The 132,147-nt window shown below is 48.3% G+C and overlaps 5 protein-coding genes and 1 non-coding gene across 6 annotated transcripts; 5 read left to right on the top strand and 1 right to left on the bottom strand.

Annotated features, from left to right (window-relative positions):
- Positions 1–25,968: 25,968 nt before the first annotated feature.
- LOC130475379 (carboxypeptidase A2-like) lies at positions 25,969–40,982 on the top strand. Its single transcript, XM_056847142.1, has 11 exons — positions 25,969–26,033; positions 27,614–27,695; positions 29,566–29,700; positions 29,807–29,905; positions 30,586–30,687; positions 32,035–32,136; positions 36,154–36,264; positions 36,364–36,454; positions 38,140–38,339; positions 39,568–39,652; positions 40,795–40,982. Exons 1-11 carry the CDS (start codon positions 25,969–25,971, stop codon positions 40,980–40,982), a joined length of 1,260 nt encoding a protein of 419 aa, XP_056703120.1.
- Positions 39,011–39,082, top strand: TRNAD-GUC (transfer RNA aspartic acid (anticodon GUC)). The gene has a single exon. It is a non-coding gene; the product is annotated as a tRNA-Asp (tRNA).
- A 5,808-nt stretch (positions 40,983–46,790) lies between the features above and the next one.
- Positions 46,791–58,017, top strand: LOC130474938 (carboxypeptidase A1-like). The gene is made up of 11 exons (XM_056846629.1): positions 46,791–46,855; positions 47,708–47,789; positions 49,544–49,678; positions 49,985–50,083; positions 50,510–50,611; positions 51,754–51,855; positions 52,736–52,846; positions 53,507–53,597; positions 54,627–54,826; positions 56,757–56,841; positions 57,830–58,017. Exons 1-11 carry the CDS (start codon positions 46,791–46,793, stop codon positions 58,015–58,017), a joined length of 1,260 nt encoding a protein of 419 aa, XP_056702607.1.
- Positions 58,018–63,093: 5,076 nt separating this feature from the next.
- LOC130475378 (carboxypeptidase A1-like) lies at positions 63,094–79,621 on the top strand. The gene is made up of 11 exons (XM_056847141.1): positions 63,094–63,158; positions 64,667–64,748; positions 65,457–65,591; positions 67,257–67,355; positions 69,737–69,838; positions 69,964–70,065; positions 70,967–71,077; positions 73,564–73,654; positions 74,083–74,282; positions 76,757–76,841; positions 79,434–79,621. Exons 1-11 carry the CDS (start codon positions 63,094–63,096, stop codon positions 79,619–79,621), a joined length of 1,260 nt encoding a protein of 419 aa, XP_056703119.1.
- Positions 79,622–85,695: 6,074 nt separating this feature from the next.
- CEP41 (centrosomal protein 41) lies at positions 85,696–109,137 on the bottom strand. Its single transcript, XM_056847150.1, has 11 exons — positions 109,060–109,137; positions 105,055–105,118; positions 104,133–104,180; positions 100,856–100,917; positions 100,043–100,112; positions 94,676–94,820; positions 92,215–92,366; positions 90,911–90,978; positions 89,773–89,887; positions 88,423–88,641; positions 85,696–85,929 (listed from the first exon to the last, which is right to left on the bottom strand). Exons 1-11 carry the CDS (start codon positions 109,090–109,092, stop codon positions 85,784–85,786), a joined length of 1,122 nt encoding a protein of 373 aa, XP_056703128.1. The 5' UTR covers positions 109,093–109,137; the 3' UTR covers positions 85,696–85,783.
- Positions 109,138–112,631: 3,494 nt separating this feature from the next.
- Positions 112,632–128,808, top strand: MEST (mesoderm specific transcript). Its single transcript, XM_056847143.1, has 12 exons — positions 112,632–112,688; positions 118,935–119,089; positions 120,551–120,630; positions 120,730–120,807; positions 121,582–121,718; positions 122,503–122,561; positions 123,773–123,813; positions 124,550–124,620; positions 124,779–124,880; positions 126,948–127,024; positions 127,225–127,288; positions 128,674–128,808. The coding sequence occupies exons 2-12, from the start codon at positions 118,936–118,938 to the stop codon at positions 128,789–128,791; spliced, it is 981 nt and encodes a 326-aa protein (XP_056703121.1). The 5' UTR covers positions 112,632–112,688; position 118,935; the 3' UTR covers positions 128,792–128,808.
- The last annotated feature ends 3,339 nt before the right edge of the window (positions 128,809–132,147 follow it).

The raw sequence follows: 132,147 nt of genomic DNA, 5'->3' as shown, positions 1-132,147 counted from the left end.
CATAAGAGAGGCCCTGCTGGATCAGACCCAGGCCCATCAAGTCCAGCAGTCTGTTCACACAGTGGCCAACCAGGGGCCTCCAGGAAGCCCACAAGCAAGACGACACACCTGAACCTGAGTTTCCCCACCTCTAAAAGGCAGTAATCCCTACCCCACATTGTACTCCGTATGGTTTGTTTTACCTGGCATATTAGCCACAAATTTAATAATAAAAAAAAAAAAGAGAGAGAGTAATCCCTACCCCACACGTGTGCAAAGGAAGGGGGAAATAACCTAGGTTGCCAGCTCTAGGCTGGGAAATTCCTGTAGGTTGGGGATGGAACCTGGGGATGGGGACGACGACCTCAGCACGGGTGCCATGCCAGAGAACCCACCCTCCCAAGCAGCCATGTTCTCCAGGAGAACCGATCCCTGTCGCCTGGAGATCAGTCCTATTTCCGAGAGATCCCCAGGTTCTCCCCGCCCCGTAGAGCCCTGGCAGAGACGAGCAAAGTCAAGGAGCGCCCCCCCCACACACACACGTTTCCCGCTTCCACCTTGGCTTGTCGCGCATCCACACGACCTCGCGTACACGTGTTCCCTCTCCTAACCGGCTACTCCCAGAAGCCTCCGCGCGCGCACCTGGAGGGCGACCAACCGACGCTCCACTTCCCCAACGGCTCCTCGCGCTCGCTTCTGCTACTGCGCTTGCGCGGGGATGGGTTCCCCCCCCCTTTAAACCACCCGACGAAAGGAAGGAAGCGCATTGGAAGAGCAGAAGGGGCGGGAGCTGTTGCCGAGGCGACGAGCTTCGGGGAGCGGTTGGTTAAGCGGCGGCGGTTCGCTCTGCTTCATTGGGCCCCGCTTTCTTTCCCCCCCTCGCGTCAGCTCGGCAGGCCCCGCCCCGCGCGGCTCCTCCCCGCCCACACCAAGCCGGCTCTGAAATTTTGGCGGGAGGAAAGTTAAACTGTCCCTGGCGTGCGCATGCGCGCTAGAGACGAAGGGCTGCTCTGCATTTCTTTTAATCTTTCCGTTCTGGCCGATGGGATTTACTCCCGAGTAAGCGTGCGCAGAATTAAGAGCCAGTTCATCGGGAGAAAAAGGAATCAGAATCATGGAGTTGGAAGGGACCACCAAGGTCATCTAGTCCAACCCCCTGCACTATGCAGGACATTTACAACTATATGGTTCCAGCGTACTGCAATTTCCTTTTTATATACATAAACCACAATATGGCACAATGAGGTTGCATATGCAATTGTGTAATTTTGTACAATTAAGGATATAACTATTGTATGCAAAGCAATTGCAACCTCATTGTGCCATATTGTGGTCTATGTATATAAAAAAGGAAATTGCAATATGCTGGAAACATAGCTCGTGGATTCTTTAATTTGTTATTATTTGGAAATTGTAATATGGGTAGTATAGAATATTTGTTTGTCTTACAAGTAACTACATTTTGTCACAGTGCTATGGTTGTGCCAAACCTCCAGGTACTACCTGGAGATCTCCTGCTATTACAACTGATCTCCAGCCGATAGAGATCAGTTCCCCTGCAGAAAATGGCCACTTCGGCAATTGGACTCAATGGCATTGAAGTCCCTCCCCAAACCCCGCCCTCCTCAGGCTCTGCCCAAAAATCTTGTTAGTTTCCAACCTGGAGTTGGCAACCCTACCTACTCTACACCCAAGATGGCAAAACACATACATACACACATACAACCCTAGGCACAGAGAAGAATTCTGACTAACCCTTCCTGCGGCTTCAAGAAGCTAGATACGATTTTTAAGCTGCATGAATATGTCAACACTTGCTTATGTCCAATTTTTCTCCCCTAGTAACGCTGTGATGTCATTCGAACTATAAAAGTTGTATGCATAAAGAACTTAGCAGAACGTCCCTTTCTTCAAGTTGCTACGTAGACTAGGTGAACTTCTCAGCTCGAGCTTTTAATAAAGGATTATTTTAACGGCTGTCTTGTTTGGATCACGGGGAACCCCTCGTTGGAACCTGCAGTAAATTAATAGAATCATAGACGCATAGAGTTGGAAAGGACCTCATCTAGTCCAAAAATAAATTGCTTCCTAACCCCAAAGTGGCGATCGGCACTACCCTGGGCATGTAAGAAAGGGGCAGGAGAGCCAAGCATTGACACAACCCATCCTGCCCTCCCTCTCATGATCTGCCTAAGTTCACAGAATCAGCTTTGCTGACGGATGGCCATCTAAAGGTAAAGGTCCCCTGTGCAAGCACCGGGTCATTCCTGACCCATGGGGTCTGCTTAATAACCTCCAGGGAAGGAGAGATCGCCACCTCCCGAGGAAGCCTGTTCCACCGAGGAGCCGCTCTAACTGTCAGAAAGTTTTTCCTAATGTCTAGATGGAAACTCTTTTGATTTAACTTCAACCCCCGTTGGTTCTGGTCCGACCTTCTGGGGCAACGGAAAACAACTCTGCACCCTCCTCTCTGTGACAGCCCTTCAAGTCCTTGAAGATGGTTCTCATGTCCCCTCTTAGTCTTTTCCTCTCCCCGTCATGTCCTTGACATATCCATACAACAGACTTAAACTAGTTCAGTCATCATGTAGGGTGGCCAACCGCCAGATAGGGGCTGAAGTTCTCCCAGAATTATGACTCATCCCTAGGGTGGCCAGGTCCCCCCTTGCCACCGGTGGGAGTTGGGGTGTGCGGTTGCCAGATCCAAGTTGGGAAACTCCTGGAAATTTGGGGATGGAGCATGGGGAGGACAGGGACCTCAGTGGGGTACAATGCCATAGAGTCTATTTTCTCCAGGGGAACCGATCTCTGTAGACTGGAGGTGACCTGTAATTCCTTTCCACTGGAAAAAATGGCTGCTTTGGAAGGTCAACTCCTTGGTATTGTACCTTGCTGAGTCTAGGGTTGCCAGTGCCGGGTTGGGAAATACCTGGAGATTTGGGGGGCGGAGCCTGAGGAGGGCAGGGTTTGGGGAGGCGAGGGACTTCAATGCCATAGAGTCCAATGGCCAACGTGGCCATTTCCTCTAGGGGAACTGATCTCTATCGGCTGGAGATCAGTTGTAATAGCAGGCGATCACCAGCTAGTACCTGGAGGTTGGCAGACAAAAGTTAGCGTGCTGTACAGTAGTTAGCAACTATGAAACACAGCAACAATTGCAAAACTTAAATAATTGAAATAGTGTTATTCAATTCTCATATACACTATTAGCAACTTCAAATTCACTTAACAAATAAGCTATTTTAAGCAAACAGTAACAAAAAATCAGAGTCCATTGAGTCAAGGTTCAAAGTCCTTTTGACTGTAAGTCCCATAGGTTGAGGAGGTTCAAGAGGTATGGTTGATTATGTTTCCATTTATACAGAAGTCCGGTAGTCTTTCTGTTTCGGCTTATAAAAAGCCTTCCTCGGCGACCAACGCGAGCTGTTAGTAACTGGCCAGTTATGATAGTTGAATAACACTATTTCAATTATTTAAGTTTTGCAATTGTTGCTGTGTTCCATAGTTGCTAGTACCTGGAGGTTGGCAACCCTACTGAGGTCCCACCCCTCCCCTAACCCCACATACCCCAGGCTCCTCCCACAAAACCGCCAGGTATTTCCCAACCCAGAGCTGGCAACCCTAGCTGCACTGTGATGTCAAATGGTCCTTCTCCATTCCATGTTGTCGTAGTTACGAGAGCGATGCGGGAAACCGGATGCTAGTAACCTCCGGGCATCACCTGCCATGCCAAGTTTTGCCAGCAGTCAGTTGCCAGGATAACCCTGGCCCTGCCGCTCCCTGAGGGTCCCCCATGCCCCCAACTGACATTTTGCTCGGGTGTCAAGTAGTCTTGGCCGCCACGATGGCTTTCTCTTTCTTCAGCTCATGTTGGCATTATTTCCAGATCGAAGAGTGCGTCCACGAAGAAGAGCTACCCTGTGAGGAAGAGGAGGAAGGAGATGAAATCTGCTGGTTCTTAGGGAAGATTCTTCTTTTTTACTGTTTGGTGGTCGCTTTCCTGATGATCCTCTATCACACTTTGGAGTGGGTGAGATTCTTTGATTAGCAATATCGAAGTTTTAAAAAAGAAGAAAGAAGCCACCCATTTTTTTCTAAAAGCATCAAGATCATATGTTTGTAGTGTCCGATTAATTAAGTCTTTTGGACATCTGTGGAATTACCTTACTCAGGAATGCTGGTGGTACCAGATGTCACAGACTGGGCTCAACTTCTTTATTTAAACCATTTATTAGCCTCCTAAAGAACCCCGTGGGGCAGAGTGGTCAGCTGCAGTACTGCAGTCCAAGCTCTGCTCACAACCTGAGTTCGATCCCGAAGGAAGTCGGTTTCAGGTAGCCGGCTCAAGGTTGACTCAGCTTTCCATCCTTCTGAGGTCGGTAAAAGGACACCCAGCTTGCTGGGGGTAAAGGGAAGATGACCGGGGAAGGCACTGGCAAACCCACCCCGTAAAACAAAATCTGCCTAGTAAACGTCAGGATGTGACGTCACCCCATGGGTCAGGAATGACCCGATGCTTGCACAGGGGACCTTTACCTTTACCTTTTCTTTATTAGCCTCCTTTCTACCTCACAGGAACTCAAGGTGGCTTGCAATGTAAACTACAACAAAACACAATAAAATACACAGAATACATAAAAACCACTAGTTTTTTTTTAATAACTTTTAAAATTAATAATAATAACTGCTGGTAGGCAGAAGAACTCAAACTAATCAAATGCAGTCATGGGCTCCGAAAGGCCATCAGAATATCCCTTTTACCTCGGGTTGCCAACCTCCAGGTGGTCACTCAAAAAAACCAGCACAAAGGCCAAGAAAAGACCCAAAGAAGTAAACTTGAATTAAATGTAATGAAGTCTCACAAGACTAATAACAAGTGTTCTACTGTCTACATGGTGGAATATAATCAGTCAAATCAAATAACTATACAAATTGTCCATTAAAGTAAATGGAAAAAAGCAGCAGTGTTGAAACATAAATTCAGTGGAGAGGCAATGAGACAAGGCGGCAGGTGAGTTGTTACGCACTCCTTAGCAGATCCTATTTGTTACTAACACTTGTTATTAGTGAAGCAGATCAATTGCTGTGATAAGTGGCTGTGTAGCAATCAAAATGATCAGGGGGCCAGAGTCACTGCCCTATGAGGAGCGGTTAAAACGCTTAGGGCTGTTTTGCTTGGAAAGAAGGCGGCTAAGGGGAGACACGATAGAGGTCTATAACATTATGCATGGTTTGGAGAGAGTGGACAGGGAGACGTTTTTCTCCCTCTCCCATAATACTAGAACATGGGGTCATCTGCTAAAGCTGGAGGGTGAGAGATTCAAAACAGTTAAAATGAAGCATTTTTTCACACAAAGCATAGTTAAATTGTGGAACTCCCTGCCCCAGGATGTGGTGATGGCTGCCAACCTGGAAGGCTTTAAGAGGGGAGTGGACATGTTCATGGAGGAGAGGGGTATAAATGGCTACTAGTAAAAATGGATACTGGTCATGATGCATATCCATTCCAGGATCAGAGGAGCATGCCTATTGTATTAGGTGCTGCGGAAAACAGGCAGGACAGTGCTGCTGCAGTCGTCTTGTTTGGGGGCTTCCTAGAGGCACCTGGTTGGCCACTATGTGAACAGACTGCTGGACTTGATGGGCCTGGGTCTGATCCAGCAGGCCCTTTCTTATGTTCTTATGCCTGTTATATGAGGTGCTGTAAAGGAACACAGGCAGGATGGTGCTGCCGCAGTCGTCTTGTTTGGGGGCTTCCTGGAGGCACCTGGTTGGCCACTGAGTGAACAGACTGCTGGACCTGATGGGCCTTGGTCTGATCCAGCAGGGCTTTTCTTATGTTCTTATGTTTCTAGAGTTTGTATTTTACAAAAACAAAATACATTATCTTGCATAACTAGCCACTTTAAGCAATGACCCAACTTTGAATTGTGTTATTTCTTTTTACTGTTAATGTTTTAATATTATTAACGAAAAAGTTAAAAAAACATTAATGTATATAAAATATATGAAAGTTAAATTACATGAAAAAAATTAACAGATTCTAACCAATTATAACAGATTTGAATACAGGAATACAGTAATAAAAATACAGTGATACATACCCATTAATTTGCCGTGTCAGGAAAATTCTTAGACAGTGTGCAGGCATGCCTGGCAAAGAATTTCCAACCTCTTACAATTTTGTTCCTTATATACTCTTCCAGAGGTTAATTGTTATGAGAACTAATGAAAAATTGTTATGAGAATCTTGCAAAATTGTTATGAGAATCCTGCAATATTTTCAAACATTAAAAAAACATAACATGTACTAATAAAACAAAATTTTCCTTAACAAACATCTTTCCCTAACCTTAATCTCATGTCAAACAAATAAATAACATAAAAAAATAACATATAATCATAAATACATTAGTCTTGTGAGGTTTCATTATATTTCATTCAAGTTTACTTCTTTGGGTCTTTTCTTGGCCTCTGTGTTGGTTTTTTGAGTGACTACGTGTATTTTTGTTGTTTCCAACCTCCAGGTGATGTTCTAGCAAAAACAACCTATAATAATGTAAATCAAGTTGCAAAATCTAAGTTGCAAGTTCTGTTGTTACTACCCTCCTGGACGAATCTAAGGAGGAAAAAACCTACGTTCCCAACCTCCAGGGCTGGCCTGGAGAAAAAAACTCTGTTGCCACCCTCCAGTAATGGCCTGGAGAAAAGAGTATTTGCCAATCTCAAGGGGTTCTCTGGACTGAAATTCTGTAGTTCCACCAGTAAGGAAGAGAAAAGCTCTGGGCAAACTGAGAGTAAAACTCGAGCTTACATTAAGAATCCATGTGCATCTTCTGAGGAAGAAATCTTCGAAACAGGAACAACCAACTGGTAACCTGTACAGAAAATAAAATAAATTAAAATAACTTTATACATGGACATGTCTGGAAAAAACAACAGTAGATATGAACACTTACCTTGAGAAGTAATAGTGATATGGTTCATGGACTTCACTTGTCACATATGGAGACTGTACCATCTGACCTCGAGAATTTGTATGATGACTGATCTATTATATGGTATTTGTATTGTATATCTGTGGGAGATTTTGCATGTATAACATTGAGTTGGTTTATGTTTAGCATTATAGTTGTAGTAAGTCTACATAGCGTAGGAATATCATCATTAAATGTGCAACCTTGATATGAAAACCTGATAAAGATTATAATAGGTTATTTTTGTTAGAATGCAAGCCCTGGAGGATGGCAACTACAGAATTTCAGTCCAGAGAGGCCCTTGAGATTGGCAAACACTCTTTTCTTCAGGCCATTCCTGGAGGGTGGCAAGAGAGAATTTTTTTCTTCGGGCCAGCACTGGAGGTTGGGAACAGAGGTTTTTCCCTCCTTAGGTTTGTCCAGGAGGGTAGTAACAACAGAACTTGCAACTTAGATTTTGCAACTTGATTTACACTATAATAGGTTGTTTTTGCTAGAACACTATCATTCTAACAACCTTGGTTCTTCTTTTTGAGGTAACCTCCAGGTGATGGCAGGAGATCTATTACAACTGATCTCCAATCGATAGAGATCAGTTCACCTGGAGAAAATGGCTGCTTTGGCAATTGGATTCTATGGCATTGAAGTCCCTCCCCTCCCCAAACCCCGCCCTCCTCAGGCTCCGCCCCCAAAACCTCCAGGTATTTCTCAACATGGATCTGGCAACCCTACTTTTACCTCTAGGTATTTTCCTCTTCGTCCTTATTCGTTTCTTTGGAGTATTTACATATCCTGCCTTTCGCCAAAGGTGGTGATAAAAAGAGCAAATGAGATCGTGCCAACGTGCATTTCTAAATGGGATAACTCAGGCGATTCTTTTTCATATGTTTTGAGCACAGATGCATGAGAACCGCAATGGTGGGTTTCTGTCATCGGGCTGCTGGATTAAACTTGGAAAAGGACAAAAAGATGGCAGCCGAAAAGGTACATTAGCATTAAGCTGGGTAACTATGGTTGCCAGGTCCCGCTTCGCCACTGGCGGGAGGTTTTTGGGGCAGAGCATAGTTGTTGCCAGGTGCCCGGTGGTGGCGGGCTAGGGCTGCCAGGTGAAGTGCCTAATTGTCTATAGAGTCCAATAAACAGACAATATGAGGAGGAGGTTAGAATTAAAGCAGTCAGTTCTTTATTTAGCTAAATAATAGGGCTGGGTGGGCTAACTGCCAATACAAGAGCGGAGAGTCACCACAAGAGAACAAAGGAGGGGAAGGATCCTTTATGCCTTAGGATCGGGGCAGGTACATTGCCTTACAAGGAAACAGTTCATATAACAAAAAGACAAAAGAGCCAATACACAATTAGATACCTGAATGCATTAATTAGCATAGCCTATAATGTAGCCCAAAAGCGTTCTTAGAAAGTGCTTGCGTTCGTAAGTGGGAAACAGAAACTACATTCCTAGCTACAGATAAGAGAATCCATTCACTAACTCAAGGACGGCTGGCTTAATAGGCGAGGGGCCCAACCAGACAGGATATGTGTTGTGGCTTATAATCTTTTGATGCCAACTTCCCCAAACATTCATGGCAAGTGTGTGTGCACTTTGCATCAGCCCTTATGATGGGCACAACACAGGTCCCTCTTTGCAACCAGTGGGAGGTTTTTGAGGCAGAGCCTAAGGAGGGTGGGGTTTGGTGGGGGGCTTCGATGCCATAGAGTCCAATTGCCAAAGCAGCCGTTTTCTCCAGGGAAACTGATCTCTATCGGCTGGAGATCAGTTGTAATAGCAAGAGATCTCCAGCTATTACCTGGAGGTTGGCAATCTTAGACCAACAAGATTTCCAGGGTTTCCTTTGGAGGTTGGCAATCTTAGACCAACAAGATTTCCGGGGTTTCCTTTGGAGGGAAAATTGTGTGGGATTATACACTGCTGTGGTCTACCCCTAGAGTTGCCAGCTCTGCTTTGGAGGTAGGGTTGCCAACCTCCAGGTAGTAGCTGGAGATCTCCTGCTATTACAACTGATCTCCAGCCGATGGAGATCAGTTCCCCTGGAGAAAATGGCCGCCTTGACAATTGGACTCTATGCCCTTGAAGCCCCTCCCCTCCCCAAACCCTGCCCTACTCAGGCTTCACCCCAGAAATCTCTAAGTATTTCCCAACCCGGAATTGGCATAGGGTTGGCAACCTCCAGGTGGTTATTTACAAAATAACACCAGTACTGCTCAGTTAATTGCTGTGAAAAATCAGTACATGGCCAACTGATAAGAAATCAACCCTTGGGGTTTGCATCAGTCTCCAAATGAAAAAAGGGGAGAGGCAAACACCAAGGGTTGAGCTACTCATAGCCTAAAGGATTGGCGGGTCCATAAGATAATTTATGCTGGCTGAAGAAGCCAATATTATATTGGTGAAAACGCCATATATCCGGAAGGTGTTCCTGTGCATTGTTTGGGCACTTCGTGCCGCGCTCGTGCATCTTCTCTACGCCTCGACTTCTATTATTACAACTCCTTGTTGACTCTCATTGAATAGAGACAGTTGATCTTATTGAGGCTTGTCAGCCCACCTTAAGAGATGTTTTGTTCCCCATGAGGGATTTTATATGTATTGTGTTGTCCTTGTTGATTTTGTTCGTTTGTACACACACTTCATTTGTATATAGAATTGCACCTTGGTTGTGTCACATCATTGTTGTTATAATAGAGATATTGTTATCATAGAAATTTTGACTGTTGATTTTTCAGTTGGCCGTGTACTGATTTTTCATAGCAACCTCCAGGTGGTGGCAGGACATCTCTTGCTATTTACAACTGATCTCCAGCCGATAGAGGTCAGTTCCCCTGGAGAAAATGGCCACTTTGGCCATTGGACTCTATGGCATCGAAGCGCCTCCCCTCCCCAAACCCTGCCCTCCTCAGGATTCACCCCCAAAACCTCCCGCCAGTGGGGAAGAGGGACCTGGCAACCCTAAACTGGCAACCCTATTTGGAGGGTGGTCTCTGGGGCACGACGAGAGTCGAGGTACCCCCCCTAACCGCTTGACTACGTCTCCCCCCCGCAAACCTTTTCTCTGCTGTTAGGTTCCCGCACTGAGGGCCTGGGCGCCAACTGCACTTGCTGCTGCCGCTTGGCAGGCCTCTGCGCCGTCTTGCGAAAGCTCTTTGGGGAGAAGGAGAAAGCTCAGGAGAAAGCGGACAGCCAGGCCAGCTCGGTGTCCCTCAAGAGGCGCCTGAGCAAGCGCCTCTCCCGGCTCAGCCAGCAAACCTTCTGCGACAGCGACTCCTCCTACTCGGCCTCTGCGGGCTCGCAGGCGGCCTCCTGGAAGGTCAGCAAGACGGAGGACAGCCTCAGCATCGCCAGCATCAAGGAGCTGAGCCTGAGCCAGGTGGCCAAGGCCCCCGGCAGCCACTGGACCAGGGACCAGCCCTGCCTCCGTTGCAAGGCCAAGAGGACCAAGGAATGGCTGACCCAGCACTTCTTCGGGGAAGGCCGGCCTCCCCAGGGGAGCTAAGCCGGAGGGGATCCCTTGGGGGGAAATGGAGACGGGGGCCCCCGCTTTCCCCTAAACCTGGCCGGGGCCGGTGCATTCGGACCAGACTTCTGACAATGAGGGGTTCAGCCTAGAGAATGAGTCATGGCAATAAACACGGGGCGGGCGGGAAACCTTCAGCTTCTTTGCAACACGCCAGCGTGTGCGCTTGCGTTCTTGGAAACGGGTGTTGGCTTTAAAATACAGTTTCCAAACGGACTGCTTTTCCTTTCCTTTTTCTTATCTTCTTGACCTTCTGCAGATCCATTCTAGGTCGGGTGGCCAGCCTCCAGGTGGTGAGCAAAAGAAACAGCAACTATGGCTAAACCGTGTATACAATTGTGTAACACTATGTAACGCTATTAGGAGCCCCGTGGCGCAGAGTGGCCAGCTGCAGTACTGCAGTCCAAGCTCTGCTCATGACCTGAGTTCGATCGCGACGGAAGTTGGTTTCAGGTAGCCGGCTCAAGGCTGACTCAGCCTTCCATCCTTCCGAGGTCGGTAAAATGAGTACCCAGCTTGCTGAGGGTAAAGGGAAGATGGCTGGGGAAGGCACTGGCAAACCACCCCGCAAACAAACGTCGGGATGTGACGTCACCCCATGGGTCAGGAATGACCCGGTGCTTGCACAGGGGACCTTTACCATTTTATATAACACTATTACATGCCGGAAACAATTACTACAAAACACGAGATCGCTTCCGCCGGTGGTGAAGAGGGACCTGGCAACCCTATACACAGATCAGTCCCCCTGGGGTAAATGGGTGCTTTGGAGGGCGGGCTCTGTGGCATTGTGCCCCACTGAGGTCCCTTCCCTCCCCAAACACTACCCCCAAATCTCCAGGAGTTTCCCAACCTGGATCTAGCAACCCTCTCCCCCCCCCAATCACCTGTCGGTGGCAAAGGGGGACCTGGCAACCCTACTTTCCCCCCGGCTGACCTGGGCCTCTGGAATGTGAACCCCTAGTTCCCCCACCACCCCATTTGGGAGTAAACCCCACTGAAGTCAGTGGGGCTCGCTTCCAAGTGAATAGGCAGACAGACTGGGCTGCACATTTCAGAGCTGTCCTGGTGATCTTTACACTAACCCTCTAAGGTGGGATAGCACAAAGGTGTTTTGGAAGGTGGAACCTATGCAACAATACCCATTGAAGTGCCTCCCCTCTCCACCCTCCGCCTTCCTCAGGCTCCACCCCTAAAATCTCCAGGAATTTCCCAACCCGGAGCTGGCAACCCTAAATATAGCCATTACCTTTTTGCAGTGAGTTTTAACCACCTTCAGTCACTACACTCATTTGGTTTGCAAGAGGAGTGTAGATCCTTAGCCACTTGGAGGAACCTGATCCTTCCATATGGGCTGTCTTCCGTCTCCCCACATACACACACTTCAAATCACAGCTGACTTATGGTGACCCCGTGAGGTTTTCAAGGCAAGAGACATTCAGAGGTGGTTTACCATTGCCTGCCCACTGCGTAGCAATCCTGGACTTCCTTGGTGGTCTCTCAATTCAATTCAATTCAAGACCTTTATTTGCAAACAATACAATAAGTGATCCATACAAATGATGAATAGCTACAGGAAAACAAGGAATATTGGACACCATCAATCATCAACCTTATCCAATCTGTTTTTGATTACTGAACTTAAAAAAACAGCTTCTTTTTCAGTTATGTCAGTTGACAAGTCATTGAGAAGACAATAAACTTTCAGGGCCTCCGAGTGTCCAGACATATTAAAATAGGATTGAGTAGATTGTGATGAATAGCATCAAGCTGAGGACAATAAAGAAGGATATGGGAAACCGACTCAATTGAATTTGGGCTAAATCAGTTAGTTCCTCAGGATGCAGGTTCCCAACCCAACTCAAAGTAGAATGTTCTAGTGTGGACTCGTCTTTACAAAACCCAAGCGGAAAAAATCAGTTTCAAGAGAAGAGCCATCACCAAGCCATAGGGTTGCCACCTCCGGGTTGGGAAATACCTGGAGGGTTTTGGGGTGGAGCCTGAGGAGGGTGGGGTTTGGGGAGGGGAGGCCATTTCATCCATCCAAAGAAATCTATTATTCTGTCAGAAAAAAAGTTGACCTTAATTGCAGCCTGACTTTTAACAGTATCCTTTAAAAAAGCATATATAGGAACTGGAACATTTTGGAAGGCATTCCTATGCAGGACAAAAGACCAGTTCTGTCTTTTAAAATAACATTTAATCTGAGGGATCAATTGATAACATTAATGCCCCTCTTTCTGTCAGCACAGGACAGACTTTACTAGGAAATAGACTTCCTCAGGGGGATTTTCCCTGTAGGCTGTATTGTAAGTACACCTTCAGTGTGAAAAAATTTATATATCCTATAGATAACACAAAATACAAACTCAAGAACTTAATGACAAGCAGCTGCAGTCGGATAATTTATGTTATCATGTGTCCTTGCCATGTATTGTATGTTGGTAGAACATAGAGGAATCTAAAAACATGGATTCAAGAACACTAAAGAAACATCTGCCTTTAGAAACCTGGCACTCCCCTAGATAATCACGGACCGACATTTTGGGCCATTCAGAGACTAAATAGTCATGCAGATAAATTGTTACTCAGAGAAGAAGCTGAATGAATTTTGAGACTTATGACAACAGACAGCGCAAACAATACACTGTGGTATAGACCACACTTCCTAGCTGCTCACCCAACTATCTTTAAGAACCATTTTGTTATGGTACAGCTAGGGTTGCCAGCTCTGAGCCTGAGGAAGGTGGGGTTTGGGGAGGAGAGGGAGTAAAATGCAATAGAGTCCAAATGCCAAAGTGGCCATTTCTTCAGGTAAACTGATGTTGCCTGGAGAACAGTTGTAACAGTGGGAGGACTCAAGCTACCACCTGGGGGTTGGCAGCCCTAGCTAGGAGGTGGCATCGGGGGGAAGGCCATGGCGACTCTGCCCTGTTTGTGGGCCCTCCAGGGCCAATAGTTGGCTGCTGTGTGAAAAAGGATGGTGAACTAGATGGATAATTGCCTGACCCAGGGATGGGGGAGGCTTGAGCCCCCCCCCCTGCTCCCTGTATACCACGCCCCAGCCCCACCTGGGGAGTCTGTTCCTACCTGGAGCTTCCAGCCCAAATTTGTCCTACAGGACCAGACTGTGGCCTGACATGGAGGTCCAGTGAAACCTCTCATACACTGTCAGGTAGGGTTACCAACCTCCAGGTACTAGCTGGGGATCTCCTGCTATTACAACTGATCTCCAGTCGATAGAGATCAGTTCACCTGGAGAAAATGGCAGCTTTGGCTATTGGACTTTATGGCATTGAAGTCCCTCCTCTCTCCCAAACCCCATCCTTCTCAGGCTCCACCACAAAAATCTCCTGCTGGTGGCGAAGAGGGACTTGGCAACCTAGGTCAGGGCCTAATAGGGTTGCCAACTCTGGATTGGGAAATACCTGGATATTTTGGGGCTGGAGCCTGAGGAAGGGGGGGTATGGGAAGGGGAGGGACTTCAATGGAGTATAATGTCATAGAGTCCACTTTTCAAAGTGGCCATTTTCTCCAGGTGAACTGATCTCTGTCACCTGGAGATTAATTGTAATACTGGGAGAGCTCAAGCTACCATCTGGATGTTGGCAACCCTAGGTACAGCCCTATTATCTGTGTAGAGAGCCCCTCCTGAATAATATTTATTTGCATGGTTTGCGGAAAGCCAGGAGAGAGGAAGCCTTCCTGCAGAAGAAGAAGAAGAGTTGGTTTTTTTATACCTCGCTTTTCTCTACCTTTAAGGAGCCTCGAAGTGGCTTACAATCTCCTTCCCTTCCTCTCCCCACAACAGACACCTTGTGAGGCAGGTGGGGCTGAGAGAGTTCAAAGAGAACTGTGACTACCCCAAGGGCACCCAGCAGGCTTCATGTGCAGGAGTGGGGAATCAAACCTGGTTCACCAGATTAGCCTCTGCAACCACTACACCACGCTGACCTCATCAAATGGGAACAACAGAGAATGCACATGATGTACGAGAAGTTGTTCATTTCCCCCGTTTGCAGGTGGGCACTCTTCAGAGTCCCTGCTGGGATGAGCAAAGCTGCCACGGTGGAGCACAGAAGATGAGGCGGCCCCACAAATGAGGGACTGAAACCATGGAGGGCTTTCCATGTGATATGCTTGGCAGCTTGGATCTCTGTAAAGCCCCCGCTGCCCACCTTCTTGGGACTCCCGGGGAGGCAGGCGGGGGTGGCTTAGTTCAGATCCCCGCTGCCAGGATTGGCAGTGTGGATCTGTGCCGATTTTTTTCGGTATTATTTGGGTACAGGTTTATTGACCTGAATATTTTCAGAAAATCCGGGTTTTCAGGATTTCCCAAAAATTTTCTGGTTCAATAAACCCAAACCTGAAAAATACCAGGAAAAAATTGATTGACAGCCCTACTTCTGACTCTATTAATAATTTGAATCCTGTTTATAAGGATTTCCTTCTTCAACAAGGGCCTTTCTCTCAAGAATAAGAGTTTTCTTGACATTATGTTTAAATTTCCTGGCCATATAAACCTGTCAATGATTGTAAATGTGTAAAAATAATGGTTTTTTTCTTCCTTTTTTAGGTTGCAAGAGGTATAACACAGATATATTTTCATGGAAGGTCAGCCTCGTATATTTACTAATTCTTACATGCGCAAAGAGAGGGTAACATATTAAAAACCCATGAGGTATTGATATGTTGCACATGAACAGAATTATTAAAATGTAAAAGTGACAAGAAGTATGGTTCTTTGAGAATATCCCGGAATATATTCAGGCCTAACAAGTGTATTTTGTATTAGGTATTTTAAATAAGTAGTCTGGGATTAATGCCAGTGCTCTGGGTGTGAAGCCAGAGGAACGCCAGACAAAAAACAGCCTTTAGAGATGCATAAACAGAGAGAGAAAAGGTTAAAGTGACTGGTCACCTCAATCTTTCTTGTCAGCTCAGGCCTGTTTGTGCCTGCCTATGGTAACAATGCATTTTACTATAGTTGGTTTAAAAGGGTTTACAGTAAAATCCTTTGAATGCTTTATTGCTGAACGAGCAAAGTTGTTATCACTATAAGATGCCATGCAATCAGAGCTGAGATTGATGTCAAGCAGAAAATGGAACCAGTTCAACTCCACTTCAGCTTTATATCTACCTGTGCTAACCATGAGTGCATAGAATAATCTCTCTCTTTGCTGTTTTTGACAGAGTTGGGTTGGGGCAGGTGGGCGACGGATTTAGACAGTTTGGCATACAAATGGTTGTCCCTTAAAGACGCAAAACCTCCCGCACCAAATCCAGGTGTTCCTCGGGGTTCCTGGAGTAGATCAGAATATCATCCAGATAAACGATCACCCCTTTAAACAACAGATCATGTAGGATCTCATTAATTAATTGCATGAAGCACGACGGTGCCCCAGATAGACCGAACGGCATGACCATAAATTCAAATAGCCCATAACAACAAGAAAAAGCTGTTTTTGCTTCATCCTCCTCCTTAATACGGACCCGGTAGTAAGGTTCCGCTAGGTCGAGTTTCGAGAACACACAGCCCTCCTGGAGAGCACTCAGGAGGTCCGGAATTAAGGGAATTGGATAGGCGATAGTCTCGGTAATTTTGGGGATGGGAGGGAGAGGTCATGAAGCGGGAGGGGCCCCTCAAGGAGTGGAGTGCAGAGGGAAGGGTGGGGTCCGCGAGGGCAGGAGGGAGACCAGGGGGGAGAGGAAGGGCAGGAGATCTCCTGGAGGGGCCAGGATAATGGCATAGGGACGGGCCCAAGAGCTCAGAGAGGCATCGAGAGGGCCACTACCACGACCTCACCCGCTCCCAGCATTGGCATGAAACCAGTAGCCGCTAGTGATCCTGCAGGGTATTGGATGTTCTGCCGCTGCCACCCCTCTTGCCGTCACACATCACCTGGCTATGGGCATCCTTGCAGTGGGGGGGCGCATCCCCATCCTTGGCTGCGGGTGGGGGTTGGGGGGTCCAGGCAGCCTGGGGAGCTGGTTGGGGGGGTTCCAGGGTGTGTTGAAGGGCCCCCAGTAATCCTGCTTGGCATTCAGACATGGAGCGAGTCACCTCCAGCATCGTCACGAGGAGGCCCCTGGAGGCATTGACATCGCCAGCCACAGTCTCCATTCACCAGTCCGCCCATTCACTAGTCTCTTGCCACGCCCATCTGGTCTCAAGCTGATTCCTCTCAATGGCAGCCCATGCGGAGGAGAAGGTGGAGGGGATGGGTTGTGAGGGCCACGGGCATGAGGGCCAGGGGGCCCCTCCGCCGGCTCCTCCTGACTCCTGGGGTCCCCTTCCGCCCTGGGGGAGTTGTTAGGAGCATCCTGGAGGGTGGTCACTGGGGAACGCCACCACCACCCGCTTCTCCTCAGACGACGTTCCTGAGGGCTCGCCTGGTGCCCCCCACAAGAGACAGATCGCGAGTCCTTGGAATAGCCATGAGCTCCAGAGAAAACTCCCCAGTGTCTCCGTTGAACTCATGGAGGGCCACCTTGCTGCCGTTCTGGATGACAGGGGCGGCAGCGGCGGCGGCCAATGGTTGTCGAACTGCTGACAGAAGGACGCCATCACCTCCAAGCCACTCCACCAGTCCTCTCCCACTCTCCCCTGTATGCTCCCGCCCCCCATACCTGCAATCTCCTTCCCGGGCTGCATAGTGTTGGCAGGAAGGCTGTCCTCTGGTGACACCTCCATCGCCTCATCCTGGACACCCTCCTGGATATCGAGAGAGCCGATCTCGACGGTGGCCAATTTGAGCGCACTTCCAGATGGAGCTCCATCCCCAGTAGTCGCCCCCCCCCCCGAGTGCTGAGGCCCGGGGTGGCCCTGCTGCCCTGGGAATCAGAGCTGGCAAGGCTTCCAGGAGAACGTGGCGTGCTGCCACCCTCCTCTTGGAAGTCGCGCTCTGCAAAGCAGAGGACAGGCATTCAGAGGGAGTTGCATGACCCCCTCCCCACTCCACACACTCAACATGCAGGACTTCCACCCCTCAACCCTCCACCGATGCAGCCAGAATGAGAGGGCACAGGATGGCCTCGGGTCCCTCCAGTCCTCTGGTCAGGGCGTCCATAAATGGGACCCCCTGCGCCACCAGACGCCGTACCCTTTGTTTCGTGTGCCCATAAGTGTCATTCCAGTGCTTCCTCGACCTTGAAAGAGGGCCCCGTTCTGGTTGCATGGCCATGGGGAGACACCCTTTGGGCCGCATCCTCCCAGAACCCGCGGTGCAGGGGCTGTGTCGGCATGCATCCATCTGGGGGGATGGCGACCAACAGATTATCTGCAACTCTTTTGAACAGAATAAACTTTTCTTTGTTTGTCCAGTTGGTCTGGCGTGAGGGCGGCCATCTACTCTCTCTGCCATGGTACTCGGGTGCCCTGTTAGAGGGGAGGGGCGAAGCGGGTAGCACAGGAGCTAAGTTCGGGTCACCACACGTAAAAAAGGATATTACAGAGCTTGAGAAGGTGAAGAAAAGAGCAACCAAAATGATTAGGGGACTAGAGCAACTGTCCTATGGGGAGCGGTTAAGACTCTTAGGGCTGTTTAGCTTGGAAAGAAGGCGGCTAAGGGGAGACATGATAGAGGTTCTTGTGTTCTTTTGTCTATAAAATTATGCATGGCTTGGAAAGAGTGGACAGGAAGAAGTTTTTCTCCCTCTCCCGAAATACTAGAACGCAGGGTCATCTGCTGAAGCTGGAGGGTGAGAGATTAGGAAGTATTTTTTCATACAACGCATAGTTCAATTGTGGAACTCCCTGCCCCAAAATGTGGTGATGGCTGCCAATTTGGAAGGCTTTAAGAGGGGAATGATCATGTTTATGGAGGAGAGGGCTATTCATGGCTACTAGTAAAAATGGATACTAGTCATGATGCATGCCTATTCTTTCCAGGATCAGAGGAGTATACATGTTATATTAGGTGCTGTGGAACACAGGCAGGACAATGCTGCTGCAGTCGTCTGGGCTTCCTGGAGGCACCTGGTTTGCCTCTGTGTGAACAGACTGCTGGACTTGATGGGCCTGGGTCTGATCCAGCAGGGCTTTTCAAATGTTCTTAATTAAAAAAATAAACACCACTATAAGAAGATAGTTTCAGAGGGTGGCCATGTCGGTCTGGGGTAGAACAGCTACATTTGAGTCCAGGGGCACCTTAGAGACCCATAAGGTGTTCAGGGACGGGGCATGAGCATTCGAGACTCAGAGCTCATTTTGTCAGATCCCTCCATCTTGTCCACTCCCCTCTGTCAAGGAATTGAGATTTTCACAATTCCTTGTACTTTTAATCCTTGGTTCAGGCTTCAGGCCAGGGTTATTTTGACATCTACTCCCAAGCAGTTTGGAATGCAAAGGGTGGTTGCAGCCCTGGGAATGGTCTCACTTCTAGAAGATAACATCCAACATCTAGTGTGTGGCCTTCCTCCTTCCTGATTGAAGGTCATTCAGCTGCCAAGGAAATAACTTTACCAACTAAGCAGTTCATCCTGTCACTTGGTAAGGTGGGGTGATTCCTAGACCTCAGCTAAGTTTTGCACCCGCGCATCAAAGGACAGCTTTTGGTCAGCTGATTAACATAACTCCCATCACCTGGGCTAAGACTCTACACCGAACCTGGTTGGGTCTTGAGCTGACCCCACTCTGGTTTTGTGGGAATTACAATACCTACCTTTGCCCTAGCAAGGTGTGGTTCTTGACATGTTGGGGTGGATGGAGGCCATCACCACTATTGACCCTTCTGTAATATTCTTGTTGGGTGGAATGCAGCCATTTGAATCTTTGGACACTACCTTGAATCCAGGAATGGGTGAAACCTTTTGAGAACCAGTAACATCTTGCCTGTAACTGTCTTTCTTGCCAAACCTTTTGAAATCAAGTATTATTGTGTAGTTAGATACTTGCTAAAGCTTTGTTATTTTGCCTTGCTCTTGCTCACACATTTTCTTGTACGCTGGAACTAGCACAAGCTTTAAATAAACCTTTTAAAACTTCCTTTTGTGGCTTCTTTGACTTTGCTGGCTTCAAGCTCTAAATTTCGTGGCCTCGGTTTAAAGGCGGCACACTTGCCAATTTAGAACCTTTTGTGTGTAACCTAGGGTTGCCAGGTCCCTCTTCGCCACCAGCAGGAGATTTTGGGGGCGGAGCCTGAGGAGGGTGGGGTTTGGGAGGGGAGGGACTTAAATGCCATAGAGTCCAATGGCCAAAGCGGCCATTTTCTCCAGGTCAACTGAACTCTATTGGCTGGAGATCAGTTGTAATAGCAGGAGATCTTCTGCTATTACCTGGAGGTTGTCAGCAAGAAATATGTATTTTGGTTTGAAGTGTGTTAATTGGATGTATGATGGAACTTTGAAAAACGTGGATAAAAATATAATCCTCAGTGAGTTAAAGAAACTGTGTTCGACTGTATAATATTTCGTGGATTGTTAGCCATAGTAGCTGTTCTTATTTTGTGAGATTACCTGGAGGTTGGCAACCCTAGTGTAACCCCACCTTGCAGGAGTACAACTCTGCAAGGTCGGCATTCAGCTTGGTAACGGTTAAGTGCAGTCAGGGGTTGCTCTTGGCCTCTGCTCGGGTTGAGCACTAAACAAGAGCTGGTGGCAGGCTACTTCTGAGCAGAGTGGATGCTCTGCTCAGTGTTTTGCTAAAGGAGAAGTTTACCATCCACCCTCCAAGTGAGCTCCCGTGGCTGTGGTGGCTTGGCCTTTTTGACACCCATCACTGGCAGCCATCACCACATCCTGGGGCAGGGAGTTCCACAATTTAACAATGCGGCATCCAAGAACTCTGCTGAGGATGCTTATTGTGGTTGTAAACCAGCCGCCTCTTGCTTCACTTGCTACAGATAATGCCCTTTTGTAGTTCTTTATGTTGTACTTCCCCGAAATTGCTCCAAACCTTTCTCAACTACCATTTCACAAATCTTGATACCAGCCTCCAAACCATGAGAGCTCTTTGTAAAGGAGAGGGTTATTTACTGAGTCTAATCGTTGGCCTTACCATTGCCTCCCTCCTTTCTTCAAAAAGTGTCATTTTCCCATGGAGAAAAAAGTTCTAGATGAGGAACTTTTGCTCAAAATCTTTTGCTCAACCTTTTCCTGCTGGGGGGGTTTGGCTCCCTGACCCCCTGGAGTTTAATGTCCAGCTGTTAACCCCCTCTTTTTTTAATCAAAAGCTTTCAAAGACAGGAGACAGAGATGAATGTGCTTTATGCGTGACCAAGCGGGCCTCCTCTGGGAAGGACCCGACTGCCGTGGAGAAGGCCCGCCTGCTTTGCCTTGATGATAACTTAGCCAGGTGGAAGGGCATCTTTGGGGGCAAAGGAGACAGAGGACATAAGAAGAGTCCTGCTGGATCAGACCTTTCACACATGTAGCCTAGCATCACATAGTGACCAACCAGATGCCTTGGAAGTAGGTAGTCACTTCTGTGTTGGGAAAGTCCGAGATATTTGAGGGTGGATCCTGGGGAGGGACCTCAGCAGGGTAAAGGGTCATTTAGTTCACCTCCAACATTTCCATTTTCTCCAGGGTATGTGATCTCTGTAGTCAGTAGATCCATTGTGTGTCTGGGAAATTCCCAGGCCCCTTCGGGAGGGTGGCAACCCTACTTAGAAGACCCACAGCAGGGGCTGAAAAGGCGGAGGAAGCAGTGTGACCTGAACACCAGCATAAGTAGCCCTCACGTTGTCATTAGAGGCAGTAGCACCGGCACCAGGGCCAGCTACACGGCTGCAGATCCATCGCACAGTAGCACAGTGTATCTGCACAGGTGCAGGCGCATGGTGGCAGTGCACTGCTGTATCTCAGATACAAGGCCCTGCGCCAGAGTTAAAGGAGGTATTACCAGGAGCAGGGACAGCTGGAAGCTGCCCCGTGAGTGGTTTTGGTGCAGGAACGCCCCCTTTCCCTGGCGCAAAGTTGCACTGGCAAAATTGGTGGGATGGCCCAGAGGACACCATTATTAAGAGGGGAAATGAAGTGCCCCATCATTGAGGCAACCTCAAACCCCAGAGGGTGCTGACTAGGTGGCTAGCCAATGGGAAAGCCCCACCGCTGGCCCAGGCCCCCCCATCAACCTATAGGGGCCAAAGGCCCTGGGGGAAGATCCCATAAGTAGGGTTGCCAGCTCCAGGTTGGGAAATACCTGGAGATTTTTGGGGGGGTGGAGCCTAAGGAGGGTGGGGCTTGGAGAGGGGAGGGACTTTGATGCCATGGAGTCCAATTGCCAAATCAGCCATTTTCTCCAGGGGAACTGATCTCCGTCGCCTGGAGATCAATGGTCATAGAGGGAGATCTCCAGCCTGGAGGCTGGCAAACCTATCCATACAGTAGCGTATGGCTAGGATACTGTCTGACAGCTGCCTTCCATCAAGACCTGGAGTGAGTGGTGTAGGACACAAGGTGGTGGGAAAAGCACCGACCGCACACTCAGCACTTCAGGATTCGCACTTAGCACAAACTCCAGGAGTAGGGTCGTGCATTTCAAAATATACCCAAACTGAAAACAAACCCAAAAATAGCCATTTCGGCAATATTTGGGTTTTGGGTCAACCAAATACCGAAACCTGGGAATCTGCCCAAAGCCGAATAAGCGATTCCCAAAGCGATTTGGGTTCGGCTATTCGCCTTTGCTCAGATGTACAGCTCTGTGCTTTCTCCCATTTTTCTACCTTTGACTGGTTTTGTTAGGGGTCATGTAATTGGCGCCAACTTTTGAGGTAGGGGTCATGTAATTGGAGCCAACTTGGTCTGACTAGCCATCACCATTCAGTGGGTTAATCTGGATCAAGCATAAAGGTTATTTAAAACTGGGGCTCACCCAGTCCCGTCCAACTAAAAAGAACCGGCTTCGACAGCTGCTCACAACACCAGGCTTCTGAAGGAGACATCCTCACTTGTGCGGATGAACAGTCTTCTTCAGAACAGCCCCCGGGGTCAAGACTTCAACTGGCTCCGATATCACAATCCGTCCCACATGAAAACCTGCTTTCAAAAAGAAGGTCGCCCTGAGTAGTGGCTTCATTTCTCCACCCAGTGACCATCTCTTGAAATCAGATTTTTGATGACTATAATAAAGGACTGTTCACAGGATATCATTTGCCACCAAAAGAAATGTTTTCCATGACTTATTTTTCTTGCATTTAAGCCATTTTCCTCAGGTTGGAAGCTAATTTGCATGGACATCATGTTATGTGCTCCAGATACAAAGGGAGCCCCAGACTTTGAGGTGCCAGCCTGCCAATCGGCTCTTCCCACCGGTCCTTGGCAAAACAGAACTTCTGAACCTAAAAACCATGGACAGCTCAGTTCGCAAATGCCTGGAGGATGGGGGTGACCCCTTTGCTGGCCCATAAAATTGGAATCCCTGTCTCAAAGTTCACCAAACTTTGGTGATTGTCTAAGGAGAGTCCCATGCAGCCATGCTGCAAATTTGGGGACTCTGCCTCCAAAAATGACCCCACAGGAGCTTAAAAACATCCCCATAGTCTATAATGGAAATAAAGCCGAAATACACCTTTACTGGTATGGGTATTTGGCTTATTCTATTATTACCCCCCAAAACTGGGACCAATAAAACTGAACCCAAAATTTACCAACTTTTTTTTTTTGCACGACCCCATCCAAGAGAGTAATGTCTATAAACCCCATGGCAGAACCTTCCCACTTAGAAATTCTTTCATTCTTTCAGGTCTCACAGCAGCACAGCCAGTAGCTGACTGGCCGGAGCAAAACCAAAGATAAGCTGTGCTGTAAGACTACATGTTCTATACCCCTCCTCCCCAATGATCTGGGGGCCTGGTTGCCACCAACGCCAGGCAGAGGCAGGAGATGCCGAGGCGATGCCTGGACCTCCCCACTTCCCACACAAGGGAGCCTCTTGTATAGGGAAGGGCTGGGCCCGGCCAAGAACTAGAGGGCAGCCGGACCTCTGCCAATGGGCTGCATCCGGTAGGGAACCTGTGAACAGTTGGGAGTTTAATTAATTAATTGAACTCCCAACTGTTCACAGGTTCCCCACCATTGCCGTATCCAGCTCAGAGGGCAAAGGACCGAGGAGAGGCTGCCGCGGGCGATGACCAATGGCCAGCGTCCGGGACTTTGAAATTGTTGCAATTCGTGCCAAAGGCCAGTCCCTAGTCCACAAAGAATGATGAACCAGAATATACTCTCAGGGTGCGGGCGTTCCTAGCTGTGAAAGCACTGAAGCCCCTTCCCCACCCTAGGGGAAACCAATAACTAGTTAGTAACAAATCCCACCCAATAGCCCTTGAATGATCCTTGCTGTGCCATCCAACAGGGACAGGCTGCCCCTTATGATTGGGCTCTTAGTGCACTTTTTAATTTATTTTTTGATATAGATAGAGAGATATATTATGGGCTTTCCCACATTCTCAGGTTCATCACGTTTCACCTCCTGTTTCTTGGGGGGTGGTCAGTTCTGCCAGTGTGTTTTGCTCCCTCTAGTGGCCGATCCAGTATAACAGCAATTTTTATCAGGTGTAGAATAATAGAATCATAAGAGTTAGAAGGAACCACCAGGGTCATCTAGTCCAACCCCCTGCACAATGCAGGAAATTCACAACTACCTCCCCCCCACACCCCCAGTGACCCCTACTCCATGCCCAGAATAGGGCCAAGATGCCCTCCCTCTCATCATCTGCCTAAGGTCACAGAATCAGCATTGCGGACAGATGGCCGTCTAGCCTCTGCTTAAAAGCCTCCAGGGAAGGAGAGCTCACCACCTCCTGAGGAAGCCTGTTCTGCTGAGGAACTGCTCTGTTAGAAAATTTGTCCTAATGTCTAGATGAGAACTCTTTTGATTTAATTTCAACCCATTACTTCTGGTCCGACTTTCTGGGGCAACAGAAAACAACTCAGCACCCTCCTCTCTATGACAGCCCTTCAAGTACTTGAAGATGGTTATCATATCACCCCTCAGTCTTCTCCTCTTCAGGCTAAACATACCCAGCTCCTTCAACCTTTCCTCATAGGACTTGGTCTCCAGACCCCTCACCATCTTTGTTGCCCTCCTCTGGACACGTTCCAGCTTCTCTACATCCTTCTTAAATTGCAGTGTCCAAAACTGAACACAGTACTCTAGGGGAGGTCTGACCAGAGCAGAGTAAAGCGATACCATCACTTCACATGATCTGGACACGGTACTTCTGTTGATACAGCTCTAGAGCGCATTTGCCTTTTTAGCTACTGCATCACACTGCTGACTCATGTTCAGTGTTTGGTCTACTAAGACCCCAATATCCTTTTCGCACACACTACTACTAATACAAGTGTCCCCCATCCTATAATTATACATTTGATTTTTCCTACCTAAATGCAGAACTTTAAATTTATCTTTGTTGAAGTGCATTTTATTAATTTTAGCCCAATAAAAAGCTGCTGATTTGAACTGCAGGGAGAAACACTTCGTTTAAAGCTGTGTGATGTCGAATCGATTAGAAGAGGGAGCAAGACCCCTAAGCAGCCATAGCCAGCACCAGGCTGCCCCATCTCCACTCTCTCTAGCTGTCCCTTCATCTTCCCCTTCACCAATTTAAAACTGCAATACCAAAAAAGCCATTTCCCACACACACCTTCAACACACAATCCCATAAATGCACCATGTGTTTGCTCATAATAAATATCTTTAAATTATCAGAGTACATCAAAATGCTTCCTAAAATATGTGCCAGCCGTCAGTGTTTGCTTTTCAGTTAATTTTCCCAAGACCCTGTATCAACACGCCCACAAATACAGCCTATAAGTGCCCCCTACAAACTTTGTAATTGGCACAGGTGGGTGACTGGATTGTCAACTCATCAGACAGAGAGAAAGGTGAGTCTCCGCACAAACCAGACTTGCTCTATCTGTAGCTCAGGTGCTCCGCATTTGGTAATTCCCCATAACTGGAGTGCAGGGTCAGAGATTTCCACTTTGAAAATGGACTCCCTGACCTTACTGTGTTCCTTTAGATTAGTGGATACGAGGATGATCCAAGGCAGAGGAATCAGGAGACAGCGGGGGTGGGGGGGAATCTACTAAGACCCCAAGATCCTTTTCGCACACACTACTACTAAGACAAGTGTCCCCCATCCTATAATTATACATTTGATTTTTCCTACCTAAATGTTCTTATGAAGAGGAGGAGGAGGAAGAGGAGGAGGAGGCATGTGCCCTGGGCTGACTCAGGGCCACATCCACCAGCTAGGAGAGTGAGTAATCTCACCGGGCTATTCCCTGTGTTATTTGGTATGGCCTCATGTCAACGAACCTTCCCTCTAATTAGCAGTGTGCACACCTCTGGCCTGGCATTACGGCAGCTCCCTTATCTGTCAAGGTCCTATACGACTTGAGAGGTGCATGGGAATTCAGGCAGATGGAGCCCAGTTGGATGGCACTCTCCGATTGAAGCGTCTGGTGAGATGCACCTATAAATACAGCCTCCCCAAAGACTCCGTTCCCTGTTTCTGGCCAAGTGTTTGGATATGAGGTGGATTCTCCTTCTCGGGGTCCTCATTGGGGCCGCTTGGGGCCTGCAAACCTTTGCAGGGTAAGTTCTCTTTTCAGATTCCAGGTTGCCAGCAATGGGTTGGGGAATTGGGGGTGGAGCCAGGAGAGGGTGGTGTTTGGGGAGGACCTCAGTGGGGTACAATGCCACAGAGTCCAGGGGAACTGATCTCTGTAGTCAGCGTGGTATAGCAGTGGAGCCTGCGTGGGAGCCAGTGTGCTATAGTGGTTAAGAGAGGTGGTTTGGAGCAGTGGACTCTGATCTGGAGAACTAGGTTCACACAAGATCACAAGAGCACAAGGTTGGAAGAGACCACAAGGGCCATCCAGTCCAACCCCCTGCCATGCAGGATCCCACAATCAATGCACTCCCAACAGATGGCCATCCAGCCTCTGCTTAAAGACCTCCAAAGACGGGGAGTCCACCACCCTCCGAGGCAGTGCATTCCACCATCGAACAGCCCTCACCATAAGGAAGTTCTTCCTAATGTTTAGGTGGAATCACTTTTCTCTTAGTTTAAATCCATTACTCCATGTCCCAGTCTCTGGAGCCACAGAGAACAAGCTAGTGCCCTCATCAACATGACATCCCTTCAAATATTTAAATATGGCTATCATGTCTCCCCTTAACCTTCTCTTCTCCAGACTAAACAAACCCAGCTCCTTAAGTCTCTCCTCAAAGGGCATGGATTTCAGACCTTTGACCATTCTGGTCGCCCTCCTCTGGACACGCTCCAACTTGTCAACATCCTTCTTAAATTCCCCACTCCTCCACATGAGTGGTGGACTCTAATCTGGTGAACCAGTTTGGTTTCCCCACTCCTTCACATGAAGCCAGCTGGGTGACCTTGGCCTAGTGACAGTTCTCTCTGAACTCTCTCAGCCCCACCTACCTCACCTGCTTCTTCTTCTTCTTCTAGTCAGGCTGAAGATCAGTTGTAATTCCGGGAGGTCTCCAGGCCCCGTCGGGAGGTTAGCAAACCTAAAACTGCATTTTGCAATGGTCATTTTGCAACGGTCAGCAAACCGGGACAATCCAAATCAGGTCCCCACTGGGAGTTCTGAACGATCTTGTTGGTCTCTAAGATGCTACCAAACTCCAAACTAGCTGTTCTACCGCAGACCAACATGGCTACCGTCTGCCACAAGCAGTCAGAACAATATAGCGGGCAGGTTGAAACAAGAAAACGGGGACAGGCTAGTATAAAATGGCACCAAATCAATCACTCAGCTGTGAACATAAGACCATAAGGAAGGCCCTGCTGGATCAGACCCAGGCCCATCAAGTCCAGCAGTCTGTTCACACAGTGGCCAACTAGATACCTCCAGGAAGCCCACAAACAAGACGACTGCAGCAGCATTTATCCTGCCTGTGTTCCAAAGCACCAATATAACAGCCATGCTCCTCTGATACTGGAAATAATAGGCACGCATCGTGACTAGTATCCATTTCTACTAGTTGCCATGGATAGCCCTCTCCTCCATGAGCATGTCCACTCCCCTCTTAAAGCCTTCCAAGTTGTCAGCCCTCCCCACATCCTGGGGCAGGGAGTTCCGCAATTTAACTATGCGTTAACTGTGGCAGGCTGCTGACCCAGTAACAATGCCGTGTTGTTTTTCTAGCGACCAAGTTCTCCGGGTCGAGCCCTGCAACGCCGAACAGGTCCACCTGCTGAAACAGCTGGAAGCGCAAGAATCTCTCCGGGTGCGTCACTCTTTTTTTTTACTAAGGATAATGATCCGTTTCCGATGGTGAACGACTCCCTCAGAGGGACAGCTCATGCAGGGAGTGAGGGAGGAGAAAGCCCTGCAGCCTGATTCACCGGGGCCACGCTTGACGCGGTCTGGGGTTACTCTATGAACCTGTCTCCAAAGTGTGCCTATAAATCTGTCACCCCCAGTCTTGCTGCCAGGGCTGCGTCAGGGTCTTCTGTCACCCCAAGAAAGGTACAAATTTGCAGCCTCCTTATCCTGCCCACTCCCACCACCCAGTTAGATCCTGAGCCAAGTCTCTTGATAACAGAGGTGTCAGGATTGCCAAACTAGATGAGGCCAGGGAATGGGACGGAAGGGCTCGCACTCGGGATTCATCCAGGACTGGGGTTGCCAGCTCCGGGTTGGGAAATACCTGGAGATTTTGGGGGCGGAGCCTGAGGAGGGCAGGGCTTGGAGAGGGGAGGGGCTTCAATGCCATAGAGTCCAATAGCCAAAGCGGCCATTGTCGCCAGAGAAACTGATCTCTGTCGCCTGGAGATCAGTTGTAATAGTGGGAAATCTCTAGCTACTACAACCCAGCAAGAGATCTCAAGGCGCAGAATAACACAATGCACCATGGGAGGTTTTGCCTGGGGTTTGCCACTCTCTAGGTTTCCCCCATCCAAATTCTCCGAACTCAACAATAAGCCCCATTCAGAGCTTTGAGAATTTGGATGGGGAAAATGTGCATCGAGAGAGAGGCAAACCCTTCAATTTATGGGGGAATGGGAGGCTTGGATGAAATATTGTGAATATGAACTAGGACTGGGGAAAATGGAAGAGTACCTTTTTATCTGATCTAGAAGACATTGTTAATATAAAGAAACGTAATCAATTATATTGATAGCATAAAGTGATTGAAACCTAATTGAGATATAAGAATAATTAAGATCAGACCATATCACGATGGGATAGAATACTTTATTAAGAGGCGGACGGAGGTGATGGGGAAGTCAATAAATTTTCCTTTATTTTTTATTTTTATTTAGCACTTAAACAATTATAACAACATTACCTATGATTTAGTTTTTAATATTACGTATATTGTTGTTTGTTAACATGGAAAATTTATATTATAAAAACCAATAAAATTTTCAAAAAAAAAAAAAAAAAGAGAGAGAGAGGCAAACCCAAGGCATCTCCCATGCATAAGTGGCCGGTTCCAGGGAATGTGTGAGATCAAATGCAAATTCTCCTGTTTTTCTGGTTTGTGGATAGTTTTGCAAGTGCGTCGGTGCACACGCCTGGTGATTTCTCATCGGATTGTGTAACCCTGGATGAAGGGAGATGTATATAAAAGCAGCGCTCACAGCAGGGTTAGCCAAGATTCCTTCCAGCTTCACAAATTAAATGGCATAAGAGCTTACTAGAGAAGTAAATGCTGGATGGCCGCTCCTTTTTTGCTCCAAGCAAGATGATGGCTTTTCTTTCGCTTTTTACAAGCACAGCATGAATGTTTACCCATTCATTTAGCCGGGATGACTAAAAGCAACCTCCACATCCTCTGAATACCAGAGATAGGAGGCAACATCAGGGGGAAGGCCTTGGCCTGTGGCTGCCAACTCCGAGGTTGGGAAATCCCTGGAAATTTGGGGATGGTGGGGTTTGGGTATAGTTCCCTGGAGCTCTTTCTTCTCACAAGGTGTCTGTTGTGGGGAGAGGAAGGGAAGGAGATTGTAAGTCGGTTTGAGTCTTCTTTAAAAAGGTAGAGAAAGTCAGCATATAAAAACCAACTCTTCTTTTTCTCCTCCTCCTCCTCCTCCTCCTCCTTCTCTTTCTTCCAGTGATCCAATAACTTATTTCACTTTTCTGTTTGTCAGCTTGATTTCTGGCGGTTCCCTTCCTACCCCGAACGCCCGGTGGATGTCCAAGTCTCCTTCGCTTGTCTCCAAGCTGTCAAAGTTTTCCTCGAATCCCACCACATTAAGTACTCGGTCCTCATCGAAGATGTCCAGGTAGGCAGAAAAGAGTATCTTGATCGAGCCTGCTCAACCCACGGATGAAAGCCCGAGGTCAGGGGAATCAGTGTGTTCTTCATTCTGATGGATGTTCTCATCCTAGGCCATGGTGGATGAAGAAGCCCGAGAGATGGAACTCAGTCAACGGAGCGAACGCAGCAGGAACGGTTTCAACTTTGCCACTTATCACCCCTTAGAATCCGTAAGCGGGACAATGTTATTATTAATATAGCAACAACAAAAACATTAAACAACAACAACAATATATATAGATATATAAATATATTCAAGTAGATTTCAATCACCATTAGAGAGTTTGATGACCATATAGGTTACTATTCATAGATATAACAGCAGACAGTAGATCAGAGTACTGGGTTCAGTTTTGGGCACTGCAATTTAAGAAAGATGTAGACAAGCTGGAACTTGTCCAGAGGAGGGCAACAAAGATGGTGAGGGGTCTGGAGCCCAAGTCCTATGAGGAAACGCTGAAGGAGCCGGGTATGTTTAGCCTGATATGATAACCATCTTCAAGTACTTGAAGGGCTGTCATAGAGAGGAGGGTTTAAGAGGGAAGTGGACATATTCATGGAGGAGAGGGCTATCCATGGCTACTAGTAAAAATGGCTACTAGTCATGATGCATGCCTTTTCTCTCCAGCATCAGAGGAGCAGGCCTGTTATATTAGGTGTTGTGAGACACAGGCAGGATAAATGCTGCTGCAGTTGTCTTGTTTGGGGGCTTCCTGGAGGCACCTGGTTGGCCACTGTGTGAACAGACTGCTGGACTTGATGGACCTTGGTCTGATCCAGCAGGGCCTTTCTTATGTTCTTAGTATCTTTTCTTCTGCTGACGATATGAAATCTACATTTTGAATTTTAGATTTATAAAGCTATGGATGATATCACAGCCCAATACCCCCAGCTCGTGAGCAAAGTCCAGATTGGAGAATCATATGAGAAAAGGCCCCTCAACATTCTCAAGGTATTCTCTCCCACCCACCCCCTTGTATTAAAATCCTGTAAATGAGCGATATGCATTATCATTTCATGTTAAGTGTATGCGGGGTAATATGGGGATGCCAGAAAAAGGTAAGGATGACTGTACTGTACAAAGAGAGAGCGTGGGCACATCTTCCACTGCTGAGTCTATCTGGCTGCCTCTATGCTTTGCAGACAAATAACAACATGATACTTTGACAGGGCCCTGCTGGCACATCTGTCAATCTCATCCCTCTCCCTCAGGGTCACTGAGATACCTGCCAGCATGGCGTAGTGATTAAGAGCGATAGTTTGGAGCATCTGATTCTAATCTGGAGAGCAGGGTTTGATTCCCCACTCCTCTGCATGAGAGGCGGACGCTAATCTGGTGAACCGGGTTGGTTCCCCCACTCCTGCACATGAAGCCAGCTGGGTGACCTTGGACTAGTCACAGTTCTCCTAGAGCTCTCTCAGTCCCACCCACAAGGTGTCTGTTGTGGGGAGAGGAAGGGATGGTGATTGGAAGCCAGTTTGAGACTCCTTAAAGGTTGATAAAAGTGGGGTGTAAAAACCTGCAGTCCCCTTGTTGAAGCTAAGCAGGTCTTGGCCTGGCTGGTCCTTGGATGGGAGATCTCTATGGATGCCCCCTTGGACTCCACTACAGAAGAAACACGGACTAAAAATGTGCAATCACTGGGAGTAACTTTCACTGTACTCTGTGGGACTTCCAACTCATAGAGTTGGAAGGGACCTCCAGGGTCCTCTAGTCCAACCGCTGCACAATGCAAAAAGTTCACAAGTACCTCCCCCTCACACCCCAGTAACCTGTACACCCAGAAGGAGGCAAAAAAAAAAAAACCCTCCAGGATCTCTGGACAATCTTGCCTGGAGGGAAATTGCTTCCTGACCCCAAAGTGGCGATCGGCATTTCCCTGGGCATGCAAGAAAGGGCCACGAGAGCCAAACACAGACTCATCCCTTCCTGCCCTCCCTCTCATGATCCGGCTACATTCACAGAATCAGCCTTGCTGACAGATGGCCATCTAGCCTCTGCTTAAAAACCTCCATGGAAGGAGTGCCCACCACCTCCCGAGGAAGCCTGTTCCACTGAGGAACTGCCCTGACTCATTTCTGAATTATACGTGCTTAGGATTATACGTGCTTAGGACGTGCTAGAGGCCAACCCGTGTCAGTCACTTGACCATTTGGCTCAGACAAATAGAGGCAGCAGCAGGTCGCTGGTGTTATTCAAAGGCCAATTTTGTCCATGGAACAAAATGTCCAGTTACAATTTTAAATAAAAAAATCCCCCACAAGAGCTTTCATGAAACTTTGCACTCTTGTTTGCTAGTTCAGCACTGGAGGAACAAATCGTCCGGCTATCTGGATTGACGCCGGCATTCATGCTCGAGAATGGATCACCCAAGCGACGGCCCTCTGGACGGCGAATCAGGTCAGCGCTGGGGCGCTGGGCAAGTTTCGGCTACTGGGCAAGTTTCTGGCGGGCTGCTGGTCTGGAGGGCTATTAGTAGCCAAGGACAAACTGAGCCAAGAGGCCACTGCCGGGCTGGGCCTCTGCGCCCTGTTGTTGGCCGTCCAGGGCATCTGGTCGGCCCTGGTGTGAAACAGGATGGTGGACTCGGTGGACTACTTGTCTGACCCAGCAGGGCTTGTGTTCCTATGAAGGTCTTGGCCTCTACGCTCTGTTGCTGGACCTCCAGAGGAACTGGTTGTCCACCATGTGAGACAGAATGCTGGACTAGATGGGCCACTGGTCCGATCCAGCAAGGCTCTTCTCATGTTCTTATGAAGGCCTCGGCCTCTATGTCCTATTCTTGGCCCTCCAGAAGTACTGGTTGGCCACTGTGTGAGACAGGATGCTGAACTAGATGGACCCTCACTGGTCTGACCCAGCAGGGCTCTTCTGATGTTCTTATGAAGGCCTCGGCCTCTGTGCTCTGTTGATGGACCTGTGTCAACGGCTCGTGTCGTTAAGGGGTCTACACTCTTAGAATGTATCACCTACTAGGAAGTGAAGTTATCTTATTCAGCGAGACCTCACAGACAGGAGTCAATGATAATTCCTACTACTGTAGGCTTTCTATTGAAGTGTGCCAGAAAATTTATAAATAATGAACTTCCTTTAAATAACATTTATTTCACATAATATATATATATGCATGTGAATATTTACACACCCTCAAAACATGTCATAAAATACATTATGATATATGCAAGCAGTTTCAAACAATCTTTATAAGCAATTTCTATGTTTCATAATATTTCTCTCTATGAGAGTTTAAACCTTTCAACTTGTATCTCTATTTCATTTAGAATAGTACAGTTACAGAATCTTGTAAAAACATGGTTAGTGTATAATCATTACAGAATCCCTATCAAAACATGATTAATATAATAGGAAGGAAGATATGATTAGTAAAAACATCTTAAAATCATTCCAGGTATCATAGCAATATTTCAGGACAAAAGACATGCTTTTATCTTGCCATGTCATCTGTAAATCATCTTAACTTCATGGGAACTGAATTTATGTTCAGGATATTTATATGTTTCAGTATGTGTTATCTTTACCCAATGCTGTGTGCAGAGGATAGAATACCATAAGCTTTGTATTTAATCTATTCTATGTTTATGGACTTCTGATCATTGTTAAGATCAGGAATGCTACATACATGCTGAAAGTATGTGTGTATCTTAACAGTCAGCAATGCAGAGCTTATGTGTTATGTATAATTCATTATGTGTAAGCTTAAGACTGTATTAATGTTCTATGGAAGACTCAGTTATTCTCTGGCTTTGCCAATTTCAGAGAATATGTTTACTTGGTTAAGAGTCTCCATAAATAAGCCTAATAGGTTCTGTATATGTTTTATGTAAGCATATTATATGTGCCTTGTGCATTACCACAGAAAACAGATCGTCCTTTCTTTTCAGGAATATCTCTGGCCTCTTACCCTGAGAAAGTTCTGAAGCCCTTCTGTTATTTAGAAAAGACTTCTGAACAGGTCCAGGGAATTATCTATCTAGGATCTATATAGGATATACAATCCTCATGCTTGTCAGCATTTGGAAAGCCAGAACAGGATCAGACAGATCTTCTTTGAGGTTCCGTTAATTCTTGCTAGGATCAATTGAGGCTCAATATACCAAATATAGTGAAGATCCAATACACTTAGACTCCCATCTCTAAGGTAGAGTGTTCTAAGGTCTCCATCTTTGTCATGGAGCAGCCTGCCAGCATTTCACTTCAGATTCTAGCCTTTATGAGAACCAGAATTGCTGAACTGAATTCCCTTTCAAAAGGGATTTCTAGCTTTAGGCAAGAAGACTGTAAATCTGTATGCAAGAGATGGTAAGAGAGTGAAGCCTGACAACCAGAGTTGTCTCCCTTCAATCTTCTTAGGTTTTACATCTTTCAAGATGGAGAGAGCAAGGCCAGACAGCTTCAGCTGTCCTCCAGTTACTCCCTCCCTTCTGGCCGTTTGGTTCTGGCTTTTATTCTCTCAGACCAGTGGTCATCTGAGCTGAGAGACTAGAAGCTTCTGCCCTGGGTTACCCATATCCCTGCAATTGGTCGCACATGGTGGGGTGCCAGGGGTGCCATTGTCACTTGGTCTGTGAAGAAAGCATTACCATGTTCTTGGCATTAAGTCATAAAGTTCACAAGTGCAAGGTTACCATATGTTATACCGTTTGAAGACTAGGTCTGAATCACTAGATAATGATTGGTAGCATTATTTCCTCCTCTCACGGCAGCTATCAGAGGGGCTAAACTCCCAGGCAGAAATGACCTTCTTGTTAATGTCAAGAAGAGGCCAAGCACCTCGGATAAGTGATGCTGATATATTTCCAGACACAACCATCAAGCGGGAAACATTGCATATCATAACCTTGTACTCTTATAGTTTATTTAACTCAGAATACTGAGAATAGTCTTAGCCAGCAACTCAATAACATCATGACCTTTACTCTACTTTATTTACTCTATCAACAATTCTGTTCAGAGAAATAAGCCTCTATAAACCTTTACTTTACTTTTATGCTTTACTCATGAGATTCATAGGGAAACCACAGGTACAGGCTCCCTATCACTAAGGCCTGCAACTGGTTGGCCACTGTGTGAGACGGGATGCTGGACTAGATGGACCCTCACTGGTCTGATCCAGCAGGGCTCTTCTGATGTTCTTATGAAGGCCTCGGCCTCTGTGCCCTGTTGATGGGCCTGCAGAGGAACTGGTTGGCCACTGTGTGAGACAGGATGATGGACTAGGTGGACTACTGGTCTGATCCAGCAGGGCTCTCCTGATGTTCTTATTTGTCTTACACTGGCACAACCCAGAGGTCAGTCACCTCGGACCTGAGCCTCGGGAACAATGACAACAGCCTACGCCTGTGGCCGTCACTTAGGGTTGACAACTCTGGGTTCAAAAATTCCTGGAGAATTGAAGGTGGAGGGCCGCTGCCAGTCTCAGTTAACAGTACTGACTTTGCTAGACCGATGGTCTGAGTCAATAAAAGGCGGGTTCATGTGTTCATATATGGTCAGCTCTGGGGGAGGGGCTGGGGCTCAGTGGTAGAGCATCTGATTGGCATGCAGAAGGTCCCAGGTGCAATCCCTGGCATCCCCAGTGAAAAAGATCTGGCAGTAGGTGATGTGAAAGACATCAGCCCGAGACCCTGGGGAGCTGCTGCCAGTCAGAGTAGACAATACTGACCTTGAAGGACCAAGGGTCTGGTTCAGTAGAAGGGACCTCAGCGGAGAAACTGGAGAAACTAGCCGCTTTGGCCATTGGACTCTGTGGCATTGAAGTCCCTCCCCTCCCCAGACCCCGCCCTCCTCAGGCTCCACCCAAAAAACCTCCCGCCAGTGGGGAAGAGGGACCTGGCAACTCTACCCAACACACACATATCCAGGCACAGATGCATGCTGCTGCACTATATTCTCCCTGCACGCTTTCCCACTCCTTCCCAAATCCTAATTCCGGGGACACAGTGTTCATCGATAGACTGTCTTTATGTTGACGCTCAAAGAGACGATCACAACTGCTCAAAAGCTGGAGGTCTGAGCTAGGGTTGCTAACCTCCAGTTGGGCCTGGCGAACTCCCAGAATTACAGCCGATCTGTAGTGTAGTGGTTAAGAGCGGTGGTTTGGAGTGGTGGAGTCTGATCTGGAGAACCGGGTTTGTTTTCCCCACTCCTCCAGGTGAGTGGTGGACGCTAAACTGGAGAACTGGATTTGTTTCCCCACTCCTACAAACGAAGCCAGCTGGGTGACCTTGGGCTAGTCACAGCTCTCTTAGAGCTCTCTCAGCCCCACCTACCTCACAGGGTGTCTGTTGTGGGGAGAAGAAGGGAAGGTGATTGTCAGCAGGTTTGATTCTTCCTTAAGTGGTAGAGAAAATCGGCATACAGAAACCAACTCTTCTTCTTCTCTTTTGCCCTTCCTAGATTGCCTGTGAGTACGGGCACGATCCAGCCTTAACCTCTGTCTTGAACGCCACGGATATCTTCCTGCTGCCTGTTGCCAATCCCGACGGATATGTCTTCTCTCATACCACAGTGAGTCCTTCCTGGCACCCTCCGTTCCTGCTCCAGCTCCTCTCTGAGGCCCGAAGTCTGGATGCAACCAACTGCCTGCTCATTGCCTTTCCCTTTCAGAACCGCATGTGGCGGAAGACCCGTTCCAGGGTACCCGGCAGCGACTGCATTGGAGTGGATCCCAACAGAAACTGGGAGGCAGGATTTGGAGGTGGGTTTCATCTGGGGGTTGTCGCCGTAGCTGGGATTGCTTTAGTGGTTAAGAACAGCGGACTCTCATCTGGAGAACCGGGTTCGATTCCCCAGTCCTCCACATGAGTGGCTGATGCTAATCTGGAGAACTGGGTTAGATTCTCCACTCCTCCACATGAAGCCAGCTGGTGACCTTTGGCTAGTCACAGTTCTCTCCAAATTCTCTCAGCCCCACCTGTAAGCCACTTTGAGAAGGTAGAGAAAACTGGGGTATAAAAACCAACTCTTCTTCTTCTTCCCACTTTCTCCCATTTCACAGCCAAACTATCTCACCGTCCGCAGTTGCCAACCTCCAGGTGGGGCCTGGAGCTCTCCTGTAATTACAACTGATCTCCAGAGATCAGTTCCCTGCAGACAATTGCAACTTTGGAGGGTCAACCTATGGCCATTATACCCTGCTGAGGTCCCTCCCTTCCTCAAACCCTGCCCTTCCCAGGCTCCACCCCCCAAATCTCCAGAAATTTCCCAATTTGGAGTTGGCTATGCAACTGATATTGAATGTATTTTTTTCTAATGACTATAGTCTAGTTGTAGATTTCTGCACTAGCCGAAATATTAGGCAGGGCAGGGTTGGAAAAATGGAAGATGTCAGCAAAGGAATGCATCATGGTGGAATTATGTTAATTCAAGGAAGATTAGTGTGCTTTTAATATTATTGTTTTATTGCTGTGTCTGTCCTTCCTTGGTATGGAGTGGCCATTGATGGGACAGACTGTGTGCCAATAGAGAGTGTTTATTTAATTTTATTTAAAACGCATCTCTGCTACCTTTCCACCCATATAGGGTCCCCAAGGCAGCGAACAGCAAAACCTTAAAACATTTCCACATTAAAGCTTCATGTCATTAAAACAGCATTTAAAATAGAACTGTAGATAAAATATTTACAGTGGCAAGCAGAGTTTTGTTGTTTCAAGCCTCTGCAGTGTCCTTTGAGCCTCACCTCCCAATATCTTGTCTGGTTGCCACTGCAATCCAAGCAAACGCATCTGCTCTGAACTCCCCCTCCCATTTTAGAATCATAGAATCCTAGAGTTGGAAGGGACCACCAAGGTCATCTAGTCCAACCCCCTGCACAATGCAGGAAATTCACAACTACCTCCCCCACACATCCCCAGTGACCCCTACTCCACACCTAGAAGATGGCAAAAGAAAACCCCTCCAGGATCCCTGGCCAATCTGGCCTGGAGGGAAATTGCCTCCTGACCCCACAGTGGTGATCAGCATTTCCCTGAGCATGTAAGAGAGGGCTACAAGAGACAAGACTGATTCACAGAATCAGCCTTGCTGTCAGATGGCTGTCTAGCCTCTGCTTAAAAACTTCCAGGGAAGGAGAGCCCACCACCTCCTGAGAAAGAAGAAGAGGAAGAAGAAGAAGATTTTTATACGCCGACTTTCTCTACCACTTAAGGAAGAATCAAACCGGCTTACAATCTCCTTCCCTTCCCCTCCCCACAACAGACACCTTGTGAGGTAGGTGAGGCTGAGAGAGTTCGGAGAGAGCTGTGACTAGCCCAAGGTCACCCAGCTGGCTTCATGTGTAGGAGTGGGGAATCAAACTCGGTTCTCCAGATCATAGTCCACCGCTCCAAACCACAGCTGAGGAACCACTCCAATTTCACCATTTTGACCTCCTCCTTCTGGCAGGACCTGGAGCCAGCAACGACTGCTGTTCTGATTCCTACCATGGCCCCAGCGCCAACTCTGAGGTGGAGGTCAGGTCCATTGTGGATTTCATCAAGAACCACAGGAACGTCAAGGCCTTTATTAGCATCCACAGCTACTCCCAGCTGATGATGTACCCTTATGGGTATAAGTGCAGCAAGCCCAAGGATTCTCAAGAGCTGGTAAGTCACCCTCCTCTCTGCTGGCGTGGCATTCCCTGCTGTAGTTGGACTGCTGGATGAAAGAGGCCAATGTCAGAAACTGATTGCCAGGGAAAGAGAGACACTTGGAAATCACATGAACACATGAAGCTGCCTACCACAGAATCAAACCCTCAGTCGATCAAAGTCAGTATTGTCTACTCAGACTGGCAGCGGCTCTTCAGGCTCTCAGGCTGAGGTCTTTCACATCACCTACTGCCAGATCCTGCCATGAACCCATGAAGTTGCCTTATGCAGAATCAGACCCTTGGACCATCAGAGTCAGTATTGTCTACTCAGACCAGCAGCGGCTCTCCAGGGTCTCAGGTAGAGGTCTTTCACATCACCTGCTTGCCTGGTCCCTTTAATTGGAGATGCTGAGGATTGAACCTGGGACCTTCTGCATGTCAAGCAGGTGCTCTACCACTGAGCCATAGCCTCTCCTCATTATGAACACATGGAGCTGCCTTATACTGAATGAGAACCTTGGTCCATCAAGGTCGCTACTGTCTACTCAGACCAGCAGCGGCTCTCTAGGGTCTCAGGCCGAGGTCTTTCACATCACCTACTTGCCTAGTTGTTGCTTGGCATGCAGAAGGTCTCAGGTTCCATCCCCGGCATCTCCAGGCAGGTAGGTGATGGAGCTCTGTGGAGGGGCTGTGGCTCAGTGGTAGAGCATCTGCTTGTCATGCAGAAAGTCCCAGGTTCAATCCCCGGCATCTCCAGTTAAAGGGACTAGGCTGGTAGGTAATGTGAAAGACCCTTCTCTGCCTGAGACCCTGGAGAGCTGATGATGATCTGAGTAGACAATACTGACTTTGATGGACCGAGGGTCTGATTCAGTATAAAGCAGCTTCATGTGTTCATGTGTTCGCCAGATACCTTTAGGAGCCTTGACTCTCGAAAGCTCATACCCCGAACATCTTTTTGGTCTCTAAGGTGCTATTGGACTCGAATCTAATCAAGGTCAACCAGTGAGCTTTGTGGAAGAGTAGAGATTTGAATCCAGGCCTCCCAGATTCTAGTCTAAAACTCAAGGCCTTGACACTTGGCTGGTGACTATTAATTTTTTGTGGTTTTGCCAGTCCTGGGAGTCTCTTTGTGCTGTCCAATTACTTTCCAGGGGTTTGTGGATTCCGACATCCTTCCATAATGTCCTCCAGAGATGTGTGCATTGCAGTGCTTTCATCGACTTTGTCTTTCCTTCTAGGATGAAGTGGCAAAAGCAGCTACCAGGGCCTTGGCCTCCCTCTACGGCACCCAATATAAAGTTGGGTCTATCTGTCCCGTTATCTGTAAGTACTTTGGCATTTGATACCTGGGCAGTTGACATGACCAAAGCTGACCACATGGCAAAAAGGGGAGAGATTCCCAGACTCTGGGAGCGTGCCAAGTGCTTTCCAACACCTGCACTCCCAGCCTGACTGCCTCTTTTAGAACATTCTCTGCCATCACTTGGGAAATTAAAAGGGTTCCAAACAAGCTCGTTCAATCCTTTTCTAAAAGATGTAAAGGATTCTGGCATTACCAGGGAACAAGATGGTTAGCTGCTGCATGAGATGAGATGCTGGACAAGGTAGATCACTGGTCTGACCCACCAGGGCTCTTCTGATGTTCTTATGAAGGCCTTGGCTTCTACGCCCTGTTGTTGGACCTCCGGAGGAACTGGTTGGCCACTGTGTGAGAGAGGATGTTGGACTAGATGATCCACCAGCGGTCGAATCCAGCAAGGCTCCTCTTACCTTTTTATGTTGTAATGATAGCACGCCAAAGTAAGTGGCCATGGACAGACCCAGTTTTCTATTCAGAAAGACAAGATGTTAATTATAAAAGGAAATCAGAACTATTCATAGAATCATAGAGTTGGAAGGGACCACCCCTTTCAGCTCTTCATTGTTAGCAGCGGTATTCCAAGGCTCTGCATTCCCCCACCTCACAGATAGGGTTGCCAACCTCCAGGTGGTAGCTGGAGATCTCCCGCTATTGCAACTGATCTTCAGGTGAAATAGATCAGTTCACCAGGAGAAAATGGCCACTTTGAAGGGTGGACTCTATGGCATTAGACACTGTTGAGGTGCCTCCCTTCCCCAAACCCTGTCCTCCCCAGGCTCCACCCCCAAATCTCCAGGAGTTTCCCAAGCTTGGATCTGGCAACCTTACTGATTCTATGACCTTAGGCAGATCATGAGAGGGAGGGCACCTTGGCCATCTTCTGGGCATGAAGCATGGGTCACTGGGGGCATGGGAGGCAGTTGTGAATTTCCTGCATTGTGCAGGGGGTTGGACTAGATGACCCTGGTGGTCCCTTCCAACTCTATGATTCTATTCTATGATTCTACTTCCACTCAACTTCCCTCTGGTATGTAAAGGGACCCAACGGCTGCAGAGTTGGCTTCTGGACGCAAGTTCACCTCATTGTCATTCTTCTCTCTTGCAGACCGAGCCAGCGGGGGCAGCATCGACTGGGCTTATGACTACGGCATCAAGTATTCCTTCGCCTTGGAGCTGCGGGACACCGGCCAGCATGGCTTCTGCCTGCCCGCCAATCAGATCATCCCAACAGCCGAAGAGACCTGGCTGGCGTTGAAGACCACCATGGAATATGTGCGAGACCATCCCTATTGAGAGGGGATGTAGGGGGCAGGCGGGGAAGGAAGGGATCGTGCCCAAGGAAACGAGACCCTTTAGGTCGCTGGGTGACCTTGGGCCAGTCACACTCTCTCAGTCTAGCCTACCTCACAGGGATGTTGTGAGGATAAAATGATGGAGGGGAGAATGATGTAAGGCATTTTGGGTCTCCGTTGGGGACAAGAGGCAAGGTATAAATTTATTAACTCAATAAGTAAATATATAAACCATCTTGCTGGAAAGCAACACTTGGTGTCTGGTCTGTCTTCTCATTGGAATCACATTTATTATTAAATATACCTCTGTAGCCTGTTACGATATGATAAATGTTTATAGTTTGTGGCCGAAGGCCATCATAATCCATCATGTGTTAAGTGCCGTACAAGTCGCTTCCGACTCATGGCGACCCTATGAATCAAAGTCCTCCAAAATGTCCTATCTTTGACAGCCTTGCTCAGATCTTGCAAATTGAGGGCTGTGGCTTCCTTGATACAGTCAATCCATCTCTTGTTGGGTCTTCCTCTTTTCCTGCTGCCCTCAGCTTTTCCTAGCATGACGGTCTTTTCCAGTGACTCGTCATCTCATGATGTGACCAAAGAACGATAGCCTCAGTTGAGTCATTTTAGCTTCTATGGTCAGTTCAGGCTTGATTTGGACCAGAACCCACTGATTTGTCTTTTTGGCAGTCCACGGGATCTGTCACACTCTCCTCCAACACCACATTTCAGAGGAATCTTATTTTCTTCCTATCAGCTTTCTTCACTGTCCAGCTTTCACACCCGTACGTAGTAATAGGAAATTTGATGGCATACGATTGACCATTTATGCAGGGTCAATTTTGATGCTCGCTCAAAGCTCTTTTTAAAAATGTGTCCTTTAAAATGCCTATTCATGGTCCTGACGCAAAAGGAGAAATTCCACCCCCCTACTTGCCTACTCCTTCGTTCCTTCGTTTGCATAGCCATTAGCAGCGTAGCTAACATGCAGCTGTGATTCTGCATGCTTCCTTGAGGGGATTCTTCACGGCAGGGGCAGAGCAAACACCAAAGGTCGCGTTAAAGGGGCTCTTAAGAAATGCGTAGCAGGTATGCTCCAGCTTTGCAGTCACTTTCTGAATGAAGGTTCAGTGTGTAAAACTCAAAAAAATATGCGAGGCACTTCAGCCTGGAACGCACTGCTAATTACCAAGCATAAATGGCCTAGGTTTTGTCCTGCGTTTTGAAGGAGATGTTTTAAGACTCCTGCATGCCACCCCCTGGTCTAGTAGTGGACCCAGGGTTGCCAACCCAAAGTTTGGAAATTCCTGGCATTTGGGGGGTAGAGTGTGGAAGCGAGGGAACTCAGTGGGGTATAATGTCATGCAGTTAGGGTTGCCAACCTCCAGGTGGTAGCTGGAGATATCCTGGGATTACAACTGATCTCCAGGTGACAGAGATCAGTTCCCCTGGAGGAAATGGCCACTTTGGAAGGAGGACTCTGTGGCGTTCCCTCCCCTCTCCAAACCCCTCCTCAGGCTCCACTCCCAAAATCTCCAGGTATTTCCCAACGTGGACCTGGCAACCCTACATACAGACTGCCCTCCAAGGCAGCCTTTTTCTCCAGGGGAGGGTTGCTAACTGTGGGTTGGGAAATTCCTGGAGTTTTGGGGATGGAGCCTGGGGAGAACAGGGACCCTCAGTGGGGGATAACGCCATAGAGTCCACCCTCTAAAGCAGCCATTTTCTCCAGGGGAACTGATCTCTGTCATCTGGAGATGAGCTGTCATTCTGGGGGATCTCCAAGTCTCACCTGGAGGCGGGCATCCCTACACAGCAGCCGCTTTTGGCAACTCTAAGTACAACAGTTGTGCAATATCCATGTGTGGATGCAGCCAACGAGGGGAGATGGCAGGAGGAGAGTATCATGAAGCCCCAGTCCAACGGATACTTGTTAGGGTCTGGCATAGGGTTGCCAGGTCCCTCTTCCCCACTGGCGGGAGGTTTTTGGGGTAGAGCCTGGGGGGGGGGTTGGAGAGGGGAGGGACTTCAACGCCATAGAGTCCAATTGCCCAAGCAGCCATTTTCTCCAGGAGAACTGATCTCCATTGGTTGGAGATCAGTTGTAATAGAAGAGCTCCATCTAGTACCTGGAGTTTGGGGAGGGAAGGGGACTTCGATGCTATTGAGTCCAATTGCCAAAGCAGCCATTTTCTCGAGGAGAACTGATCTCGGTTGGCTGGAGATCAGTTGTAATAGCAGGAGATCTCCAGCCACCACCTGGAGGCTGGCAACCCTAGTCTGGCAGAATACAAAATTACTAAAAACCCTGAGGTGTCAGTCCTCACACTTCAGTAGGGTAGCTGCCACCAGCCCCTTTACCCAAACAGCCAGAAGCCAAGGGGCAAGCTTCCAACCTTCCTGGGATTAAAGCTAAGAAAGTCACTCCTGCAAGGTAGGCCACTTGCAGCAAGTTTCACAAAACAGTTTCTTGGCAGGTGTAGCCACGTAGGGCCAGGAACTGGAATTAGATTGAAGCCAACCTGAAGGCAAAAACACCACAAGACAATAATTAAAGCGATTTGTTAAAATTGTGCAGGAATGCTTCAAAATAACATAAGGCAGTAAGAGAGGAACATAACAAAACGATATTGCAAAGACTAACTACACAGCATGGCGCCCAGAAATCAAGCTGGTAAAACTTTTCCTGACATGGAACTAATATAACAAGGGAAATTGCCCAACGTTTCTTTAAAAAAAGCAAGGAAGTGAAGGCAGTCGAAAAACGTGGCTTCCCAGCATCCGAAATGGGCCACAGGATCACAAGAGGCAGGATCTGCTTTCCCCCTGGCAGATTCAGCCTCCCCCCACCCATTGACAATGTGTACCTAACTGGAGGACAACTTCATGGCCAACGGATCTAAAGTCATCTAAGGCCTGGAGATTGACGTTCCCTTCTCCTGGCACAGAGACAGATCAGTCAACACCTGCAGGCTTATCACTGCGTCCTTCACCATTCCCAGCAGCTGTGGGGTTACTCAGAGGAAGGAAAAATGGTTGCTGAAGGACTGGAGTCTAGTTATCGCGAATGAGCCTCTCCACTATAGGGCCTGGAGTTAGGGTTGCCAACCTCCAGGTAGTGGGGAGAAAAACGGCACCTCTGTACTTGTACCAAGAGGTTTAGGGAAGCAGTACAGGAAACTGTATATACACAAAGTGCAAATTTTTATAAGCTACTGCGGTGAAACATAGACCATATACGTGACATACACAACACAATTATATACAATATGTACAGTTCACACAAAAATAGAAAGGATTACAATATTATCATTCATTTGGTACTCAGTTGAGACCTTTGGAACTCTTTCTATTTTTGTGTGAACTGTACATATTGTATATAATTGTGTTGCGTATATGTCACAATTATATACAATATGTACAGTTTATATACAATATGTCTATGTTTCACCTCAGAAGCTTATAAACATTTGCACTTTGTGTATATACAGTTTCCTGTACTGCTTTCCTAAACCTCCAGGTAGTAGCTGGAGATCTGCTATTACAACTGATCTCCAGCTGATAGAGATCAGTTCCCCTGGAGAAGATGGCCACTTTGGCCATTGGACTCTATGGCATTGAAGCCTCTCCCTCCTTAAGCTGCACCCCAAAAACCTCCCACCAGTTGCGAAAAGGGACCATAGGTGTAGGCTTCACCCTTGGCTTCCTTGCTGTGATGACACCGGCTTTATGGGCTCCTTATGGGCACGCCTCTCCAGAGGAGCAGGCCTATTGTATTAGGTGCTGCGGAAAACAGGCAGGATGCTGCTGCTGCAGTCGTCTTATTTGTGGACTTCCTAGAGGCACCTGGTTGGCCAACGTGTGAACAGACTGCTTGACTTTTTTTTTAAAGCTATTATTTAATATATATAGGGTACAGAAAGGAAAAAAGGAGGGAAAGGGATAGGGGGAATCCATCTGCATTAAGCATTAACAAAAAGTGTTATCTTATCATTCTAATAAATTTCAAAAACATAAAAATCTTGGTAGTTTGAATAAACATTGACTAAATATGACATTTTCTACCTTGAACATATATGTTATTGTTCAAATAAATCTAGCAATATTAAAAACTTTACTAAAATATTACCTCTATAAATTTGTAACAATATAACTATAAAACGGTTGCCATTTCTTATTAAACTGTTCTATTGATTCATATGTGGTAGGTTTCATCATAAAGGTCATTCTGGCCATGTTAGCGTATTCGAGAAGTTTATCTTTCCATTCTCCTATATCGGGGAGAGACGTTTGCTTCCAGGTTCTTGCCAGTACAGTTCTTGCCGCTGTTATAGCATATTTGAAAATGTCTCCAAAATTTGAAGGCAAGTCAGATGGTAATATGCTTAATAGAAAGTATTTTGGATCCAGTTTTAATTTCATTTTTGCTATGTTCTGTAATTCACGTTGGATTTTCTTCCAATATAGTTGAACCTTTGGACACGTCCACCAAACGTGAAAGTAAGAACCATCAATTTGTCAACATTTCCAACAGTGTCCCTTTTTCTCTTTCGGATTGACCATTTGGGAAATCACATTAGGTGTCATATACCATCTGTAGAAAGTCTTACACCAATTTTCTTTGACATCTTGGCTTGCGGTATATTTTAGTTCTGAAGTACAGAGTTTTTCCCAAGTGTCCATTGGTATCATCTCTCCAAAGTTTTGCATCCATCTTATCATATTCGTTTTAACTTGTTCGTCTTCTGTATCATATTTCAAAAGTAATTTGTAAATTTGTCCTAATAAATGGTCATCTTTTTTGGTCACAGGTAATTCAAATTCTATCAATTTTCGAAATGGGCCAAATTGTAGAAAGTCTGTTTTTAAATGCGAGCGCAGTTGAAGATAACAGACTGCTGGACTTGATGGGCCTGGGTCTGATCCAGCAGGGCCTTTCTTATGTCCTTTATGGACTGTGCACCCCAAGCACCGCTTGGATAGTGAGCTGGCCCAGCTGGGAAGATAGGAAGATAGGTGCTGTGGAAGCCACCTTCAGAGACCGGAGGAAAAGATCCCTGTCCCTCAACTGAAGAGAGAGGGCAGATGTGTGTCTTCGTGTGAGGCATGCGAGAGAGAATCAGAGAGACGTCGTGAGTTGGTGAGGATTTTCTCTAGAGCTCCCACCACTTGACCCATACCCAACACAAACACAAACATTGTATGGAAACAAATTGCATGACTTGGTAGGGTTGGGAAATTCCTAGAGCCTAGGGATGGCAGGGTTGGCGGAGGGAACGGACCTCCGTCGGGTATAATGCCATAGAACCCACCCTCCAAACCAAACATCTTCTCCAGGGGAACTGATCTCTATTGGTGGAGATCAGTTGTAATAGCAGGAGATCTCCAGCTACTACCTGGAGGCTGGCAACCCTACTGATCCCCCCTCCCCAATAGCAGCTCTGCTGCTTGTTCCACCCTCAGACCCAAACCGACCACAAATCCCAACGATGGGCTGCTGACCAAGGAGATATTAGAAGAGGGGAGCGGTGTCATTTTGCTTCACGGTAAGCCCGGCTCTGCCCTGCTCCTTTCCTTGTGGGTCTGCAAACCTCGTGCTCCAGTGTCCTCTTCAAATAAACCCGGTTCTCTTCCCAGCAAACAGCTTTTCATTAACCCGCGTGAAGTGTTATCTCTGGTCTCGTGGCCGGGACAGACAGCATGAATACTATCCCACGAGAGGTGGGGCCTTGAGATTGCCCAGCAGAAAAAACGACAACAGGGAGCTATATAGGACGGCAAACTCAGGAGCCCTTTCTCATCGCTGACCATGAAGCTTCTTCTGATCTTCGGCTTCCTTCTCTCGGCCGCCTTTGGCAAACAGCTCTTTGTCGGGTGAGTAACGGAAGAAGAAGGGGAGCCAAATACAGGCAGGAGGAGGGTTTATCACGATATTTATCACCCTGTAGCTATTTCAATGTCCAGAGTACTTTGTTTATGATGCTGTGTGCCATCCTTACTCCAAAAGGATTATGTCATCTCATTTTAGAATCACAGAATCATAGAGTTGGAAGGGGCCATAGAGGCCATCTAGTCCAACCCCCTGCTCAATGCAGGATCAGCCTAGAGAATCCCTGACAAGTGCTTGTCCAGCCTCTGCTTAAAGACTGCCAGTGAGGGGGAGCCTCACCACCTCCCTAGGGAGCCGAATCCACTGTCGAACAACCCTTACTGTAAACAACTTTTTCCTAATTTCCAGCTGGTACCTCTCCACCTGCAATTTAAATCGATTACTGTGAGTCCTGTCCTCTGCTGCCAACAGGAACAGCTCCCTGCCCTCCTCTGAAGCCCTTCAGATACTTAAAGAGAGCAATCCTGTCCCCCCGCAACCTCCTCTTCCCCAGACTAAACATTTCCCTTAGCCTTTCCTCGCAGGGCTTGGTCTCCAGGCCCCTGACCATCCTCGTCGCTCTCCTCGGCCCCCCGCTCCATTCTGTCTGCATCCCTTTTGGCCTCCAGAACTGCACACAGCAAGTGCGGCCCGACCAATGCAGTATACAGCGGAACTATGACATCTTGAGATTTGGATGTTACGGCTCTGTTGATGCACCCCATTTTATCCTCGCAACAACCCTGCGAGACAGACACATGCACTGATTGGGTTTGGGACTCCCATGTTTTCGTCACTGTTCCACCCGGACCCGCAAAACATATCCAAGCTGTTCCCCATGTCCCTTTCTTCTCCAGAGACCAAGTTCTCCGCATCAGAGCAGAAAATGAAGAACAACTAGGCATGCTAAAGGAGCTGGAGGAAAGGAGAGATTTGCAGGTAAGGAGATAGGCAGCTCACCTGTGTTGAGGGGCACGTACATAAGGGCCGTCAAGTCACAACTGACTTATGGCGACCCCAGCAAGGGGCTTTTAAGGCAAGTGAGAAGCAGAGGGGGTTTCCCATTGCCTTCCTCTGCAGAGTCTTCCTTGGTGGTCTCCCTTCAGAGTACTTAGCTTCTGAGATCTGACAGGATTCGGGGTATACCCCGCCATTCCACATCCCGTGCTCAGGGGTGTGGCTGTAGAAATGAAATGTCCGAGTCGCTAGCACTTTCTGCAAATAAAAATATCTAAGCAAATCACCCACTTAACACCTTTCCTACTGGCTGAATTTGGCCAAGGCCAGAAAGCTAGAGGACAAAAGGGTAGGAGGGGAAGGCGGAGGAAAGTATTTGAGGCATGCCAATTTGACGGGTGCCTGGTCCCTATCCCAGCCGGAGGTTGGGAAGGTGCTGGTAGGATTCACAAAGGGTTGGTGGGATCTAACATCTGTAGATTGTGGAAAAGTTGTTCCGCTCAAACAAGGTAGAAATTTTGAATGGCTTTCATCTGACACATGCTGTTTATTTACTTTGTTTATACCCCACCTTTCTCCCCAAAGTGGCTTACATCAGTCTTCTCTCTCCCATTTTATCCTCACAACAACCCTGTAAGGTAGGTTAGGCTGAGAGACACATTGGGATGAAAGAAAGCAGGTCAAGAATTCACTCAACAGTTACTGAACGCTTGAATGCCGCTTGAGCAGGTGACTCTGAGCCCACATGGTTCCCCATCCTGATGCCCTCAGTGGCATAAAAAAAGTCTGTCTGAGATGGCTGCATCTGAGTTGTGACTAACAACATTAGCCACATGCATTGTGCAAATTATTCCACCATGGCAGATTTGAGAGGATGCTTCCAAAATTCACCCCAGCAATTCATAAGAATTCCAGAAGAGCCCTGCTGGATCAGACCAGTGATCCTTTCTCACACAGTGGCCAACCAGTTCCTCTGGAGGGCCAACAACAGGACATAGGGTCCGAGGCCTTCCCCTGTTAAGAACCTCAGAAGAGCCCTGCTGGATCAGACCAATGAGGGTTCATCTAGTCCAGCTTCTGTCTCACATAGTGGCCAACCAGTTCCTTTGGAGGTCCAGCAATAGGCCACAGAGGCCGAGAGTCCTTCCCCTGATAAGAATATAAGAAGAGCCTTGCTGGATCAGATGAGTGAGGGTCTATCTAGTCCGGCATCCTGTCACACACAGTGGCCCACCAGATCCTCTGGAAGGCCAACAACAGGGCAAAGAGGCCGAGGCCTTCATAAGAACATCAGAAAAGCCCTGCTGGATCAGACCAGTGAGGGTCCATCTAGTCCAGCATCCTGCCTCTCACACAGTGGCCAACCAGTTCCCCTGGAGGTCCAATAACAGGGCATAGAGGCTCTTTCAAGTGTCTTGAAAGCTTTGAGGGTAAAGGAACTCAACTGTGTTTCAATGATCCCACAAGATGTCTCCCCTGGGTCATATTCACAATCTGGTGGTCCTTGGAATGCCCTGAACCTCTGAGATCCCAAATCAAGGTATCCGGTTCAGCCCTGGGCTCTAACGTTTTCCAGGATGTGACATCTCCAGGGAAGCTTTCCATGATCTTAATTCTTGACGACACAAAACGATATCCCAGAAACCTCCCCAAAAGTCAATCTTGGTGAGGCTGCCCATTCAGGAATGTTGAAGAAGACTAGTGCTTGCTAACTTTGCTTTGCTTTTCGAAATCAGATAGACTTCTGGCTTGGCCCAGCTAAGCCCAAGCTCCCAGTGGATATGAGAGTCCCTTTCCAGAGCCTTCAATCTGTCAAGGTCTTCTTGGAGTCCGGGGGGATTCCCTACACCATCATGATAGAGGATCTACAGGTATGAGTAGCTGCAGCGGAAGAAGAAATTCGTACCTCTTGTCCATCAAAGGTCCTTTTTAGAGCACCTTCTTATCCTGTCCTCATGAATGAAGGGAAAAGAGGAGTTCATTGACTTGGGGTGTGTGGTCTTAAGCAGCGTGGCCCCCACCCTTTCCATTCAATTTAGAGCCCCTCCCATCTAAGACTCACAGTGGGTCAGTCTGGCCCAGGTTGTTGAAAGCTTTCTAGGTGGTTTCCAGAGAATGGCTGTGGGTCAAGTAAATGACATCTCTGAGCATCTTTTGGATATTTTCCCCCCAAACAGGATTTGCTGGATAAGGAAAAGGAAACCATGCTGTTGTCAAGGAAGCATGAAAGGAGCTCGGGGAAATTCAGCTTCTCTTCCTACCACACCATTGAAGAGGTACTTTGCATCTATTAGCATGTTCTGCTCCTCCTCTTGCTCATTCTTAGTTTTCTACATAGAATCATAGAGTTGGAAGGGGCCATATAGGCCATCTAGTCCAACCCCCAGCTTAATGCAGGATCCCTCTTCACCACCAGCAGGAGTTTTTTGGGGCGGAGCATGAGGAGGGGAGGGTTTGGGGAGGGGAGGGACTTCAATGCCATAGAGTCCAATTGCCAAAGTGGCCATTTTCTCCAGGGGAACTGATCTCTATCGGCTGGAGATCAGTTGTAATAGCAGGAGATCTCCAGCTAGTACCTGGAGGTTGGCAACCCTACTGATGAGGGCAGAGAGGCGAGGTGTAAATTTTATAAATAAAATAAAATAAAGCTCAAATGAGACCCTCAAGAGATTCAAGTCCAAGCAGCCATCTCCTCCTTCCAGATCTACAGCTGGATGGATGATTTCGTGGCTGAAAACCCAAACCTGGTCAGCAAACTCCAGATTGGACGGAGCTACGAAGGACGACCAATCTACATTCTCAAGGTACGTAATCTACAGACTTATGGCACAAATGGACCATGGTGATGCTCAATCTCCATTCAGCAAGGGGATCCTTGGATAAACTATGCTGTGTGTGTGTGTGTGTTAAGTGCCGTCAAGTCGCTTCCGACTCATGGTGACCCTATGAATGAAAGTCCTCCAAAATGTCCTATCTTTGACAGCCTTGCTCAGAGGGCCGTGGCTTCCTTGATGGAGTCCATCCATCTCTTGTTGGGTCTTCCTCTTTTCCTGCTGCCCTCAACTTTTCCTAGCATGACGGTCTTTTCCAGTGACTCTTGTTGTCTCATAATGTGATCTAAGTACGACAACCTCAGTTTAGTGATTATAGCTTTCAGGGTCAGTTCAGGCTTGATTTGATTAAGAACCCACTGATTTGGTTTCTCTATGCTAGAGAAATACAAATATTTATTACCAGCATAAAAGCATTCACTCCCCTAAGGAGTCGCTTTCTCATAGGCAAACTGCCAGTTGTACATGGGGTATTTTTATAGCCTTCCTCCTCAGTAGACGGCCAATGACTTCTATCATGTTAGTGAAGCACAATAATCCTTAGGGATGTTAAAGGGCCAGAGGACACACGAATGCCCTTCCTTGTCTACTGTCATAGCAAGGCAGAGGGTGAGGGCACTACGGTTGCCAACTCCAGGTTGGGAAATTCCTGGAGAGTTGGGGGTGGAGCCGGAGTGGTGTCTATCGCCATAGAGTCCACCTTCCAAAGCAGCCGTTTCTTCCAGGTCAACTGATCTATGAAGCCTGGAGATCAGTTGGAACTCCCAGAGATCTCCAGGCCCCACCTGGAGGTTGGCAACCTTAATAGGCAGCTACCTGGTAGAAACAGGTTTGTGCCGCCACTGAAAGAAGAAGAAGAAGAGTTGGTTTTTATATGCCAACTTTCTCTACCACTTAAGGGAGACTCAAACCGGCTTACAATCACCTTCCCTTCCCCTCCCCACTGCAGACACCCTGTGAGGTAGGTGGGGCTGAGAGAGCTCTGTGACTAGCCCAAGGTCACCCAGCTTGCTTCAGGTGTGGGAGTGGGGAAACAAATCCAGTCCACCAGATTAGCCTCGGCCGCTCATGTGGAAGAGTGAAGAGGCGCTGGCAGTTGTCGATTTCTCTTGCAGTTCAGCACGGGAGGGGACAGGCGCCCAGCCATCTGGATCGACACCGGCATTCACTCCCGGGAGTGGATCACCCAGGCCACAGGGCTCTGGACAGCGGGAAAGGTAACGTGGAAAAAACGGGCAGGTTTGGTCAAAACAATTTTGAAAAATGGGTTGCTGTTTGGAAAACTTTGAGCTGTTGTTGAAAGCAAGGTTTGGTCAGTTGGCTGTTTTCTCTGTTGTTTCCCCCCCTCTGATCAGTTACTCCTTGTTGGTTTCAGTATAAGCAGCTGTTTCGATTCTTTTGTAAATGTTTGCTAAAAACTTTTAGAAGACTGGCTTATTGCCAGCGCAATGGTAAAGACTTGTGAGATAAGATAAATGTAGAGGCTTAGAAGTTTTAAAAGATGCATGGTCCTATTATTGTATTTTAACATTCAACTTTTAAAGTTTTTACGTTGTACCATTTTAAGTATGTTTTTATTATTATAGATCCCCTGGGGAAGCATTTTGACATGCAACGCATCAGGATGATCAAATAAATATCGTTTAGATATTTGAAGAGTCCTTTTGCACTTTTTGTTTTATTTTATTTCATTTAATTTGGCCCCAAGTCGGCATCCCATTTTAAGCCAGTTCTTCTTACATGGGAGCCAGCATGGTGTAGTGGTTAAGAGCGGTGGTTTGGAGCGGTGGAGTCTGATCTGGAGAACCGGGTTTGATTCCCCGCTCCTCCACATGAGCGGCGGAGGCAGATCTGGTGAACTGGATTTGTTTCCCCACTCCTCCACACGAAGCCCGCTGGGTGACCTTGGGCTAGTCACAGTTCTATTAAGAACTCTGTCAGCCCCACCTACCTCACAGGGTGTCTGTTGTGGGAGGGGAAGGTGTGATTGGAAGCCGGTTTGATTCTGCCTTAAATGGAAGAGAAAGTCGGCATATAAAAACCAACTCTTCTTCTTCTTCTGACAGGGGCGGGGTGGGGGCTTCCCTCTTTTTACAGATAGCCAGCGAATTCGGCAAAGATGCCTCATTGACTGCAGTGCTGGACTCCATGGACATCTTCTTGGAGATCGTCACTAACCCGGATGGGTTTGCTTACACGCACACCATGGTAAGGTCTTCAGGGAAGGGAAGGCTCTGAATCCAGAGCCCGATTCACGGCTAAGTGGAACACACTGGAGAGTAGGACCCCAGCCAAACTTGGAGCCTTCTGACAGTATCTGAGACCACTGTCGTAGGAAGGAAGAGCGCCCTCAACCGGCTCCCAGTACTGGGTTGCCTTAAAATCGAACATATCTCAGAACATTTGCATCTGCCCTAATGCATGCTCCGTGCACCCCTGTTGCCAGTGAACATAGGAACATAAGGAAAGCCCTGCTGGATCAGACCCAGGCCCATCAAGTCCAGCAGTCCGTTCACACAGTGGCCAACCAGGGACCTCTAGGAAGCCCACAAGCAAGACGAATGCAGCAGCATTGTCCTGCCTGTGTTCCACAGCACCTAAGATAACGGGCCTGCTCTTCTAATCCTGGAGAGTACATAAGAAAGGCCCTGCTGGATCAGACCAACGCCCATCAAGTCCAGCATTGAGGTCTAGCACCTTGAGACCAGGGTCAGCTGAGGGCTGGTGTGGTATAGTGGTCAGAGTGTCAAAGTAGGATCAACGATACGCCTGGTACAAATTCCCACTCTGCCATGGAATCTCACTGGGTGACCTGAGTGCTGGTTGAAGTGATGTCTGAACGCCGCCGATGTGTGTCTGCTTGTTCAGAATCGCATGTGGCGAAAGACCAGATCCATCAACGCTGGATCGCCTTGCATCGGGGTGGATCCCAACCGGAACTGGGACGCCGGCTTTGGAGGCAAGCGTGCTGCTTTGGGAGCTTCGTTATTAACATCCTCAGTACCACTTTGATAACAGTTATTACTTTCCTGAGAAGCCAGTGTGGCGTAGTGGTTAAGAGTGGTTAAGACACTACTCTGGAGAACCGAGTTCGATTCCCTGCTCTTCCACATGAAGCCTGCTGGGTGACCTTGGGGGCCAGTCACAGTTCTCTCCGAACTCTCTCAGTCCACACGGAGGCAGGCAATGGCAAAAGATCTCCAAACATCTCTTGCCATGAAAAACCCTACAGGGTCGCCATAAGTCAGCTGTGACTTGAAGGCTCACACACACACACGGTGCTTTGTATATTGTGGACTATTAATATCAATTGTCAAATCAGGATAACAACACTGCTCTGCTTTACAGCCAGCATGGTGTAGTGGTTAAGAGCAGTGGACTCTGATCTGGAGAACCGGGTTGGTTTCCCCACTCCTACACATGAAGCCAGCTGGGTGGCCTTGGGCTAGGCACAGCTCTCTTAGAGCTCTCTCAGCCCCACCTACCTCTCAGGGTGTCTTTTGCGGGGAGGGGAAAGGAAGGCGATTGTAAGCCGGTTTGATTCTTCCTTAAGTTGTATATAAAAACTAACTACTACTACTACTACTCTTCCTCTTCCTCCTCTTCTCCTTCTCCTTCTTCTTCCCTTGTCAGGATTAATAAGGGGCGATTTACACGATACCCGTGTGATGCAGCTGCTACTTCCTTATGGCTGGATCCCAGGCCACGTTGGTAATCTTTGAAGTACAGAATCACATGGGAAATTTCCCACGTTCACCCACCCTATCACTCAAGCCCTGTGGGACTCAGCCATGAGAAATCAGCAGCTGCTGCGATATGTGAACTGGGCCTAAGAAAATGCATATGAAAGGCTTTGACTACTGCAATGAGCTTTAGGTGGGGCTGCCCTTGAAGACTGTTCAAAAACGGCAGATAATGCAAAATGCGGTTGACTGCCTTCTAGTGGGAATTGGCATATTAATTCCCTTCCTTCTGGATTCCGCCACAGGTCCTGGATCCAGCAGCAATCCTTGCGCTGAAACGTACCACGGGTCCTTCCCTCACTCGGAGAGCGAAGTGAAATCCATTGTGGACTTTATCCTAGGCCACGGGAATGTGAAATCCGTACTGTCCATCCACAGCTATTCGCAGATGCTGATGTTCCCCTATGGCTACAAGCCAGAGCCGGCTCCTGACCATCAGGAACTGGTAAGATGTGGTTCCTCCTGTAAACTTACCTGTCTTTTTCTTTTACGGATATTCACGAAGAACCATGGGAATTGTAGTTTGGCAAGAACACAAGGAAGGCCCTGCTGGATCAGACCCAGGCGCATCAAGTCCAGCAGTCTGTTCACACCGTGGCCAACCTGGTGCCCCCAGGAAGCTCACAAACAAGACAAGTGCAGCAGCATTATCCTGCCCATGTTCCAATGCACCCAAGATAATAGGCATGCTCCTCTGATCCTGGAGAGAATAGGGATGCATCATGACTAGGGTTGCCAACTGCCAGGTAGTAGCAGGAGATCTCCTGCTAATTCAACTGATCTCCAGCCGATAGAGATCAGATCACCTGGAGAAAAACGGCCGCTTTGGCCATTGGACTCTATGGCATTGAAGTCCCTCCCCCCAACCCCGCCCTCTTCAGGCTCTGCCCCAAAAATCTCCCGCTGGTGGCAAAGGACTGGCAACCCTAATCATGACTAGTATCCATTTGGACTAGTAGCCATGGCTAGCCCTCTCCTCCATTAAAATGTCCTCTCTTAAAGCCTTTCAAGTTAGCAGCCATCACCACATCCTGGGGCAGGGAGTTCCACAATTTAACTATGCATTGTGTGAAGAAATACTTCCTTTTTGGTTGCTCTTTTCTGCACCTTCTCAAGCTCTGCTACATCCTTTTTTTAAGGTGTGGCGAATCCCAGGGGTTTAAAACTGTGCAACCATGTTTCATGGGCGTTATCATGTATGTTTTAAATCGTTAGCCACTCTGGTGGCCCTTGTAAGGGTGGAAAGGAGGGATACAAATTTTGTAAATAAGTAATAATAAATAAATAAAATGGGCAGTTGCGGCGGGGGGGGGGGCATGCCATTCCGAAGAACCTGTGAGCAATTCAGAAATTTAACCTATGTAAAAGTTGTATTCTATTAACTGACGTAACAAGTGACGCATAAAAATGTGGGAATAGAAATTCATTGTGCAACTGCCTTTCGAACCTCAGACTCGGATCAATGTACCGGCTTCTCTTCCCCCTGCCAAAAACTCTCACTGCAGACACCGCAGGAGTGTTGGGGAGTCTCACACTCTGCCAACAAATGATGACTGCATGCCACATTGCGGGTCCAAAGTTTCCTTTTTTAAAAGCCCACAGGTACTCCTAACAGCCCCTGATAAATGACAGTTTCCTGTGGGAAGGGGTCTGAGGCAAGGGCACAGATTTATCTATTTATTTAAAACATTAATCAGTCACCTTTCTACCAGCCTGGTGTAATGGTTAAGAGCAAGAGACTCTAATCTAGAGATCCGGGTTCGATTCCCCCACAAGATCGGTGGATTCTAATCTGGAGAACCACTACATCACGCTGGCTTTGATAATTGATAATTACAGTTATCAATAATTACAATTAGCAATTGTAATTGCAGGAGATCTCCAGCCACCATCTGGAAGTTGGCAACCCACATGAGCGGCAGACTCTAATCTAGAGAACCGGGTTCGATTCCTCCACAAGAACGGTGGATTCTAATCTGGAGAACCCCTACATCATGCTGGCTTTGATAACTGATAATTACAGTTATCAATAATTACAATTATCAATTGTAATAGCGGGAGATCTCCCGCTACCATTTGTAGGGTGGCAACCTTACTTTGGGGGAAAGGGTGGGGTAGACCTGTAAGTAAAATAAATAGCAAATAAATAAAACTTGGGGCCTTGTGCGTGCAAAGCTGGGTCTGTTCCACCGAGCCCCCCACCCCAAATAAATCCAGAGAGGAGGAACTGACTGTAAAGGCTGCGCTGAAATTTCTGATACTTGGAATAAAAAAGCAGGAAAATAGGAATCCTTCCTTTCCTTTGGGGCTGCCGCAGAGAGGATCACCCCAGATCTCCAGACTGTTAACTCGGCTCTTTAATATCTCGCTTACAGAATGACTTGGCTCGAGAGGCCGTTTCGGCCTTGGAGGATGTTTACGGCACGGTTTACACTTTCGGAAGCACCATCGACACCATCTGTGAGTAGCGGAGCCGCATTCCTGCCCCTCTTCCAAATGGGCTCGTTCGTAGGGTTGCCAACCTCCAGGTATTAGCTGGAGATCTCCTGCTATTACAACTGACCTCCAGCTAGGGTTGCCAGGTCCCCACTCACCTTTGGCGGGAGGTTTCTGTGTGATCTTGTGTGTGTGCGTGTGTGCACCAACGCGGCACTTCTGGTTTACAACCAGAAGTGCCTCCTCGCAAGGAGCCTTAGACCACTCAAACTCTTAGCTGCAGCGACCCTTTACCACTCAAACTAAGAGTTGGCTGGAGGTAGGGTTGCCAGGTGCCCACTGGTGGCGGGCAAACCCCCGGTAATGTGCCCCTCTGCCCGTCGACCAGCTGAGGGCCGGCGGGCAATCATGCATGCGCGCACCGACGGCTTACAACCGGAAGTCAGCGGGCAGAGGGGCACATTACCAGGGGTTTGCCCGCCACCAGTGGGCACCTGGCAACCCTACCTCCAGCCGATAGAGATCAGTTCCCCTGGAGAAAATGGCCGCTTTGGCAACTGGACTCTATGGCATTGAAGTCCCTCCCCTCCCCAAACCCCGCCCTCCCCAGGCTCTGCCCCAAAAACCTCCCACCGGTGGCGAAGAGGGACCTGGCAACCCTATGAATGTAACTATATAAAGAAGAGCTAGATTCAAGTCCAGTAGCGCCTTGAAGACCAACAAGATTTTCAGGGTATGAGCTTTCAAGGGTCAGAGCTCCCTTCGTCAGATCTTTGACTCGAGAGCGTTCATACCCCAAAAATCTCGTTGGTCTCTTAAGGTGCTCCTGGACTCGAATCTAGCTGTTCTTCTGCAGATAAGCAAGGCCACCCTCTGAAACTGTATAAAGAAGGACCGGGAGAGGGTAACGGGGTCAGGTTTGGTGAGGTATGAGGTTTGGGGTTCAACAGAATGGGATCCCCCCCGGAACAGTGGTTTCGTCAGGGTTTTGTGCCGCCATCTTTTTGTGCAGACCGGGCCGACGGGACGACCATCGACTGGAGCTACGAAAACGGGGTCAAATATTCCTACACGTTCGAACTGAGGGACACGGGCCGCTACGGTTTCATCCTGCCCGCCAATCAGATCATCCCAACGGCGGAAGAAACCTGGGTGGCGCTCATGAAGATCATGGAACACGTCCGCGACCATTCTTCTTAACCAAATGGGGTCGCGGGGAGGGCGATCTACATAGGGTTGCCAGCCTCCAGGTGATGGCTGGAGATCTCCCAGAGTTACAACTGGTCTCCAGGTTACAAATATCAATTCCCCTGGAGAAAATGGCTGCTTTGAAAGGTGGACTGTATGGCATTATACCCCGCTGAGGTCCCGCCCCTCCTCAAGCCCCTGGCTCCACCCCCAAAATCTCCAGGAATTTCCCAACCCAGAGCTGGCAACCCTAGATCTATGGTACCATTTCCAGGCCAAGGTCCAGAAGGGGTAGCATTGTACTGGAATTCAAGATTCGGCTTTCTCATTTCTGTTTCCTGTTGAGATAAACAATGGATTGGAGCCTACCATTTTATGGGTGCTTGTATGGTTCTTTGGGGCAAGGTGTAGGGTTGCCAACCTCCAGGTGCTAGCTGGAGATCTCCTGCTATTACAGCTGATCTCCAGCCGATAGAGATCAGTTCACCTGCAGAAAATGGCCGTTTTGGGAATCGGACTCTATGGCATTGAAGTCCTTCCCCTCTCCAAACCCTGCACTCCTCATGCTCTGCCCCAAAATCCTCCGCCCCAAAACCCTCCCGCTGGCAACCCTAGCAAGGTGCCTTCTGTAGATGCCACATCCAATAGGACTGGATCAACAGGTGCCAGGATCCAACCCTTTGCCGCTCGACTGGTGAGGGAGAACCTTTGTGATAATCATCATTCTGCAATCCCTTCCAGGATGGCTGGAGCAATGTTGGGTTTGAAAGAGCCATCGTTGGTTGCCTGCTAGGGCAGACTGGATGACCCTCAACTCCTATGCATGGCTGGGGGAGCGGGGAGAGAAGGGGACTGGGGCTTACTTCCTGCCCACCTGACGCAACTGCCCCTTCTCTGGCCATCTGGGGACTGGCATGCCAATCATGTGTGGTCAAATCCAACCCTTGTGGAATTGTTCAAATCTCAACAAGACTTCAATAAAAATGCTCCAGTGCAAATCTGAGTCAACCAGACCATTTCTGTTATGTTTGATAGCGTCCAACTTGGCAAAATGAAATGAAAGTTTTCAGTCAGATGTTTTTGAATGCCAGAAATGCCGGGCTGGTTGTCTGGCCTGACACACGCCACAGCATTGGGGTTCTTTGCATGTGCTATAATAAATGCTTTGGAATAGGGTTTCCAGCCTCCATATGAGACCAGAATCTCCCGGAATCTCCCAGAATCACAACCAATCTCCAGGGGCCAGATATATCAATTCCCCTGCAGAAAAAGGCTGCCTTGGACAGTGGACTCATATTTCTCTCCTGGGCTGAGTCGTCACACTGAAATCAAAATTATCTGGGGCCAAAGTCTAAGGTTGCCAACTTCCAGGCGGGCCCTGGAGATCTCCTGGATTACAACTAATCTCCAGATGACAGAAATGAATTCCCCTGGAGAAAATGGCTGCCTTGGAGGGTGGACTCTATGGCATTATACCTTGCTGAAGTCCCTCCCCTTCCCAAACTCCAATCTCCCCATGCTCCATCCCCAAATGTCCAGGAATTTACTAAGAGTTGGGAACCCTACCAGGGCAGAAAACAAATTACATAATTAATAACAATGAGATAGGAGCAATATACCACGATGTAACAGAAGCAACATAGACACAGCGCAATAAGAACTCGATTGGAAAAGTGGAGAATGCACTGGAAAAACTGTATAATAAATAATCATAGAACTCATAGATTCATTGAGCTGGAAGGGACTTCAAGGGTCATCTAGTCCAACCCCCTGATTAATGCAGGAAATTCACAACTAACTATCTCCCCCCACTACCCCAGTGACCCCTGCTCTAGGCCCAGAGGAAGGCAAAAAACCTCCAGGATCCCTGGAGGAAATTTGGCCTGGAGGATCGGCATTACCCTGGGCATATATAGGGTTGCCACTCATATCTAGATTATATGCTGGCAGTCAGTAAGCAATCCAGCCGGTCTAGAGCAATACAAGGGGAAATCGGCAGCTTGGATATCGACTTAGAAAACCTTGCATCAAGTGACGAAAGCTACATCTTTCAAACTATCCAACGGCGATTATACGACCATGAAAGACAGCTCTTTATTCCACACTCCCCGAGAATTTGTTCTCCTGGCCCTTTAGGCATTACCACAACCTATGGATCCTGCGCCAGCTACCTATATAATCTAGCTCTTCCACTACAGAGAAGAGCCTTCATGTTGGCAAGATTAAATGCCTTCCCATCGGCAGTGACTCATGGCAGGTTTCTTAGCACACCTCATAATGCCCGACTATGCGCCTGCGACTCTGGAGTCCCGGAGTCTGTGGAACATATCCCATTGGACTGCCCACTCCACGGCGGTCCTTGCCATACAATGTTCAGCCATCCGCCAAATCTTCGGCGTATAAGATCTAAAGGGGACCTGACTCGCTTTCTTTTAGCAGATCAGGATAGTAACTGCTCTAGTAGCCTCCTTCTTAGCCACAGCCCAGAATCCCCAAAGATCATCGGGTTCAAGACAGCTCAAGTATTGTATTTTAATCTGCAATTTTAATCGATAAATTATCAGTATTAATGAATTATAAGAATGATCTTAACCTATCTTTGCCAGCTGTTCGGCGTGTTTTATTATTTTAAGATGCCAATAAAGGTATTGTATTGTATATAGGGTTGCCAACCTCCAGGTAGTAGCTGGAGATCTCCCACTATTACAACTGATCTCCAGCCGATAGAGATCAGTTCCCCTGGAGAAAATGGCCGCTTTGGCCATTGGACTCTATGGCATTGAAGTCCCCTCCCCAAACCCTGCCCTCCTCAGGCTCCGCCCTAAAAACCTCCTGCCGGTGGCAAAGAGGGACCTGGCAACCTCCCAAGGAAGCCTGTTTATACAAATAAACCAACACTGTAAAACTGAACAGCATAGCAACAAAAACAGTATAATATGTACACAATGAACAATGGAATGAAAACTGCCAACAAGGTCACAGGCAGTATCTGGAGCCCTGTCCCCTTTACGAAAATGCCCTCCCAAACCGTACCGCCAAATTTTCTGATAGGAAGAAGAAGAGTTGGTTTTTATATGCCGACTTTCTCTACCACTTAAGGAAGAATCAATCGCCTTCCCCTCCCCACAACAGACACCCTGGGAGGTAGGTGGGGCTGAGAGAGCTGTGACTAGCCCAAGGTCACCAAGCTGGTTTCATGCGTAGGAGTGGGGAAACAAATTGCCTGGAGAAAACGGCTGCTTTGGCAATTGAAGTCCCTCCCCTCCCCAAAGCCTGCCCTGTTCAGGCTCTGCCCCCATCATCTCCCACCAGTAGCGAAGAGGGACCTGGCAACCCTAGGCAAATGGCACCCAGGGACCATTTGGGCTCAGGAAAATGACCCAGCCTCTCACCTGTGCTTCAGTCCCCATTTGAATTGGGACCCTGCATGCTTGGGAAAGGAGTTCCCAGCTGGGTAACACGTGGCTGTTGGTCTAAGAGGCAGTTCGGGGTTCCCCAAACCAGCTCATCTAGTGTCCATGGCAGAATGAGTTCTAACGAGTTCATCTGCACAACAAGGATTCGAACCCGGATCTCCCTTCTAGTCGAACACTCTCACCACTAGACCGCACAGCCTCTCCTTCATACAGATGCCTGGGCTAAGTGGTCTTTCCTAGCAGCACACACGTGTACCAAGGCCACACTATCAAAACTCGCCTCCTGCAATTGCTCTCGAGGACTGATATGGCACCGCGGATCTGGAAACTGCTGACCTGCTGGAGAAACTGCAGAAGCTGGCATTTAACAAGCACACGAGAATCCATCTCAGGGCTTTCCTGGAGCTGTACTGGAATTGTGGCGGGAAGCAAGCCTGAAGGTTTCAACCTCTGATTGATCACGTTAGAGACGCCATGAGATGAGGTTTTCCTGGGAGTCATAATTTCTGACCGAAAAGTCCTTCATCTAATCACAGACAGGTGAGGATTGCTAAGGTGACGGCTGCCAACTTAGAGGGCTTGAAGAGGGGAGTGGGCATGTTCGTGGAGGAGAGGGCTATCCATGGCTACTGGTCAAAATGGATACTGATCATGATGCATCCCTATTATCTCCAGGATCAGAGGAGCAGGCCTATTATATTAGGTGCTGTGGGACCCAGGCAGGATGCTGCTGCTGCAGTCATCTTGCTTGTGGACTTCCTCGAGGCACCTGGTTGCCCCCTGTGCTGGACTTGATGGGCCTTCGTCTGATCCAGCAGGGCGTTTTTCTTATCTTCTTGTGTTCTTATGGTTACTCCTTGGTGCTGGAAAGATGCTCCGAGCATGGAAGCACCTCACATCTTCAGCCTGGGCCAAGTCATTGCACTGAAACCAACATGTTTTAGGGCCAGCGTCGAGGGTTGCCAACCTCCAGGTGGGGCCTGAAGGTCTCCTGGAATTACAACTGATCTCCAGGCTACAGAGGTCATTTCGCCTGGAGAAAATGGCTGCTTCAAAAGGGGGACTGTGTGGTATTATACCCCTCTGTGGTCCTCTCCTAACCCAGTTCACTTGGAGAAAATGGCTGCTTCGGAGGCTGCCCTCGATGGCATTATATTCTGATGAGGTTCCTTCATTCCACAAACCCTGCCTTCGCCGGGTCTCACCTGCAGATCTCCAGGAATTTCCTAACCCTGAGTTGGCAACCCTATTGGTGAGCTCCCTCCTTTCCCCAAGCCCCACCCTCCCCAGGATCCATCCCCCAAATCTCCAGGGATTCCCCTACCCAAGCTGGCAACCCTCCTGAAGCCCGTAACCCTTGGCTCAATTTTGCGCCTGTTTATCTCACACCTGCGCAGCGCAGATGAGTCCATCATCCCTTTGCCTTGCCGAGCAGATAGCAAACAGCCTGCCTCCCCTCCCGCCAAGGCAGGTGGCGGCTTCCCCAGTTCATCAATCAGCAAAAGGGACGGAAGCGTCAGCTGTTTTCCGACAGGCCCATGGGAAGGAGGACAGCTGGCCGAGGCCGGAGACCGGGTGCTGCCAGGCTGCCAAAGCCGCTGGCAACGTGAACGGTATATAAGGCACCTCTGGGAGGTCCCTCTTTCTCAGGACGTGTCCGGCTCCAGAGAAGATGAGGGCCCTCTTGGTGTTCACTGCTCTCCTGGCAGTTGTTTTCGGCACCGAGAACTTTGTGGGGTATGTAGACCCAAGCGTAGCCCAAGAACAGTTGCCGTGGGTCAAAGCAGAAGGCCTCCGAGCTGTGGCTCAGTGGTAGAGCATCTGCTTGGTGGGCAGAAGGTCCCAGGTTCAATCCCCGGCATCTCTAGGTAAAGGGACTAGGCGAGCAGGTGATGGGAAAGACTTCTGCCTGAGACCCTGGAGAGCCGCTGCCGGTCTGAGTAGACAGTACTGACTTTGATGGACCAAGGGTCAAGTCAAGTTTATTGATATGGTCTGTTTGTGCAGCCAGAAGTTAGTACATCAAATTGTCTAACTTGATAAGAGTGTAAAACTGATACAAATTACAAAAATTGATAAAACTCTGATATTAGTAAAATATAAAATATTAGTGCATAACACAAAAGTAGACTTACCAACTTAATATTACTAAAAGTATAAAAGAATTTAACTGTTTTTTTTCCACCCTGTTTTTGCATATTTTAACTGTGATGGTGCAAAATTTGTCCTATTCTCTCCAGGATCAGAGGAGCAGGCCTAGTATATTAGTTCCTGAGGAAGACAGGCAGGATGGTGCTGCTGCAGTCATCTCGTTTGTGGGCTTCCTAGAGGCACCTGATCGGCCACTGCATGAACAGACTGCTGGACTTGCTGAGACCTTGGTCTGATCCAGCAGGGCCTTTCTTATGTTCTTATATGACATGGCTGCCTCATCACATCTAATTTGGCTCCTGTATTCCATGTCGGTCGTTGTTCATAGGAAACATCACACAGTCGTCTCCAACCACAGTTTGGGTCAATTTTTCTTCAAAAGTCCTAGCACATGACTGGCTTCCTCCTTTCGCTGGTCATTTGTGTGCAATAACTTTCATTTTGGACCTCTGTATGTGATTGGACTCTCATAGAAAGTAATGAAAAGGGGCCATGGCTCAGTTGGTAGAGCATCTGCTTGGCATGCAGAAGGTCCCAGGTTCAATCCCCGGCATCTCCAGTTAAAGGGACCAGGTAGTAGGTGATGCGGAAGACCTCTACCAAAGACCCTGGAGAGCCAGTGCCAGTCTGAGTAGATAATGCTGACCTTGATGGACCAAGATCTGATTTTGCAGAAGGCAGCTTCATGTGTTCAGTGAAAGAAGGATCAGTTTTCAAAGGCATTTCCTTGCACTATAAACAGCTCTTTGTTCTATGAGGAGACATTTTTGTGTTCTGCCAGTAGGTGTCAGTATAATGCAAATTGCTGTAATGAAGTAAACAGCAGTATAGCGGCATCTAGTGACAGAGTGCTGGCACTGCAATACAACTATGGTTCCTCTTCCAAATGGTGTGTTTATCAAGGGTGATACAGGAAACGCTAGTGTGTCTCATAGTAGAAAGGTCCACTTGTAAACTAGCAACCCCAGAAGACTATCTACAAACCCAGGTAGCCGGCCACGGAAAGACAAGCACACCTATCAATCTTGAAAGTTGTTGAGGCTACTAAAGGGCGACGGTATCAGAAATGTTCATAGCTATTTCTGCCTCTGCAGTCACCAGGTGCTAAGGATCTCGGCTGCAGATGAAGCTCAAGTGGAGAAGGTGAAGGATCTGGAAGGACTTGATGATCTCCAGGTAATGGCTAGAAGCAGAAGCTGGTATTGCTGGAGGCTTTAAAAAATAATGTGTATGTAGGTAATTCAGAATAGAGAGGAAAGATATGGGTACAGCTCTGCAGCCATACTGCTTGAACTACCACTGATACTAGGGCTGCCAGGTCCCTCCTTGCCACCGGATAGAGGTTTTGGGGGCAAAGCCTGAGGAGGGAAGGGGTTTGGGGAGGAAGGGGCTTCAATGCCATAGAGCAGTGGTTCCCAAAGTGGGCAGTACCACCCTCTGGTGGGCAGTGGGGCACTAAGAGGCAAGAGGGCAGCAGGGGGCGCTAGAGGTGGGCCCCTTCAACTGTGTTGTTGTTCACTAATTTACAATAGATCAAGCTATGGCACCATGCTGGCAAATTTGGTGGAAACTATCAGAATTTTTTTCCAGACGTTGAAGAGCTGGTACCGCTGGATCAAGTTCATCAGTTTTGTTGAATAACTTTCAACTAAAAAGTTTTAATTTGGTTTTTAATAGATGTGCAATTAATTGTTACTGTTTCGAAATTTTATTGTTATTATCTTCTTTTGTGAGTCATGCAAACCCCTATTTTGAACAATGCTTTTTATAGGATAGGGCAGGGGGGTGCTGGGGTTGAGTTTGTGGAACCAAGGGGGCGGTGGCCCGAAAAGCTTGGGAACCACTGATCTAAACCATCATTTTTCATCTCCTTTTCCTTCCCAGTTGGATTTCTGGCGGGCTCCCGTTCACCCCAAGTTCCCCATAGATGTGCGTGTCCCATTCGCCAGCCTGCAGGGGGTCAAGTCCTACCTGGAGTATCATGACATCGACTACTCCATCATGATTGAGGATCTTCAGGTACCAACAGCAGCAGCTCAGATGGCATGGGGGAGGGGTACAGGGCCAGGCAGCAGGGTTGCCAACTCCGGGTTTGGAAATACTTGGAGACTTGAAGGTGGAGCATGGGAGAGTGGGGTTGAGGGAGGGGAGGAGGAGGGCAAGGGGGAGGAGGAGGAGGAGGAGGAGGAGGAGGAGGAAAAAGAAGAAGAATAGTTGGTTTTTATATGCCAACTTTCTCTACCACTTTCTCTGGAGATGCTGCTGGGAATTGAACCTGGGACCTTCTGCATGCCAAGCTCTACAAACTGAGCCACAGCCCCTCCCCAAAAAACTTATTTCCCTGTGTGAGCCAGACTCCCCTCAGTTTTGAACACATGAAGCTGCCTGATACCGCCCGCCCCCCCGCCCCACTCGGTCCATCAAAGTCAGTCTTGTTTACTCAGACCAGCAGCAGTTCTCCAGGGTCTCAGGCAGGGGTCTTTCCCATCACCTACTTGCCTAGTTCCTTTAATTGGAGATGCTGGGGATTGAACCTGGGACCTTCTGTATGCCAAGTAGTTGCTCTACCACTAAGCCATGGCCCCTCTTCGTGGCTCTCCAGGGTCTCAGGCAGAGGTCTTTCCCATCACCTACTTGCCTAGTCCCTTTAACTGGAGATGCCAGGGACTGAACCTGGGACCTTCTGCATGCCAAGCAGAGGCTCTATTTGTTGGGTCTTAGATAGCGAGATTTGTTACATGTCAGACAGTCAAAGGGTTAATTAGCCAAATGGTCAGGAAGAGCAGATCACCATTGCTTCCATGTCATATGGTCACGTAGGCAAAGTAATCTGCATTTTACTGCTTTGGTATATCCTTTGTTTGAAAGAGAAACTGTAGCTCACTTACTTGTACGTTACCAACCTGCAAGCATGGAGAAGCACATTCTCCCTGTGAGAATGGCTACTCGTGAGTAAGTGTGGTAACTGCTAAAGGAGTTTAGCAAGACTAGGAAACTTAGAGATGTAGGATGTTTATTGTTTAATCCATGTACCCTACCCTTGAGATTAGTTAGTAAAGAATTGATTTGATTAAGAAAACGACTCTGTGGTATTTTTGTGTGTGACTAACCTTTATTATCAATAAGCCATAAACCAAGATTCATCGCCCTGAATGGTAGCAGATTAATTAAGTGAGTTTCAGATCCTAACACCACTGAGCCACAGCCCCTCTCCATGGCTCTCCAGGGTCTCAGGCAGGGATCTTCCCCATCACCTACTTGCCTAGTCCCTTTAACTGGAGATGCCAGGGATTGAACCTGGGACCTTCTGCATGCCAAGCAGAGGCTCTACCGCTGAGCCACAGCACAGGAGTCCTCCTGTTTCGGGGCTGGCCAGGAGCCTAAAAGGTCTTCTGGCTTAATAGGCTACGTGGAGGCAAGAGTGATTTGGTCTGGTGTTAGTGAATGGATCGGGAACGATGAATACATCCATGGGGGATAGACGGACGGACAGCTGAAGAGAACCCTCACCCACAGGGTGTTCAGAGGACGGGTTCAATGGCGCAGAATTGGAGGGTACCCCTGAAATAGGGCGTCATTATCTGTGATACTGGAAAGCAGAGACTGGCGTGTGCTTTGGCCTGTGTTTGTACAGCCGACTCTTTCTCACCAATTCTCTCCCCCTCCCTCCCCGGTCTCTTCCAGGAACTGGTGGATGAGGAAAAACTGTATATGTCACGCCGGCATTTTATGCCCCTGTCAATCGAGACCTTTAACTATGCTTCCTACCACAGTCTGGATGAGGTGAGTGCCCCCTGTTTGTACCTGGGCTAGGACTTTTCTGGAGAAGAGGAGGCTGAGGGGGGACAGGATTGCTCCCTTTAAGTATTTGTAAGGCTGTCATCGTATTCCCTATGACTATGTATGGGTGTGAAAGCTGGACAGTGAAGAAAGCTGATAGGAAGAAAATAAGATTCCTTTGAAATGTGGCGTTGGAGGAGAGTGTGACGGATACCGTGGACTGCCAAAAAAACAAATCAGTGGGTTATAGATCAAATCAAGCCTGAACTGACCCTAGAAGCTAAAATGACTAAACTGGGGCTGTCGTATTTTGGTCACGTCATGAGACGACAAGAGTCACTGGAAAAGACAGTCATGCTAGGAAAAGTTGAGGGCAGCAGGAAAAGAGGAAGACCCGACAAGAGATGGATGGACTCAATAAAGGAAGCCACAGCCTTCAGTTTGCAAGATCTGAGCAAGGCTGTCAAAGATAGGACATTTTGGAGGACTTTCATTCATGGGGTCGCCATGAGTCGGAAGCGACTTGACGGCACGTAACACACACACACACACGGCTGTCACTTAGAGGCGGGCAGGGAGCTGGCAACAGAGGATAAGACTCGCAATAATGGGTTTAAATTGTGCACGGAAAGGTACCGGCTGCCAAGATAACATTTAAAAAAATCTGCCAGCCCATCAGTTCTCCAGTGGCCAATGAGAGGCCGCGCAGGGCAAAAGCCCCACCCTATGGTTGCCAACCTCCAGGTACTAGCTGGAGATCTCCTGCTATAACAACTGATCTCCAGCCGATAGAGATCCGTTCCCCAGGAGAAAAGGGCCGCTTTGGCAACTGGACTCTGCGGCCTTGAAGCCCCTCCCCAAACCCCGCCCTCCTCAGGCTCCCAAAACCTCCCACCGGTGGTGAAGGGGGGCCTGGCAACCCCTACCCCACCTGGCCCTGCCCACTTTCTAAAAACACTTGGTAGGTACCAGGAAAGATGTTGGCAGGCACCATGGGCACCGCGTTGGGGACTGCTGAGCTAGGGCAAACAAAGCCAACTGAAAAATAGATAAAGAGAGGGTAACATCAGTGAATTAGGTGAACATTTTCATAAGTTTAAAAAAGTTAAAACACGAGGGATATTTTTTGACATTGCTACAAATGCCCACCCAAACTGTGACTAGTTCCAGCTCAGTTTTTGTCTCGTTCAGTATAGAACCTGTTCCTGTTGGGTTGGCTCTAAAGTTCCTGTTTAAAAATAGTTCTCTTCTCACCTTGCATTTTTGTTCCTCATTTCTGAGCATCCCAGACTCCTAGAGCACTCATCAACAGGTTCATTTCATTTATTTATTTATTCATTTCAATTTCTAGCCTGCCCTCCCCAGCCTGCGGACCCCCGCCATTCTTCTTCTCGTGGCCCTCACCTTTTCTTAATTCCCTCCGTACCTTTCTCTGCAGGTCATAGTTAGGGTTGCCAGCTCCTGGTTGGGAAATACCTGTAGGTTTTGGGGGTGGAGTCTGAGGAGGGCTGGGTTCGAGGAGGGGCTTCAGTGGAGTATAATGGCATAGACTCCGCCTTCCAAAGCGGCCATTTTCTCCAGGGGAACTGATCTCTGTCGCCTGGAGATCAGTTGCAACAGCAGGAGACCTCCAGACACTATCTGGAGGTTGGCAACTCTAGTAACAGCAGCTGATGGCCCCAAGCTTTGTGATTTTCAATGGCAGACTGGACAGGTCTACCAAGGGCCAGTGAGCTCCAGGTCAAGCAACAGCATCTCAACCTAGCCTGGCTCCTTAGGTGGAGAGCTGGCCTACCCTGAAGAGGAGAAGACTGGGAAGGGATACAAGAACCATCTTCAAGTACTTGAAGGGCTGTCATGGAGAGGAGGGTGCCGAGTTGTTTTCTGTTGCCCCAGAAGGTCGGACCAGAACCAACGGGCTGAAATTAAATCACAAGAGTTTCCGTCTAGACATTAGGAAGACTCTTCTAACAGTTAGAGCGATTCCTCAGTGGAACAAGGTTCCTCGGGAGGCGGTGGGCTCTCCTTCCCTGGAGGTTTTTTAAGAAGAGGTTAGATGGCCATCTGTCAGCAATGCTGATTCTGTGACCTTAGGCAGAGAGGGAGGGCATCTTGGCCATCTTCCGGGCATGGAGTAAGGGTCACTGGGGGTGTTGTGGGGAGGTAGATGTGTATGTCCTGCAGGGGGTTGGACTAGATGACCCTGGTGGTCCCTTCCAACTCTATGATTCTATACCCTACAGTAACTGACCAATAATGCCATGTCAAACACAATGGAAAAGAGGTCCCACCTGGTTGGCAACAGAGTTTCTTAGGGTTCCTTTCTCGGTGGAAGGTCAGAGCGCACTCCCAATGCGGATCTTGAGTTCCTCTGTATCCCCCAGATCTATGGCTTCATGGACCTCCTGGCAGCTGAAAAACCCAACCTGGTCAGTAAAATCCAGATCGGCCGTAGTTATGAGGGTCGCCCGATCAACGTCTTGAAGGTAAGCCACCCCAAGTATTCACTGATGTGAGTTCTGAACTTGGTTTCGCGAGGACTTCAGTGGCTCAGTTTTACAGGGTCAGGAGAAGGCAGGAATATAGCTGTTGACGTCTCTCCTTTTCACAGTTCAGCACAGGGGGAGTCAAGCGGCCAGCCATCTGGATCGACACCGGGATCCACTCTCGCGAATGGGTCACGCAGGCCAGCGGGATCCTGTTTGCCAAGAAGGTACCAGCTACAATTTCATCTCAAACACATAGGTCATGAATGGGACAGAAGAAAGAGAAAGGCTGAGAGGGCAGATCCATCACTGACTCTTCGTTGTGATAGTAAAAAAATGACACCTCCATGTTCAGAGGCAGTATACCCAGTTTCATAAGGATGCCGTGGTCCAGTGACTCTGTACTGTGTAAACGCAAAAATCAGTAATGGATGCAAAATTCTCGGCATGTATTTTCTGACCAAGTTCCTGGCCCTTAGAACTGCAGAAAATAGACGTCAAAGGATGAAGGCATCGTTGAGGGGAAACTCAGAAATCAGAGTGGGAGTGCAGAGATGTGGAGTGAGAGCCAGGACCCCCTATGGTTCCCCCCCTAAAATCGAGAATCCACAAATGCAAATATCTCCAAACATATTAATTTAGAGCCATTTCTACTGATCAGGGCTTCCAGGCAGCTTTGGCAAATTTCATGTTCTAAATAAGAACGTAAGAAAGACCCTGCTGGATCAGACCCAGGCCCATCAAGTCCAGCAGTCTGTTCACACAGGGACCAACCAGGTGCCTCTAGGAAGCCCACAAGGAAGACGACTGCAGCAGCAGTCTGGCATTAGGGTTGCCAACCTCCAGGTCGTAGCTGGAGATCTCCTGCTATTACAACTGATCTCCAGCCGATAGAGATCAGATCACCTGGAGAAAAATGGTCACTTTGGCAACTGGACTCTATGGGGTTGAAGTCCCTCACCTCCCCAAACCCCACCCTCTTCAGGCTCCACCCCAAAAATCTCCAGATATTTCCCAATCTGGAGCTGGCAACCCTATGTGTAATCCACTTTGAGTCTCAGTGGGAAAAGTGTACTACTAAATAAATCAAAAACAAAATAAATCTCAGCCTTTGTTCCTTCCGTTCAGATTCTCGATGGTTACGGCAAGGATGCGTCCCTGACCTCCATCTTGAACAATTTTGATATCTTCCTGGAAATCGTCACAAACCCAGATGGTTTTGCTTTTACTCACTCCAAGGTACGGCTTTCCCTTTCAGCCACTGTGCTACTCCTTCCCCCCAGGGGTGGGTGGGTAGTGCTAGTCACTGGCCTAGGGCTGTCAAAAAAAAAAAATTCGGTACAGTTCGGATTCGGCCGAATTCGGCCCTTGTGGGTTCGGTACGTGCCGAAGTCCGAACTCCCCCACTTCGGATCCGTTCAATTCGGCGGGAATTCAAAGTTCGGAAAAAAAATTCGGCCGAATAAAGCCATTAAAAACACAACCGCGCCTTTCCGCGGCTCTGGGGGGGGCATTTTTGGGCTTAGAGGTCCCAAACTTTCAGCAGAGCTTCAAAGGACGTATATTGAAAGACTCCCCAAGTTTTGTAAAGATTGGGTCAGGGGGGGCTGAGATATGGGCCCTGAAAGGGGTCCCCCCCACCCTTAATGTGTATCTCTTCGCAGAGCTTGCCACCCACGCACAAAGCTCCCGGCCCGACAAACAGCTGATGAGAGCAAGGGCGGGGCAGGTGCTAAGAACTTTGCAAAGCAACACAACGGCAGAGCAACCCCTTTGCAAACATGCAAAGGGCGGGGCAGGTGTGAAGAATTTTGCAAAACAATACAACTGCAAAGCAACACAAGCACGCAATGCAACACCTTTGCAACAGTGCATAGCAACACCTGATGCCTGGGAGTTTGCATACCATGGAAAGGAACAGAGGCAGCTAGCTATGCATAATGAGCAGGAGGGGGTGGAATTTCTCCTTTTGCATTGGACTTGGGACCAGGCAGATGCATTCTTTAAGTCACCATTTGAAAACCAGTTTTGAGCAAGCATCAAAATAACCTAACTGATCTTATGAATGAGGAAAACCCTGAAGAATAAAAATGAAGCCCCCCCTCAAACCAGGGAGAGAGAGACTGAAGGGGGAACACACACCCCAGGCAGAACCGGCAAAAGCCCCCTTTGGTTTCCCCCCCCACCCACAGAAACTGCTCCCTCCCCACACACACACACAGACTCTGCTTTCCCCCCCCACACACACACAGAAAAGAAAAAAATATAGATTAAAGCCCCCAAAGGGGTCTTACTGTGGCTGTCTTCTGTTCCAGCAGGAGGGGCTGGGAGGCTGGGTAATCCAATATGATTCCATTTGTATCCAATATAAGATCCATACGTATGCATCTCTCGAGGGTGATCCATTCATCCCAATAGGGAAAAGGGGAAAGCCCATATCTCGGGGGGGGGGGGCCCTGACCCAATGTTTACAAAACTTGGGTGGTCTCTTAAAAAGCCTTGACTGAAGCTCCGCTGAAAGTCTGGGGTCGGCACACCCAAAAATGCGCCCCCTGCAGCCATGGAAAGAGAAAAGGGGGGGGAGCCAATATTTCAGCCCCCACTGAACCCATCTTTACAAAACTTGGGTGGTCTCTTAAGAGGGATTCTCTGAAGCTATGACAAAAGTTTGGCGGCTGCACCCCCAAAAAAGCGCCCCCTGCAGCCACGAAAATGGAAAAGGGGGGAGAGGAAAAAGGGGTGGAGCCCATATCTCGGGGGGCCCTGACCCAATGTTTACAAAACTTGGGGGGTATCTTAAGAAGCCTAGTCTGATGCTCCGCTGAAAGTTTGGGGTCGGCACACCCAAAAATGCGCCCTCTGCAGCCATGGAAAGAAAAAGGGGGGAGCCCATATCTCGGGACCCCCTGACCCAATGTTTACAAAACTTGGGTGGTCTCTTAAAAAAACCTGTCTGAATATCCCCTGAAAGTTTGGGGTCAGTACCCCAAAAAATGCGCCCCCTGCAGCCACGGAAAGGAGCGAATGTGCACAAGCACCCCCTCACACACACATGAGGATTTCCCTCTCTCTCTCTTTCCCCGGCCGGCCGCACATCAGCTGATTCCTCCAGTACTCAATCCTGACTGATTGGCCAGAAGAAGACCCAGCTTGGCCACCGATTGGCCGGGGGAGGAGAATGCTGCTTACTGAAGGTTATGCTGCTTACTGACGGCCCCGAATTGGCCGAATTTATTCGTGAACTCCCGAACTCGCTGAATTCGGCCCCCCCGGTTGCCCGCCAGTTTTGAGTTCGGATCCGTCCGAACAGAAAAGCACCGAATCAAGGGAAATTCGGCTGATTTTCAGTTCGGGCCGAACCGAATTGACAGCCCTACACTGGCCAAATGGCCCGCCTGCATAGCTCAATAAGTAATTAAAAAAACCCCACTAAAATAAAACAACAACCAGAAGCCATAAAGCAAAGATACCATCACACAAAGTGATGGTATCGCTTTACTCTGCTCTGGTTAGACCTCACCTAGACCTCACAATGCTGATTCTATGACCTTAGGCAGATCATGAGAGGGAGGGCATCTTGGCCATCTTCTGGGCATGGAGTAGGGGGTCACTGGGGGTGTGGGGGGGAGGTAGTTGTGAATTTCCTACATTGTGCAGGGGGTTGGACTAGATGGCCCCGGTGGTCCCTTCCAACTCTATGATTCTATTATTCTTGACCATTCTAGAATCGGATGTGGCGCAAGACCAGGTCTATCAACAGTGGATCGTCCTGCGTTGGAGTAGACCCCAACAGGAACTGGGATGCAGGCTTTGGAGGTGCTTCCCTTTTATTTTTCAGTGCTGGGTTTTTGGTGGGGGGTGTCGTACTTTAAGAACATATGAACATAACAAAGGCCCTGCTGGAACAGACCGAGGTCCATCAAGTCCAGCAGTCTGTTCACACAGTGGCCAACCAGGGGCCTCTAGGAAGCCCACAAACAGGACAGCTGCAGCAGCATTATCCTGCCCGTGTTCCATAGCACCTAATGGGCATGCTCCGCTGATCCTGGAGAGAATATGTATGCATTATGACTAGTATCCATTTTTACTAGTAGCCATGAATACTCCTCTCCTCCCTGCACATGTCCACTCCCTTCTTAAAGCCTTCCAGGCTGGCAGCCATCACCACATCCTGGGGCAGGGAGTTCCACAATTTAACTATGCATTAAACTGCAATATGTCACAGCTGATTTTGTCCTTTGCAGTGGCCGGCTCCAGCGGGAACCCCTGCTCCGAGACGTACCGTGGGCCCAGCCCCAACTCTGAGCCCGAGGTGAAAGCCATTGTGGATTTTGTGAAGAGCCATGGCAATATCAAGACTTTCATCTCCATCCACAGCTACTCCCAGCTTCTCCTCTATCCCTATGGCTACACCTCCAAAAAGGCTGCTGATCAACAGGAGCTGGTAAGGCTGGGCGGTGTCAGCAGCCCCTCTGGCTTCCCCCCAGCAAGGTGTAGTGGTTAAGAGCGGTGGTTTGGAGTGGTGGATTCTGATCTGGAGAACCGGGTTTGATTCCCCACTCCTCCCCATGAAGCCAGCTGGGTGACCTTGGCCTAGTCACAGCTCTCTTGGAGCTCTCTCAGCCTCACCTACCTCACAGGGTGTCTGTTGTGAGGAGGGGAAGGGAAGGGGATTGTAAGCTGGTTTGATTCTTCCTTAAGTGGTAGAGAAAGTCAGCACATAAAAACCAATTCTTCTTCTCAGCTACTGTTTCTGGAAGCCTTTCATGCTGCTCTCTCTCTCCCCCAGCTGTTTCACCAGATGTGGGCATGCCCTCATGCCCTCTCCCTTTATTCTGCCCAACACATGTGCTCATGGGACATTCACTCTACTAATGGGGGAGTGATAGTCCTTTCCCACATTCTCATTTTCCTCGCTTCTAAATTCCTGTTTCTTCGGGGGAAGTGTGTGTGTTTTTTCAGTTCCACATGTATTTTGCTCCTTCGAGTGGTCGATCGATATAAAAGAAGATTAAATCCAGTGTATTTTCCTGCAGATTTAAACTGCAGGTTTTTATGCTAGACTTAATCTTACGTTACATCAAATCAGCCACTAGGAGCAAAACACGTGTGGGACTGAATCCCCCCTCCCCAGACACAAGTAAATGACATTAGCAGGCATGATTGGATTAGGTGTGATATGCAGACGGGTCGTAGGCATGGAGAAATTAACATTGTTAATGAGACAGGAATCCCAGATCTCTATTTAATCCAGGAGAATGCATTGTCTTGAGCTTCATTATTAGTTATAATTCAGCAATCTCTCTTTCTAATCTCCCTTTGAAATCCCTTTGTAAGAGAATGAGTCTTTCATTCCAAAAGCTGTTGAAAAATGCCCAGTAAACAGGAGACATCTCTTGTCGTAGCTCCCACTGGTGAAGAATCAACCAATTATCCTGGCTTACCACTAAATGTCCAAGTTTACAAAAGAATGCTCTGTCAGCAGCTGTAAAACCTGTTTAGAAACCTAAACCGCTGGAGGTTTTCTGATACAGGCAGGCTAATCCAGAGATATCCACACAGTCAAAAGCTTTGCTGTAATCTATGAAACACAAGCTGATTTTCTTCTGAAAGTCTCTCTTATGCTCCAGTAATCAGTGCAAATTTGTAATGTGATCTCTAATTCCTCTTCCTTTTCTGAATCCAGCTTGAATATCAGGCATTTCTCGCTCCATATAGTTGAAGGCAGCTGGAAAAGAGGAAGACCCAACAAGAGATGGACTGACTCTATAAAGGAAGCCACGGCCCTCAGTTTGCAAGACCTGAGCAAGGCTGTTAAGGATAGGATGTTTTGGAGGACGTCGATTCATATCATAGGGTCGCCACGAGTCGGAAGCAACTTGGCGGCACATAACACAATCCAGAGATTGAGAATAGAAAGAGAGAATAGGTTTTCAGTGTGGAAATAAAAAGGTAGCACCAGAAGGGGGGGGGATAAAGGGGCAATAAAAAAAAAAAGACAGCCAGAGGAGCCACAACAGAAGTTATTTGTGAACTAAATTAAACCCTGTGGGAAAATGGAAGCCAAACCAGAGCAGAAAGAGAGAAACAGATATAAGAAAAAAATTAATAAGTTTAAGCATTTTAAAACAGAGGGAACATAAGAAAAGCCCTGCTGGATCAGACCCAGGCCCATCAAGCCCAGTAGTCTTTTCATACAGTGGCCAACCAGGGGCCTCTAGGAAGCCCACAAACAAGACGACTGCAGCAGCACCGTCCTGCCTGTTTTCCGCAGCACCTAAAACAATAGGCATCCTCCTCTGATCCTGGAATGGATATGCATCATGACCAGTATCCATTTTTACCAGTAGCCATTTATACCCCTCTCCTCCATGAACATGTCCACTCCCCTCTTAAAGCCTTCCAAGTTGGCAGCCATCACCACATCCTGGGGCAGGGAGTTCCAACATTTAACTATGTGTTGTGCGAAGAAATACTTCATTTTATCTATTTTGAATCTCTCACCCTCCAGCTTCAGCAGATGACCCCACGTTCTGGTGTTATGAGAGGGAGAAAAGCTTCTCCCTGTCCACCCTCTCCATACCATGTGTAATTTTATAGACCTCTATCATGGCTCCCCTTAACCGCCTTCTTTCCAAGCTAAACAGCTCTAAGCGTTTCAACCGCTCCTCGCAGGGCAGTTGCTCTAGTCCTCTAATCATTTTGGTTGCTCTTTTCTGCACCTTCTCAAGCTCTGCAACATCCTTTTTTAGGTGTGGTGACCAGAACCGTACACAGGAACAAAAGAAAATATCCTACTGCTCCTCTTTTATCCCCAGCTCTGCTCTCCGTCCCCTTAAATAGTCCAGAGATGCTGACGGCTTTCTACCTGCCTGTCCCTTCCCCGGATCTTATCCTTTCTCTCGTGTTCTCTTCCAGGACGCTCTCGCTAAGAAGGCGGTCGATGCTCTCGCTTCCCTCCATGGGACCAAATACAAATACGGCAGCATCATAACCACCATCTGTAAGTCACTACCGGGGTCCCCCGGGGGGCACTGAAACTGTTTTGAGGTGCCGAGGCGCGTAGTAGCCACATCTGCCGTTCCAGACAAGCCCTAACGCACAACTCATCCCATTAGTTACACCCTAAGCCACAGGTTGGTTGCACACTGGCTTTGTGTAGGCATGCGGTTAGAGAGCCAGTGTGGCGTAGTGGTTAAGAGCGGCAGACTCCAATCTGGAGAAGCGGGTTCGATTTCCCCACCCCTCCACATGAAGCCTGCTGGGTGACCTTGGGGGCCAGTCACAGTTCTCTCTGAACTCTCTCAGCCCACGCGGAGGCAGGCAATGGAAAAACACCTCCGAACGTCTCTTGCCTTGAAAACCCCTACCGGGTCGCCATAAGTCAGCTGTGACTTGATGGCGCACACATAGAGAGGCACATGGGCTTTCTTTACTATGTCAAACCACCGGGCAGGGAATGAATTCCTTGTAGACCACAGGCTGGTCGGCTGCATTTGGAACAGAGGCATAAGCCCATTCCCGGGCAGAAGGCAGGACAACGTGGATACTGTATTTACGTCCCACGGTTTCACAGAATTTGGCTTTCCTAGAGATGGTCTGTTCTGCCAGCTGCAACATCAGTGTGGGAGGAGGGCGGAGATATGTTTTAGGTCTAGTGGTTAAGAGCGGTGGTTTGGAGCGGTGGACTCTGATCTGGAGAACGGGGTTTAATTCCCCACTCCTCCACATGGGTGGCGGAGGCTAATCTGGTGGATTTCTTTCCCCACTCCTACACATGAAGCCGGCTGGGTGACCTTGGGCAAGTCACTCTCTCTCAGCCTCACCTACCTCACAGGGTGTCTGTTGTGGGGAGGGGAAGGGAAGGTGAGTGTAAGCCGGTTTGATTCTTCCTTAAGTGGTAGAGAAAGTTGGCATATAAAACCCAACTCTTCTTCTTCTTCAAGACGTTTCATTTCCTGTCCCCAAAAAACTTTTAGCTAGAGGAAAGTTAAAACTGGAAACCAGTGGTACATGCAGAAGGGTGGACGGTACTAGGAGTGAAGAGGCGGTTCCATTGGCTAGCTACTGAAACTTTCTGTGGCCTTTCCTCTACTTTTTAAGAACTTGTATTTTCCGGTTCTCTGTAATTATGGGTTGGATCCCACAGATCTTTCTACTGGCAGAGGTGTTTCTCTTGGTGGAAGAAGCCTCCTGCTAGAGCAGTGGTTCCCAACCTTTTTTTGACCAGGGACCACTAGGACTTTTTTGTTCGGTGCAGGGACCCCAAGGTTCAAAATAAAAATTCTGAGAATTTGAAAATAAACTTTAATCATAACTGTTAGTTAAACATTAAACTTAGAATAATATTTGAATATATATATTTTTATAATAGAGAACTTTTAATTGAAAATATTAATTTATTATGGGTTTATAACTTTGTTTCGCGGACCTTAATTTAGTTCTCGCGGACCCCTGGGGGTCCACGGACCCCTGGTTGGGAACCAGTGTGCTAGAGGAAAGCACCTCTGCTCGGGAAACGGATCTTGGAGTTCTGTGTTCCAGTCCCAAATCTACCATGAACAGTTTTTGTGATTTCAGATGAGCCACATGGAAAATGGGATTGAAAGATAGATTCATAGAGTTGGAAGGGGCCATTCAGGCCATCTAGTCCAACCCCCGCTCAATGCAGGATCAGCCTAGAGCATCCCTGCTTGAAGACTGCCAGCCAGGGGGAGCTCAACACCTCCCTGGGCAGCTGATTTCCGGTCCGGCATCCTGCCTCACACAGCGGCCAACCAGTTCCTCTGGAGGGCCAAATAAAAAGGGCATAGAGCCCGAGGCCTTCCCCTGATGTTGCCTCCTGGCACTGGGTTTCAGTGGCTGACTGCCTCTTAATAAGGAAGTTCCCTTTAGTCACCATGGCTAGTAGCCACTGATAGAAGAAGAAGAGTTGGTTTTTATATGCCGACTTTCTCTACCACTTAAGGGAGAATCAAACCGTCTTACAATAACCTTCCCTTCCCTACAACAGACACCCTGTGAGATAGGTGGGACTGAGAGAGCTCTAAGACAGCTGTGACTAGCCCAAGGTCACCCAGCTGGCTTCGTGTGTAGGAGTGGGGAAACCAATCCGGTTCACCAGATTAGCGTCCGCCGCTCATGTGGAGGAGTGGGGAATCAAGCCTGGTTCTCCAGATTAGAGCCAGCCACTCATGGGGAGGATTGGGGAATCGAACCTGCTTCCCCAGGTCAGAGTCCGCAGCTCCAATCCCCCGCTCCAAACCACCGCTCTTAACCAGTTCACCATGCTGGCTCTCTGGTAGCCACTGATAGACCTGTCCTAGAACCACAGAGTTGGAAGGGGCCATAGAGGCCATCTAGCCCAACCCCCTGCTCAATGCAGGATCAGCCTAGAGCCTCCCTGACATAGAATCACAGAACATCGGCTCTTTCTTTTTCACTTTGAATCGTAGCAGTCCCAAGCCCCAAAATCACATGTGTTGTTTAATGAACTATCCCGCGGCGTCTTTTCTAGAGGGAAGGGGTGCTGACCGTCATACAGCACAGGCGTAACACCCTTCCTTTCTTTCGGGCGCTTGTTTCTGCAATCTAGACCAAGCCAGTGGCGGCACCATCGACTGGACCTATGAACAAGGCATTAAGTACTCGTACACGTTTGAGCTGAGAGACACAGGCCGGTACGGGTTCATGCTCCCTGCCAGCCAAATCATCCCAACCGCAGACGAGACCTGGCTGGCCTTGAAGGTCATCATGGAGCACACACGCGATCATCGGTACTGAACCAGAACAGAGTGCCAGCCACCATCTCCAGGGGTAGAACCAGTCAGCACAATCCCCTACTGCAATAATAAACTTTGTGAATGAATAAAGCCACATGGTGTCGACTTCTGCTCTCCCCCCCTAAAAAAAAACCCTTACAAAAATTAAAGGGACGCTAAAATTGAAACACATACTTGGTTGACAGTCTGGTATGATACACTGGTGTCTACCTAGATAGCCCAGGGTAGCATAATCTCACTGCAAGATGTCCTAGTTCCTCTGTACACTGCATTGGTCAGGCTGCACCTGGAGTCCTGTGCAGTTCTGGATGCCTCACTTCAACAAGGATGTGGCCAGAATGGAGCGGGTGCCGAGGAGAACGACGAGGAGGATCAGGGGTCTGGAGACCAAGCCCTGCGAGGAATGGCTGAGGGAGCTGGGAATGTTTAGTCTGGAGGAGGTTGAGGGGGGACAGGATTGCTCTCTTGAAGTATTTGAAGGGCTGTCACTCAGAGGAAGGCAGGGGGCTGTTCCTGTTGGCAGCGGGAGACAGGACTCACAATAATGGATTTCAATTACGGGAGGAAAGGTACCAAATGGATATATGGGGAATTTTTTTTTACAGTTTGAGTTGTTCGACAGTGGAATCAGCTTCCTGGGGAGGTGATGAGCTCCCCCTCACTGGGGGTCTTTAAGCAGAAGCTGGACAAGCACTAGTCAGGGATACTCTAGGCTGATCCTGCACTAAGCAGGGGTTTGGACTAGATGGCCTGTATGGCCCCTTCCAACTCTATGATTCTATAATTCATCAGACCTCAGAAGCTAGGCAAGGTCAGCCCTGGTTAATACTTGGATAGATGTCCATCGAGGAATTCCAGGGTTGCTACGCAGAGGCAGGCAATGGCAAACCACCTCTGAACACCTCATGCCTGGATAGCCCAGGCTAGCCCAATCTCGTCAGACCTTGGGAGTTAAGTCATGGTTAGTACTTGGAAGGGAGACCACCAAGGAAGACAGGTTGTTACGCAGAGGCAGGCAAGGGCATAAGCCACCTCTGTATGTCTCTTACCTATGTGGGGCACCATAGGTCAGCTGCAACTTGATGGAAAACAAACCTTCCTGCTACAGCATCATTGTGAGAGGGGCTGTGGCTCAGTAGTAGAGCATCTGCTTGGCATGCAGAAGATCCCAGGAACCGGATTATTTCTCAAAGGACATTTGGCTTTTAGGCCAGTGTCTCAGGATTCGTTCATGTGGTCATCTGAGGATGTTGTTGCAGCCAGTGTGTGGCCAACCCCCCCCCCACACACACACACACACAGCACCCACTAAATTGGGCAGGATTTGTCCAACTGCCTGTGATGGAACTAGGAACCATTTCTAGATTGATGTACACCACAGCCCCTCACAAGAGACTTTTAATACCCCCCAGCACCTTTAAAGTAGCCCCATGGCGCAGAGCGGTAAGCTGCAGTACAGCAGTCAAAAGCTCTGCTCACGACCAGAGTTCGATCCCGACGGAAGTCGGTTTCAGGCAGCCGGCTCCAGGTTGACTCAGCCTTCCATCTTTCCGAGGTCAGTGAAATGAGTACCCAGCTCACGGGGGGGGGGGGGGGGGTAAAATGTAGACAACAGGGGAAGGCACTGGCAAACCACCCCGTAAACATAGTCTGCCTATAAACATCATGATGTGACGTCACTCCATGGGTCAGTAATGACCCGGTGCTTGCACCGGGGACTACCTTTACCTTTTACCAGCACCTTTGGCAGTTAAGATCCCAGAACAACTTTTCTGGTTATCCTTATGAACATTTTACACACACACCCACACACAAAAAAATGCTCAGTGCTATAGGGTCAGGTTTTTTTATTGAGCTTAAAAAATATAAAAGCCAAACTAGACACAAAAATGTAATCCACCCCAATTGTCAAAAGCAGTGACTGTATGACATATTTAACCTAACAAGCAAAATCTTCAAAATCCACAAAGACAGCTAGAGGATCAAAGGTATCTTGAGCTATCCTTCCGATGTGACGGCTTTACACAAAACTCTCTCCTTGGCTCAGGGAATCCGACTTCATCTGATGCGCAAAAAGGTCTTGAAAAGTCCGGAGAAAAGGTTCGGGTCTTAGCTATATACGCCAAAGCCAAAAAAAATTCCCAACCGTTCCTTGTGGGGAGAAATCCAGATTCCCCCCCTCCCCCCATGAAACAGAGTTCAGTTCAACAAGAAATATATAGCGATGCAGCTAGATTGAGCTGGGAATTCTTGCAGACTTGTGGGTTTCCCCAGTGTTTGAAGCAGTCGCACAAAAATTAAATCATATTTGGGCTCGGGGGGAAATGAAGAAGCCATATCAGATTAAATACAAACCTGTGATTTCAGAACCGGTGTCAAATCCTTCTGCCCTCCTGACTTCTCCTCTAGGAATCTCGACAGCTCTACAAGGCATAAAGACTCCTCTTGGAGATCCTTAGCCTGCTATACTACAATGCCCAGGATTCCCTTGGTGGACACTGAGTTCAACCAGTTGACAATTTTAGTGCACACAGGTCCTAGAAGGGTTGTGTTGCCTGGCAGACACTTTAACACTTTGCATTACAACAGGTGCAAATTAAAACAACAACAACAACAACCTCAATGTTGCCAGAGGAATAAAAAATGCTAGCTCAAGAGGAAAATGCTATACCTAGATGTGCTACATACGCTTTAAAAACAGAGGCGGGATCACAGCAGACTCAATGGGAACAGAACATGCACCAAGAACAAGAATCCAACCGAGCACCAGTCTTACCTTTCATAATAAATACGGGACATTTAACACAACTCGGTGACAGTCAAGTAGTTGAATCCAACTGGACAGAGTATTTGCCGCCATTGGGTACACCAGGGAAAGGTCACTCGGGGGACTTCTGGGAGCCGATTCCACCCTCGTCGGCAGAAGGACTTGTCCAATGATGCAGCGGAAGTCAGTTGAAAGAGCCCAACCTTTGGACCCAGGCCACAGAAAGACAGCCGGCCATCAACGGTCCAAAAGCAGAGGGTCGATCAAATGCACGAAAAAAATAGCTTTGCCAAAAGACGCAAGAAGGTCCTTCAGACACAAAGAAGTCTGCTTCCAATGGTGGAAACCTGAACTGGTCACACCATCAGCCTCCCAGTTCAGACCTTAAATCCTGAGAGCCGCGCCGATTCCCCAAATGCACCACGAAGAAACAGTCAGCGCCTCAGCTCATGTTCAAGTTCATGGACTTTGGGTTCGAAGCAGACTCACGTGTTGCTTATGAATGCTGACCTTGTTCTTTTCCATGGGGAACCGCGGCTGCCAGATTTTGTAATCCCGTGACAGAAGTTCGTATAAAAATAGGCATCTTTTAAAAAATGTTATAAAAAGGAGAGCCCCCCAAAGCGTGGCTTAGATGAAGACAGACACATTCGATTGGAATCGGAAGCAATATCTATCACGCAGTTTCATTGCTCCCAAGATTTTGACGCTGCTGGCAACATTGGTCCTGGTGGCTTAGAAACACAAAACGGCACTCTGATAACAGTGGAACGATTTCTAACTCGTTTGTATCGCTGACAGAGGATAACACTCTCCCTGGCTCGGTGGGGTGCCCTCCACCCCAAGCAAGGGACTGCCTGGCCCAAGTTTGGCTTTCTGCTCTTCGGGGGTGATTCTAGAATGGGACTGGTAGAAGTCCAGACGAGAAAAACCGCAGCACTGGAATTGGTTGTTCATGAGGCATTTTCAGGCAACGAGTTACCTGCTTGACCGCAGCATCTGAGAAAAAGCCACACGCGACTGCCGCAACAGGTTGGATCCTATGGATCTATACCATAGACGGCAGAACTTTCCCCCAGTGCCACTTGCTTATTGCCCCAGGGGCAAGCACTGCTGTTAGTGCAAAGTACCTATGGGGTACGACCCATTTTTCCTCCCATGTATGTACTGGAACAGAAATGCTTTCAAGTACCACTCCAGGAATGACAAATGTTCGAGGTGAGAGAGGCGCTCTTCTCCCTAAACCTGTCTGGATTACAAAGACAGTTTCCCAGGACAAGCAGCTCTCTCCCAGTTCTTTCTGGTCCATGCAGGATATTTTGTTGACCAACGCTTTATTGCAGAATTGGAAGAGTACAACATTTTGGTAAAAGGCAGGGAGAACTTTAGAACACAACTCTGCTGACGATATAGATGCCAAAGAAGATTTGCCTCCTAATGGGTTCTGTCTTTTCAGCCATGGAAAGCACTTTGGGAACCATTTGTGTATAAGAACCTGCCTGGAAAACACACACTCACTGAACCCCGCGCCAATTGCCTTCCAGGATACATCTGTTTTGGCAGAGCGAGCTAGAATCCTGCATATGGAAATTCCCCCAAAACTGCACATGCACTGTTAGTTCCTACATTTTTCAGAGATCATTTGAGAAGCAGAATGCTGCCCTGGAAGTGTCCCTAGCAAACAAGGGGGATGAAAGGGAGATTTCTCTTCCAGAGACCCTCCATTTGGTTCAGATCATGCAAGAGGAAAGGGAGCTTCTGCACTGGGAAAGTAGCAGACTGAAGGGCTTAGCAGGATCCAGCCGTACGCTCTGACAGCGCTAAGCAGGATCAGGGTGATGGCAGGAAGCGAGTGGCCCGTGACCTCTGGGAAGGGGATAACCATATCCCTGCCATGGGCCAGTGAACACCACTGTCATGGAAGAGGAGTGCGCCAGTCTTTATTCGATGTGGGACAGGGCAACAGCATGCTCACATTTGGAAAGCCAAAGGACCTTTCTCCACCGCCGGCCTATCAGATGCGACGCAGACAGGGAGGAGGGTTTGGGCAGCAGTACCGCACTGAAGCCTCTGTAAGCCACACTTGTGGTCTTTGTTCTGCCCCACGGTGAGCCTGTCTAAAGGAATTGGTTGGGAGGACGGGTGGCCCGGAGATTTGCTCCTGCCGGCACAAGCCAAACTGGGCAAGATGCAGGAGGGGCCCCACAGCCTTGTGAGCCGCAACACGACACGAGACCGAACCCAACGGGAAAGCCTCTGGGGAGATGGCCTAAAAGGCGGAGTCACCCTTTCCACTCGCCCTTTGGGTGAAAAAGCCCCAAAGCTGCTGATCTTCCCGTATTCTTCTCTCCTATTTTGGAGCAAATGCATACGCGTGATTTTGAGCAGGAAAATAAGGGAAGGAGAAGGGTGATGCCTGATTGCATCTTCTGATGTTGCATTTCAGTTAAAGGGAAACCGGGTGGGGGGAATCAGAGGCGAGACAGTCCTTGTGTCGTAAGACATACCACCCGGTTTTGGTCTACAGAGGGGTGCCCGAGGATGGCGCAAGGGCAGCGTGGCCCAGCCCTGCATTCACCACCACCAGGGGTGTGGATGGAAGGAGACCCACGCTTGGGCCAAACTAAATGCTGTGCTTTCCCAGTGTTTGAAAATGGAAACAGCTTCGGGGCGGGGGGGGGGGGGATGAACCTAATTTGGATGGGAGCCATGGCATGGGGAGGAGGGAAGCCCTCTTTCCTCGCACTATGGCTCCTATCAGAAGGGGGACCCCACACACCTGGCGGCTCCATTTTCTGTAAAATACTGAGAAGATCCATTCACGGCTCTCCTACCATCAGATCTAAGCTTTGCCCCCGTTCAGCAACGAGGCAAAGTATTTTCCAAACACGATGCTGGGTGGAAGGCCACAGAGAGGGAAATCCGGCTGTCTAGTTACTGTCCCCTTCAGGTATTCAAGGTTCGGAATGCTGTTCCAGCCCCACCTTCCACCCCTTGTGCGACTCGATTGGTCATTTCCCTCCTGTTTCTCGTAAAAATCCAATCACCTTTTTCGCTCCAAGACAGTTTTTCGGGACTCCAGAGTTCTTAGGGACCGGTATACATGCAAACACACCAACACACCTACTTTTTCAAAAGAAATTACAAAACACACAAATTGGAATTAGGAGGCCCCAAAAGGTTGGTTAGTTTGTCCAAAGAGTTTCCATCTGTGCCATTTCCCCCCACCCACCCACTGGCTACTTCTTGTCCTCCACCACCTTTTCTGTGCCCCCCCAACGCTGCCCCTCTTGGCCAGAACGTACCATCTTCCTAAAAGCGACAGACGGGCTGTAGTGATCAAAGGGCCCCCGGGAACGGGAGTCTCTTTTATTTGAGCTGGGAAAAGACACCGTCTTATCTCCACGGCTTGCTCTGCAGGCTGCTGCTGCTGAGGGAGCGGGTGGGGAGGGCCACGGCCGAGGTGTTGGTCGGCAGGTGCTGGTTGCTCTTGACGGCAACGGCCCTGGCGTCTCGAGCCGAAGAGCCACGGCTGAGGCGGCCTAGAGGAGAGGGCACGGAAACGCAGTGAGGCAGGAGCAACTCGGCTGGGGGAAAAAAAACACGGCCGCTTCCCTCGGACCCTCCAACCCACATGCGAATGACGACGAGAGCCAGCGTGGTGTAGTGGTTAACAGCAGTGGTTTGGAGCAGTGGACTCTGATCAGGAGTACCGGGTTTGATTCCCCACTCCTCCACATGAGCGGTGGAGGCTAATCTGGTCAACTGGATTGGTTTCCCCACTCCTCCACATGAAGCCAGCTGGGTGACCTTGGACTAGTCACAGCTCTCTTAGAGCTCTCTCAGCCGCACCTATCTCACAGGGTGTTTGTTGGGGGGGGGGAAGTGAAGGTGATTGTAAGCCAGTTGGATTCTCCTTTAAGTGGTAGAGAAAGTCGGCATATAAAAACCCATGCTTCTTCTTCTTGGTTTGTGTGTGTTCCTGTCTCGCAGCCTTTGGCTCTCCTTCAATGCTGAGAGTTAGATTGTAAGCTCCTCAAGACAGGGACTGCTCTATTGACTTGGGACACACTGCAACATGCTGTGTATACTGAGGCGGCTCAAGCGGAGCCCTGAACTCTGCCCTCTTCCAGCAGAGCTTGAACATATGAAGTGGCCTTATATCGACTCTGACCATCAGTCCACTGTGGTCAGTATTGTCTACTCTGACTGGCAGCAGCTCTCCAGAGTCTCAGGCAGAGGTCTTTCGCATCACCTACTGCCGGATCCTTTTAATGGGAGATGCTGGGGATTGAACCTGGGACCTTCTGCTTGCTAAGCAGGTGCCTGGGGCCTTTTTTAAACTGGAGATGGTGGGGACTGAACCCCAGATGTTCCATGTGCGAAGCAGACACTCTACCACTGTGTCACAGCTCTTCCCAAGAGTACACACACCTTATACAGAATCAGACCCTCGGTCCATCAAGGTCAGTATTGTCTACTCAGACTGGCAGCGGCTCTCCAGGGTCTCAGGCAGAGGCCTTTCCCATCACCTACTGCCAGATCGTGTTCGCTGGAGATGCCGGGGATTGAACCTGGGACCTTCTGCATGCCAAGCAGGTGCTCTACCACTGAGCCACAGTGGTACCACTGAGCACAGTTTCTTGGACTGCTGCCTCCTAGACAGCCACTCCAGCACAGGTTGGCAAATGGTCATGGGGATGAATGTGAAGGCAACCTTTCCTACTGAAAATCACTTTTCTAGTTTGAAACGGAAGTAGCTCATGTCTACAATAAATAAAATTACTGTTTGTAGGAACACACTGAATCCCTGGCTTGTAGCCAAACACTCCGCTCAGTAGTTTCAGATGAGATTGTTTCAAGCCTTCCTCCACCCGAAGGAGCTTCCAATTTTGCTGAACGGAGTATACAGATACAAGCCGCAGGGCAGGTTGGCTGGGATTTCTATCTTTGGCTGCCACCGCTGCCTTTTATTTACTTTTTTACTTCATTTGCACCCCTTCTCCTCCAGTCTACTCTGTGGCTCAGTGACCGAGCATCTGCTTGGCATGCAGAAGGTCCCAGGTTCAATCTCCAGCATCTCCAGTTAAAGGGACTAGGCAAGCAGGTAATGTAAAAGATCTCTGCCTGAGACCCTGGAGAGCTGATGTCAGTCTGAGAAGACAATACTGACTTTGATGGACCAAGGGCCTGATTCAGTAGAGGGCAGCTTCATGTGTTCAAAGTGGCTCACAATGTTCTCCTTTCTTCATTTCACTTCAGGAATTAGGTAGTAAGGCGGCATAGAAATGTTTTAAACAAATAAATATGATCCTAACAACACCCCTGTGAGGTAGGTGAGGCTGCGAGTGTGACTGTCCCAGTCACCCTGAGAGCTTCCATGGCAGAGTGGGGATTCGAACCTGGGTCTCCCAGATCCTGGTCTAACACTCTAATCACTATACCACACTGGGTTTTTTTTTAACTGCTTGATAAACAGTACATTTTAATCTGGTGTGCCTTAATGGAAAGTCTTTTAAAAAGTGCCTTTAAACTGCTGGGGGGGAAGAATGATGATAAATAATAAAAACAAATTTTGCCACAATACATGGCAGACTTTAAACAGTTAGCCAGAGAAATCCTTAGAGAGGCACCAATCTTTATAGGACTGGAGGAGGATCAATCTCAGATGCTGCTGTTTACTTGAAATGGGGAGCAGGTGGAGTTACCCAAGCACATGAGAACATCAGAAGAACCCTGCTGGATCAGACCAGTGAGGGTCCGTCTAGTTCAGCATCCTGTTTCATACAGTGGCCAACCAGCTCCTCTGGAGGTCCAGCAACAGAGCACAGAGGCCAAGGCCTTCATAAGAACATCAGAACAGCCCTGCTGGATCGGACCAGTGAGGGTCCATCTAGTCCAGCATCCCATCTTGCACAGTGGCCAACCAGCTCCTCTGGAGGTCCAACAACAGGGCATAGAGGCCAAGGCCTTCCCCTGATGTTGCCTCCTGGCACTGGGATTCAGAGGCATTTCCGAGAAGCGCAGGATCTTACTGGCAGTGTCTGAAGGCAGCTGCTCCTCTTCTAGGTAGTACTGTAGCTTTTGTAGATCCTCTGCTGTAAATCTCCACTTTTTCTCCAAGGGTAGGGGCGGGGGCTGCCTGGGAGATGCTTTTTTCCGGGCAGTCCCAGGCTGGCCAGCTGACAGGCAAGAGGCGGGAAATGTGCCGGTGACCAGGCCTTCGGGGAACTTCTGGGCGATGACGCGGAGACCTGGGAGGCAAGGGAGGTTACTTGAAGACAGAGGGAAGGCAGTCTTCCAATAAGGAAGGGGGGAGGCAGGACAAGCTCTCAGTGGGGTGGGTCCAACCATCCTCCCAAGATCTTGCCTCCCGTCTAAGGAGACTGCCCCCAACTTAAGAGCCACTTAAGTGACCTGGATGGCCCATGCTAGCCCAATCTCATCAGACCTCAGAGGCAAAGCAGGGTCAGACTTGGTCAGTAACTGGATGGGAGACCACCAAGGAAGTCCAATTTCCAAAGTTCTGTAACTGTGCCATGCAAACTGATCCCTGCAAACCCCCCTGTCCCCCCCCCATGTCACAGGGTTATAACCACTCCTGCCTTTCCGCAGATGTCCCTGTGTCTACCTTCTAAAGTTAAATGTTTGGAGCGCCCCACACACAGCCTGGAAGAAGCTGCCAAGGTCTGGCATTTCTCAGGTCTGGCATTCTGGCCGTGAGCAAAGGGGAGCGGGAGAAAGTGGGCCGGCCCACAGGGCTTCCCCCTGCAGCCTCCATTGCCCTTCCTTGGGGGCTGACGGAAGCAGATAATGGCAAACCACCTCTGCTCATTTGTGTCCTGCCCTAGGCTAGCCTGATCTCGTCAATCTCAGAAGCTAAGCAGGGTCGGCCCTAGTTAGTAGTTGGATGGGGGACCACCAAAGAAGTCCAGGGCTGCTACACAGAGGAAGACAGTGGCAAACGACCTCTGCTCGTCTCTTACCTTGAAAACCCTACAAGGACATCATAACTTGGCTGCATCTTGATGGTAAATTCCACCACCTGCCCCGACCTGGATAACTTAGGCTAGCCCGATCTCATCAGATCTTGGAGAGCCAGCGTTGTGTAGTGGTTAAGAGCGGTGGTTTGGAGTGGTGGACTCTGATCTAGAGAACTGGGTTCGATTCCCCACTCCTCCACGTGATCAGCGGAGGCTAATCTGGTGAGCCGGGTTGGTTCCCCCACTTTTCCACATGAAGCCAGAAGGGCAGCCCCAGTGCACATTGAATTCCTTACAGGACCCAGGCCTCCGTGGATCACATGGTTCGGAGCGGGGGTGGGGAAGGCTTCCGAATTCACCGTCACAAAGCTGCAGGGAACAAATATGGCAGGGCTTTCCTACCTCCAGAGAGCATGAATAAGTTCTCGAAGCCCCTCTCGCACATGGTAGTGGCCGCCTGGCCGGCTATTCGCTCGTCGTCGTCGTAAACAATGATGATCTTCCCGTGAGCGTTTTTCTGATGGGGGGTGGTGATGTTAAGGCTTATAGAGGAGGGGATGTGGTTCAGTGGTAGAGCATCTGCTCGGCATGCAGAAGGTCCCAGGTTCTATCAATGGCATTTCCAGTTAAAGGGACTAGGAAAGTAGGTGACGTGAAAGACCCCTGCCTGAGACCCTGGAGGCTGGATGGCCATCTGTCAGCAATGCTGATTCTATGACTGTAGGCAGATCATGAGAGGGAGGGCACCTTGGCCATCTTCTGGGCATGGAGTAGGGGTCACTGGGGGTGTGGGGGGGAGGTGAATTTCCTGCACTGTGCAGGGTGTTGGACTAGATGACCCTGGGAGTCCTTTCCAACTCGATGATTCTATGAGCAGAATCTGTGAGATTTGGACTCATTCGCTAGAGTAAACCACAGCAGGGGGATCTGAAACTGGATTGCCATCAAAGACTCTCTTATCAAGAACAAGGAAATATATCAAAGCACGGATTAGAGTTCAGTAGCACCATAGAGACGAACAAGATTTTCGGGGCGTGAACTTGCAAGAGTCAAAGCTCCGTCAGCCCTCGCCTAGACCAAGCAACCCACTGTGGAGGGAATGGAGCAAACAAACATTCCCCCTCCCAGTTCAGCAGCCAGCTGACTCTTTCCCAGCTAGAGTTGCCAACCTCCAGGTGGGGCCTGCAGATCTCCCAGAATTACAACTGATCTCCAGGCGACAGGGATCAGTTCCCCTTGAGAAACTGGCTGCTATGGAGGGTGGACTCTACGGCATTATACCCTGCTAAGGGGTTCCTTCCCTCTACACACCCTGCCTTCCCCAGGCTCCACACCTCCAATCTCCAGGAATTTCCCAACCTGGAGTTGGCAACCCTGTTTCCACCCCTAAATACAAGCCTGTGGACTGAGCCTTCCCAAAGGGAAAGTGATGGAGAGACAAGTCTGGCTTCCTCCAGGGCTTGATTCAGCTTTGCATTGGCTGCAGGAACTCGGGATTGAAACCTGGGTGTTTCACCCTTTCTGGCCAGAGGAAGGATACATATTCCAAGATGTCGTTTGTGTATGGGTTCATGGTTCTGGACAGCGTGGCGATGGGGTAGGAGTATGCTGCAAAGGCAAGAAAACAAAGCCAGCTTAGAATGAAAACAACAACCGAGAAAAGCCCCTCTCTTGAGGACGAAAGGCCCCCGCAAGAAAGGAGCAAGGGGCTGTTTTCGGCAGCTGCACCATGCGAGCACAGAAAGCGGAATTCAAATCACCAAAGTTCATTTGGAAACAGCAGCATTCTAGCCCTCAAGAAGCATAGCCAAGGCTTGGAGAGTCTGCAGAAGTCAGAGAAGCCTGTCAGCCCCCAAAGAAAGGTAACAGAGGCTGCAACGGGAAGCTGTGGGGGCCCCCTTCTCTCCACCCCCACCCCCTTGCCAGACCTTGGCAGCTTCTTCCAGGCTGTGTGTGGTGCACCCCAAACATTTAACTTTAGAGGGTAGACATCTGTGGAAAGCTGCTTTCTACTGAACTAAACCCTTGGTCCACTCAAGGTCAGTCTTGTCGACTCAGATTGGCATAAACTCTCCAGAGTCTTTGGCTGAGGTCTTCCACATCGTCAACTTGCCTAGTCCCTTTAACTGGAGATGCCGGAGATTGAACCTGGGACCTTCAGCATGCCAAGCAGAGGCTCTACCACTGAGCCATGGATTCTTCCACAAGTTCCCTCCAGACATTTCAAAATGCTCTCAGTTGCTCTTATTGAATCCAGGCACATGTTTGGGAATAGCTGCTTTGACTGGCCCTCAGAACACTATGACCAACGACAGCTATGGCTGGAACTCAGCTGGAACTCAAAGAAAATAAGGAAAAACCTGTGCTGAACAGTTATACAAGCACAAAAGAAAATAGCACGATGACTCCAAGACTGCTAAACATACAAAATATCTTAACAAAACTCGATTACATTTTGTATGTTTAGCAATCTTGCAGCCATCATGCTATTTTCTTTTGTGCTTGGAACTCAAAGAAAGCAGGTCACACACTCAGGGACCGCTGATGGCGGTGTGCAATTCGCTACGGCTTGCTCATGGCCCTTCTTTGGATCCTGGCCAGCGATCCTTGGCTATGGGGCTGCTTCACCCATCCCGATTTCCAGTGCACAAATTCAGCTCCTTGATCCAAATGCTCATTGACGGGGGTGGAAAATATTTGGGCCTGCCTTTACAATATTGCAACCTCTACAAATTCCCATGAATGAATTCCCTCCATGAACCACCCCGTGAACGAAAACGGCAGCCTCTAGAACCAGGGCGGCAATGCGCACGAGGGCCTGAGGGGGCCACATCTGCCCCTCACCTCCAATAATGTGGCAGCCCTCGTACGCGTCCCGGTCTCGCACGTCCAGCAGCAAGAAGGGGCAGTCAGGATAAGGTTCAGTCCGCGAACGTGACTCAGTTTTTTTCGGGGCGTTCTTGCCCAGGTCCAGCTCGCCGACGCCGCTTATCACACTATGGGAAAGAAGAGCCGCTAGCTGGCACGGAATCAAGGACACCGGTTTTGCTCGTTCAAGATGGCATGTTTTTAGTTATCTGCATGTCCATTTTCATCCTGCCCTTTCTCAAAGAAACTTGGGGTGGTTTACACAACCTCCCTGTTTTATCCCCTGGCAGGGAAAGGATGGGATAAAAATCTAATAAAATAAAATATTTTTAAAACCCACATCAACCCTGTGAAGGTCTCGCTGAAACAGTGACCCACCATAATGGTTTTAATTCCAGGCAGAAAAGTATCGGCTGGATATTAGGAAAAAATATTTTACAGTAAGAGTTGTTCAACAGCAGAATCAGCTCCCTAGGGAGGTGGTGAGGCTCCCCCTCACTGGCAGTCTTTAAGCAGAGGCTGGACAAGCACTTGTCAGGGATGCTCTAGGCTGATCCTGCATTAAGCAGGGGGTTGGACTAGATGCTGTATGGCCCAAATCTATGATTCTATAGCCCAAAGACACCCAGTTTGTTTCACAGCTAAGTAATGATTTGAACCTGCCTTGCCTTGCCCAGCCGTCTACAGTTTACCCCCAGCAAGCTGGGTGCTCATTCTAAAAAGGTAAAGGTAGTCCCCTGTGCAAGCACCGGGTCATTCCTGACCCATGGGGTGACATCACATCTCAACGTTTACTAGGCAGACTTTACGGGGTGGTTTGCCAGTGCCTTCCACAGTCGTCTACATTTTACCTTCAGCAAGCTGAGTGCTCATTTTACTGGCCTTGGAAGAATGGAAGGCTGAGTCAACCTTGAGCCAGCTGTCTGAAACAGACCTCCATCAGGATCGAAAGCAGGTCATGAGCAGAGCTTTTGACTGCAGACTGCAGCTTGCCACTCTGCGCCACAGGGCTCTTTTTAGGTAGGGAATGGGTGGGATAAAAATCTAATAAAATATAACTCCCCCCCACACACACAACAACCCTGTGAAGAAGTTCTGGCTTAAACAGTGACTGGCTCAAGGTTGCCCAGATTGTTTCGCAGCAAAGTAAGGATTTGAACCTGTGACTCCAACTGCTTCACGGGACTATGGCACCAGACCCTTGCCGCAGGTGCTAGCTGATGGGATGAACCACCAAAGAAGAGAGAACAACAATACTGCCCTTTTCCACCAAAGTTTAAAATATCCGACTAACTAAAATATCAGCTCCCTCCCAAGGGCAGCCCCCCCCCGACCTTTTTGATCCAAGGGGCACCTTTGGAATTCTGACGAAAGATGGTGGGGCACAACCACAAAATGGCTGCCCACGGGAGGCGCAGCCGCGCACGTGCGGGCACACATAGGAAGCACAGCGGAGAAGAGGGGTGATTTTTAAAAATGCACCGGGAAAGAGGAGGAGAGGGAGGACAAAACAAACACTCGGGTGGTAGCAGCTGCCACTGAAACAACTTTTTAAAAATCTGCGCTGCCAATCAAATCTCCAGTTGCCCATTAGACGCCCTGCTGGGCAAAACCCCCACCTGGCCCTATTCACTTTCTAAAAAAAACTTGGCAGGCGCCAGGAAACGTGTCGGTGAGTGCCACAGTGCCACATTTGGAATCTCTGCCCTAGGTGGATGGTTTTCCCATCGAAGACCCCAGGGAATGCCTTGATCCAGGTAGAATTGATCAGGCAGGGACATCTGGCAAAAACATGAAGTGGGGCCTTCAGGTTGGTGGCCCTTTTATTCCGCACCTCTCTTGCCAAATGCATACGTCTGAGCCAGTCTGGTCAACTTGCTGAAAGGTCTGTGACACATTCCATTTTCCCTCCTGAAGACTTTTTAGGGCTTTCATTAAATCCAAATTTTTGGAGCATAATGCCACGGGTTAACCAGAGTGTTAAATTGTTATGCAATTTTAGTTGAAGAAGAAGAGGAGTTGATTTTTATATGCTGACTTTCTCTACCACTTAAGGAAGAATCAAACAGGCTTACAATCACCTTCCCTTCCCCTCCCCACAACAGACACTCTGGGAGGTGGGTGGGGCTGAGAGAGCTCTAAGAGTACTGTGACTAGCCCAAGGTCACCCAGCAGGCTTCATGTGGAATGGGGAAACCAATCCAGTTCACCAGATTAATCTCTGCCACTCATGTGGAGGAGTGGGGAATCAAACCCGGTTCTCCAGATCAGACTCCACCGCTCCAAACCACTGCTCTTAACCACTACACCACACTGGCTCTCCAGCTTTTGCCCTTTCCAACAGCATTACAGAATCTTTTAAGCTTGGTCATCCCATCTTTGCAGGAAGCCAAGAGGGAAATCACAGCGGGAAAGAAAGACGCTGGTGGTTTGATACCTCTGTAAGGTGGAACGATAGGACTCGCCAGCCCCGGTGTTGTTGATGAACAGGATGGGACTGGCCGGTTTCTCGCCAGGGCTGTCTTTGCCGTTGGTCTCTGCTGCAACTTCCGCATTGTTGTCCGCAGGGGTAGCATCACCTTCTAAGAGAGGGTGGAGAGGGGTTACCCCGACTCAGCTCCAGAGCGTCTGGCCTTGTACCGAAAGCGCACCGTCCCCAAATGGAAAGCTCTCTTTCTTCCTGCAACCTCTGTTTATGTTTCCAGATCACTCTTTGCTTGCTGGCAAGGCAAACTTTCAGGGCTTTCTTGTGCTGCGGAGGGTTCCCATATCACCTCTCTGTATTCAGCACCTACTGGACAACGCCTGTTACGTGATGAACAATGGCCATTTATTGAGACAAAAAACAATTATTGTTGGAATATATGCACCCAATGAAGGGAAGGCAAAATTTTATACCCAACTGAATGAAGTAATTTCCTAATACGCTGGTGATCAGATTTTGTTAATGGGAGATTTTAATGGAATTGTTCTGCCTACTTTGGATAAGAAAACAAAAGCTAAGAATGATAAAGATGGATATTTACCAAAAACTTTTTTTCTATGACAAAGGAATAAGAATTGCAAGACATCTTGAGGACAATGAATACTACAGCCAAAGAATTTACTTTTTACTCAGCAAGACATGATTCTCACTCCAGAATAGATATGATATGGGCTAGTAAATCAATTTTTACACAATTACGTAAAATTCAAATCATTCCAAGAACTTTTTCTGATCATGATCCAGTTGTATTTGAATGGAATAATAGACAAGCATTTAGGTGGAGACTAAATGATAAACTTTTAAAAGATGTGAAATTGCAGCAAGAACTAAATATTCTTATTAAAGACTTTTTTGAAATTAACCTGAATGGAGAAACTTCTTTGAATACTGTTTGGGATGCCTTTAAAGCTGTTCTAAGAGGATTTATGATTCAGAAACATACAGCTTGGAAAAAATCACAATTACAATTAATTAACAACATTCTTTGGGATTTACAAAACCTGGAACAACAACTCATCGCAGAAACACAAGAAGGGGGAAAAAAGGATATTGCGATGAGGATTTCTGTATGTAAACATCAATTGAATTTGGTAGTGACGGAAGAAATGAATAAGAATTTGAAATTTGCCAAACAAAAATACTTTGAGCATGCAAATAAACCAGGGAAACATTTGGCATCTCAATGAAAAGACTCCTTTCAAAAAAGAATAATAACAAAATTGCAAACTGCAAGAGGTCCACTACATACAACTGTAGAAATACAAAAAGAATTTATGTCATTTTATACCAAATTATATCGCAAGGACGATATTTCACATAAGAGAATAGAAAAGTTCTTGAATTCAATACAAATGAACACTCTTTCATCAGCTCACCAAAAACTGATAGATGCCCCTATTACCAAGGAAGAACTGCAAGAAGCGTTATCGAAACAAAAAACTGATAAAACCCCAGGACCAGATGGTATTACTGCTCTATTTTACCAAATATTTAAAGAAAATATTATGGGACTCTTTTTGACACTTTGTAATACAATTTTAGACAATGGATTATCCCCTGAGACGTGGTCACATGCTTTTATATCATTGATTCATAAAGTGGGAAGAGACCCAGAGAAAGTCTCAAATTACAGGCCTATCTCGTTATTGAATGTGGACTACAAAATTTATGCCTCGATTTTGTCAAATAGACTTAAACAGATCATTAAAGATTTAATACATGAAGACCAAGCAGGCTTTGTACCAGGAAGACAAATCAAGGATAATATTAGGATATTACTAGATTCTTTTGAATATTATGAGCAGAATAACCAGCATAAAGCAGCCTTTATTTTTCTGGATGCGGAAAAAGTGTTTGATATGGTCTCTTGGGACTTCATCAAAAAAATCTTGGAGAAATTGAACTTTGGTGAACGTTTTATGAGAGGCATAACAGCTATATATACATCACAACAAGCAAAAATTTTGGTTAACGAATCAATGTCAAACAATTGTTCAATACAAAAAGGGACAAGACAAGGTTGTCCTTTATCCCCACTATTGTTTATTTTGGTGTTGGAATCTTTATGTTGTAAGATAAGAGCAACAGAGGCCATCCGCGGACTATAGATTAAAAAACATGAGTTTAAAATGAGGGCATTTGCGGATGACCTCTTATTAATTTTGGAAAACCCAACACAATCAATGAGTAAACTGATGGAAATTTTGAATGAGTTTGGTCAAGTCTCAGGGTTCAAGATTAATCAAGAAAAAACAAAAACAATATTTATGAATATACCCAAAGATGAGCAGATGGACTTTGTATCATATACAGGATGGGAAAAGACTACTAAAATTAAATATTTGGGAATTTGGATTTCTACAAAAAATAAAGATTTGATTACAAATAATTATATTAAACTTTGGGAGACAATTAAGAAAGATATGATAATTTGGGCAAATAAAAAACTCTCCTTTTTGGGACGTATATCGACAGTTCAAATGAATATTCTACCGAGGATACTTTTTTATTTCAAAATTTACCTATTATTTCCCATGTAAAATATTTTGAAGAATGGAAAAAAGACTTATTAAACTACATCTGGCAAGGGAAAAAATCGAGAATCGCTTATAAACATCTTGTGGACTCTAAAGATAGAGGAGGTTTTGCATTTCCAAATTTCCAACTGTATGCTGAGGCTGCTGCTTTGGTATGGTTGAAGGACTGGATCAACTTATCAAATGCACGATTACTTGATTTAGAAGGTTTCAATAATATAAGCGGATGGCATGGCTATTTATGGTATGATAAAATCAAGATTCAATCATTATTTCGGAACCATAGAATCAAATCCTCTTTAGTGAGAATATGGATGAAATACAAACATCTCTTGGAACCAAAGACACCAATGTGGATATCATCACAAGAAATGTTGACATTATGCCCACTTAGACCGCAACAATTTGGTACATATCAAGACCTATTGAAATGGGATGGTAATAAATGTTATTTAAAAGACTACCAGGAGGTGAAAGATGTTTTAACTTGGTTCCAATATCATCAAATCAACTCAGTTTTTTTACAAGATTTGAAATCAGGCTTTTCTAAAGACAAATCACTTTTTCACAAATCATTATTGGATAATAATACCCAATTATTGTCGAAGGCTTTCACGGTCACTCTTCCTACACCCTTGACACTGAGAGACACTGTCCTTCAGTGTTACTACTCTGAAGATGCCTGCCACAGTTGCTGGCGAAACGTCAGGAAAGAAAATTCCAAGACCACGGTTACACAGCCCGGATAACCTACAAGAACCAATACCCAATTAATTTCCAGGATGTATAAATTATTATTGGAAATTTATTGTGAACAAGAAAGAATTAAACCAACCATGATTAATTGGGCACAAACTTTGGGTCATGATATTTTTTTGGATAAATGGGAAAGATTGTGGTCTAGAGATCTAAAAGGTATCTATGCACAATCAATGAGAGAAAATATTTATAAATGATGTATAGGTGGTACCTGACACCTAAGAAGATGGTGAAGATGTACAAAACGATGTCTCCAAAATGCTGGAAATGTAATATAGAAGTTGGTTCATTTTATCATATGTGGTGGACATGTGATAAAGCTAAAAACTTTTGGGATATGATTTATAATGAGATAAGACTGGTTATTCAGAAAAATATACCCAAAACACCAGAGATGATGTTACTAAGTATGATTCCGAATAATATTTTGACTCAAAGAACATTTTTGATTTATGCCACTACGGCTGCAAGATTACTATATGCAGCTAAATGGAAATCGATGGATACTCCAGAGAAAAAAGACTGGATATTAAAAATGCTGGAACTGGTGGAGATGGCGAAATTAACTGCAATGATAAACCAAAAAGACAATGAACAGTTTTTGGGAGAATGGGAGGATTGGAGGAATTATTGCGAACAAGAATTACGGTACATTTTGGGAAAATGGAAAGTTACTCTTTAATTTGATCCGCAACGTTCTATTTTTGTAATTGGTTAAGAAACTAGAACAGATATTTTATGGAAGAGTTAATGGTAAATTAGATATTTAGAATTACATAAGGATCAAAACTACAAACGATAGAACATAATACTTTATTTTGAGGTAGACGGAGGTGGTGGGGAAGTCAATACATATATTAATAAATTTATATTTAGAACAACTAATGAAGATTTATACTTTCAATGGTTGTTAAATTGTTGTTGAATTTATATTTTAAAAATCAATAAAAAATTATATATAAAAAAACAATGGCCATTTATGAGTGGCTGTTTCCTGGCAGTCACCCCGCCGATTACTTTGGTGCTTTGCTTTGATTATGCTTGCATTTTCCGACCCTCAGAGGTCGCCTCGCTCTCCCCCCACCCCATGTTTCCCCTGGGTTTTTTGGATGCTGGCTAAATACGAATCCAGAAAACACGGGCAAAATGGTCAGAAAATGCAAGCACAATCAAAGCAAAGCGCCGAAGTAGTCGACGGGGTGACCGCGAGGAAACGGCCATGCATAAAATGACCAATGAGACACGTACACAGCTCCGGCGCATGCTTTTTGCCATTTTCAAACTTTAGCAAAGGGCTTAGTGCATGAGCAATCACACCGCAGTGTGCACAGGAAATGTATAGTGCCCTGCAGGAAGGGGCTATGCGGCGGCAGCAGAACTCTTGCGCTGCACATAGCAGGATCAGGATCCAATATTTGGAAATGCTGGTTAAGAGGCAGGTCTAGAGCACAGGAAGCTGCCTTCTACTGAATCAGACCCTCGGTCCATCAAAGTCAGCATTGTCCACTCAGACTGGCAGCAGCACTCCAGGGTCACAGGCAGAGGTCTTCCACATCACTCACAACTGGATTCTTTTAATTGGAGATGCTGGGGATTGAACCTGGGACCTTCTGTGCACCCAGATGCTCTACCACTGAGCCACGGCCCCTCTTCAGTTCTCCTGAGAGAAACTGCTACCAGTCCAAGCAGCCCATATTAAACCAATCTGGATCACCAATCTGACTTGGGATAAGGGGGTTCCTTGGGTCACACAAGAACATGAGAAAGGCCCTGCTGGATCAGACCGAAGTCCATCAAGTCCAGCAATCTGTTCACACGGTGGCCAACCAGGTGCCTCTAGGAAGCCCACAAACAAGATGACTGCAGCAGCATTGTCCTGCCTGTGTTCCACAGCACCTAATATAATAGGCATGCTCCTTTGATCCTGGAGAGAATAGGGATGCATCATGACTAGTATCCAGCAGAACATTTGTAACAAGAACTTTAAAAACAGCATATTTTGATTTAGAGTCCAGGTCATTACCGTCCAGCTTCTGAATTTCCTCCGGTGAGACTTCTACGTTTTCATCGGATAGAGAAGCCACCTGGATCACCTGTCGGCGGAGGGAAGAAGAGATGGGGAATTTTCACAAATTTCGTGTTTGGTTTCCAGCTAAAGAGGTTCTGGGGCTCAAGACTCTCCGAAAGCCACATCCCTCTTTGCCCTGGAAGACCTGCCTCTGGAGCCCATGTACGGAAATCAACTACCGGTACTCAATGGGGAGGTCGAAGTACTCTATGCATGTTCCGAAGCCCTGTCTACACTGAGCATTATTGGAAGCTGGACAATGCACCAGCACGTGGAACTGTGGGCCAGCAGTAGAACACATGAAGCTGCCTTCTACTGCATCAGACCCTTGGTCCATCAAAATCAGTGTTGTCTACTCAGACCGGCAGCGGCTCTCCAGGGTCTCTGGCAGAGGTCTTTCGCATCACCTACTTGCCTGGTCCCTTTAACTAGAAATGCCGGGGATTGAACCTGGGACCTTCTGCATGCCAAGCAGATGCTCTACCACTGAGCCACGGCCCCTCCAGGAGGGGGTGCGTGTCATTTGAGGGTTGCGTGCATGCGGCGCAACCGGCTGTCAAAGAATAGTGAGTGAGCAAACAGATATTCAACACTCCAGTGGTAATAGAAAAAAGGAAATGAGAGGTTGAAAGGGCCCACCCCGTTCTCTGAAAAGGCTTTAAACACAACCACACAAAACCTGCCAAGCATAACCACAGAGCGTTGCTAGCGAGACTCTGCCCCAGAGGGCCACAAGGCAGAAGATTTCTGGAAGCTGGCTATACCTACCAGCTGGGCAAACGTGGTCACTTTCAGCCTCTTGAAGAGTTCATCTTTCTTGTATCTGTAATCTGGGAAGCAGAGAACAGGCACCGACGGTGAGCAAGCCCAGTCCTTGAACTGTAATCTAGCTGGTATTACAGCTAGATTGGAATCCAGGAGCACCTTAGAGACCAACAAGATATTTGGCCTATGAGCTTTAGAGGGTCGAAGCTCCCTTTGTCAGACACAAGAAAAAGGGATCTGACGAAGGGAGCTCCGACTCTCAAATGCTCATACGCTGAAACTCTTGTCGGTCTCTAAGGTGCCGCTGGTCTCCCATCTAGACTCTTCTGCTGCAGACCAACACGCCCACCTTTCTGGTCCTATGACATTTACCCCTCACCCTTCCTCCAAAAAGCACAGTGGCGCTGTGAAGTTTCTGAGATGGTCATACGCTTATGAACCCAACCTTTCAGTCAGTTGAGGACTTGGCCAGCTCTGGGACTGTCAATGGAAGGTGTATGCGTGTGTGTGAGAGAGAACTACCATTTGTCGATTTATACCTGGCCCTAGCCAAGAAAGGAGGGGTGGTCCCCATTCTGTCCAGCAGATGTTGCAAGATGTTGCAGCCTATCAGAGCCAGCGTGGTGTAGTGATTAAGAGCAGTGGTTTGGAGTGGTGGACTCTGATCTGGAGAACCGGGTTTGATTCCCCACTCCTCTGCATGAGCGGCGGAGGCTAATCTGGTGAACTGGATTTGTTTCCCCACTCCTCCACATGAAGCCTGCTGGGTGACCTTGGGCTAGTCACAGCTCTCTTAGAGCTCTCTCAGCCCCACCTATCTCCCAGCGTGACTGTTGTGGGGAGGGGAAGGGAAGGTGATTGGAAGCCGGTTTGCTTCTTCCTTAAGCGGTAGAGAAAGTTGGCATATAAAAACCAACTCTTCTTCTTCTCCTTCTCCAATCAGCTCATTTTCTGGACTCCTCAGGACGACATTAAAGATCATCTCACAACATCTCTGAACAATCCTGCCCCCGGTCAGACGGTTACAGGCAGTTCCCTCCATCACCAGCAATTTCAAGTGTCCTCCAGGACCGGCCACATGCTTGACTGAAACAACGGTTGAGGAAGTAGTTTACAAGCAACCCTGCCCATTTCAGTGGAGTCTGCAAAAGAGATGTTCCTGGTGGACTGCGCCCTTTGGCTCTGATTCCCATTTTACACATTGAGGAGGGGGAAGGAAGGAAGGCTGAGAAAGAAAAGTGACTTGCCTAGATCTAGACAGCATCAAGTGACCTCAGCAAGCCAAGCTACGAGACAACGCCCTTGCTTCAAACTACTGCTGGGCACTAGGCAACCCTTCCTCTCAAAAGAGACTGACAGGGGAACTGTAAGCAGAGTTACAGTCTTCCAAGTCCATTGACGTCCGTGGGCTTAGAAGGTTGTAACTCTGTTTAGGACAGCTCTTATGTTCATCCACTTTCCTAGCATGGCCGGCCCAAAACACCGTGGCTCCAGAAGCGCACAATCCCAATGCCGATGGTCCTTCTACTGTTAAGAAAAAGCAGCAATAATGAACAAACTATAATGGGCCACCTTTCCATGGGGTCTAAAATCTACCACCCAAAGGCATTTTCCTCCACAAACCAACTCTTTGGAGACGTGATGAAGAAGAAGAGGGGTTTTTTTTAATACCCCGATTTTCTCTACCTTTTAAGGAGACTAAAACTGGCTGACAATCGCCTTCCCTTCCTCTCCCCACAACAGGAACCCTGTGAGGTAGGTGGGGCTGAGAGAGTTCGGAGAGAACTGTGACTAGCCCAAGGTCACCCAGCAGGCTTCGTGTGGGGGAGTGGGGAATCGAACCCGGTTCTCCAGATTAGAGTCCACCACTCATGTGGAGGAGTGAGGAAACAAACATGGTTCACCAGATTAGAGTCCGTCGCTCATGTGGAGGAGTGGGGAAACCAACCCGGTTCTCCAGATCAGAGTTCACCGCTCTTAACCACTACATCACACTGGCTAATGCAATAAGAGATGTTCTAGAGAAACACTCCTCAGAAGCTATAGCAGAGCTCTCCTTTGCCGTGCATCCGCAGGGCTACATACCTGGAGCTAGTTCAGAAGGTCCGTTTAGGTTTTTGGACATCTTGGATCACAGCCCACGCTCGGACTGTTGCGAAGCGTCTAAATCTTGACTAGCGACAACGCAACACTGAAGCATGGAGGAAATCGGCGGGGTGCGTTTCTCTCCCGGGGCAGCTACATAGGCAAGTGAGTGCCGCATAGCTGGCACCCGGGTTTTGATTCCCTAGTTTGAGGCAGCTTTCCCCTCTCAAGTTACACCAGAGACAGAGGCGACCCTGTCCTAGAGGCATTTCACGAGTCCTCCAAGTGGTGTCATCTGTCCATGAGAAATCGAGGCGATTTGCAAATGACTGGGACACACAAGGTGCTATTCAGTCCAGTCCCGGTGCGAAGGCTTCCGCACCTGAGCTTCTCGAAGCAGGATTTAAAACAGAAGAGAAGCTCTGCACAAAAGGGATACTTGGTTTTGCACAATGGAGAAAGAGGTCAGGAACACGACGTGTCCTGTGATCGGGATACGAACGAGAACACTGCTGGAATTTCAGTACTCAGAGCAATCCAGTCACAAAAGGATGTTGTGAAACTAAGGATGGCTCTTTCCAGCTGACTACAAAAAAAAAAAAATCAAGTTTTTTTTTTTAAAAAGTCACTTGAAACTCTTTTGTATTTCAAGTAGCAATTTCCCCCTTGTCTTCTGAATTGTACCGAATTTCAAAGGTCGTGATGATCAGGTCTTCTTCACATTCATGCACCCAGAATGAATTAAGCCAAGAACTTTAGCATTTGTTTTAGGGAGTTGCTAGTCCATGTTGTTGTAGAGATTAGTGGGAAATCATCAACACAGGTTAAGTCCTGGAGAGGACTGTCCTAAGAGCCATAGCAAGGGGTGCCTGGAGTCGGCGGCCTCCCACAGGGCTCAGGAGCCAACCCCCAAACCCAAGAGACGGAGGCAGTTACTCAGGTGGGGGAAGCTCCAAACACCTCACCCCAAGCTGCAGTAAACACCCCAAGGTGCCCATGGGTACCACGTTGGGGATCCTTGCCCTGACCCTGTTCAGCTCTTTGTATTCAGACTCCAGGGTGGGGCACAACTCCTGGTCCTGTGACGTCCCCCCAAGGTCTGGGCTCCCCAACAGATTCACCTGTTCATCCTCCCCCCTCCCACTCCACAGTCCAGAACATAGGATTAGCGATAGGCCGCCGTAGCATGACTCACTTCTCTTGATCTCTTCCAGTTTTTCAGTGTATTTTGTCATACTGCTACCTGCAAGGGAGAATGCAAACCCGGTTACGCATCCTTTCCAAAGGAAGCCTGAAATTCAGTGACATGAATGAGGTGGGGAGGAAGCAGAAATCCAATCACAAACACACAAGACCGCACCCTTTCATGCACACATACGCACATGAAGCTGCCTGATACTGAATCAGACCACCAGTCCATCAAGGTCAGTATGGTATACTCAAACTGGCAGCAGCTCTCCAGGGTCTCAAACGGAGGTTATTTTAACGTCTGATCCCCTTGCTCTCATTTCAAAAGGGTAGAGAAATCTCTCTCCCACTCTGAGAAATTTTTTTAAAAAAATGACTACTAGTCTATGCTTCCGTGTGGTTGCCTGGAGCCAGTTCGAGTCGCCACAGGCGATCAAGCAAGGGGCTTATATTAACAAGCCAGCATTTTTATTAATAAGCCAATGTGCTAATTTATTGAAAGTTAGCAGTTCAGATGATACTGGGAACTCGGTCATCAATGCATATTGTTACATCACGAGTCTGACATCACAGAGCAGAAACACTCAAAGAGGTCACAACCTCCTACACATACAAAACCCACAAGTCGGACTGATACAGCAGACAATCAAAACACTTTTATCTCAGTACTGTGCTCTGATCCAAACATGCCTATTTCATCAGAGACAGAAGAAAGGGTTTATTTATTTAAAGCATTTTTACGCCGCCTTTCCAGCCACCAGGGTCTACAATGAGGCAAACAATAAAAACCGTTAAAACATTTAAACAAGTAAAATACAGGTAGAATGATAAAACAATTCAGTTCAGAACACGTAAGTGAACAACACTAGAAGGAGGGCCGATAACCATGATTGGGGTATGCCAGACGAAAGAAAAAAATTTCCACTGACCTGTGTCAAGGCGAGTTTTTACATGCTGGTATTTAGGATTCTGTGGGATCCTTTTGGTCAAAAACTGTTTTTGCAGGGGGAAGAAAGGAGAGAACATACGAACATAAGAAAGGTCATGCTGGATCAGACGAAGGCCCATCGAGTCCAGCAGTCTGTTCACACAGTGGCCAACCAGGTGCCTCCAGGAAGCCCACAAGCAAGACGACTGCAGCAGCATTGTCCTGCCTGTGTTCCAAAGCACCCAATATAATAGGCCTGCTCCTCCGATACTCAAGATAATAGGTATGCATCATGACTAGTAGCCATTTTGACCAGTAGCCATGGATAGCCCTCTCCTCCATGAACATATCCATTCCCCTCTTCAAACCTTCCAAGTTGGCGGCCATCACCACATCCTGGGGCAGGGAGTTCCACAATTTAACTATGAGAGCAGACTGTGAAGTCTGGTGAGGAAATACCCTGAGCCCTTTGTGGAGAACTGCTGCTCCAGCAGAAAATGTACATAATCACTGACGTAAAGAATGCAGGAACATCCGGGCTGGGGAGGCAATTCCTAAGCCTGAGCACCAAGCACCAGCATTCTTCATACAGCCAAGGGAAATAGACAACCCTTGATCACACCACCCAGCTGACAGCTGCCTCCTGTGGTCATCTGCCTGCAATGCAACATCGCTTCTGGACGCCAGATCTTCTGGGATGCACAGACACGCCTGGCTCATCTGCCAGTCTAGCAAGGGTTCACCCACCTGGTCATTTTTAAATAGCAAGGCCAGGATGTGTGAATTTGGATGAAAGCTTTCCCTCCCGTGGGATGCCACTATCCACACACTCCACAGATCTTGGCTTCTCACCACACCCCCACATTTGACCACAGATGGGGCTGCCAACCTCCAGGTGGGGCCTGGAGATCACCCACTATTAGAATTGATCTCCAAAGGTCAGTTCCCCTGGAGAAAATGGCTGCTTTGGAGGGTGGGCTCTATGGCATTATACTTTGCTGAGGACCCTCTCCAAACCCCACCCTCATAGAATAGAATCATAGAGTTGGAAGGGACCACCAGGGTCTTCTAGTCCAACCCCCTGCACAAGGCAGGAAATTCACAACTACCTCTCTCGCCACATTCCCAGTGAGCCCTACTCCATGCCCAGAAGATGCCCAAGATGCCCTCCCTCTCATCATCTGCCAGAGGTCACAGAATCAGCATTGCTGACAGATGGCCATCTAGCCTCTGCTTAAGAACCTTCAGGGAAGGAGAGCTTACCACCTCCTGAGGAAGCCTGTTCCACTGAGGTACTTAGAGCGGTTAGAAAATTAGAAAATTCTTCCTAATGTCTAGACGGAAACTCTTTTGATTTAATTTCAACCTGTTGGTTTTGGTCCGACCTTCTGGGGCAACAGAAAACAACTCGGCACCATTCTCTATATGACAGCCCTCCTTAGGTTCCACCTCCAAAATCTCTAGGTATTTCCCCACCCAGAGCTGGCAACCCTAAGTCCATAGCACCAACACTTTACCCTCTCCCCAGTGCTTTCCAGTCGCACTGTCATTTGGGATCTGGACACGGGATGAAGCACAACCCAATGGCTGATTCACTACAAGGTCAGAGAAGCCAGACTTCCGCCTGGGATTTCGTCGCTCTGCCTCTCTAAAAGCAGAATCAGCGGCAATTTGGGACAAATCACGATTTGCTTTTAAAGTGGCAAAAGACGAGACGTGGCAAAAGATGGGAGGGTACAACTTGCACTGCAGTCAAACCCAGAGGACAAGAACTTTGTAGTCTGCTCAGGTGTGGGAGGAAAGGAAGTGGGACCAAAAATCAACACAAAGCTGCAAAAGTCTCTGTGCAAGGACTTACTTTAAGGCATTTATTTATTTTTTAAATTAGGAAAATGAGAAAACCCAGCAATTAATCTCTAGCCAGAAAAATAACGTCTTCACCGAGTCTGAATAAGAAACACAGAAACTGACTGCTAGAATTGAAAAGAGGGATAAAAGTACACATGAACACATGAAGCTGCCTTATACTGAATCAGGCTATAAAGGTCCATCAAAGTCAGTAAGGTCTACTCTGACCGGAAGCGGCTCTCCAGGTGAATGTACATTCTCCAGTGAATGTAGATTTCTCCACGCCTGGGGAAAGATGTGGAAAGGGAATCCCCTCAAGATTGATTTGCTTTCTTCCCTGCCCTCCCCAGTGGGGAACCTAAGCCCCTTCCATCTTTCTCTTCTCCTGCATTGTACCCTCATAACAGTCCTGTGAGGTAGGCTAGGCTGAGAAGTGTGAGTGGACAGCGAGCGTCCATGGCAGAGTGGGGATTCGCACCTGGGTCCTCCCAGCTCCTAATACAACTCCAGTCACCACACAACACTGGCTGTCCCCAGATGAAGGATGAGGGGAGACAGAAGAAGGAGAAGAGTTGGTTTTTATATGCCAACTTTCTCTACCACTTAAGGAAGAATCAAACTGGCTTACAATCACCTTCCCTTCCCCTCTCAACAGACACTCTGTGAGTTAAGTGGGGCTGAGAGAGCTCTAAGAGAACTGTGACTAGCCCAACATCACCCAGCTGGCTTCATGTGGAGGAGTGGGGAATCGAACCCGCTTCTCCAGATCAGAGTCCACCGCTCCAAACCATCGCTCTTAACCACTACACCATGCTGGAGGAGGAAGAGAAACAAACAACGGGATTTTAACTGGGGGGTTGGGGGGCAGATGGTTAGGCCAATCGAGGGCAGATGTTTGCCATTGATGGCAGGAGAGCCAGAATTAGGGTTACTTTGGGATACGAGGGGAGCCCCAAAACCAGAAGGGAAAAGAGAACAGCCACCCACCCGTCGGTTTTTAATAGGGAAATGGAGGGGGGCTTCTCCATGAGACCCCCAGAAACACCCTGGACAGATGTGCATTGCTAGTATGGATGTGGGGAACCAAACTAATTTGAGGGAGCCTCAAATGCAGAACTGGGGTGGGGTGGGGGGCAGAGAGGAGGGAAAAGCACCCCCAGGATTGGGGTGGGGCAATATGGGGGGAACAGTAATAATAATAATATTTTATTTATATTCCGCCCTCCCCCATCGAGTGGGCTCAGGGAGGATCACAACCAGATCATATCACAGATTACACACGATAAAGAAATATTGAATAAAACATGAACATAGCTTTACAAAGGTGGTGCCTAATCAAACCAGTCCCCAATACTAGCCGATGATATTAAAACAGTATACAAGAGAAGTACCAATGAAAGTAATGCCTTCTCCCCCCCCCCCCCACAACCAGATGCACAGCATTAATGAGAGGCGGTAGATTTGGGGTTCCTTGAACTCTAAAAACAGAGGGGGAGAAGCCCCCCCCCTCAATTTTAATAGGGAAGCGGGGGGGGGCAGCCACACAGAGAGCATCTCCATGCATGACCAGCAAATTTAGGGGTGATTTTGGGATATGAAGGGGGACTCCAAAGGCAGAGGGGGGGGGAACCAGAGGAGAAAAGAGCCCCCAGGATTAGGGTTTCCAACTTCCCGGTGTGGGGCTGGAGATCTCCCAGAATTGCAACTGAATTGCAGAAGGCCAGTTCTCTTGGAGGCAATGGCAGCTTTTTTTGGGGGGTGGGGCGCTTATGGCATGATGCTCTGCGGAGAGTCTCCCCCTCTCCAACCCCCCCCGCCCTCCCCAGGCTCCCCCCAAAATCTCCAGGATTTTCCCCACCTGGAGTTGGCAACCCCCATCCCTAGTGGAGAAATGGGGCTCAGGCGCCTTGGAGGCCCCCTCCCCCGGGCCAGGCATTAGTGAGGGGGGGACCTAAGGGGAGGGGGCGTCTGTTCCACAGGGGGGGGCTTCTCCAGAGGGTCTCGAAGGGGGGGGCTGCATCAAAGGGGGCGTTTCCCCCTCCCACGTCAGTTTCTTCGAGGGGGGCGGGGATCCCGAGGCGGGACCTCCCTCGGGGGGGCCGGGGGCCGGCGACGGGGCTCCCCACCCGCCCCTGGGGGGGGGGTCGCAGCCCCTCACCTCGGGGTCCCCGATGCGCCTCCTCGCCGACATCCTGCCCAACTGTCAGCGCCGCCGTCCCTTCTGCTGGCTCCGCCCCCTTTCTCGCCGCCGCGGCGCGTCCTCACCAATCCACGCCTCTCCCGAGGGAGGCCCGGCCTCCTGATTGGCCGGCGGCGGCAGCAGACTGGCCAATCAGGGCCGGCGCGCGCAGCTCCCACTCCCAGTCAATGAAAACTCTCTCTCTTTTTTTAAAAAATAAAGTCCCGGCACGCCGCATTATGCCGGCGGGCGGGCGCGCGCGCTGCGCTTGTGACAAAAGGCGTCTGTGGTTGCCGGGGCGACGCGGGACGCCTCCGCTGCGGACGCGTCTTCTTTTGTGACGTCAGGATTGTGGAGTGCGCTGACCGCTTAGTGTCCTTGCGCTGCAGATGGCTGGTTTAGGAAAGGAGGCGAAGTAGACCACAAGGGGGTCGGAGCGCATGCGCGGATTCGCTTTTCTTCTCTCTATACCCCCCCAGCCTAGGAGTGCATTTAAGGGTACGATTTTTGCACGGTTACTTGAGAGTAAATCCCGTTGAACTGAGCCGGTCTTACTCCTGAGTAACCAGCCAGCGTGGTGTAGTAAAGTATCCGACTAGGACCTGGGAGTCCCGGGTTCGAATCAGGATTGACGCCTGCCTCTTACTTTGATCCTGCGGTATGCACCTGCATATTTACCTGAGAGCAAGGTTCATGGAACTCAATGGGACTTCTTTGCAAGGAAAAACGTCTAAGATCGGGCTGCAAACGGAGCTCTTTACTTTTCCTGGACTTTGTGAGCCTAAGAACACTTTCCTGGGAGGAAGCCCTACTGAATAAAATGTGACTTATTTCTGAGTAGACCTTCCACAGGGTTTCTCCCTCCACCTTGATGCCCTTTGGCACACTACAGATACAGCCCCCAAATCCTAAACATTTTTCATTTGCACGTCGAAGGGACTGGGGGGAAAGTCGGATCTCGATGCCACGGTTACCAACTCTTAAATTTGCAAATTACTGGAGATTTGGGGGGTGGAGCATTGGCGAATCTACTATGAAACAAATGAAGCTCAAGCTTCAGGGGCCCTAATCCCGGAGGGGCCCTGATGCAACTTTTTTTTTAATGAGTGAATTTTTCAACAAAATCGATGGAGTTTTTTAAAGTGTTTGTTATTAAAATAAAGCTCTTTTAGTGACAGAATCATAAGCCAACGGGTTGAAGTACTTCATATCGACCTTAGAATATGCTCTAATACCCATTTTGTATGGCCTCACAATGTCCCTGCGGCGTCTGAACCTCCAGCTGTATGGGCTTGCTGAACTCACCAGAATCTATTCATAGGAGCTGTGGCTCAGTGGTAGAGCATCTGCTCATCATGCAGAAAGTCCCTGGTTCAATCCCCAGCATCTCCACTTAAAGGGACTAGGCAAGCAGGTGATGGGAAAGACCTCTGCCTGAGACCCTGGAGAGCCACGGAGAGGGGCTGAGGCTCAGTGGTAGAGCCTCTGCTCATCATGCAGAAAGTCCCTGGTTCAATCCCCAGCATCTCCAGTTAAAGTGACCAGGCAAGTAGGTGATGTGAAAGACCCCTGCTTGAGACCCTGGAGAGCCGCTGCCAGTTTGAGCAGACAATACTGACTTTGATGGACCCAGGGTCTGATTCAGTATAAGGCAGCTTCATGTGCTCATAGCCTACATTTTGTCAGATGGATCCTTGAATCCTTCATTGGTGCATGGCTTAATAGTTCTGTAGCTCAGCCCTTAGGCTAGAGCCAATCGGAACCATAAAAAGAGCTCTGAATTCTCCGTTCAGGCTGCACTCGTCTCACTTGTGCATTTTAACGCCAAAAACCAGATTTTCACCTCTTTATCCGAATGAGCCCCTTCTGGTGACCTTCTCTCTACTAGAGAATGAACCAATACATCTGCTGTAGAACAACCCCACTGAAGAAGATAACGACCGTTACCCAGACCTTGTTGCTGGTTGCAAAGGGACCCCAACAGTTCAAGCTTCAGGGTCCCAAAAATGTAGATCTGCCACTGGGGTGGAGTCTGGGGTTATGTGGGCTTGGATTAGGAGAGGACCGCAGAAGGGTATAATGCCACACGGCCCACCCTTTGAAGCTGCCATTTCCTCCAGGGGAACTGATCTCTGTAGTCAGGAGATCAGTTGCAATTCTGGGAGATCTCCAGGCCCCACCTGGAGGTTGGCAAGTCTGTTTCCCCCATTTTGAAATGGTTTCTAGTCCACTTTGTAGACTAGAATTTATCCTGTCTGTAGCTGTGCCTTTCTGTGTTCTTTTCTTTTTGCGTTTCACATTCAGTTTTGCACTTTTAAAACTGTGGTTATGATTTCTGTCTTCTCTTTCACTATAATTCTGTAAACTCTGGGCTTAGGAAGGTGGGGTTTGGGGAGGGACTTCAAAGCCATAAAGTCCAATTGCCAAAGCGGCCACTTTCTCCAGGGGAACTGATCTCTATCGGCTGGAGATCAGTTGCAATAGCAGGAGATCTCCAGCTAGTACCTGGAGGCTGGTAACCCTAAGTCCAAACACATTGTTCATTGGGCGTCCCATCCTGCTGATTGTATTTGACTCACACTATGTAGTCTGCCGTGAGTCTATAAATAATGTAAATAAGTAAATGGCTGTGAAATGCAAGAAGCACAGGGGTGAGATATATAAATAAATAAAAAGGCACACATACTATGTGTGTCTGTGTTAAGTGCCGTCAAGTCGCTTCCAACTCATGGCGACCCTATGAATCAAAGTCCTCCAAAATGTCCTATCTTTGTCAGCCTTGCTCAGGTCTTGCACATTGAAGGCTGTGGCTTCTTTTATTGAGACACTCCATCTCTTGTTGGGTCTTCCTCTTTTCCTGCTGCCCTCAACTTTTCCTAGCATGATTGTCGTTTCCAGCGACTCTTGCCTTCTCATAATGCGACCAAAGTACGACAGTCTCAGTTTAGTCATTTTAGCTTCTAGGATCAGTTCAGGCTTGATTTGATCCAGAACCCTCTGATTTGTCTTTTTGGCAGTCCAGGGTATCCGTAACACTCTCCTCCAACACCACCTTTCAAAGGAATCTACTTTCTTCCTATCTCACACCCATACATAGTAATGGGGAATACAATGGCATGAATTAACTTGATCTTGGTGGCCAGTGACACATCCTTACACTTAAGGATATTTTGTAGCTCCTTCTTGGTTGCCCTTCCCAGTCTCAATCGCCTTCTGATTTCTTGGCTGCAGCCTCCCTTTTGGTTGATGATGGAACCAAGGAATGGAAAGCCTTGAACAATTTCATTGTCAGCCTTAAAGTTGTGTAATTCTCCGGTAAAGTTGTGTAATTCTCCACGTACTATAAGACTCTATAGCGTGACCCAGTGCAAAAGAAACCCCAATGCATAACAGAGCAAAGCCGTTCATGTGATTGCCATCCCGCCTCTCCTCGCCAGGTGGCGCTCGCCCGGCCCACCCGTTGACGCCGCGGAGTCCTCCGGCCCGACTTGAGCGGAGGGGGCGGGGCCGGCAAGGCGCGGGGCGCATGCGCATCTCCGCCGCGCCAGCCTTTCCCCCCAGGAGCAGCATGGGGTGTGCTGCGCTGTAGTCCCCAGCCCGGGACCCAGGTGAGTTTTTGCGCATGCGCGCCTGCCCCAGGACCCAGAGGAGAGGAAAGCTTTTTGGGGTGGGGTGTGTGGCTTGATACCCCCTCCCTTTAGGAGGACAGCGTCCTATACATTGTGCAACTCTGAAAGCAAAGAGTTGGGGGTGCATTCTCTTGAAGGGGGGGGGCTTGAGGAAATAGGGTTGCATGGGGGGAGCTCCCAATTCTGGAAGGACAGTTTTGTGTTGGGAGGCAAAACAGGCTTTTTTCTTGGAATTGCAGGGGGGGGGCTTGCCTTCTGGGGGTTGCATTGGGGGTGGGAGGCTTTGTCCCTTATTCCCAAAGCGTGGAATGCAATAGTGTTGGGGTGTGTGTGAGAAAGAGGTGTGTTCCTCATTTCTGGAAAGACTTTGGAATGGAGTGTCTTATGGAGGGGGGAAAAATTCACTGGAAAAGACAGTCATGCTAGGAAAAGTTGAGGGCAGCAGGAAAAGAGGAAGACCCGACAAGAGCTGGATGGACTCAATCAAGGAAGCCACAGCCTTCAATTTGCAAGATCTGAACAAGGCTGTCAAAGATAGGACATTTTGGAGGACTTTGATTCATAGGGTCGCCATGAGTTGGAAGCGACTTGACGGCACTTAACACACACATGCCCTGACCTGGATGGCCCAGGCTAGCCTGATCTCATCAGATCTCAGAAGCTAAGCAGGGTCAACCCTGGTTAGTACTTGGATGGGAGACCACCAAGGAAGTCCAGGGTTGCTGTGCAGAGGAAGGCACTTGCAAACCTCCTCTGCTAGTCTCTTGCCATGAAAACCCCAAAAGGGGTCGCCCTAAGTCGGCTGCGACTTGAAGGCACTGTACATACACACAACACACACACACATGGAGGGGGGCTTTAAACTCAGCCCTGTTGTGGATTTGGAGGGGAGGTTTAGCCCCTGGGGAGGTTCCCGAGGGGTTACTTGGAAGGGGATGCTGATGGGGCGGGGGGAGCTTGATGAGGGTGTCTTTGAGCCCCAGGTGGATTTCTCTATTTGGGGCTTCTGGAGTTGTGTGTGTGGAGTGCCGTCAAGTCACAGCCGACTTATGGCAACCCCGAAGGGTTTTGAAGGCAAGAGACGTTCAGAGGTGCTTTGCCATTGGCCCATCTCAACTTCTGCTGTTAGAAAACTGAACATGAGAACATAAGAAAGGTCCTGCTGGATCAGACCCAGGCCCATCCAGTCCAGCAGTCTGTTCACACGGGGGCCAACCGGGTGCCTCTAGGAAGCCCACAAACAAGATGACTGCAGCAGCATTGGCCTGCCTGTGTTCCACAGCACCTAATATAATAGGCACGATCCTCTGATCCTGGAGAGAATAGGTATGCATCATGACCAGCATCCATTGTTACTAGTAGCCCTCTCCTCCACGAACATGTCCACTCCCCTCTTAAAGCCTTCCAAGTTGGTAGCCATCACCACATCCTGGGGCAGGGAGTTCCACAGTTTAACTAGGTGGGCGTCCATTGTGGGGGGGGCAGCTGTGGTGAGGCAAGCTAGTCCCCTGGAGGATAGATTTTCTCACTTCCTAATGAGTCGCCATGAGTCAGAAGCAACTTGACGGCACTTAACACACACACAAGGTATAATGCCCTGTGACCTGGATGGCCCAGACTAGCCCAAGGCCATCAGATTTCAGAAGCTGCGCTCTGGTTAGTACTTAGATGGGAGACCACAGTGGAAGTTTTGGGTCGCCGTGCAGAGGCAGGCAAGGGCCGACCGCCTCGGGACGTCTCTTGCCCTGACGTGGAAGGCCCAGGTTAGCTCAGTCGTACCAGACGTCGAAGCTAAGCTGGGTCCACCCTGGTTAGCCCTTGGATGGGAGGCCACCGAGGAAGTCCAGGGTTGCTACGCACAGGAAGGTGATGGCAAACTACCTCTGCTTGACCACTTGCATTGGAAACCATACGGGGTCACCATAAGTTGGACAGCAAAATTTATGTATTTGTGTGTGTGTATATATATATATATATATATACACACACACACACACACATATATCTATAGTTAAGTGTGTGTATGTGTTGGGGGTGGGGTTCCTTTCTCTGGTTAAATTGTGGAACTCCCTGCCCCAGGACGTGGTGATGGCTGCCAACTTGGAAGGCTTGAAGAGGGAAGTGGACATGTTCATGGAGGAAAGGGGTTTTCATGGCTACCTATTCTCTCCAGGATCAGAGGAGCATGTCTATTACATTAGGTGCTGTAAAGGAATACAGGCAGGACAATGCTGCCTCAGTCGTCTTGCTTGTGGGCTTCCTAGAGGCCCCTGGTTGGCCACTGTGTGAACAGACAGCTGGACTTGATGGACCTTGGTCTGATCCAGCAGGGCCTTTCTTATGTTGTTAGATATTTGATTTAGAAAATAGGGAAAGTTTCTCCCCGTACACACCTGTTCTGCCCTCTACCAGGAATAGATACTTGAGCGCTGGTTGCAGTCCAAGTATAGAAACCTGCGGGACTGTGAACTTTGCTAATCGGGGTTAAACACTCCCCAGCTGGGACTAGAGGTCAGTTGAGCCGATGCGGTCTGGTGTCTTGGCCGAGGCCGTGACTCTGTTGCCCTCACTTGGCCGTCTCTGCTGGGGATTGCCTGTCGGAGGTCTTGGGGGGGGGGTGTCTCATGATTGGCCTGCGCAGGTGATGCTGAGATCCCAATTCTGCATGGCCTGGGGGTGGGGGACATGAATTGCAGCCCCCCACCATTTAGCAAAATGGGGTTTTTAGCTCCGAAGCTGCCTTATAGTGAATTGGACCATCTATCCATCGAGGTCAGTATTGTCCGTTCAGACTGGCAGCAGCTCTCCAGGGTCTTAGGCGGAGGTCTTTCACATCACCTGCTTGGCCAGTCCCTTTAACTGGAGATGCCGGGGGGATGAACCTAGGTTTTCACGTATCATGAAGCTGCCTTTTACTGAACCAGACCATTGGTCCATCGAGGTCAATATAGTCTGCTCAGACTGGCAGCGGCTCTCCAGGGTCTCAGGCAGAGGTCTTTCATATCACCTACCTGCCTGGTCCCTTTAACTGGAGATGCCGGGGATTGAACCTTGGACCTTCGGCACGCCAAGCAGATGCTCTACAAACTGAGCCACAGCTTCTCCCCTAAAGAGATGAACACATGAAGCTGCCTTATACTGAATCGTATCCCTGGTCCATCAAAGTCAGTATTGTCTACTCTGACCGGCAGCAGCTCTCCAGAGTCTCAGGCGGAGGTCTTTCACATTGCCTACCTGCCTGGTCCCTGTAACTGGAGATGCTGGGGATTGAACCTGGGACCTTCTGTGTGGCAAGCAGATGCTCTACCACTGAGCCACAGCCCTTCCCCTGAACAATAATTACCTTTCTTTATCATCATGATCCCTCCCAAGCTGCTAATAGGATAAGCAGGTCATCTGGGTTGAGCGGTGAGGAAATTTCCCCGGCTTGAGCTGGAATCGGTTTTATTTCCCGTGGCGGAAATGTAGGATTGGTTCTTTACATGTGATGCTATCTGCTTAATCCTTATTAACAGCCGCTGCGCTCGGACTTAGGAATCTTGCCTTGTTTTTCTGCTCGTTGTGGAGTCCAAGCCGTTCAGTTGGCTGTTACAGTGTAAAAAGGCAGACTTAAGCTAGGTGTCCAAAGCAGGGGTTCTCAATGGGGCGCCCGTGGGCGCCATGGTGCCTGCTGATACCCTTTCCTGGCACCTGCCAAGTGTTTTTAGAAAGTGGGGAGGGCTGGCAGGGCTTTTGCCCAGCAAGGCTTCCGACTGTCCATCGGACAACTGATTGGCTGTGCGGATTTTTTAAATTAATTTTTTAAATTTTACGTATGTGTGTGTGTGTTAAGTGCCGTCGAGTTGCTTCCAACTCATGGCGAACCTATGAATCAAAGTCCTCCAAAATGTTCTATCTTTGACAGCCTTGCTCAGGTCTTGCAAACTGAGGGCTGTGGCTTTCTTGATAGAGCCGATCCACCTCTTGTTGGGTCTTCCTCTTTTCCTGCTTGCCCTCAACTTTTCCTAGCAAGATTGTCTTTTCCAGTGACTCTGGTCTTCTCATAATGTGACCAAACTACGACAGCCTCGGTTTAGTCATTTTAGCTTCTAGGGTCAGTTCAGGCTTGATTTGATCTATAACCCACTGATTTGTTTTTTTTGGCGGTGCAGGGTATCCGTAACACTCTCCTCCGACACCACATTTCAAAGGAATCTACTTTCTTCCTGCCAGCTTTCTACATTGTCCAGCTTTCACACCCATACATAGTAATAGGGAATACGATGGCATGAATTAACTTAATCTTGGTGGCCAGTGACACATCCTCACACTTCAGAATCTTTCCTAGCTCCTTCCTGGCTGCCCTTCCCAGTCTTAATCTCCTTCTGATTTCTGGGCTGCAGTCTCCCTTTTGGTTGATGATGGAGCCAAGGAATAGGAAGTCTTGAACAATTTCTATTTCCTCCTTGTCAGCCTCAAAGTTGAGTGATTCTCCTGTAGTCATTACTTTTGTCTACCTGATGTTCAGCTGCAGTCCTGCTTTGGCACTTTCTCTTTTAACTTTCAGCAGTAGTCATTTCAAGTCTACGCTATTTTCTGCCAGTAATGTAGTATCATTTTACACATACGGTTTACAAATACATAACGTACAAAATAAAACATGACATGCAACCTATCTACATAACACTACATATTACCAAATGTGCCTTACTTTATCTTAAATTCACCCATCTGTTCAGTTTTTATTTTCTGCCATCTATTCAACACTATTTCTTACTATCTCCAAGATGAATGTTTAAGATTAACCCTTAGACTTATGTTGAGACATGAAAGTATATAAAAACTTTTTACTGTGCCGTGACTAAGCTTCTCAGACATTTGTATTAAGCTGTTAATATTGTTTCTCCAGGATACAATACCTATCTATTTTAACCTATAATATTCGTTGTTTAATATGGGTTATATGTTTAAGCTATCTGTTCTCTTAGCATACTAAATAGAATTTTTCTTAAGACGTAATCTTAACTATTATAGCTACTGTGTGTGTGTGTGTGTGTAAAGTGCCTTCAAGTTGCAGCCGACTTATGGTGACCCCGTAGGGTTTTCATGGCAAGAGACGAACAGAGGTGGTTTGCCAGTGCCTTCGTCTGCACAGCAACCCTGGTCTTTCTTGGTGGTCTCCCATCTAAATACTAACTAGGACTGACCCTGCTTAGCTTCTGAGATCTGACGAGATCAGGCTAGCCTGGGCCATCCTCTATTCCAAAAAAAAAAGGGGGGGGGGGAGAAAAGAACAACAAGAAAGCAAACAAGTTATATAGGTTACGTATTTACATATTCATAATAAAGTTTCCATTTTCTTTCCAGCTGGCTGTGCAGATTTTTAAAAAAGTGTGGCTTTGGCAGCCGCTGCTGCCACAGCTTCGCTTGAAAACAAGATGCTCGTTCCAGAAGGCATCCTGCCAAGCAGAGCTGCCGCCTGAAAACTTGAAGAGCTACTATTAGAGTTAGGCGTTAACCTGGCTCCTTGACGTTTTTGCGGTTGGCTCCGACTCTCGCAGCAATCCTTTTGTTCTTGGCTCTGGCCCCTGCGGTGGCCGTTTTGACGTGGTTCGCGCCGCCCCGTGTTGGAACTTGACAGGGGCCCGCAGGTTCAGAAAGGCTGGGGGGGCCCTGGCCCAAAGTATGGTTTGTTTGTTTTTGAATGTTTTGTTTGTTTTTAATATACAGGGAAAGGGAACAACCAGAAAATTTAAAAAGTACAAAATAAAGATAAAAAATTTGTTACACGCATGGGTTTGGGTTTCGCGGTACATGGTTTACCCATATCCAAACAATTTTCCCAGCTTAAAAAGGTAATCGATAAAGATATGAAAATTTAGTATCTGTTCTATCTTTTTAATGCCTTCTCTCCTTCTAAGAATTTCAATGATTAATCCTTTAGATACTGATAATAGAGTTTCCAGTTTTCATAAAACAATTCATACTGCTGATCGTAGGCTAAATTGGTCTTTTTGGCCATGATTGCATATTCAGACAGCTTTTCCTTCCATTCTTCAACATCTGGAAGTAATATCGACTTCCATTTTCTAGCTTGAACAGCAAAAGTATGGTTTGTAAAACTGGGCACCCGAGCGAGCAGCGAAATTGGGAATTCTCTCCTCTCGGCCCAACAAATTTGGCTTCGGCCACCTAGTTGGCCGCTGATTACGGACAGGAGCGTCTCTCTTTCTGTCACCCTCCTAGAATGCGAGAGTGGTGGATCCAGGTGGGCCTGTTGACCGTTCCCCTCCTCGCCGTCTACCTGCACATCCCGCCTCCCAAGCTGTCTCCGGCTCTCCAGTCATGGAGGTCAGCGGGAAGGTATTTCACTTACAAAAAACAGAGCATCTTTTACAGAGGTATGTTTGGAGTTCTCTCCCCTAAGCAGTTGCAGGAGGGCTGGAAAGAGGGGCTGGAAAGAGGGGCTGGAGGGGGAACTCTAGTATTATGGGAGTTTTTCTCCCTCTCCCATAATACAGTTAAGGCGGTTAAGGGGAGGCATGATAGAGCTCTATAACATTACGCATGGTATGGAGAGAGTGGACGGGGAGAAGCTTTTCTCCCTCTCTCATACTACCAGAACATGGGGTCATCTACTGAAACTGGAGGGTGAGAGATTCAAAACTGATTAAAGGAAGTATTTCTTCACACAACGCATAGTTGAATTGTGAAACTCCTTGCCCCAGGATGTGGTGATGGCTGCCAACCTGGAAGGCTTTAAGAGGGGAGTGGACATGTTCATGGAGGAGAGGGGTATAAAATGGCTACTAGTAAAAATGGATACTGGTCATGATGCATATCCATTCCAGGATCAGAGGAGCATGCCTATTATATTAGGTGCTGTGGAACACCAGCAGGACAATGCTGCTGCAGTCGCCTTGTTTGTGGGCTTCCTAGAGGCCCCTGGTTGGCCACTGTGTGAACAGACTGCTGGACTTGATGGGCCTGGGTCTGATCCAGCAGGGCCTTTCTTATGTTCTTATGTAACCCTTGAGAGGGTTTTCTCAAGTCTGAAACTGATTGTTGAATTAATCACTAGGCTCTGTGCATGTAACAGTGTTTAATAATTTCAGAGGGTAGCCATGTTGGATTGCAGCAGAAGAGTTGGATTTCAGCCCATTAGCACCTCAGAAACCAACAAGATTTTCAGGAGCCATGTAGGACTGCAGAAGAAGAGCCAGCGTGATGTAGTGGTTAAAAGCGGTGGTTGGAGCTGGGGACTCCTATTTGGAGAACCGGGTATGATTCCCCACTCCTCCACATGAGTGGTGGACGCTAATCTGGTGAACCTAAGAGGTAGGTGAGGCTGAGAGAGTTCGGAAACAGTGACTAGACCAAGGTCACCCAGCTGGCTTCAAGTGGAGGAGTGGGGAAACCAACCTGGTTCTCCAGATTAGAGTCTGCCACTCATTTGGAGGAGTTGGGACTCAAACCTGGTTCTCCAAATTAGAGACTGCCACTCGTGGAGGAGTGGGGAATCAAACCTGGTTTCCCAGATTAGAGTCCACCAAACCACCGCTCTTAATCACTACACCTTGTGCTACTGGACTCAAATCTTGTGCTTCTTCTGCAGACCAACACGGCGAACAACCCACTACAAGAAACCCATACATACAGTCTCTTCCCAAGTCATTTCTTTCAAAGTTGAACAATCCTTCTCTTTGTAAGCTAAATTCAGGAATGTCCAAAATAGACTGAGGGTACAGGTTAGTGGTGTAGGCCCAGCGTATCAGCAGCCTCTATTTTAGGCATTTTCAGGAGCATCACTGTCATTACATGGAGACTCCAGAGCCTTAACTGGCGTTCTGTTCTCTACTCAGATTCCTCGGGAGCCGTCGGCAGCTCAGACATCGTGGTTCTCTTGCACGGCTTTCCCACCTCCAGTTATGACTGGTACAAGGTAAGGGGAGCTGAAGGGGTGTCATTTTTTTCAAGGAGGGCCTTGGCTTCTTTCCTGAGGGCTGGCTTCCCTTTTCATTTCTTCCCCACTCCTCTACAGATCTGGGAAGGGCTGACCGAGCGATTTCACAGAGTGATTGCGCTCGATTTTGTCGGCTTTGGCTTCAGCGACAAACCTGTAAGTAAGTCTTGGAAGATAATCTGTTATGTAGCACCTTCCACAAACAAAAGAACCCAGGAGGCATAAGAAGAGCACTGCTGGATCAGACCAGTGATGGTCCATCTAGTCCAGCATCCTGTCTCACACAGTGGCCGACCAGTTCCTCTGGTGCGCCTGCAACAGGGCAGAGGCCGAGGCCTTCGTAAGAAGAGTTGGTTTTTATATGCCGACTTTCTCTACCTTGTAAGGAGAATCAAACCAGCTTACAATCATCTTCCTTTCCCCTCCCCACAACATACATCCTGTGAGGAAGGTGGGGCTGAGAGAGTTCTGACAGAAGTGTGACTAGCCCATGGTCACTGAGCTGGCCTCATGTGGAGGACTGGGGAATCGAACCCGGCTCACCAAATTAGCCTCCGCCGCTTATGTGTAGGAGTGGGGAAACGAACCCGGTTCTCCAGATTAAAGTCCGCTGCTCTTAACCACTGTACTGCGCTGGCTCTAACCTAAGAAGAGCCCTGCTGGACAAGTCCAGTGGCCCATCTAGTCCAGCATCCTGTCTCACACAGTGGCCAACCAGTTCCTTTTGAGGTCCGACAACAGGGCACAGAGGCCGAGGCCTTCCCCTGATGTGTCTCCTGGCACTAGGATTCAGAGGTTGACTGCCTCTGAACATGGAGGTTCATTTTAGCATATCTTGAAAAAATAAGGCGCTGAGCCTGTGTGTTGTGTGTGCAGGCCCGTGTCAGTTTTTTGTCACTGCAGTGTCCTGTCTCTCACCTTTCCCAACAGAGGCCTCATCGCTACTCCATCTTTGAGCAGGCCAGCATCGTGGAGGGGTTGCTGAGTCACCTGGGCCTCCGGAATCAGCGGGTCAACCTTCTGTCTCATGACTATGGGGACACCGTGGCTCAGGAGCTCCTTCACAGGTGACCGGAGATGTGAAAGCTCTGCATTTTCTCTCTTTTTAAAAAACTGAAATTCAAAACGCACGAGACAGAAAGGAAGACGACGATGACTTGGTTTTTATACCTCACTTTTCTCTACCATAAGGAGTCTCAAAGTGGTTTACAATCACCTTCCCTTCCCCTCCCCCCAACAGGCACCTTGTGAGGTAAGTGGGGCTGAGAGAGTTCGGAGAGAACTGTGACTGGCCCAAGGTCATGTGGAGGAGTGGGAAATCGAACCTGGCTCTCCAGATTAGAGTCCGCCCACTCTTAACCACTACGCCACGCTGGCTCTCAATGCACATTGTAATCAGCTGAATTACAGCAGAGGAGAAATGCTTAGGGGCCAAAAATCAGCATCTTTCATGAGATTACATGTGGGATCTAGTTTCAAAGTAGTAGAAGAAGAAGAGCTGGTTTTTATACCCCACTTTTCTCTACCTTTAAGAAGTCTCAAAGCAGCTTACAATCACCTTCCCTTCCCCTCCCCACAACAGATGCCTTGTGAGGTAGGTGGGGCTGAGAGAGTTCTGAGGGAACTGTGACTAGCCCAGTGTCATGTGGAGGAGTGGGGAATCGAACCCAGTTCTCCAGATTAGAGTCCTCCGCTCTTAACCACTACGCCACGCTGCCTCTCGCCGTATACACGGAGTGGTAAAATGCACAAAGGGAGATTCCATTGCTTATTGTATTATTCCGAAATGCATTAAACTTGTGGTGTTAGTTCAGCGCTGACTTACACCGTTCTCTGCCTCTCCACTTCCAGGTATGAGCACAACAAAACAGGGAGTGTTTTCATCAACAGTCTGTGCTTGTCAAATGGAGGTAAAGTATTTATAGCAAAGAATCATCCTTTGCTTTTTCTGTTCCTTTTAAAAATTGTTTTTATGTGCTTCTCTTAAAAAACCCTCTATCTTGCATTCTGCTGCATTTCATCACAAATGCTCACAGTGACAATATAAAGCAGAAAAGAGTGGGAATGCGGGAACTAGTCCAGGGGTCGGCAAACTCATTAGAAGAGCCAAATATCAACAGTACAACGATTGAGATTTCTTTTGAGAGCCAAATTTCTTAAACTTAAACTATATAGGTAGGTACACTGTTTATTAACTTAAGAAACTTTAATTAAAGTTTTAAGTCTTAATTAAACTATAGGTACACTGAATAAAACTTGATATCATACTTAATAGTGATCTTATTTATTGATAAAAATTAAATTGTAAGTCCCTGCCATTTCCCCCTCCCCGTCTGGAGGCCTCGTCTGGAGGCCTGGTCTACCGCCATAAAAGCCTATTGGTAGACCTGGCCTCTGGCTGAGTCCCATTGGGAGGCCAGGTCTACCCACTGGCTTTCTTGGCAGTAGATCTGACCTCCGGAGGCCCATAGAAGCCAATTGTTAGACCTGGCCTCTGAAGGAGGACTTTTCCCCCTCCTCGGAGTCCAGGTCTACCGCCAAGAAAGCCAGTGGGTAGACATGGCCTCCCAATGGGACTCAGCCGGAGGCCAGGTCTACCAAAGGAAGCCCGCCCTGCCCAACAGCATTAGGCGGGGGGGGGGGCAGGGGAAAGGGGGACCTGGCCGTTCTCCACGGCAGGGGGGGGGAGAGACAGCGCGCCCGCTCGCCTGCTCGCGCTCGCTCTCTCAGGCGCGCCGGCTCCGCAGCCCGGCTGCCGGGGTGAGCGGGCGCAAGAGCAGGGGCTCCGAACCAAGTTCGGAGAGCCGCACTCAACGGGCCAAAGAGCCGCATGCGGCTCGGAAGCCGCAGTTTGCAGACCCCTGCCTTAAAGAATCCAGGAAGGGGAGAGTTTGGGATGGAGGTTAACCTGGGATTTCCAAATCTCCCCCTCCCCTGCCACTTTTTACATGTCAATTTCATTGTTTGGGACAGGATTTTAGGGTTTAACTTTGCATGCGTCTACTGTAAATTAGAAAATGGCCGCCCACAAACCCTTTGACTAAAAGTTGTTTTTGGGACACGGAGAAGCCCTGCTGCTAATCCCTTTACATCTCTGGGTCTCTTTTGAAATCACTTCTAGGAATTTTCCCAGAAACTCACTATCCCAGGTTTATCCAAAAGGTGAGTGGGCTTGCTGAAATATTTGTTTTACTTTATTTGCGTGTCAGCGTATTTTATGCTGAGAATAGAGGTGGGTTCAGGATTTTTTTTTTTTAATCTGTTGGGAATTTTTTCCCCTTCCCAGTTGTAAAACAAACCCAGGCTGTCTGTATGTTAACTTGTCTTTTTATTTAAAAGGAAGTACATTCAGGAAGAACCAAGAAAATAAAGCGGGGTGGGGTGTTTGTGAGATTACGAGCTCTCATTTCCAAAAAAATGAATGTCTCTTTCACACACTTTCCTTTTTCAAGTGGAAGCTATGCCGGCAACAATAAGTTTGACTTCCACGTTAGCAGCTTTAAGATGGCTGTCTGAATTACATTTTTAATTTTGACCTGGTTTCACTTTTTATGTAAGCTCTACTACTGCTTCGGTTCAAGCCTCTCCACCCCCCACCACAAATAAAGAGTTATAACAGGAAGCTTCCCTGAGCTGTTGTAGAAGAAGAGTTGGTTTTGATATGCCGACTTTCTCTACCACTTAAGGAAGACTCAGATCAGCTTTGCAGCAGCATTATCCTGCCTGTGCTCCACAGCACCTTATATAATAGGCCTGCTCCTCTGATCCTGTAGAGAATAGGGATGCATCATGACTAGTATCCGTTTTTGACTAGTAGCCGTGGATAGCCGAGTGTGAAAGGCAGAACTTGCTGTCTGTTGAAGGGTCATCTTCTCTCTTTTTTTCCTTTTCTCAAAAGATTCTCAAAGATGGCGGCCTTCTCACCCCCATCATTACCCGGTTAGCAAACTACTACTTCTTTGCGAGCGGGTAAGTTGAATCCGTATGTCTTCGGAGTAGGAGGTCTTCAGCTTTATAATGAAGACCTCACCACAGCAAGAAATGAAGACCAAAACCTCACGGCCCGTCCGCTCTGCGAGTCTCTTAGCTTTCTGCGGTGATCTTTCCGTTTCTCTGGTCTCTTGCAGACTTGCGGCAGTTTTCGGCCCTTACACCCAGCCTTCAGAAGCTGAGTACTGGGACATGTGGACCGCAGTTCGAACAAATGACGGGAACCTTGTGTTAGACAGGTAAGGCTGCTGGATCAGGATCGCAGAGAGAACAGTCCGCTCGGAGGGTCGCTGTGGAACTAAGCAAGGAGCGACTGTTCAGTTGCCTCTCTAAGAAGGGGCATTTCATTTAAATAAGGGATATTGTGCAACTCTCTTCACAGAATGCAGCTGTTTGCCAGATGTGCTGTATTTAACTTGGCTTTTTTCAATAGAGGCTTGGTGTAGTGGTGAAGAGCAGTGGTTTGGAGTGGCGGACGCTAATCTGGAGAACCGGGTTTGATTCCCCACTCCTCCACACGAGCAACTGACTCTAATCTGGTGAACCGGGTTGGTTTCCCTACACCTCCACATGAAGCCATCTGGGTGACCTTGGGCTAGTCACAGATCTCTCAGCCCCACCTACCTCACAGGGTGTCTGTTGAGGGGAAGGGAAGGTGATTGAGTCTTCCTTAAGTGGTAGAGAAAGTCGGCATATAAAAACCGGCTTTACCCTTTGTCGGACAACTCCAGGTTCTTCAGAAAGTTAAGGAATTGGGACAGCTGTGCTGGTGTTTCAATATTGAATCTTTTGTTGCCCTAAACAGGCATCCTTATTCTTCCTTCCAAGCAGAACCCTCTTCGAGGAACACAGAATTGAATGTTCTGTGTGCCATTTAAGCATTGAGAATGCCGCATCCCAGCCTGTGAGACTGTTTTCCTAGACTAAGGCCTTCCTTTCAGGGGAATCCAGCACATCCCCTATCCAGTTTCAGCGACAGAGTCTTTGCTTTGTGTCGGTGGCTACAAATGAGCTCTTCTGCTGGGTCTTGTTAGTCACCTGGAGTAACCTAGAAGGGTGTGTGTCAGAGAGAGTAGTTAAAGCCCCAGGTGAGGAGAGGGTTCTGGTGGAGCATAGAACTAGAAGGTACCCACCCCAAGGGTCATCTAGTCCAACCCCCTGCATAGTGTAGGAAATTCACAACTACCTCCTCCCCCACTTTCCCAGTGACCCTACTCCATGCCCAGAAGATGGCCAAGATGCCCTCCAGGATCCCTGGCCAATCTGGCCTGGAGGAAAATTCCTTCGACCCCAAAGTGCCGATCGGCGTTTCCCTTGAGCGTGTAAGAAAGGGCCACAAGAACCGAACTCCGGCTCATCCTTTCCTGCCCACCATCTCACAATGCCTAAAAAGAAGAAGAATTGGTTTTTATACGCCGACTTTCTCTACCATTTAAGGGAAAATCAAACCGGCTTACAATCACCTTCCCCTCCCCACTACAGACACCCTGTGAGGTCGGTGGGGCTGAGAGAGCTGTGACTAGCTGAAGGTCACCCAGCTGACTTCATGTGGAGGAGTGGGGAAACCAACCCGGTTCACCAGATTAGCCCCCACTGCTCATGTGGAGGAGTAGGGAATCGAACCTGGTTCTCCAGGTTACAGTCCACTGCTCCACGCTGGCTCCTTGTGGGTGTTGGTTGGTACCAGGCTTTAAAGGTACAGCTGCAAATTGGCTGCTTGGCAGAACAATTGATGCTCCTGCCATCTTCAAGTACTTGAAGGGCTGTCATATAGAGGAGGGTGCCGAGTTGTTTTCTGTTGCCCCAGAAGGTCGGACCAGAACCAACGGGTTGAAATTAAATCCAAAGAGTTTCCGTCTAGACATTAGGAAGAACTTTCTGGCAGTTAGAGCGGTTCCTCAGTGGAACAGGCTTCCTCGGGAGGTGGTAAGCTCTCCTTCCCTGGAGGTTTTTAAGCAGAAGCTAGATGGCCGTCTGTCAGCAATGCTGATTCTGTGACCGTAGGCAGATTGTGAGAGGGAGGGCAGGAAGGGTTGCCTCAGTGCACTGCTCTCGTGGCCCTTGCAGGCCCAAGGAAATGCCGATTGTCACTTTGGGGACAGGAAGCAATTTTCCTCTAGGTCAGATTGACCAGGGATACTGATTTTTTTTTTTTTGCCGTCTTCTGGGCGTGGGGTAGGGGTCACTGGGGGTGTGCGGGCGGAGGTAGTTGTAAATTTCCTGCATTGTGCAGGGGGTTGGACTAGATGACCCTGGAGGTCCCTCCCGATGTAATGATTCTGTGATGCGTTCACTTGCTCCTTCAGTATTTTACAGTTCATCAACCAACGGAAGCAGCACCGGGAGCGCTGGGTTGGGGCCCTGAAATCCACCTCTGTTCCCTGTGAGTAGGAAACTGTTCCCTTGCGGGGAGGGATCCAGTGCCTCGGGGGTTGGCGTCGCTGCCTTATGTTGTATGTGGCCGAGGCAGGCTTCTCAGAGCCGGGTGGAGGCAAAATGGGATTGGGAGCCTCTGCCCTAAGAGCGAAGCTGTCTCTCCGATTCAAATCCGCTCTTGCAAACCCCGCCCTTTTTCTCTTGCAGTGCATCTGATTTATGGGCCTCTGGACCCTGTGAATCCGCACCCCGAGTTCCTTCAGCTCTACAAGTAAGCTTCTTCTGGCCAAACGAGTTTACTGTGCAGGGATTGGTCCTCACAAGTGATACATTAAAATGCACCCCCCCCCCAGAAAACTGGAATATTTTTGAGTGCTACCTAATAAATGATGTATACAGCTGAGCGCCCACCTAAGCAGAGCTAGACTGTTCTACGTCCTCTGAAGTCAGTGGGCTTAGAAGGGTGTGACTTTGCTTAGGATTGCACTCCAAAGCCATGGTCCCCAACTCTTTTTGGCTGCAGCCACCTTTGGAATTCTGAGACTGGGCTGTGGGCAGAGTCTTACAATGGCTGCCACAGAAAGCAGTGTGTGTGAAGTGCCATCAAGTCGCTTCCGATTCATGGCAACCCTGTGAACCAATGTCCCCCCAAACGTCCTATCCTTAACAGCCTTGCTCAGATCTTGTAAGATGAGGGCCTTGGCTTCCTTGATGGAGTCAATCCATCCCTTGTTGGGTCTTCCTCTTTTCCTGCCGCCTTCCGCTTTTCCTAGCATGACTGTCTTTTCTAGTGACTCTTGTCTTCTCATCATGTGACCAAAGTATGACAGCCTCAGTTTAGTCATTTTAGCTTCTAGGGCCAGTTCAGGCTGGATTTGATCTATAACCCACGGATTTGGGTTTTTTTGGTGGTCCAGGGTATCCGTAACACTCTCCTCCAACACCACATTTCAAAGGAATCTACTTTCTTCCTATCAGCTTTACTCCATTGTCCAGTTTTCATACCCATACATAGTAATAGGGAACACGATGGCTTGAATTAACTTAACATACCTCACCTCTAATTTTAGCTGGAACTAGATGGTATGGCTTCAGATTGTGGCTATCAGGGAAGCACTCAGGTATGCAGTCAACTCTCTCTTCTCCTGGGTTAACAAGTTACCCTGGGAAGGTGTGGAAAAACTGGTTTCTGATACCGCATCTGCTCAGCTGAGGTGTGCCGGGTAACCACTAGAAAGTTGAGGAGCATAGAAGGGAAATGCCTGCTTTGTCTTCCAAGGGCACTGCCCTACCAAACGGGTATGGCCAGAGAAAGGAGATGGACGCCTGGGTCACAGTTCGACACCCAGAGGTGGCACAGCTGGAGGGAAAATGTTGCCATCAACCCTGGATACTCCCAATTGTAGTAAAGTTTGCAAGACCTGAGCAAGGCTGTCAAAGACAGGACATTTTGGAGGACATTGATTCATAGGGTCACCATGAGTCGGGAGCGACTTGACGGCACTTAACACACACACGTTAAGAGGAAGTTGTACTTGGCGGGTAGTTCTGCACCGGTCGGCATCCTCTTTGGCATTTGAATAGCTGGGAGGAGGGTTAGTGGTTTTCCCGAGACCCGCCGGCCCGGTCTTCCACCCTGCTGCTGTCTTTCTGCAGGAAAGTGCTTCCGGCGTCGACCGTGTCTGTGCTGGACGACCACATCAGCCACTATCCCCAGCTGGAAGACCCCCTGGGTTTCTTGAACGCCTACTTGAGCTTTATCAACTCGTTCTGAACCGGAGACTCGTTTCTTTCTTTTCCACTAGAAGAGGGCTGGGGAACGGACTCCGGGCTGCGGATGATTTCTGCCTCTAAACACACACAGACTGTAGAGATTCCTGCATTTGGCTAGGGGGGAATCAGTCAAATCGTGGGGGAGGGGGGGCACGCGTGGCCTGCCGGCTAGTACAGCTGCTTCTCTCCTGTCCCTTCCTTGATGGGTGGGGGGAGACCAAATTACATCCTCTCCCCCTCCCAGATGAGTTACCTTCCAGTTTGCTTGTTCGTCCCTTCGTTCAAAGGGAAAATTGGACACACCACCTAGGTTTCTAGTGCAGCATTTCACAGCTCCCTTCCTGCTGCTAAGCCCCGTGAGAAGCCTCTTCTCCCAGGGGGGAGGATTTGGACCACTCCAGCAGAAAGATCACCCCTGCAGGAAGTATTTCTTCACACAACCCAGAGTTAAATTGTGGAACTCCCTGCCCCAAGATGTGGTGATGGCTGCCAACTTGAAAGGCTTGAAGAGGGGAGTGAACATATTCATGGAGGAGAGGGCTATTCATGGCTACTAGTAAAAATGAATACTAGTCATGATGCATCCCCATTTTCTCCAGGATCAGAGGAACATGCCTACTATATTAGGTGCTGTGGAACAGGCAGGATAAATGCTGCTGCAGTCCTCTTGCTTGTGGGCTTCCTAGAGGCACCTGGTCGGCTACTGTGTGAACAGACTGCTGGACTTGATGAGGCCTTGGTCTGATCCAGCAGGGCTTTTCTTATGTTATTATCTCACCTCTTTGGCAGACTCACCGCTGTTTCTTCTCCTAGATTGTTTTAAGGAGGATGGAGAAGAGATAGCAGTTAACAGCTGAGAGGGGCAGACAGGAGCGGAAGACAGGTTGCCCACCCGACTCCTGGTATTGAGGATGTGCCAAGAACTGGCATTGGCTGAGGTTGAACGGGACCATCGCCTTTTGGGGGCAAGAGAAAAAGGTGTTTGCCCCTCCCCCCGCCCAATGGGAGCCCAGAACTCAAGTAAAATATGCTGTTGTTCATTTAAGCTTATACATGCAGCTGACCATAAAGGCCGGTATTGTCTACTCAGACCGGCAGCGGCTCTCCAGGGTCTCAGACAGGGGTCTTTCTCATCATCTACTTGCCTGCTCCCTTTAACTGGAGATGCCGGGGATTGAACCTGGGACCTTCTGCATGCCAAGCAGAGGCTCTACCACTGAGCTACAGCCCCTCTCCAAAAACGGGCTCTCCCCTGCAAGTTCACATCTTCCTAAATGATACGTCTCTGGACTTTTATGAACGGCTGTTTCCCTCGCCGCCACCCCTCGAATGACTTTGGGTCTTTGTTCGGATTACGCAAGCCGTTTCCGCCCATCAGAGGACGCCTTGCCCTCCCACTGCGTTTCCAGGGACCTATTTTATCTCGAATTTTGAAACACAGGGGGGAGCAAAGCGACCTCTGACAGTCCCAGACGGCGTGCATAATCCAAATGAAGAACCAAAGTCGTCGGGTGACAGCGAGTGAAACAGCCATGCATAAAAGATCTTTGAATCATCCTGTGAAAAGGGGGCGGGGGGGGGGTAAAGGAATGGCTCAGGGCCACAGGTTTCCAGTGAAGCAAGCAGCAACTGTTGGGCAGTCAGAACTACAAAACCCTCCCTCTGCTATTGGGAATTTCCTGGGCTGGTGCAGGACCTGCCTTTAGCAGCTACCTGTAGCAATGCAGGGACAGGGGACAGAAAGCAAAGAGTTTTGCAGACCCAGCTGGGATTCAGGGTCACCCGATTTGGCCAATACTCTCCCCCCCCCTTTTAAGGAGTTAAGGTAGCCATAAGGAAGTCTGGCCTGCACATCTTGCCCTGCTCCACAGCCACTCTGCTTGCTGCTGGGGTTCGATTTCTGTTCTGCTGGGTACCCAAAGGTTGGGTGGAGATATATAGAAATATAGTTATATAGAAATATATTTGTTTTAGGACACTTATATCAGGGTTAAAAACATTAAACTTGATAAAGCACAATAGTAAGTATAAAGGTTGATAAACCTGTCTTTCGTTGCAGATTTTATGCTGAATGTTTTTGCAAAAAAATGTGGTGCGACCATTATGGGAAGCTTCTCCCAAACCGGCCCCCCTTCCGCGCAGTTAAACAGAGCCCCCTGAGCACGGCTCCCGTTTTCTACCTCTCCCCACTTCCAGCATCCGGCCTGCCATACAGGAAACATGGATGCAGCAGCCGGCTTTCTTCCCTGCGCCCCCTGACGAGCCACGTCCTCCTCCAGCACCGAGCGGCCCATGAAGTTAAGTCCTCTTGGCGTTTGCAGCATGGGTGGAGCTGGAGCAGCTGTAGACAACGGAGGCTCCAGGGAGAGTCCCGGGTTGCTGCAGAGCTCTTGAGACCCGGGATAGCATGACTTTCGCCTGCCTGCTCCCCTTGTGCTTTGTTTACCTTTTAAGCGGAGTGACAAACAGAATTATACCATGCGTCGATTACGCAGCGAAAGGTTATAAACCAATTTTTGGACTGAAAAAACGGTGCGACGATTATGCAGTGAAATGTGGTAACTGCACACCATATGCGTTTCAGCCAATTGGCTTTCATCAGTGGTCAGTTACAGTCCCATATAACGCACACACAAACAATATACAAATGTATCACAATATAAACAGATTATAAAAGCCCAGGTATGGTGTAGGGGGTGTACATCTATTTTCAAATTTGAAAGCCCTCTAAGGTGGAATACTTGCAAGTTTTTCTACTCTGGGCTATATTAGTAAGCCATACAGAATGTGCATGATAGTATCAACTTGCTAAAATGGTCATTTGTATATTGTTTGAGTGTGGATTATATGGGACCGTACCTGACCATTGATGAAGGCCAAAAAGTGTATGGTGTGTAGTTCAAGTTTATCAACCTTAATAGTTGCTGTTGTGCTTTGTTTTATCAATTTTAATGTTTTTAACCCTGATATAAGCGCCCTGAAATAAATATATTTCTGTATAACATTATTTTTACCTTTCTCCACCCAACCTTTGGGTACCCAGCTTTTGGTTTTTCAGGTTGGGTCTTCTTCCCCCCCCCCTTTTTTTGGTTAATCGATTTAAGCTCTGCCCATGTGAAACAGCTCGGGGAAAGTTCTCAGGCGATGACGATCGGCTTATTCAACCTGACCTACCTCGCAGGATTGGCGTGAGGAGAAAAATGCTGCACAGAGCCCCCTGGGCTGGGAGAGTGTTAACGCGACAGCATTTGCCATCATCTGCATCCATATAAGGTTTGGCCTAGAAATGCAATATCCCCCACTCTCCTGCAGACTCAGGTCCATGGAAGGCCGCAACATTGTACAGGCACCGATTTC

This window comes from Euleptes europaea, chromosome 3 (assembly GCF_029931775.1).
Source record: "Euleptes europaea isolate rEulEur1 chromosome 3, rEulEur1.hap1, whole genome shotgun sequence".
Lineage (NCBI taxonomy): Eukaryota > Metazoa > Chordata > Lepidosauria > Squamata > Sphaerodactylidae > Euleptes > Euleptes europaea.
This window is presented reverse-complemented; position numbering and strand designations above follow the sequence as displayed.

Excerpts from the sequence above, each read along its gene's own strand:
- LOC130475379 (XM_056847142.1), top strand. The coding sequence starts at position 25,969 with ATGAGGTGGATTCTCCTTCTCGGGGTCCTCATTGGGGCCGCTTGGGGC. Across the intron at positions 38,340-39,567 it reads CCAAGGATTCTCAAGAGCTG|GATGAAGTGGCAAAAGCAGC; the intron begins GTAAGTCACCCT and ends CTTTCCTTCTAG. Across the intron at positions 39,653-40,794 it reads GTCTATCTGTCCCGTTATCT|ACCGAGCCAGCGGGGGCAGC; the intron begins GTAAGTACTTTG and ends TCTCTCTTGCAG.
- LOC130474938 (XM_056846629.1), top strand. The coding sequence starts at position 46,791 with ATGAAGCTTCTTCTGATCTTCGGCTTCCTTCTCTCGGCCGCCTTTGGC. Across the intron at positions 50,084-50,509 it reads CCTACCACACCATTGAAGAG|ATCTACAGCTGGATGGATGA; the intron begins GTACTTTGCATC and ends TCCTCCTTCCAG. Across the intron at positions 50,612-51,753 it reads GACCAATCTACATTCTCAAG|TTCAGCACGGGAGGGGACAG; the intron begins GTACGTAATCTA and ends TTTCTCTTGCAG.
- LOC130475378 (XM_056847141.1), top strand. The coding sequence starts at position 63,094 with ATGAGGGCCCTCTTGGTGTTCACTGCTCTCCTGGCAGTTGTTTTCGGC. Across the intron at positions 65,592-67,256 it reads TCATGATTGAGGATCTTCAG|GAACTGGTGGATGAGGAAAA; the intron begins GTACCAACAGCA and ends GGTCTCTTCCAG. Across the intron at positions 70,066-70,966 it reads GGATCCTGTTTGCCAAGAAG|ATTCTCGATGGTTACGGCAA; the intron begins GTACCAGCTACA and ends CCTTCCGTTCAG.
- CEP41 (XM_056847150.1), bottom strand. The coding sequence starts at position 109,092 with ATGTCGGCGAGGAGGCGCATCGGGGACCCCGAG. Across the intron at positions 100,918-104,132 it reads ACTGGAAGAGATCAAGAGAA|ATTACAGATACAAGAAAGAT; the intron begins GTGAGTCATGCT and ends TCTGCTTCCCAG. Across the intron at positions 90,979-92,214 it reads GGGCTGCCACATTATTGGAG|CATACTCCTACCCCATCGCC; the intron begins GTGAGGGGCAGA and ends TTGCCTTTGCAG.
- MEST (XM_056847143.1), top strand. The coding sequence starts at position 118,936 with ATGCGAGAGTGGTGGATCCAGGTGGGCCTGTTGACCGTTCCCCTCCTC. Across the intron at positions 123,814-124,549 it reads ATCCCAGGTTTATCCAAAAG|ATTCTCAAAGATGGCGGCCT; the intron begins GTGAGTGGGCTT and ends TTTTCTCAAAAG. Across the intron at positions 127,289-128,673 it reads GAGTTCCTTCAGCTCTACAA|GAAAGTGCTTCCGGCGTCGA; the intron begins GTAAGCTTCTTC and ends GTCTTTCTGCAG.